Here is a 144179-nt window from a genome sequence, read left to right as displayed (position 1 = left end):
AACATAAAAGTGCTGTTCACTTTAAAAAAATATCCCCGGTTTTGAATATAGTAGCTTTTCCCTCAGCAATGTAATCGTATGTTTTATCTACATCGAACTTATCAGTGGCGCTCGAATTAACTATAAGAAGGCCAAAGCAAATACAAAATTGAAGAGAAGAAAAACCAGAAAGTTCCGAAAAAGTGAAATATCACTGTTCAACTTTTTGCGAAAGTTTTATAATAGTAATGTCGTTTCTGATTGCAATTGATTCTTTACTTCTGCTCTTTTATTTTTAACGTCTTTATGTGGAAGATGTTGAATTGAATAATAATCGCTTTTGAAAATATAAAATGAAACGGTATACAAATATCAGCTAATATATATATGACCTTATTATGCAAATTTTTGCGATTGTGTCGACACAAACACCTTAAATATTTACTTTCATCCCAACCTTTACCTTCACCATGTTTGAAGTTCATTTACGTGTTAACTAGCAGATCTATTGGCGATTTAACAATGGCAAGGTAAGATGGCATCATTGCTGACTACATAGCCATAGTAAATGCATGGAAAAGGGTGACCGCTTTAATTAAAGTGAAGTAGAGTAAAAGAGTTTGTCAGGATGGCTATGGAAAAATTGATATTTATTCAGTTAAATAGTTATTACAAACAAATAATTTACTGTTGACTATCATGCTACAGATTTTATCGTAAATTTGCCTTGATCAGTTATTGCCTGAAATTGAAAGTTGTTTATTTAAAAAAATAAGAAGATAAAATAAAAAAACCAAAAACAACCGATAATCTTTTAAATCGTGATGATTAATTCCAAACACTGAATCAATATTGTAGTTCATAATTTTTTTTAAATTTAATCGATATAACTTAATCCAGGTTAATTATAACCCTTGAATGCAAAGGATGAAGTGTCAAGCCTCTTAGGATACGTCTAATCAGGTGAAATGGAACAAGAAAAATCTAAAATGCCTAAGATGGAATAAAAGTTCAATAAGTCAAAGGGAAACTTAATAGAAAGAGTTTAAGCAACACGAGTATTTATTTCATAAACTGAATACATATATAATCAAAGAACCCTTATATATATCTTTGTATAATCAAAGAACCCTTATATATCTCTTTGTATAATCAAAGAACCCTTATATATCTCTTTGTATAATCAAAGAACCCTTATATATATCTCTTTGAAAGTTTGGCGCCTAATGCATTTCAAACACCATATATCAAGTTATTTCTAATGTTTTCCCATTTCGTTTGTTTATTCTGCTTTAAAACGACTACTTTAGAACTTTTACAATCATGTTGGACTGAAATTGGGACCAAATAAATATACAGTTTATCCAATCTGGATTTCTTTTCTTGGCTTTGATTTCTATGATTAGTTTATATTCTATGGAAAGAGGGACAATTCTTTTATAACCGATATGTATAAATAAAACTATCATCATCACAAAAAGAAAAACTGACATTGTTCTGCTTCTTCACTTGAGAGGTACATTCTGTGATATATAAATCATGGCGTCATACCTTATTCAATTCATTATGTGTAGGCGTCAAATCCTCAAAGTTTTATTGCTGTTGATAAATTAATTAACCAATATGCAATTAAATATAAGATACCAAAAAAACCACATAAACCGAACAGTCACCTAAATCATAGTTGAGTAAGAAAGATTTCGAGAAATTCAAATTTACCATATAAAACTGTTTCTTCAAGTGACTAAGCAGCGAAGCTTCAAGTTGTGTTTACGTAAACCGAGACTGTTAAAGAATTGAGAAAATAAATGAGAAAATTATGTTTCAAACAGTTTCCACCAGTTGCAGCAGTTGCTAGGCGAATAATCCATACCCATTGTTAAAAGCTAAATAAATATTGTTCTACGACTACGCTTTTGTCACTTTGGTTTGAAATAACTTTTTGGTAATTTCAAAATATTATCACAAAGAATTTCCAGGTCGAAGTAAATGCTCGGTTGAAGCTAACAGATTTGTTGACGCCAAGCAAAGTCCGTAAATAAAGACGACAGTGGTTAACCGATGGTCAATTCTTGTAAATCAATTAGAAAGAGATAAATCAAGGCAACAAACAAAAAGTGAGGGAATAGCATACACTCCAAAAGGATCGAGAACGGGTTTGCGTCGACAGCAACAGCGTTTATTTATGTTTACATCAGGTCATATGACCATCGGAATTCATTGGGAGATCATCTCGATGGTAATTAGATGACGTCTATTTTTGAATACACACGAAATACTGATACATGATAACGAGTCTTTGCGTTGTAAATTGTTTATTTTGGACATTTCGTAATTTGGATACATTTTAGTATATTATAAATCAAATATGAAAATTTGAGTCAAATCGATGAACATATGAATTCGTTTCAAATAGGATCGTGTTTGTGCATACATAAGAAACAATGTTCTTCGGCCGTACGAAATTTATAATATGATATTTTCATGTTGGTGGCAATGTGTCAGTGAAAAAAAATCATCTAATTAAGCGAAATCAAGCAAAATCTAACAAAATGGACTATGAGTTTAAATACAATGGTAAACAAATCATACACCTACATTATATTATATTATGTCATCATATCATCTACAGCCAAAAATGTCCACCACCATAGTTAACGTTGACCTATTTATCCAGTTGTTAGTTAAAGGAATATAGGAATTTAAATATAATTTCATTGCGTGGAGTCGATATTACACTGTGTCTAAACTACCCCGGCAAAAAATGTTTGGACTCGATGGTAACTTATATCCGGCACGGTGACGGAACATCAATATACAGAGAAAAGGTAGTTTTCTGTTTATTTATTTGTTATTGTTATGATATCGAAGAATATTTATACATATATAACTATTTTCTATTGTGAGATGTAATATTTTCTACAACCATTCTAGATTAACGGAGAAATAAGTAAAAATGCACGTCAAAATGACGAATTGAGTGAACCTTGCCTCGAATTTGTTTAATTTCTCCTTAAATTGTTCACATGGTACGGAAAGAAATTTACGGAAAGAAAGATATTGACATGGAGATTGCAAATCTAGTCACTTTGAGCACCTCAATATTTGTATTTCTGCGTATGGAACGAAAGAAATAGGTCATGTCAAAATGGAAGCACCCGGTTTTGTCAATGTGTACAACCCGGTTTTGTCCTAGATTTCACAAGGCAGAACCCGGTTTTGTCAAAGATAAAAAAATGCATAATCGCATAATATAATTGAATTTCAGCAATTAAAAGGAGTTTGGTGGCTGGTTGGAAAACGATTTCTTACAGAGGACAACTTATTATTTATTTGAATTTGTAAACACTTGAATTCCTACATTATTGGAACAAAAAATAATTATAATTTTGCTTTGCATTTAAAAAAAAATACTCTAACTGCGAAATAGATAGAAATGAAGGTTTAACCGCAAATTGAGGTTTAAGCTCTCTATACGTTTTTTTTTTTATATGAATTATGTAAATTTTAGTGTTTAAACTTAAAATTAGAGTTTATGGTCTTAAAAATTGAAGGACGCACATTTGATATGTGATTTTCTTGCACAACAGGATGGTTATCTTTATAAGTAATCCAATCTACCTAGGGGTGTAATATTTCCTATGATCGTTTAAAATAAATCTTCTTAAGGCTAAATGTTCATTATAAGGCATGATAATCAGACAAAAGTATATATGCTTGCAGAATCGCCATAGAAAATGAATGTTTATGGTGAGAAAAGGATTACAATAATCATGCATTAAAAATCAAATCTATCTATCCCTAATTGTAACTATAATACTAAGTATAAATTAGTATAATAGTCTCAGGCCATCGAGAAAATGCAATAATGATTATTTTATTAATAGTTGTATAAATAAACGGTTCTGTTATCTCTCCATTGTGTTATGATTATCGTACATTGACCTTGGTCAATATATTATTGACAATATATAGGGACGGATTCAGGTTTTTTTCAAAGTTGGCGTAATTCAAACAGCTTACATACCGCAGAGCGTAGCGAAGCGAACAATGTTTTGCACGAATTATGCTAAAAAAATCGTAAAAAAAAGATTTAATATTTTTTGGGCCATCAAAGGTGGGGGTGGGGAGCGTGTGACCTTTACGCCGCCTGGATTCGCCACTGATGTTTTATAACTAAATCGTATACCAACTTAAAATTTTATAAGAAATAAGAAAGCAGGGACACCCGCGAAATTGGATGTATGTGAGTAGGATTATCATGTTTATTCTAAAAATTCACATTGATATTTTGGAATCGTCGGAATGCGAGACCAAGGGATGCAAATTCGTGGCGGCTTGAACTATTTGTATGAAGCTTCATATGTCAGAAGTTAGAAGGTCTGACTGCAACATACAGAACCTCGCACACAGATCTTTTATGTAACGTTGTTTCTATCTGTCATATGTCCATTGCCCTTGACCTCATTTTCATGGTTCAGCGATTTCCTAACAAAATGAATAGCTGATAATGGTTGATATCTATGATCAAGGTTAACATTTCGTGTTCAAATCCATATCTCTAATACCATAAGTAATAGGTCAGCTATATTTGCTCGTATGGCGCACATGACTATTTAAGTGACCTTGAACTTATTTTGTTGATTAATTGGTGAATGTTAAGGTTTTTTTTTTGGTTGGTTTTAATGATTATTATGTGTTCATGTCCGTCTGGCAGGTTTCATCAGACCTTGACTTTTTTGTTCCATGAACAATGTTAATTTTATGAGATACTTTTATTAAATTATTTATCTTGCAGACCTTCAAAATAAATTCGATAACGATCATTGCTGCAGTCGCTATATGTCAGTGCGTATAGTCACTCTTGTACAAATAATACGTAGTATTTATTTTTGTTAAAAAAAAAAAACAATTGAAGTTGTTTTGCCATGTCTGATTAGTTTATATCGTTCGTGCAAGCCTTAATTATGAATTGTTAGACTTTTTTTTTAATTCAAGAACGGTGCAATCTTGTTTGGAATTCTTGGTTGGTTTTAGCTCACCTGACCTCAAGGGAAAAGTGAGCTTTTTCATCACTTGGCCCCCGTCGTCCGTCGTCTTCCGTTAATTTTTTACATAATTTTCTCCTCTGAAATTACTGGGCTACAATACATTCAACAAACCTTATCCACAATCTTATGTCGGTTTTAAAAGGTCTAACGAAATTATGTTTAACTCTTTTTCATCATCATTGTGGTATCTAGTTTAAAAAGTTTTTGATGACCCCGCTTGTCATCAAAGATGGCCGACATGGCTTAAAATAGAACATGGGGGATGCAAATTTTGTCATTATTTGAAAACAGCTATAGATAGAGAAAATTTAACAGGGGCAGATATGTTCATAATGTTGAGTTCTACCTTTTGTCCATACACATCAACTCTCACACAAATTCTTATAAAAGTTCATGTCCTTGAATGACAAATTTCTCCTTTTTTTTTTCCATTTCTGTCTATTATCTTGAAATATATAAAAGTTATATAGCAAAAATGACCAGCAAGACAATATATACGAATAAGTCGACTTGGTCGATATCTTTGTACGAATTATTGACCTTTAATTACGATTTTTACCATTTCTTTGCGTTTTTGCCAATTATCTTACAAAAATCTTCTCCTCTTTAACAATTTAATTAAACTTGGCCACACGCTTTATTGAGGTATCTGGTTTGAAAACCCACATGTTCAGCCATTTGTTAATTTATTTTTTGTTTCAGGGTACCAGTGTTAACGTTGCTTTTAATAAAATAAACAAAACCGGGTTCTATACATAGACAAAACCGGGTCATTGTGTAGTAAACAACATTGACAAAACCGGGTGCTTCCATTTTGACATGACCTATTTCTTTCGTTCCATACGCAGAAAAACAAGGATTGAGGTGCTCAAAATGACTAGTTTTGCAATCTCCATGTCAATATCTTTCTTTCCGTAAATTTCTTTCCGTACCATGTGAACAATTTAAGGAGAAATTAAACAAATTCGAGGCAAGGTTCACTCAATTCGTCATTTTGACGTGCATTTTTACTTATTTCTCCGTTAATCTAGAACGGTTGTAGAAAATATTACATCTCTCAATAGAAAATAGTTATATATGTATTATATTCTTTGATATCATAAAAATAACAAATAAATAAACAGAAAACTACCTTTTCTCTGTCTATTGATGTTCCGTCACCGTGCCGGATATTAGATACCATCGAGTCCAAACATTTTTTGCCGGGGTAGTTTAGACACAGTGTATTAGGATCCTTATTTTACCAACAAAGTTCAATTAGAACCATTCATTGAAAGCCGATATATTTGTATTATGTTAATATGGTGGTTAATAGTCTGGGCCCGTATGCATAAAGCTACTGAAGTTAAGATTTGTTCCGAACGGACGGATTTTTCTACATATTCTACGATAAATTAATACTACGATTGGATATCGTAACTTAAATGGTTTTATGCATATCAGTCCAGATACATATAGATTATATCACTGTATTGAGTGTGATACGACCGTTTTTATTTTTTTACTTTAAAACGCAAGGCTCGCCTGCCGAAAATAGAGACATATCGAATTACAAGAGATCAGTGGTGGAATCTGCTTTTCTATAATGATTTTAGAAGATATGTAGACAAACTTTATAATGTTCTATTTTAAATGTTCTGCAAAAAGATGTTCTCTTTCTATGTGATGTCAACATGCATATTCGCCTATTGCGTGACGTCACAATAAGAAATGCAGAGGAAAACAAGATCATTTATATTGTTTAACGTCATAATTGAGTTTTGACCAATGAGGAATTGAGATCAAGCAAACCATACGCTGATTATAAAAAAATCATCAACCGGTCGGAAAAAGTTTAAATTGATGAATAGTTAGAGATTCTGAAATACCTACACCATACATATTTCCTCGTTCCTGGTGATTATCTGTATTAGCCGACTTTAATTGATAGGATGATAAATGATTTATTCCAAAGGCATTTCTGACGTCGATTTGAAAAGTATAAGAAATTGACATTTTTTCCAAATCTAGCAATTCTGGAAAACGCCTGTTCCAAGTCAGGAATATGACCTTTATTTTTACATTCGTTTCATTGGTTGATATAGTTGAGCGTTTGATTTCTTCGGTTTTATGGACTTCCCCATTTTTTAATGTACCTTGGAGTTCAGTATCTTTGTTAATACCTTTTTACATTACAGTCCTACAACCAAGCCCAAGAAAACACATCAAAATGGTGTTAGATTGAAAATCAGCTTATCAGATGCACCGTGGGCACTTAGAAAACACAAAATTTTCAAATAAATTTGTCACTTCAATTATAAGTTTGTTTGTTGATGAATACCACATGTTTGGTTTTCTTGATAATAGGTGGTAATTGTTGCATGAAGGAATTAATAGTAAATACACAACACTTATCAATATTTATAAATGCAAATATTTAGTTAATGACAAACATACTATTAAACTTGTAATACAAATCAAAAATTATAGGAAGACAAATTAAAATTTCATTTCTTTAAATGTGTAGGGAAATATAACATCACAAACTTTTCTTCGTCCTTTTTAATATTTAATTTCAATGATTTGTTATAAAAATGTTAGAATAAACAAAATGTCAATGAATATCATTGTTCCTGTCCTAGATTGGTAATACCAGAAAGTCGACACATTGTGTGTTATCATCTCTACTGAAAAGAAACTCAGTTTTTATGTTTTAACATCTGTTTGTTGAGTAATATCATCTGTCCCTTTATCAGCATGAGACGACAGATTTACAGCTCTAGTTAACCATTTTATAATTGAGAGAAGATATGAAATTTTCACTCTGAAGGGCTTAGATGCAAGACTGATTATAAAAGCGCATGTATTCCTACTCTATTGGTGGGGGGTCGCACTCAACTTGTCTTTCCGTTCGTTTAATAAAAACTTTCGCCACACTTTTCTTATGTACTACTGAACAGAATGACTTCATATTTGGTCAGCAGCTGGATAATGATAAGTTGTCAGTTGTTGGATCTGCCAGACACTGTTACTAGTGGGGTATGCCAAGCAAGCCGATGTATGCAACTTTTTCTTTTCTCATGTACTTTTTTTTGTACAGAAAACGTTTATTTAGTTCCTTATAAAATTGAATTAAATTCAAATGACTGTTTTTGTGATATAATAATTTTATTATAATATAAGGTTTGTCAAGAAAATAAACGGATAAGGTTTACCTTTTCCTTTCTGTCTGATTAACTAGACACGCACTGCTGTTGTTGACTTAAGGCACTACACCATGCATCTTTTGCGTTTGCATCTTGGATAGTATAGTAGCCTCAAATAAATATTATGTAACTCTTATGATACATCGTCTTCGATGAAGTTGTGACATCGTGGCAACACCGCCTGCACCGTGTCCATCGCCCTAGACCACTCGACCACCTAGGCGTCATAAAAATGTAGCTTTCTGTGGTCGATATAGCCTCCTATAAAAAATATGTCACTCTTATGATACATCGTCTTCGATGAAGTTGAGTAGAGAATAGCAGTCTTCAACAAAATGTATCATTTCCTGTATACATTTTACGCTTCTTTGACTAAAATTAAGTATTATATTATAAGTGTTTTCCAACAAGACATTTACAACCATCTATTCACTCTGACCTATATTTTCGATTTCTTTATTTTGTATTGAGTTAAACATCTAAGTTCATTTGCATGTGAGATAGAAAGTCGATGCCTTAATTTCCTCGACTTATAATCAACAAACATGTACCGTCCTCAACAGAAGACATATGTCTATATTTAATACAGCCGGCAAAAAAAAAAAAATAAAAAAAAAAAAAAATAGAACAACATAATCAGTGGCAACCAGACTGTTACAGTGCAATATCCATTGATTTCGGGTGTAACTTAATATTATCACGAGAAAAAAATTAAATCCATGCAGGGGAACTAAAAAATATGAATGCTACATTCTGCAACCTGTGTTGCTTGCTTGTTAGCCTGCTTATTTTTCCGTTGCGATTCTTCAGAATATTTTATTAAAACAATATGACGCTTATAAATATTGTGAAAAGTTCAAGTAAATTTACCATGTTTAGCACTGTTTTTCCTGTGTGTTTATATTTCAACATTCTGTCATTGAGGACTCAATGATCGAGGAGAGTTTGATACTATGCCATGGCGGTCGAGTATCATAAAACTTTCAGGTCATGCCGGGTACATTGAAATGACGGACAATTTCACGACAGATTATCCAGTGCGTAGTCTTGTTGTTTAATGAAAATATACTAGTAAATCGACTGATTTATCATAATTCCATTCTAGGCGAATATTTACATTATATACAGTTTACAAAATATATGATTCGAAGATTCACATTGAAAAATGTTAGGCACTCTGGTACTCTCGGTACATCACTTTCACAAGTTACTACAAACGGATTTCATTACATTCTGTATAAAAAAAATAAGCAACAGCGTCCAATATTGTGCACATAAAAATACCAAGCATAGTGTCCAATACTATGCGGACAAAAACCACGCAACAGTTTCCAATACGGTGCGGACAAAAACCACGCATCAGTGTCCAATACTGAGCGGACAAAACCCACGCAACAGTGTCCAATACTGTGCGAACAAAAATATCAAAACAAAATACAAGTGAATAGTAATATAGCACAATTTTCTATAAATCTATAAAGGTCCTCCCAAGATCTGCACAGAATAAGAAAAATCTTAACCTTGTATACCTATCATCTCCAAATATTCTCCAACTGACCTAAACAATCTCCAAATATTCTCCAACTGACCTAAATATTCTCCAAATATTCTCCAACTCTTTGTTTACAAAAAAAACCCCATATAAATCATATAAAAGTATTTACTACGTGACCTAGAGAACATGCTATGCTAATCCCTTAATGCAGGATAGCCATTTGACTTAATGTTTAACAGACGATAACTAAAACTTTAATATGACAAAATTAATTACAGTAGAAGATAAAATAACACTCTAACATTAAGTGCCGAACACAATCTTTTGTAATTTTGCCACAATCATGTATATAAATTGTGTAATTACATTAGATTTGCATCTTTGTTTCTTTTAGATCGTATTGATTTTTCTCTAAATTACAGTTGTATGTTACTCCTCCACTGACATTTCAAACATCTCAAATACATGTATTAATGTTTTTTTAAAGTTATTCAATGCAATTTTTAGATCTAGCTATTATCCAAAGTATTGGTCAGAAAGTTGTATTTGTTCTTTGTATAAATCTGATGAGCCTGGAAAACCAGAGAACTACAGGGACATTGCTATAAACAATATTATTGGTAAGCTTTTTAATACCAGAATGAACAATAGACTGAACAAATTTCTGTTAGAAAAGAAATCAATTCACGTCACTAAAATTGGATTCAGTAAAAAATCAAGAACATCAAATCATGTATTTATGCTAAAATGTATAATAAATAAATATTTGAATTGTGGCAACAAAAAGTTTATTCATGTTTTTTTGATTTTCGAAAAGCTTTCGATAGGGTTTTTTTCATGTTGGTATCATGTTAAAATTGTTACATAAAATATAGATGGCTATTTTTGTAGAATGTTGAACAGTTTGTACAACAATGATAACTTATGTGTTAGATTTAATCAGAAGATAACTAACTTTTTTTTCAATTTAAAGGTTGGTGTGCGCCAAGTCAAAATGTGTTTAAATTATTTATTAATGAGCTACCTTCAGTCATAGAAAGTAATTGTGAGTGTGTTACTCTAGGTGATTTAAAAATCCCATGCCTACTTTATGCGGACGATTTACATTTACTTTCAAACTCCAAACAAGAATTACAAGACCAACTATAACAATGTTATCTAATTAAATACTGTAAATAATGGTGTCTAGAGGTTAATACCAAAAAGACCAATATTATTTTTAAAAGAAATGGTCAATTGCTTACAGAAGATTTTTGTATTAAACAGAATGATATCGAATGTGTTAAATCTCTTATAAATATCTTGGGCTGTTCATGTGTAACACCGTAGGAAAAGGGACTCTAAGCTAGTTTTAAATTTATAAGAGTATAATATCAGCAGTGTCATCTGTCCTAACCATTTTACCTGTTTTTGATCATACCGTAAAGCCAATTTTACTTTATGGCTGTGGAAATTGAGGATTGATAAATTTGACCAAAAAAAAAAGGAAAGATATGTCCTTATATGATATATACTAAGATTGGGAGCAAGAGAAGCTAATTATTAAATTTTGTAAATACATACAAATAATGAACACTGAGCACTTCAAATTTGCAAAACATTCATTTTCAAATCCGCTGTCGCCTTTCATTAAAGATACAGCGTCGTGTAAATATCCAAAATGTGCGGAATAACATGGGATAAATCAAATACCAAGTTTTAAAGCTCTAGACTATAAATTTATCTTGCAATTTGAATTTAAATACACATGGGATTTTATAATCCCATGGGACTGAAAAAAATCCCATGGGATTATTGACATCAGCTTTCAATGATTATCAAACAGGAGAGGTATTTACAACCAATTCCTGGCATGATTCAATTAAATTTTGATCTCTCTATTTGCCAAAATTATACATGTTATAGTAAAACAAATTTAGAGGTTGATAATAAAAATGCCTCAAATTAGATTTTATTAGGCATTGAAAAAGCATAGGAGATTTCATATCTCATAGTGAGCACAGCAAATTGCAAACCTATTTTTATTTTTAACTCAACTTTGAATTTGAACATTTTGTTTACATCAAAAACCAACAAAAACGATTGTGTAGATTTAGACTAATAACCATAGTCTCAGAATTGAGAGAGGTCGTTATGAAAGAATTATTGATAGTCGAGGAAAATTGGCTGTATTACCACGTCACGATAGGATATGCAAGTTTTGCTCAATCAGCACGGTTGAAGATGAAGCTCTTTTTTTATTTACGTGTCCTCTATATAATAATATTAGAGAACCATATCCCAATAACATTTTTCATAAGTTTCATAACATGAGAAAATTGCATAAATAGATATAAGAAGATGTGGTATGGGTGCCAATCAGACAACTCACCATCCAAGTCAAAATTTATAAAAGTAAACCATTATAGATCAAAGTACGTTCTTCAACACGGAGCCTTGGCTCACACCGAACAGTAAGCTATAAAGGGCCCCAAAAATTACTAGTGTAAAACCATTCAAACGGGAAAACCAACGGTCTAATCTATATAAAAAAACGAGAAACGAGAAACACTTATGAACCACATCAACAAACGACAACTACTGAACATCAGATTCCTGACTTAGGACAGGTGCAAACAAATGCAGCGGGTTTAAACGTTTTAATGGTACCAAACCTTCACCCTTTTTCTGAAACAATAGTGTTACATCACAACATAGAAAGACACACTATAAAATATCAACTGAAATAGTTTAACTCAATCAAAGGACATATTAACACCAGTGAACATACACTGAACAAATAAATTTGACCTATGATACAATGTAAATACAAAATAAATAAACTAAGGGAAGAATAATAAAAGTAACATGTTATATCGGTATGAAATGTTAAACAATTTAAGAAAAACAATATGCTCGAACAAAAATATCAGCCATTTGCAATAACTTTAAACACAGGTAAATGAAAATAATTTTGTTGTTAGGTATACGTGTACAGTTCCAATAGAGAAAGGAAATATTTTTACAAAATAATTAATTTTGATGTTCATAGTACGAAGTGAAAATTTATAGTAATACCAAACACTTATCAAAGCTGATATATAGACCAGATATAACCCTGAATAACATTAAATAACAAAAAAGCATTACAATTAGTATCAACAGGTCAAATAAACAAGAAAGTACGATTTGAGAGTACTCGCAGTTACTGCATGACAGCTAGTTAAAAGCCAAAACAATTAATAATAAAAAATCATGCATCAGAGACTAAAATCAACTAAAACACATCCCAGGGATTTATTATTTTAACGTCATGGACAGTCAAAGAAGACATGACTTGTGCAATGCCAAAAATAAATGTATCGACAGACAGTAGGATAGTTAGGAGTTTAACCTCTTTATAGATCAAAATGAACGTGGGTGTGTCTTTATACATCCCGTTTGAAAAGAATACAAATTTAGTTATGTTTTAATTTGCTGATGACAAAATCGATATTAGTGCCAATGTAAACTATATTCAAAGATCTAATTACAACATTGGTAAGATAACCTTTACTAATAAATTTGTTTAAAGGTTCGATGAGTTTACACGGATCACATAGTGATTTCCGCGCTTTAAGTACAATATTACCGTAAAATTTAGGATGTGAAATACCGGTTTTAATCAGTTTTCTTCAGGTACAGCCAAATTTACTAATCAAATCTTTGTATCTATGAAAGAACTTAGCAAACGTTTTACGTAATTTATGGTAACGAAATCCCTGACTTAATAATTTACCAGTGATGCATTGATTACGTTCGTTAAAATCTATGACATCACTACACACACGGGCATAACGAACGAGTTGGGATATATAAACACCGTATGATGGAGCCAAAGGAACATCGCCGTCTAAAAAGGAAAATTAACAATAGGGAATGAAAAATCGTCTCTTTTGTCGTAAATTTTCGTATGGAGTTTTCCTTTAGAGATTGAAATGTCCAAATCCAGAAAAGGACAACTACTGCTGTTTATGTTAGGTTTAGTTAAAGTAAGTTCTATTGGGTAAATTTCAGTAGTATATTTAGAGAACTCTGGATAATTTAACGAAAAAATATCATCTAGATAACGGAAGGTATTGTTGAATGTATCAACCAAATGTAACAATGACGTGTCTTTACTGAGTTTGGTCTTAAACTGAGATGCATAGCAATACAGGAATAAATCTGCTATTAAAGGGGCGCAGTTAGTGCTCATAGGAATACCTACTACTTGTCGATACACTTTATCGCTGAAACGTACATATATGTTGTCCAGAAGAAAATTTAAAGCTTCAATCATATCTTCACATTTCCAGTAAGTGTATCTAGCATACTTTCCTTTTTCGTTACAGAAAAAGGCGTTAAACGAGTTACAGCAAATAAATTTGTAATGAGATTTTTCAAAAGACCATTCAATTAAATATGAAAACTTTTTCTTGATAAGATTGTGTAGAAGTGTAGTTTAGAGAGAAGAAAAATCATAACTGTCAACGGAAAAGGACCATCAAAAGCATGTATTCTATCTAAAACCTCTAAAGAATTTTTAACACTCCAAAAATAATTAATACCATTATTTTCATAAGCTTTATTACAAAAGTTAATAACAAGTTCTTTGATAGTAGTAAGGGAGGTAGTTAGAAGCACTGATAGATTGGTAGTAGAACACTTATACTAGATGCGGATATGAAACGGAATTTAAATGGTTTTTTGTGCAATTTAGGTTACCAGTACACAGTAGGGACTTTCAAATGTTCGGAAGAGGCTTTAAGCTGGGTAGTGGCAGTGATATGCTTGTTTACAATTTGACTCTCTGTGGAGCGTACGGACCTGAATGTAGATGAATTTGTAATTTCGTTTTGGAGAACTTCCGTGTAGTATATGCGTCACACCACCACTACATTATTTGCTGCTTTGTCTGCCGGTACGAGCACAAACCGCTTTGAGAGTACTTGGAGTTTATTTTTTATTCTGGAAATGGGAATATCATGGACCCTATTACTAATTTCAGAATTGTTCCCAAAATGAGATATACGAATATTAACAGTATTCATAATTTTATTCAAATAACTGTCTAGAGATTTTTAATCAGATTTTTCACGTTTACACCAATTTTTACAGTAGACAGATAGAGCGTCTTTAATGACCTGACGACACTGTTTCCAATCTATTTTAGATGGAGGACGATATTTCGGTCCTTTCTTAAGAAAAGTTATAACCTCACGGTCTTCGACGATGTTGCATGAGGTCTCCTGTAAGGACATTACCATAGGGAACATATCTAAAACTAGATGTTTCATAATCTCAAGTGGAAGGAACATTATTTTCTACATTGACGTCTGATGTAACTGACGTATAATTAAAAATCAAACTTCTGCTGTTTTTTTTTATAAGAATACGAAATAATAGGTGGTTCTATATTATCAAAATATGGAGGTATTTGGCTTTGGATGGTAGAGTCATTGAATAAAGATTATTTTTGAATCTCGATAATGTCAAATGAAGACATTTAACTTATATCTGAATTCAGTGATTATCTTAATTCTTTATTTAAATGCAGAAGGGCAAAAGACCCGAGAACAAAAATTAACAATAGGCCTAGGGCGTGTTTTTTTGTTCTTCGGTAGTGAGCTGTATTTAGACCCCTCTACCAAGAAATTTGTTTTGCATGCACACGTATAAAAATTGCGGTTTTTATCCAACGCAATCATAGGTTTGAACGTTGTTTTCAGTTTAGACTTGTTTATATATATCTGTCTTCACGAGGCCTTGGAATTAATGTAAAAATGAGATGCGGTATGATTGCCAATGAGACAACTCTCCACCAGAGACCAAATGACATATAGGTTAACAACTATAGGTCACCGTACGGCCTTCAACAATAAGCAAAGCCCATACCGCATAGTCAGATATAAAAGGCCCCGCAATCGCAAATGTAAAACAATTCAAACGAGAAAACTAATGGTCTGATTAATGTATAAAAAAATGAATGCCCAGTGACAAATATGTCATGCATGTTCAGGACTCGGTTCAGGAAACACGAGTTTAAAAGTCAGGTAAATAAATAAAAACGAAGAAATGTATGATTGCTAACGAGGCAACTATCCACCGGAGTTCAAATATGAAGTGGATGTAAGCAATTATAGGCAACCGTAATTAAGGCCTTCAACAATGACAAAACCCGATACTGTCAAAAGGCCCGACGTGACTGAAAGTGTGAGAAACAATTCAAACGAAAAAACTTACGGCCTAATTATACATAACAAATTATCATATGTGAGTCGATCGAGACATGAACCAACGACAACAACTAAACTACAGGCTCCTGACTTGGGACAGGCACACAAAGAATATGGCAGGGTTGATATAAAAACGAAGATTGCCAATGAGACAACCCTCCACAAGAGACCAAATGACACAGCAATTAACAGCTATAGGTCACCGGCCTTCAACAATAAGCAAAGCCCATACCGCATAGTCAGCTATAAAAGGCCCCGAAATCACAAATGTAAAACAATTCAAACGAGAAAACTAACGGTCTAATTAATGTACAAAAAAAAGAACGAAAAACAAATATGTAACACAGCATACAAACGACAACCATTAAATTACAGGCTCCTGACTTGGGACAGGCACATACATAAAGAATGTGGCGGGGTTAAACATGTTAACGAGATCCGGCCCAACCCGCCCCCTAACCTGGGACAGTGGTGTAACAGTACAAGAACATGTTTGTGAGCGCTCAACCCTTCCCGAAGCTGGGACAGTGGTGTAACAGTACAATATAAGAACAACCTGCACAAATCAATTGCAATTAGATTAACTCAAAAGATTGGTACGAGACACAAAAAAAAAACAGAAAAAAAAACTTACATTAAGACAATAGACACAAAGGCTTAGCACCGAAATAAGAGTATTTGCAATTACTGGAAGTTTGTTCAAAGCTAATAACAACTTATATTGAAATAAATCTTGTCCTCCCAGACTGAAGTATCAATCAGTACACAACCAACGAATTTATTAAAAATAAAAAAAAAAAAAAAAAAAAACAGTCTGAGCAATGTCTCACGGTTATACATTGTATACTTGCATATTGATACATATACAATGAAAATTTTTGAAAAGTGGTGGTCCGAAGGTTTTGACCATCGAAATTTTGCAATAGAAATAATAGTTAGGACCAGAAGATTTTCTTCAAGGACCACCAGAGAAAAATGATTTCGAGAACTTTCCGATATCTTTGCTTTATACAAAAATAATCCAGTTTGGTTACTTTAAAAAAATTGGATAGACAAGATGTCCTTTTTGATCATATTCGAGACAAAATTGACGAATTTTTGTGCAGTTTAAGATTATTCTTAAAAATCAAATAGTGGGGGTTTAAGCCAGATTTGTCTAGCAAAATTGAGTTAGAGGAAAGAACAAAGAAAAATGTCACGAACAGAGCACACTTTTACAGTCATGTCTACCGGACGTATTTTAATTTCTATAAAATCATCGTAAACTTCATTTATGTCATCCAACATAACAAAAATCTGCTATATTCGACGGCAAATTGAATTTTTTTGTTTTATTGATCTTCCGTAGAATATCTCCAGAAGAGGTCCAGATTCATTTTTTCAGTGAACTCTTCACCAGAAGACATTCTGGAGATGTGCAGAAGAGACCAATAAAACACGCCCCTGGTTTGCTGCTCACAAGGAAGCTATTAAACCAAGAGTTCCAAATGGTGAAGTTGAAGTCATCCCTTCGTAAATTTTATGGACGCCATCACGAGTTGGTTGACCGTTATGGAATAACCGTTTCACAGATGATATCGGATATGTTCCTTATGTCGTAACTACAATACCCTTCCCTTTTCACGAATGTGACTTACCGAATTAGACTATTTACCGGATTTGTAATAACATAAGCAACTCGACGGGTGCCACATGTGGAGCAGGATCTGCTTACCCTTCCGGAGCACCCGTGAGATCACCCCCAGTTTTTGGTGGGGTTCGTGTTGCTTAGTCTTTAGTTTTCTATGTTGTGTCATCTGTACTATTATTTGTCTTTTTGTCTTTTTATTTTTGGCCATGACGTTGTCAGTTTGTTTTCGATCTATGAGTTTGACTGTCCCTCTGGTATCTTTCGTCCCTCTTTTCGAAGACAAACTGAAGAAATCATGAAAAAAAAACGAAAAACGACGACAAGACTAACAACAGTCTACAAAATTGGTATCTTTCGTCCCTCTTTTACAGATATTTGATGTGGACCAGGAGTTATCCTCCTTTGTATACTGTATAAACTTACTCTCCCCCTTTTATTTATGAACAATTATTGTTTGTTATATGTATTAAAATTCATAATTATATTGTATTGTATCTGTAACGTGATTGATATGCTTGTATTGAGCCCTATGATTAGGAAATAAAATATTAGTATATTAGTATTAGTAGTTATGTCCCTTGGTAATTTATTTTGAGAGGGCGCTGCAATGAAGATGAAAATGGCCGATGGAAGTACAGCAGTCCTCCGACGAAATCGGCCAGGAACAAAAGCTGAGGCAAATTATTTAGTCAATTGATTAGTTAAACTATCACTTTGAGCGTATATATTGTATGTCATTTGTAACACTTACGATGATGATACGCTAAGATACCATCAAACCTTTTGCCCCGCTCACAGGATCTTAAAGTTTTTTCATGATAACATTCATCCCTCCCAGTGTAAAAAAGGTCGAAAAGATAGGCATCCAGTTATTTCAAAACTGTGTATTGGCGTGCACCATGATTGGTAAGCAGTTCACGCATACGTTGATGATGATTCATTTTATGAAATCAGACCCAAGGCCAGCATCGCCATCGGTCTCACAAATATTGAAATAAGCAACAAGAAGTCAAATTTAGCATGTTTAGTGTCAAGAAACTTGAAAGTTTCAAATTAAAAAATAAAATTTGAAACCTTTAAGTTTCAACATAATGTTCACTATTTACAATGATTGCAATACACCTTATCGTTATTTGTCCGTCATTACTAGACACCACACACATTTCCCAAAATTTTTGACTTCACAAGAGAAATTGTCTGACACTAGTCCAAATAATTATGACGTCTTGAAAGGCTATTATATTTTTTGCTTTGACGCCTTACAGCGACATAACGCCGAACTCATATTTTCAGTTAGACTTTGAGAGAGAATTTACTGCTTTATTAAAACGTTTAGCTGATTTCTCCTTAAGACTCTTCACTTTAGGAGTATAAAATAAATTTTTGCACCAAACTTGGTAAAATTTGACGGACCTGAATTTCAAGATAATATAAAAACAAACGTTCCGGAAATTTGGATCTGTCAAATTTTACCAAGTTTGGTGTAAAAATTTATTTTATACTCTCCTAAAAAGAAATCAGAATAACGTTTTAAAAAAAGCAGTAGATAATAGTCCACCTTGGATGGAATTGTAACTTATTTTATCATATCATTACTTTAGGAAATTATTTGAAATATTTTGCACAAACAAACACATAAAAGGTAAGAATTTGTATATATGCAAAAATTTCTAGCCTTAAATGAAAATTTTATGGCTAAATTGGGTCTCAAAGTTGAGAGCGAAATTCACTTTCAAAAAACAACCAAAAAAGATGGCTTCAGCATAATGACTTGAATGACATTGATGTAAGGCGTCAAAGCAAAAAAATATAATAGCCTTTCAAGATGTCATAATTATTTGGACTACAGTAGTCTGACACCACAAAGAAAAAGTGATTGTTGTACATGACCTGATCAATCAAGTGTTGCTAAATCTCAGGTCAAGTGTAACAGATCCTCAAATACATGTAACAATAAGGTCTATTTGGAGTTTATCATGTTTATTGTTGTTTGTAATATGTGCTGACTCTAAATTAAACTTACTCACTTAGTGTATATTCTGGCAGTGTACTAGTCAAACTGTATCCTGTCTGTTTGCTCCCTTGACATGTTTGCACCCCACACGTTGGACCCTGGGTTCTTAAACACCCCATTTTTATACGACCGCAAAAAAATTTTGTGGTCGTATATTGGTATGACGTTGGCGTCGTCGTCATGGTCGTCGTCGTCGTCGTCGTCTGGCGTCGTCGTCCGAATACATATTGGTTTTCGCACTCTAACTTTAGTTTAAGTGAATGGATCTTTTTGAAATTTGACCATAAGGTTAAATACCACAAAAGGAAGGTTGGGATTGATTTTGGGGGTTATGGTACCAACAGTCAAGGAATTAGGGGCCAAAAAGGGGCCAAAAATGAGCATTTTCTAGTTTCCAGACAATAACTGTGGAACGGTGTATGGATCTCTCTGAAATTATACTACAAGTTTCCATACCACAAAGGGATGGTTAGGATTTGCTTTGGGGGGTTATGGCTCAAACCGTTTAGGAATTAGGGGCAAAAAAGGGGGAAAAACAAAGTTGTCCTGGTTAATGGACAAATACTTTAGTACAAAACATAATTTAAAGCAGTGTAAGGGAGATAAATCAAATACATCATTGAAATTATCTCCCTTACACTGCTTTTAAATTATGTATAAAGTAATGGTTAATGAACAATAAAGATAATCTAAAACAGTGTAAGGGAGGTAATCCAAATACAACGTTTTGGTTACTTCCCTTACACTGCTTTTAAATTATGTTTAAAGAAATGCATATTTATAAAGGAAGACCAGTAAAAATATCTGCAAATGTTTTCATCTTTTTTTTTACAAAAAAATCCATATGAAAGATTTGACACTATATTTTTATTAATTCTATTATAAAATAGATTAAGTTAGCACTATGGTAAATTTAAATGGGTAATTATGGTTGCCAACTCCATTGGAAATTTGAATTGAGATTATGACCATATCTTGAGGGAAAGAATTTTTTTGGGGGAAAAAGGGGGGGGGGGGGATAAAAAGAAATTGTGGGGGGCCAATTTTTTCTCATTTCAGATTTTAGAAATTAAAAAGAATTATTCTTCAAATATTATTTTTTTTTCAAATTTCAAATATTGAAAAATTTCAAGAAGTAATCTTTAATTGCACAGTATGGCGCATTAGATTTGTAAAATCTTTGATCACATTTATTTATTTGTTATGCCGAATCTAACAGTGTATTTAGATTTTTAATTTTGGGTCCAGTTTTCAAATTGGTCTACATTAATGTCCAAAGGGTCCAAAATTAAACTTTGTTTGATTTTAGCAAAAATTGAATATATGAGGTTCTTTGATATGCTGAATCTAAACATGTATTTAGATTTTTGATTTTTGGCCCAGTTTTCAAGTTGGTCCAAATTGGGGTCCAAAATTAAACTTTGTTTGATTTCAACAAAAATTGAATATATGGGGTTCTTTGATATGCTGAATCTAACCATGTATTTAGATTTTTTATTTTTGGACCCCGTTATCTACATTGTAATTGGTTCATAATGAGGATAAAAGGGTCCAAAATTAAACTTTGTTTGATTTCATCTAAAATTGAATTATTGGGGTTCTTTGATATTCCAAATCTAACCGTGTATTTAGGTTTTTAATTTTGGGTCCTGTTTTTTAAATTGGTCTACATTGAGGTCCGAAGGGTCCAAAATTAAACTTAGTTTGATTTTAACAAAAATTGAATTCTTGGGGTTCTTTGATTTGCTGAATCTAAACATGTGTTTAGATTTTTGATTATGGGCCCAGTTTTCAAGTTGGTCCAAGATAGGGTCCAGTATTTAAACTTTGTTTGATTTCAACAAAAATTGAATATATGGGGTTCTTTGATATGCTGAATCTAAACATGTATTTAGATTTTTGATTATGGGCCCAGTTTTCAAGTTGGTCCAAATTGGGGTCCAAAATTAAACTTTGTTTGATTTCAACAAAAATTGAATATATGAGGTTCTTTGATATGCTGAATCTAACCATGTATTTAGATTTTTTATTTGTAGGCCCCGCTATCAAATTGGTTCATATTGAGGTCAAAAGGGTCCAAAATTAAACTTTGTTTGATTTCATCAAAAATTGAATTATTGGGATTCTTTGATATTCCAAATCTAACCGTGTATTTAGATTTTTAATTTTAAGTCCCGTTTTTTAAATTGGTCTACATTAAGGTCCAAAGGGTCCAAAATTAAACTTAGTTTGATTTTAGCATAAATTGAATTCTTGGGGTTCTTTGATATGCTGAATCTAAACATGTGTTTAGATTTTTGATTATGGGCCCAGTTTTCAAGTTTGTCCAAGTTGGGGTCCAAAATTAAACTTTGTTTGATTTTAACAAAAATTGAATATATGGGGTTCTCTGATATGCTGAATCTAACCATGTATTTTGATTTTGGACATTGGACCATAATAGGTAAATTAAAAAAATTCAAGTTCTTAGACCACATTCTTTCTGTGTCAGAAACCTATGCTGTGTCAAATATTTAATAACAATCCAAATTCAGAGCTGTATCAAGCTTGAATGTTGTGTCCATACTTGCCCCAACTGTTCAGGGTTCGACCTCTGCGGTCGTATCAAGCTGCGCCCCAGCGAAGCATTTTATTAATCAAATACAGGTTGAATTTTTAGATATACAAATGTATATATCTAAATAATTATATTTTCATGAATAAAAATTCATTTGGTAAAAAAAAATCACGAAACACCAAAGGATACGTTTAATAAATTAGAATGTCACTTTATTTTAAAACAATAAAAAAACACATTTTTTTACTAACAGCTAAAGGTCGTTACAACATTGGGTATTTGGTCAAATCATGATGCACTGATTTGTGGTTATTGTAACTGGAAAGCATAATTTTTTTAAACCAAATGAAGTAATTAAAAATGGGGAACCAACACATTTTTTGAAGGACCAGCAAAAGTTTGCACCATGTCAGTCCTTGGTCTGACAAAATAATGGAATATCACAAACTCTTATACAAGAACAAGTAGTTCTATATAAATGGTAATAATCTACTGACTTTACATTGGAGGATCAAGTGGCGGTGTTCTGGGGGTGGGAACCCCCCTTTTTATACGACCGCAAAAATTTTTTGGGGATCGTATAATGGTAGGATGTCGTCGTCATCTTCCGAAGACACATTGGTTTCAGGACAATAACTTTATTTAAAGTGAATGGATCTTTATGAAATTTTTTAAGAAGGTTCAATACTACAAAGGCAAGGTTGGGATTGAGTTTGGGGTTAATTGCCCCAAACATGTAGGAATTAGGGGCAAAAAAAAAAAACAAGCATTTTTCTTGTTTCCAGACAATAACTTGTGTGTAAGTGTATGGATCTCTCTGAAATTGTACTACAAGGTTCCATGCTACAAAGGAAAGGCTGGGATTGAGTTTTGGGGTAATTGCTCCAAGGGGGGTTTCAAAAAGTTGGGAGGGGGGGGGGGGAATTTTTTTCAAAATTTTTAAAATTTCGAATTTTTGAAAAGTTGCAAGAAGAAATTTTCCATTGCACAGTATTGCGCAATGGATTTATAAGATCTTTGACCCCATTTATTTTGTGTCAGAAACCTATATTATGTCAATAATTTTATTACAATCCAAATTCAGACAGTATATATATCAAGCTTGAATATTGTGTCCAAATTAGGCCCAACTGTTCAGGGTTCGACCTCTGTGGTCGTATCAGGCTGCTCTCAGCGAAGCATTTTATTTATTTTATTTTTATTATCTGAAAGTTTTAGGGGTTGAAACCCCTCCTTTTCAAAATGGCTGGATCCATGATGTTTAAAAAAGTGTCTTTTTTAGGAAATTTCAAGTGTAAGAAAATGTCAGGGCTCACGCTACCAGGCGACTAGGGCGAAGAAGTCGCTTTCCCGTCTGTCACTTTGCTTTGCCCGACCCTCAAAAGCGAAAACAAGTCGCCCTGTTGTTTACGATACTCGCTTTCAGTCGCTTTCGTCATCGGACATTTTTAATTTTTACCAAGTTGATAAAACATCAATTTTTTATTGATTATTAAAGAAATTCAGACATAAACGAATCATTTTCTTAAGAAAAGAGGTTTAAGCATTGACTTTACAGTGTGTAGCAGGTTATTCAATAAAAAGACAACTTTTTATCACTGCATGCACTTCCCGTACTTGTTACTCAGAGAGCGTATATCAATCTAACTTTCGGCGGCAAAATAAGTTTGTTACTTCATTTGAAAGTGATCAAAGTTGCCTCCAGTAAATGTTTAATCCATTTATTGCATTAAAAACATCATATTCCTTTCCAAATAGCTTGTCAAACATTGTTTATTTTTGTAAATTTTCTTCGTCTGCCATTAATTGTTTACTAACTACAGATCGGAACCGGACCAGCTATGACCGAAATCGGTATTTTTACAATAATAACGACAGACGCATGAATGGAAAAGCTGACAGAAGAATATTGATCCCAAAAGGAAAAATTTCGCATTCCACACGCATTAACAGACTTTTGGTTAGATCTAATTGATTAATGTATATACATGTAATTCCATATAATTTACATGATTTATATGGATTGTTTCAAAATATTGATTAAAGTTGCTTAACTACTAATATCAATATATTCTGGCCCAGCTTAACTTTGTATATCTTTTGATGAGAAACACTGAATTTCATAACATGATAAACAAGATAGTTTTTATACGACCGCAAAAATTTTTGCGGTCGTATATTGGTATGACGTTGGCGACGTTGTCGTCATTGTCGTTGTCGTCCGAAGACACATTGGTTTTCGCACTCTAACTTTAGTTTAAGTGAATGGATCTCTATGAAATTTTACCATAAGGTTCAATACCACAAAAGGAAGGTTGGGATTGATTTTGGGGGTTATGGTACCAACAGTTAAGGAATTAGGGGCCAAAAAGGGGCCGAAAATAAGCATTTTTGTAACTTCCAGACATAACTTGTGTGTTAGTGTATGGATCTCTCTGACATTGTACCAAAAGGTTCCATATCACAAAGGGAATGCTGGGATTGATTTTGGGGGTAATTGCCTCAAAATATTAGGAATTAGGGGCCAAAAAAGGGGCAAAAAACAAGCATTTTTCTAGTTTCATGACAATAACTTGTGTGTAAGTGTATGGATCTTTCTGAAATTGTACTACAAGGTTCCATATCACAAAGGGAAAGCTGGAATTGAGTTTGGGGGTAATTGCCCAAAATGTTGAGGAATAAGGGGCCAAAATAGGGCAAAAAATAAGCATTTTTTCTAGTTTCCAGACAATAACTTGTGATCAAGTGTATGGATCTCTCTGAAATTGTACCACAAGGTTCCATATCACACAGGGAATGCTGGGATTGATTTTGGGGGTAATTGCCTGGAAATTTTAGAAATTAGGGGCCAAAAAAGGGGCAAAAAACAAGCATTTTTCTAGTTTCATGACAATAACTTGTGTGTTAGTGTTTGGATATTTCTGAAATTGTACTACAAGGTTCCATATCACAAAGGGAAAACTGGAATTGAGTTTGGGGGTATTGATCTAAACGTTTAGGAATTGGGGGCCAAAAAACACATTTTTCTAGTTTCCAGACAATAACTTGTGTTCAAGTGTATGGATCTCTCTGAAATTGTACTGCAAGGTACCATACCACAAAGGGAAGGCTGGGATTGAGTTTGGGGGTGATGAATCATAAGGGGGGGGGGATTTTTTTTTTTTTTCCTTTTTTTTCTTTTTTTCCTTTTTTTTTTTTTTTTAATTTTCCATTTTAAGTTGGTTATTTCTGATTTATATTTAAAAGTAAATAATAATGATATGGTAGGAGATACACACCAAACAGGATGTGTAAATTATTATATAATAAGTACATTGTATTGTGCAATAGCAAGAAATTTTCAATTGCACAGTATTGCACAATAGCAAGAAATCTTCAATTGCACAGTATTGCGCAATAGCAAGAAATCTTCAATTGCACAGTATTGCGCAATAGCAAGAAATCTTCAATTGCACAGTATTTCGCAATAGCAAGAATCCAATAGCACGATATTGCGCAATAGCAAGAAATTGTCAATTGTGCAGTATTGCACAATAGCAAGAAATATTCAATTGCACAGTATTGTGCAAAAGAAGATACTTCGTATAAATTGCTTATTTCTTGACCAATTTCAATGGAGTTTTATTCTTGAATTCTTGGGGTTCTTTAATATGCTGAATCTAACCGTGTATTAAGTTTTTGGATTTTGGACCCCGTTTTTAAATTGGTCCACATTGAGGTCCAAAGGGTCCAAAATTAAAATTTGTTTGATTTCATCAAAAATTGAATTATTGGGGTTCTTTGATATGCCGAATCTAACCATGTATTTAGATTCTTAATTTTTGGTTCTGTTTTCAAATTGGTCTACATTAAGGTCCAAAGGGTCCAAAATTAAACTTAGTTTGATTTTAACAAAAATTGAATTCTTAGGGTTCTTTGATATGCTGAATCTAAACATGTATTTAGATTTTTGATTATATGGGCCCAGTTTTCAAGTTGGTCCAAATCGGGGTCCAAAATTAAACTTTGTTTGATTTCAACAAAAATTGAATATATGGGGTTCTTTGATATGCTGAATTAACCATGTCTTTAGATTTTTGATTTTTGGGCCCGTTATCAACTTTGTCCACATTGAGGTCAAAAGGGTCCAAAATTAAACTTTGTTTGATGTCATCAAAAATTGAATTCTTGGGGTTCTTTGATATGCTGAATCTAACCATGTATTTAGATTTTGGATATTGGACCATAATAGGTGAATGTCCAATTTAAAATTTTTAAGTTCTTAGACCACATTCATTCTGTGTCAGAAACATATGCTGTGTCAAATATTTAATCACAATCCAAATTCAGAGCTGTATCAAGCTTGAATGTTGTGTCCATACTTGCCCCAACTGTTCAGGGTTCGACCTCTGCGGTAGTATCAAGCTGCACCCTGCGGAGCATTTTATTAATTGAATTGTAATTCATATATTATAATTTCTTTACCTTTTTGACATAAAAAAAAAAATCTTTTTAGTGCTAGTTATTTAGTTGGAAGTTTCTCACAAGAACATAAACTTAAACAACTTTGAATTTGAACTGTTAATTTAATTGTATACTCAGATATGAATTGAACAATATAAAAAGAACATTATTTACATATGACCCTTTATACTATAGTAAAATCAAAACATTGTAGCGCAGTGCGCGAAGGAGCACTTCTCTTTCAAATCTCACCACTTCTCCCTATCAGAATCAAAAAGAGAAGTCACTTCTCCCTATGATTCTGAAGTAGTGTGAGCCCTGAAATAGCAGGACATTGGAAGAAGAAGTTTTATATTTTGAAATTACAACTGTATATGTTTTGTTTACAGATGTGGTCAAAATGGAGTGACATAGCTTATGAAGAAATGGATAATACATTAGCTGTACAACAGGTGATTTATCATGTTTATACAATATTTAGTTAACATGTTTAAGACAGAAATAATGAAAAACTATTGAGTTGAGTGATCCTCTTAACTTGGAAAGAGTATTTAATCATTTTGATAAACAAAAAATTATGCCACAATCTTGACAATTAAATCTAGATATTTTTATATGTATATCTATCTCACACACTTATTATGGTGCTATCCAAAATCCTTGGGAGAACACTGTTTTACATCGTGTACATACATGTACATGTATATACAATTTTGTAAATACAGTTAATACCTTCCAAATTTTCCTACAGGAACTAACACTATGTAGTATGATCTAGTGGAGTACATTCAATTGCTCCTGAGTCCTGTAAGTACTCAAAATTTCCATAAAAGAAATTCATATAATCATGATAATGTTAATTAATTTTTGTTTCTTATTCCAAATGAATTTGATTATTTTTCCTGGGAATATGCAATACAGATTCCTCTGCCTCTACACCAGGGTTGTCTTTCACTTGTACACTTGGTCCAGGAGTACCAGGACACATTATTTTCTGTCTGGGTGCCCCATTTCCTGAACTGGTGGGACTGCTTTATGAGTTCTGAATATATTAGCTGAGTCCTGTCTTTATATCTTTTAAGGTTAGCCATCAAAAAGTATCTGGAAACATGTTCATGATGTTTCATCTGATTTTTTTATATCGAAATTTGATTGATGTTTTGATCTAGTATTTTTGTAAATTCTGAGATAAATGAAAAAAGTCTAGAATGTGCATTTTATTGTATAATTATGCTAATGGGATAAAAGCAGAGGAATCCTAAATTTGTGTAGTACATGTACTTTAATATACATGTAGCATGTATTTACATGCAATAAAGTCGTCTTTCTTTCTACAGTATATACAGCAAGCTATAAACAAAGATGTTAATGATGTTGAAGGTATTTTAAATCAGCCAGATGGTGTTGATGAAGGAGTTTGGAAATATGAACATTTACGGTAAGATGTCTTAAGGGTAAATGATAAAAATACAAATACACAAGAAAATGGTTTACAGAATTGAGCATGAACTATACAGTAGCAAAATAAAATGTTATAACAGCTAACTTACGAGTATCTTACTTGATTATTTAATATTGAGAATGGAAACGAGGAATGCGTCAAAGAGACAACAACCAGACCAAAGAGCAGAAAACAGCCTAAGGCCACCAATGGGTCTTCAACACAGCGAGAAAATCCTGCACCCGGAGGCGGGCATCAGCTGGCCCTTAAAAAATAATGAATACTGTTTCAGTGAAAATAGACGTCATACTAAACTCCGAAACATATAAATGAACCAAAATTAAAAAAACAAACAAGACTAACAAAGGCCAGAGGTTCCTGACTTGGGACAGGTGCAAAAATGTGGCGAGGTTAAACATGTTTTGTGAGATCTCAACCCTTCGCCTATACCTCATAGCCAATGTGGAATAAAAAAACACACAGCAATACGCACAGTAAAATTCAGTTTAAAAGAAGTCCAAGTCTGATGTTAGAATAGATAACAGAAGAAACTAAGCAAAATGACAATAATTAACATAAATTAACAAAGGACTACTAACAATTACTGACATGCCAGCTCCAGACCTCAATTAAGGTAATTGAAAAATGATGTTTTCATCATATGAAAATCAAGCACATCCCTCCCATTAGGGGTTTAGTATCATACAATCATAAAATATACGAGAAGAACGTAACCCGTATCATGCCAATAACACTGGTTTTAGAATAAATGTGTTTATTTCCTATGCAAATACCCTATGAGTGAATCAATATTAATTAAAAAAGTGCCATCTTTAAAGACTTGACATCAGTATCGTAACTATATCCCTTCTGAATAAGTTTGGTTAGCTTTTTAGTTTGTCGAAACCTGCGGTCTATGTTTCATAAGCCTAAATTTGGTTGAAATCCAGACGATTTATCAACTTTCAACAAAATCTCAATTTTGCCTATTTTGGATGTGAATATTAACAGTGTTCAGGGCTCACGTTAACAGGCGACTGGGACGACAAAGCCGCTTTCCCATATGTTACTTCGCTTTGCCCAACCGTCAAAAGCGATATCTTGTCACCCTGTTGTTCACAATACTGGCTTTTAGTCGCTTTATTCATGGGCAATTTTCAATTTAGACCAAGTCGATGAAACAGCAATTTTTCATTTATTGTAAAGAAATTCGAAGACATAAACAATTTATTTCTTTAGAAAGGAGGTGAAAGCATAGACTTTACAGTCGGTTGTATTTTATTTCATAAAGACAAATTATTTTGTATCACTTCCGGTACTTGTTACTCAAGAGCGTACATCAATTCATCTAATTTTCGGCAAAATAAGTATGTTACTTCATTAGAATGTGATGAAAATTGTTTTCTTTAGTTAATGTTTAATCCACTTGTTGCATTAAAAACGTCATATTCCTTTCCAAATAGCTTGTCAAACATTGTTTATTTTTGTAAATTTTCTTTGTCCGCCATTGAAATATTTGTATGAACTACGGATCGGAGGCAGGATTCATTGGAAGCGGACCATCTATGAACGAAATCCGTATTCTTTCAATATTAATTATGGACACACGATTGCACAGCTGACTGAAGAGTTAAAGACTTGATCCCAAAAGGAAAAATTACGCATTCCACACAATAAGAAGACTTTTGGTTAGATCTACTTGCTTAATGTATATATTTCCATGTATATGCATTGTTTTAATTTATTGATTAAAGTTGCTAAACCTTGTTAAATTTAAATATTTTTTTAATGAGAAACACTGAATTTCATAAACATGATAAACAGAGAAATTTTTTGAATGAATTTTAATTGACATATTTTACTTTCTTTTCCGTTTTAATATAAAAATAAAGTTTTTTATGCACCCATGGGGGCATTAAGTTTTACCCTTGTCCGTCTGTACGTACGTACGTCCAAAAATTGGTTTCCGTTCTCTAACTTGAGTTTGCCTCAACCAAATAATATGAAACTTATACACAATGCTAATTACCACAAAACACAGATCAAGTTTGAATTTTGGTGTCATCACTTTAACCGTTCTAGAGTTATGCCCCTTTATAAATGGAAAAATTGCAAACTTTTTAGTTTCCGTTCTCTTACTTAAGTTTGCCTCAACCAAATGTTATGAAACTTATACACAATGCTTATTACCACAAAACACAGATCAAGTTTTGAATTTTGTTGGTGTCACTTAAACCATTCTGGAGTTATGCCCCTTTATAAATGGAAAAACTGGAAAATTTTTAGTTTCTGTTCTCTTACTTAAGTTTGCCTCAATCAAATGTTATGAAACTTATACACAATGCTTATTACCACACAGATCTAGTTTGAATTTTGGTGGCGTCACTTTAACCGTTCTAGAGTTATGCCCCTTTATAAATGGAAAAATTGCAAAATTTTTAGTTTCCGTTCTCTAACTTAAGTTTGCCTCAACCAAATGTTATGAAACTTATACACAATGCTTATTACCACAAACCACAGATCAAGTTTGAATTTTGGTTGCGTCACTTTAACCGTTCTAGAGTTATGCCCCTTTATAAATGGAAAAATTGCAAAATTTTTAATTATTTCTAAATATCAAGTAATTTTTATACGACCGCAAAAAAATTTTTGTGGTCGTATGACGTTGGCGTCGTCGTCGTCGTCAGGCATCGTCCCAAGACACATTGGTTTTCGCACTCTAACTTTAGTTTAAGTGAATGGATCTCTATGAAATTTTACCACAAGGTTCAATACCACAAAAGGAAGGTTGGGATTGATTTTGGGGGTTATGGTACCAACAGTAAAGGAATAAGGGGCCAAAAATAAGCATTTTTGTAACTTCCAGACATAACTTGTGTGTTAGTGTATGGATCTCTCTGACATTGTATCACAAGGTTCCATATCACAAAAGGAATGCTGGGATTGATTTTGGGGGTAATTGCCTCAAAATTTAAGGAATTAGGGGCCAAAAAAGGGGCAAAAAACAAGCATTTTTCTAGTTTCATGACAATAACTTGTGATCAAGTGTATGGATCTCTCTGAAATTGTACCACAAGGTTCCATATCACACAGGGAATGCTGGGATTGATTTTGGGGGTAATTGCCTGGAAATTTTAGGAATTAGGGGCCAAAAAAGGGGCAAAAAACAAGCATTTTTCTAGTTTCATGACAATAACTTGTGTGTTAGTGTTTGGATCTTTCTGAAATTGTACTACAAGGTTCCATATCACAAAGGGAAAGCTGGGATTGAGTTTGGGGGTAATTGCCGAAACGTTTAGGAATTGGGGGCCAAAAAGGGGCCAAAAATAAGCATTTTTCTAGTTTCCAGACAATAACTTGTGTTCAAGTGTATGGATCTCTCTGAAATTGTACTGCAAGGTACCACACCTCAAAGGGAAGGCTGGGATTGATGATGGGGGTAATTGCCTCAATATTTTAGGAATTAGGGGCCAAAAAGGGGCAAAAAACAAGCATTTTTCTAGTTTCAGGACAATAACTTGTGTGTAAGTGTATTGATCTTTCTGAAATTGTACTACATGGTTCCATATCACAAAGGGAAAGCTGGTTTTGAGTTTGGGGGTACTTGCCCTAAACGTTTAGGAATTTGGGGCCAAAAAGGGGCCAAAAAACAAATTTTTCTAGTTTCCAGACAATAACTTGTGTTCAAGTGTATGGATCTCTCTGAAATTGTACTGCAAGGTACCATACCACAAAGGGAAGGCTGGGATTGAGTTTGGGGGTGATGAATCATAAGGGTGTTCAAAAAATTTGGGGGGGATTTTTTTTTTTTCCTTTTTTTTTCTTTTTTCCTTTTTTTTTTCTTTTAAAATTTTCCATTTTAAGTTGGTTATTTCTGATTTATATTTAAAAGCAAATTATAATGATATGGTAGGAGATACACACCAAACAGGATGTGTAAATTATTATATAATAAGTATTGTGCAATAGTAAGAAATTTTCAATTGCACAGTATTGCACAATAGCAAGAAATCTTCCATTGCACAGTATTGCGCAATAGCAAGAAATCTTCAATTGCACAGTATTGCGCAATAGCAAGAAATATCCAATAGCACAATATTGCGCAATAGCAAGAAATTGTCAATTGTACAGTATTGCGCAATAGCAAGAAATATTTAATTGCACAGTATTGTGCAAAAGAAGATACTTCCTATAAATTGCTTATTTCTTGACCAATTTTAATGGGGTTTTATTCTTGAATTCTGGGGGTTCTTTAATATGCTGAATCTAACCCTGTATTTAGTTTTTGGATTTTGGGCCCTGTTTTTAAATTGGTCCACATTGAGGTCCAAAGGGTCCAAAATTAAACTTTGTATGATTTCATCAAAAATTGAATTATTGGGGTTCTTTGATATGCCGAATCTAACCGTGTATTTAGATTCTTAATTTTTGGTTCTGTTTTCAAATTGGTCTACATTAAGGTCCAAAGGGTCCAAAATTATACTTAGTTTGATTTTAACAAAAATTTAATTCTTAGGGTTCTTTGATATGCTGAATCTAAACATGTATTTAGATTTTTGATTATGGGCCCAGTTTTCAAGTTGGTCCATATCGGTGTCCAAAATTAAACTTTGTTTGATTACAACAAAAATTGAATATATGGGGTTCTTTGATATGCTGAATCTAACCATGTATTTAGATTTTTGATTTTTGGGCCCCGTTATCAACTTTGTCCACATTGAGGTTGAGGTCAAAAGGGTCCAAAATTAAACTTTGTTTGATGTCATCAAAAATTGAATTATTGGGGTTCTTTGATATGCTGAATCTAACCATGTATTTAGATTTTGGATATTGGACCATAATAGGTGAATGTCAAATTTAAAATTTTTAAGTTCTTAGACCACATTCATTCTGTGTCAGAAACCTATGCTGTGTCAAATATTTAATCACAATCCAAATGCAAAGCTGTATCAAGCTTGAATGTTGTGTCCATACTTGCCCCAACTGTTCAGGGTTCGACCTCTGCGGTCGTATCAAGCTGCGCCCTGCGGAGCATTTTATTAAAATTGGAGTTATCTTCCTTTGTCCATGATTATAGTTGAATCAACTACAATCAATGCTTTATACAATGCAATGTTTAATTTTGACTTCCACTGATAAAACACAGATCAAGTTGAATTTGGGTAGTATCACTTTAACCATTATTGAGTTATGTCCCTTTATAAATTGAAAGATTGCAAAACTTTTAGTTTCCATTCTGTAACTTAAGTTTGCCCCAACCAAACATTATGAAACCTATACACAATATTCATTACCACAAAACTAAGATCAAGTACAAATTTTTTGTTTCCGTTTTCTAACTTTAATTTGCCTCAACCAAATGTTATGAAACTTATACACAATGCTTATTACTACATAATACAGATTTAGTACGAAATTTGGTGGCGACACTTTTACCATTCTTGAGTTTTGTCCATTTATAAACATAAAAAGTGCTGAATTTTTAGTTTCCGTTCTCTAACTTTAGTTTGTCTCAAACAAATGTTATAAAACTTATACACTACCTTTCTAGAGTTGTGCGTTTTTACAAATAGAAAAATTGCTGAGTTTTTAGTTTCTGTTTACTACTTAAAATAGCCTCAACCAAATGTTATGAGACTTACACATAATGCTTATTACCACAAAACTCAGATCAAGTTCAAATTTGGGTAGCATCACTTTTACCGTTCTTCAGTTATGTCCCTTTATAACTATATGATATGCAAGCGGGGGCATCATCTGTGTCCACATGTGGACACTATCCACATTAATTAGTGTTATATTATTAGTTTGTAGTTTCTGACAAGAAGACAAATATATTTGTGCAACTAGAAATGATAAACTTAAACAACTTTGAATTTGAATTTGAACTTTTTAAATTTACTTTAATTGTATACTCAGGTAAGAATTGAACAATATAAAAAGTATAAGATACATAAGGCCCTTTATATTATAGTAAAAAACCAAACATTGTAGCGCCGCTAGCAAACAAGCACTTCTCTTTTAAATCTCACCGCTTCTCCCTATCAGTTTCAAAAAGAGAAGTCACTTCTTCCTATGATTCTGAAGTAGTGTGAGCCCTGAATGTTAAAGGAAAATTTGACAAGATTCTATTTTACTTTCTTATATGTCTTTTTATGCCCCGCCGTAGCGGAGGGGGCATTAAGTTTTACCCTTGTCCGTCTGTACGTACGTACGTCCCAAAATTGGTTTTTATACGACCGCAAAAAAATTTTTGTGGTCGTATATTGGTATGACGTTGGCGTTGTCGTCGTCGTCATCCGGCGTCGTCGTCCGAATACACATTAGTTTTCGCACTCTAACTTTAGTTTAAGTGAATGGATCTCAATGAAATTTTACCATAAGGTTCAATACCACAAAAGGAAGGTGGGGATTGATTTTGGGGGTTATGGTACTAACAGTTAAGGAATTAGGGGCCAAAAGGGGGCCAAAAATAAGCATTTTTGTAACTTCCAGACATAACTTGTGTGTAAGTATATGGATCTCTCTGACATTGTACCACAAGGTTCCATATCACAAAGGGAATGCTGGGATTGATTTTTGGGGGTAATTGCCTCCAAATTTTAGGAATTAGGGGCCAAAAAGGGGCAAAAAACAAGCATTTTTCTAGTTTCATGACAATAACTTGTGTGTAAGTGTATGGATCTCTCTGACATTGTATCACAAGGTTCCATATCTCAAAGGGAATACTGGGATTGATTTTTGGGGGTAATTTCCTCCAAATTTTGGGAATTAGGGGCCAAAAAGGGGCAAAAAACGCATTTTTCTAGTTTCAGGACAATAACTTGTTTGTAAGTGTATGGATCTTTATGAAATTGTACTGCAAGGTTCCATATCACAAAGGGAAAGCTGGGTTGGAGTTTGGGGGTAATTGCCCTAAACGTTTAGGATTTAGGGGCCAAAAAGGGACAAAAAAACAAGCATTTTTCTAGTTTCCAGACAATAACTTGTGTTCAAGTGAATGGATCTCTCTAAAATTGTACTGCAAGGTACCATACCACAAAGGGAAAGCTGGGATTGAGTGTGGGGGCGATGAATCATAAGGGGGTTCAAAAAATTTGGGGGGGGGGGGATTTTTTTTTCCTTTTTTTTCTTTAAAATTTTCCATTTTAAATTGATTATTTCTGATTTATATATAAAAGCAAATAATAATGATATGGTTTGAATAGCATACATGTGAACCTCCCGACAGGAGTACAATAATCCTGTTTTCAGGAGTCTCCTCCCGACCTCCGGTTGAAGAGGAAAATTATAATCCCGTGTGGGATATGAAATTTTTCATGAATGAAAAATTTCTGCCCAACATATCATCTCAGGCATCTGGTGTAACTCACATTACCTGAAGTTATATTTTACCTGTAAATCAATTAACATGCATAATTATATGGCTTCACTTGTCAGCTTGGGTGTCAAACATACTGGTAATCAATGATTTTTTACCTCAGGCTAACTGCCGTTGTGTAACAAAAACTGTGTATTTATTGGGTTACTTCCCTTGATTTATCCTGTTTTAAGTTACTTTCCTTTTAATAATGAAAACTTTTAAAAGAATATAAATAAAATATAAATTGAACAAATAATCATAAAAGGATGGTAAATAAATGATTTTAAATGTCTTAGGACAAATAAAAAAATAATAATTTGAAAATTATTTGAGGATTCTATACTTCCTTTCAAGGCTTAAATTGAAATTTATATAATAACTATGACCCTTGTTTTACAGTTAGAATGATTTTCTGAGTATGCAAACAAAAGCTATTTGCAGATAGTTAAACAAATGTTCTGGTTGCAATAAATGTCTTATAGAATATGACGTAAAAAATTTAAAGAACATACTGAAAAAAAAAAATGTTAGATTGAACATGTAAAATATAAAGATGGAGAAACTTTATAAGTACAAGGGTACTATAAACATAATAAATTGGATGGAAAGTTGAAGAAAACACACTTTAAAAGACCATTTTTACAGCAAACGGTTACATTTACGACAAAATTTATGTCGATTAAAAACTTCCTGATCTGAGTCCTAATCTCCTGACCAAAATTTCCCAATCTCCTGATCTGAGTTTCACAGTCCATCACATGTATGAATAGGTAAATTAAAAAATTATAAGTTCTTAGACCACTTTCATTCTGTGTCAGAAACCTATGCTGTGTCAAATATTTAATTACAATCCAAATTCAGTGCTGTATCAAGCTTGAATGTTGTGTCCATACTTGCCCCAACTGTTCAGGGTTTGACCTCTGCGGTCGTATCAAGCTGCGCCCCAGCGGAGCATTTTATTGTTCTCTAACTTGAGTTTGCCTCAACCAAATGTTATGAAACTTATACACAATGCTAATTACCACAAAACACAGATCAAGTTTGAATTTTGGTGGCGTCACCTTTACTGTACTAGAGTTATGCCCCTTTATAAATGGAAAAGATGCAAAATTTTTAGTTTCCATTCTCTAACTTAAGTTTGCCTCAACCAAATGTTATGAAACTTATACACAGTGCTTATAACCACAAAACACAGATCAAGTTTGAATTTTGGTGGCGTCACCTTTACTGTACTAGAGTTATGCCCCTTTATAAATAGAAAAATTGCAAAATTTTTATTTTCTTCTTAATATCATGTAACTTTTTTTTTTTAATTGTAGTTATCTTCCTTTGTCCATGATTATAGTTGAATCAACTACAATCAATGCTTTATACAATGCAATGTTTAATTTTTACTTCCACTGACAGTCTTCACGCTGAACCACAGGCCCAGCAGCCCAGGCTTGTAAAATTGCTCTCGGGCCTGTAAAAATCATCTCTACAGGCCAACAGAATCTAACTAAAATTCTCCAAAAATTGAGTTCCGGGCCTGTAGATTTAAAAGTTCATTGTGAAGACTGCACTGATAAAACACATGTTATACCCCTTTATAAATGGAAAAATTGCAAAATTTTTAGTTTCTGTTCTCTAACTTAAGTTTGCCTCAACCAAATGTTATGAAACTTATACACAATGCTTATTACCACAAAACACAGATCAAGTTGAATTTGGGTAGTGTCACTTTAACCATTATTGAGTTATGCCCCTTTATAAATCGAAAGATTGCAAAATTTTTAGTTTCCATTCTGTAACTTAAGTTTGCCCCAACCAAACATTATGAAATCTATATACAATATTCATTACCACAAAACTAAATACAAATTTTTTGTTTCCGTTTTCTAACTTTAGTTTGCCTCAACCAAATGTTATGAAACTTATACACAGTGCTTATTACTACATAATACAGATTAAGTACGAAATTTGGTGAGAACACTTTTACCATTCTTGAGTTATGTCCCTTTATAAACATAAAAATTGCAGAATTTTTGTTTCCGTTCCCTAACTTTAGTTTGTCTCAACCAAATGTTATAAAACTTATACACAACTGTTCTAGAGTTATGCATGTTTACAAATAGAAAAATTGCTGAATTTTTAGTTTCTGTTCTCTACTTAAGTTAGCCTCAACCAAATGTTATGAGACTTACACACAATGCTTATTACCACAAAACTCAGATCAAGTTCAAATTTGGGTAGCATCACTTTTACCGTTCTTCAGTTATGTCCCTTTATAACTATATGCTATGCAAGCGGGGGCATCATCTGTGTCCACATGTGGACACTATCCACATTTATTTATTATATCAACAAGAAACAATCCTTACCTAGAAACAATAGACTTAATATTCAGGGCCAAAAACAGTTAAAGAACTTACTCCTTTAATGCATAACTGAGGGTGTATGTGTTGAAACATCTAGAAATATACAGCTTGTAACAATCTGATATATATGTTGTTTATAATTCCCCTCTGAGGTTCTTTGAGACATAATCTATATAATTCTGTTTTGGGGATTTCATACTTTTAGTTTACATCAAATAAAAGAAAACGAAGTAAATATTCCAAACAAAAAAATATTACCTATTGGTTAGAGAAAGGTCCTCAATAATATTGCACAGCAAGTTCAGATGGCTCTTTCATTAGAAATTTACTTTGAAGCATACCCAGTGAGTGTTTTGATGTCTCACTGTAATAAAATTAGAAATGAAAGAAAATATTATAAAACAGCAGAATAAAGGTGTGCTGTTGATTTTATTAATATAAATGAAATGCTCTCCACTTTAAACGGATGGGAAAAGACAATATCCCCCTGAACTTACGAAAAAAGACAATGAACTTAAAAACATGACTCTAAAATTATAAATGGATATTTTATGGACAAGTTTAATTTATGACTTGTGTCTGTGTAAGTGCTACTTATTTATGATGCAGTGTGCAGAATTTTTATGAATTTTTTTTTATCTTTTTCAGGCAGTTTTGTATGGAATTGAATGGATTATCAGTCAAGTTGCAGGTAAAAAAGCTTCATTAGAAAAAGCAATATTGAAGTATGCAGTAGAAAATTAATGGTCATTCATGTTTTGGTTTTTGTCTGGCTTGACAAATTAAAAAAGGGAGATTAGTGTTGCTGATTCTAAGTGGGTGTTGGTGGCTTCAACTATGTTCGCTTTGATATAGTCTTGTGCTGATGCGGCGTAAAGCAATCACCAATCAATCATCAACTATGTACTGTATATCACAATTTTTTCGCATGTTTTATTTTCACTTTGTTTGCGGCAGCTAAAGAAATGTGAAAAACATTTTACTGTTAATTATCCAGTTCCCACAAAATTGATATGTAAACTCTTTTCACCCTAAAGGATTTTTATGTTGATCGACAGATTACAGTAATGTGCATATTTCTCTGTTTTCATGATAATTAAATTTGCTAATCAAACATGGCATACATTTTAATGACAAAACAATCAGTGACATTTTCAAAAATATTAACTAGCAAAATCTGTAAATATCCGGAAAGTTTTGCACATAATGTTAAAATAAAATAAAAATACAATTGTAAATCACATTTACCATGCTTAAACAGATATGCTTTAAAATTGCTCTTATACCATCACAAAAATTACTAAAACCTCCTCTTATTTCTAGCATGATGCAATGTACACAAATTACTTTCCTTCTTGAAAATTCTCCACATCTATGTGTATTTTAGCTTGTAGTACTTGTATTTAATTGTAATTGATTATCTGTCAGTCAGTCAAGTTTTTTTTGTTTACATCTTTTACAATGCAGTACAGTCATTTGTATGTGTGTATTTTCCAATTCAGCTAAATTAATACACAGTGAAAATGTAACCTGCCCTGTTGGTCATCAAATTGTGAAAAAAGCCAACGCGAAAAACTTAATAAATGGTATTAGTTTATGATTAGGTCAGTTCATAGGTCAATGATATTTGGGATACATGTGTATTAGCAATGGCAAATCTTAATTTCATGGAGATTATTTGGGCCCACCCCCTCAGTCATAGTCTATTGACTTTGAAACCTTTGCTTAGTTGACTTGTATTAGTTTGTGATTAGATCAGTTTAAGGGGAACCACTAGTATTGGCATGCAGTTGTATTAGAATTTGCAAGTCTCCTTTACATGGAGAATATATTACTCTGCCCTCTCATCATGGTACATTGACTTTGAATGTTTCACATAATTTACAAGCTAAAGTTTGTGTTCAGGTTAGTTTAAAGGAAACCACTTACATGTATATAAAGTCAATGGTATTTGGTATACAGTTTTATAAGCATAGGGATTTCTTATTTGCATGTTCATGTAGGTTTATATTTAGCCCTGCATCTTCAGTTATAATTGATTGACTCATTGGCAATCATACCACATCTTCTTTTTTATATGTGAATGTTTTGCATAGTTCACAAGTTTGAATATTGCAATTTTAATTTCAACATTTGCATTATACTATCAAAATTACAAAACGCGAGACATATCCCTGTGTCAAAAGTATATTATTAGTTATCTGAAATAGATGGGACATTTTGTTGTACAATGATATTGTTATTTGTCAACTTTGTGAAATATTTTTGGAGTTAGATGATCTGATCTTTTTATTATATATATGAAGACTTAAAATAACAAAGGTTACTCGAATTAAATTAAATGTTTTACTGACACACACCTAAAAAACATCTACATATAGATGTAACGGCAAATTTTGTATTTTCAAGTTTGGAGAATAGTAAAGAAGCTACATGTATCAACCCTTTAAAGAATGAATGATGAAACCTCTCAAAATAAAAAACTATAATGTCAACAAAAAACTAACAAAATAAAATTGTATTATGTGTTCATTTCAGAAGTCATCTTTTCACATGACAGTGTATGGGAACATACAAAAAAAGAAAGATTCACTTATGCCAGTATACATGTACTCAAAAGACATTTGAACTGTGTTGACACTGAAAGAAATGACCATTATATGTGTGATTGTTATGTCTTTGTGACATTAATGTATAATGAACATGATAATATTTACAGGCTGACTGTAATCCAGAAACATGTACACAGATGACAGCGACAGAGCAATGGATCTTTCTATGTGCAGCACATAAAACCCCTAAAGAGGTACAATTATATACATGTACAACAACCACTTTCACATCTCCTTTTTTGGTGGAAGAATACATTCAAGTCTTCTGAAATCCTTTACTTGCGGCTGTTTCAAGTCTTAAATCATTGAACCGTTACCAGGAATGTTACTGTATTGCTTTTTGTGCTTTTCAAATTTATAACTTCCATGCCTCATCTCAACACTGATTTGTACACTTGATATCTTAGAAGTTTGTAAAATAGCGTCTATATCATTTTATCAAGGATGTATAGATAAGTAATTAGATTTATTTTTTCTGTCTGTGTTCTGATCTTTACTGCTATCATGTCAACATTCAATTATAGAAAACAATGATTTATAAGTGGTACTTGATTGACAGCAACACATTACTGGTTCCTGACTTGGGTCAAGCATAATTTTTTGTGAAGAAATAATAGAAGCTTGGCATTGACTTTTATTACGAATTACTCCAATATTATTTATGGCCCTCCTAAGGGCATTATGTTTTTCGGTCTGTGCGTCTGTTCATTCGTCCGTCTGTCCCGCTTCAGGTTAAAGTTTTTGGTGAAGGTAGTTTTTATACGCCTGTTTACGTGACGTATTATTGTATAACGTTGTCTTCCCGTCGTCAACATGTCGGACATTAACTCAAAAACGCTTTAACCAATTTGCATAAAACTTTGGTGAATTGTTTATATCTATTGACATGAGCTCCCTTTCGTTTTTTATAAATTTCAGATTTTTCGTTTCCAAGTTACAGGGTTTTATTCATGAAAAAAAGGGGGATTTTTCCATTTTTGGGACAATAACTCAAAAATGCTGTCAACAATTCTCATGAAACTTTGGTGAATTGTTTATATCTATTGATGTAAGCTCCCTTTTGATTTTCATAAATTTCTAATATGACATTGAGAATTAATTGAACTTTATTTGTTTATAGTCTGACAACAGATTTACTAAGAATTGCACAACAGCAAGAAATCTTTAATTAATTCAATTCATATAACCAATTTCAAGTTCTTTGACTACATTTATTGAGAAACCTATAATAAATTCAAATATTTAATTACAATCCAAATTCAGACCTGTATCAAGCTTGAATATTGTGTCCATTTTTGCCCCAACTGTTCAGGGTTGGACCTCTGCGGGAATATCCAGCTGCGCTCAGCGAAGCAGTTTATTGATGAAGTTGAAGTCCTATTAACTTGAAACTTAATACACATGTTCCCTATGATATGATCTTTCTAATTTTAATGCCAAATTAGAGATTTGACCTCAATTTCACGGTCCACTGAACATAGAAAATGATAGTGTGAGTGGGGCATACCTGTACTGGACACATCCTTGTTATCATTAAAAATAATTTTCTTTGCTTCTAAGTTCATAAGTAAATGCACTAATTAACATGACATCTTAATATACATGCATATATATATATATATATATATATATAAGTAAGTCTAAATGTATATATTGGTAGAGGGGTCTAAATACAGCACAAACAACATTTTCCAAAAGACCAAAAATGTGAAAAGGTATATTTAAACTAAACGCATTTGACTAACAGGTCGAAAAATGGATGTTCTTAAACCCTGCTGACTGCCATTGGCGATTGCCAAATAAATGGATCACAAGATGTAACAAAATGGATCTTTATTATTAATTTAATACCAAACAGAAAACAATAAACTTGCGGAAAAGATGGTATATCGCAAACATGAGGTGCAAAAATTTGTACATCATATCCGGATTTCGACAATTAATGTCTCTTCAGTGATGTTAGGAATCGAAACGGTATTTGGAAGGCCATATAATTTACCTCAATTTAGGATAGACTCTTGAATTTTGAAGAGTCGAAATAGGATGAACGGATCATAAAAATCTGAAGGCAAATATAAAACAAGCCCAAACAAAAAAATATAAATAAGTCTAAATTGAAAACAACGTTCAAACCTATGATTGCGTTGGATAAAAACTGCAATTTTTATACATGTGCATGCAAACAAATTTCTTGGTAGAGGGGTCTAAATACAGCACAAACAACATTTTTCAAAAGACCAAAAAAGTGAAAAGGTATATTTAAACAAAACGCATTTCACTAACAGGTCGAACAATGGATGTTCTTAAACCCTGCTGACTGCCATTGGCGATTGCCAAATAAATTGATCACAAGATGTAACAAAATGGATCTTTATTATTAATTGAATACCAAACAGAAAACAATAAACTTGCAGAAAAGATGGTATACGGCAAACATGAGGTGCAAAAATTTGTACACCATATCCGGATTTCGACAATTAATGTCTCTTCAGTGATATAAGGAATCGAAACGGTATTTGGAAGGCCATATAATTTACCTCAATTAAGGATAGACTCTTGAATTTTGAAGAGTCAAAATAGGATGAACGGATCATATAAACTCGAAGTCAAATATAATACTAGCCCAAACGAAAAAATATAAATAAGTCTAAATTGAAAACAACGTTCAAACCTATGATTGCGTTGGATAAAAACTGCAAATTTCTTGGTAGAGGGGTCTAAATACAGCACAAACAACATTTTTCAAAAGACCAAAAATGTGAAAAGGTATATTTAAACAAAACCCATTTGCAGTGGCAGATCCAGAACTTTTCATAAGGTTGGGCCGCTGACTGACCTAGGGGGGGGGGGGGGGGGGGGAGCCTGCTCCATTCATGCTTCAGTGATTCCCTATATAATCAACCAAATTTTTCCCACAAAAGGGGGAGCCAGGGCCCCCCTGGATCACCTATGATTTGACTAACAGGTCGAACAACAGATGTTCTTAAACCCTGCTGACTGCCAAAGGCGATTGCCAAATAAACGGATCACAAGATGTATCAAAATGGATCTTTATTATTAATTTAATACCAAACAGAAAACAATAAACTTGCGGCAGGGTTTCCCCTGGGTCAATTATTTTTTTTGCCACCTTTTTCGCCAAAACAATATATTTTTCGCCACTTTATTATTTTGTTCGCCAAGTAACATGAATATATTGTTTGTTTGAAATTTTCCTTCTTTTAACCCCCCCCCCAAAAAAAAAAAAAGATGAGTTTTCCCCATTGCTGTCTATAATTATTCTCTTAAGTTTATCTTTTAGTCTATACATTGTAATGAATAAACACTAAGCATTTAATTTAAAAGTTTGCTTTTTTTTAACTTAAAGGGGGGGAAAACTCATTATATTTGGAACAACTTTCCCAAAAGGGGAGTCCACTTACTTTTAACTAAATAACACAACATTCTTGGACATGTTATGACCATATAATACCAGATAGATGTATAGTTCTTTGGGAAAGTTCCTTCAAATAATATAAATATGTGCCCTTTTCTATTACGAAGTGGTTTTTACAACAAAACAAATTTTGTATGACTTGAATTGATCCCTCATTAAAGGCTGGAACTATTATAGTATAATAGTCCCAGTTAAAGGGTAGTCATTTATTTTGAAGGGTTTCCCCTCATGTGAGTGGTTGTTCCCAACCTGTTGAATATATTCCTTCATAAGGACAGTTTTCTTTTCCGAACCATCATAAATGAAAAAGTTGAGACGTAAACTATGCTTGAAACACGTGTGTCGCCAAAACGACCCTCTCAAATCAATTTTCTATATCAAAGTCAAAGGATAAAGTTTTAAGTCGGAAATTTTTCTTGATATGAACATTTTTCATCTTAACAACAGTTTTCCTTTTCGGACCATCATTATTTTAAGATGGAAAGGAGATGTCAAAAGTTTGCTTCAAACACATGCGTTGCAAAGTGGTTAGTAAATCCTTTATGTGACATGTGACGGACGCCATTTAACCATATCATTTTGTCAAACAATACAATTAACACCTTTATTAACTTGTCTTTTGTTGCCTTCAGTTATAAAATGCAATCAGCTGATTATTGATTTTCTGTCAAAATCTTAACGAGTTCAAGGTCAATTCCGAGTATTGTCTGATCAGGTAAAGTCAGAGAAACCCAAATCGTTATATATATTTCTTTCGCCAAATTCTTTCGCAAATGAGAATTTTAATCGCCACAATTATTAATTTATCGCAAAATGCTAAAAATGACGACCACCAGCAGAAACCCTGACTTGCGGGAAAGATGGTATACCGCAAACATGAGGTGCAAAAATTTGTACACCATATCCGGATTTCGACAATTAATGTCTCTTCAGTGATGTTAGGAATCGAAACGGTATTTGGAAGGCCATATAATTTACCTCAATTCAGGATAGACTCTTGAATTTTGAAGAGTTGAAATAAGATGAACGGATCATATAAACCTGAAGGCAAATATAATACAAACCCAAACAAAAAAATATGAATAAGTCTAAATTGAAAACAACGTTCAAACCTATACAGCTGTATTTAGACCTCTCTAACAAGAAATTTGTTTTGCATGCACACGTATAAAAACTGCGGTTTTTATCCAACGCAATCATAGGTTTGAACGTTGTTTTCAATTTAGACTTGTATATATATATATTTACACCGAGATGTCTGAATGAAATTTATCATGCTTTTCAATAACAAATGGTCAAATCGCTGAAAGAACCCGCTCCTAAATTACTTAAAACTATCATTCTGCATTGACAATGATATCTTGGTGTAAATTAGATTCACCAAATTGGGCTAACACCCTCATTCGTGTATCAAATACATATTGATGACAGGGATAATGATACTCTTAAGAATTACTGTATACCTATAATTGTTTAATTTCAGTGTCCAGCAATAGATTACACAAGACACACACTAGATGGAGCTGCATGTTTATTAAATAGTAATAAATATTTCCCAAGCAGGTTAGTAAACAAGGTGTCTATTTCAAGCTTGTCATGTTCTTATAGCACAATCAGAAACTCACCTGTAACCAAATAGTGGTGGTGTGAGGATATTTATACTTTTGATTGAGAGCTTTTTCTGACCAATGAATATTTTTGATTAACATTATTGTTGATTTTGTTATTAGAATGACACTGATTTAGTATTGCAGGTGATTTACATCACCAAGAAAAACAAACTAACAAAATTTGACGTATTTTCAGGGTGAGTATAAAGGAATCATCAGTAGCTAAACTAGGATCAGTATGTAGAAGAGTTTATAGGATATTTTCACATGCTTACTTCCATCATAGAACATTATTTGATGAATATGAAGTAAGTAAAGTTTTTGATATTTTTACTGTTGAAAGCATTTGAATGACTATGGTATAGTGCATAAACAAACATTATAAAATAAATGTTTATATTACAGCCAGTACCAGCATGACCAGTTACGACTCTTACTTATGTTGCCATATCAGACCTGATTTTAGCTCACTTGGTCCTGTGACCTATTGCAATCACTTAGTGTCTGTTTTTGTTAATTTTTAAAAACATCTTCTCAAACCAATGGACCAATTTTAACCTAACTTGGACTAAATGATCCTAAGGGTATCCACTAAAAAAATGTTTTTGTTCTTGCAAATCAACTGACGTGGCTGCCATGGCTTAAGTGAACATAAGGGTGAAATACAAGTAATTATCTACTGTGGATTCATTTATTTTCGTGGATTAAGGAAAACTCCCATGTTCGTGGATATTTAATTTAGTGGTTTTGCCGAAGTCTGCATACAAGCCTATAGAAAATTTGTTATTCATTGAACATTTATTTTTGTGGTTCACCTGTACCAACGAAATCCATGAAAATTGGTATCCAAGGTATAATAATGAAACCACAGTAATACGCTAAAAACCATAAAAGATGAAAGAAAATCTAAAAATGGCAAAAATTCTCAGAATGTCAAAATCTTACCTAGATTTTGGTTCTTTCTATATCCACCAAAATTACCAGACTGCTCCTTATGTGAGTATTTGCCCTAAAATGATGATTTTCACACATTTTCACCAGGAAACAAAAGATTAAGCAACACACACCACAGGAAAAAACGGTTAACATTATTGCTGCATTAAAAAATCAGGCTGTTAATCGAGTCGTTATATTACATGTACCAACACTTCTACAGTTACTTTTTGTACAACAGATGTTCTTCCTTTTAAAAGCAGTTTTAACTGAACTATGCTGTTTTTTTGTATTTTAGAATGAGACCAACCTGTGTAAAAGATTTACAATATTTGTGACAAAGTACAATCTTATGTCCAAAGAGAACTTAATTGTACCTATATTAGATGACCAAGAATTAATTGAAGGAGAAAGTGAAGCATAATCAGTAATTCACCACATTTATAGCCTAAGTATTCATGTAAAGATGGATTGTAACTTGGAACAGCAGTTGATGATGTTGGCAGTGCTAGGACTCAGTAATAACTAAATGTTTACTCTATTGTCAATGTCTACTTTGAAGGTGTTTATGTTAATGAAAAAGAATTTTGTATTACTTAATTGCAACACAAGATGTTCATCAAAAAAGTCATAAGAAGTTTTTGAAATTTAAATATTTTCTTCTCATTTAAGTGGTGCGATTGCCTGATAAGAAAATGTGTATTGTGTTAGCTTTTTTTTTTGTTACAAACATTTACTTAAAAATGTGGTTGAAAACTACATACTTTATCAATTATTACAAAGTTTCAGTTCTTTTTTAAAAAAAAATAACATAGATGTTTAATGATATTATTACAAGCATCTGAAATTGCTCTATTTTAAGCTTTTATCAAAGAATAATTGCACACTTTACATGATCAAAGAATAATTGCACACTTTACATGATGTGAAAATAAAGAGATGTGGTATGATTTCAAATGAGATAACTATCCATAGACCAATACAGAAAGATGCGAACAATTTACATATAAAACTGTTTTTGATATATACTATTTGTTAACTAGAATTTAAATTATTATATATTGAAGAAATACTTGAGTGCAGATTATATGGTATCTACTTTATGATCAAAATCTATCAATCTTCACTCAAAAGGTATTTTCTTTTGAATTGTTCCTTGCATTATTAAAGGAAACAATATCTATTGTCTTTATGTAAATTTCATATGCTTGATTTCAAAGAAGATGGAAATGTAAGGGTAACATATGCTTATTCCAAGTATACAATTGTTTTTGTAAAATCACATTCTGGAATTTGCATAGATTATTTTACAATTATACTTATTTAAAAAATTGTTATGTTAGTATTAATTAAATAACAGTTAGTATATCAAAATTGTATACACTCATCAAGGATACCAAGCTTATAATTTGGTATGCTAGACTTGTATATTAGTATCATGTAATAAAAGTATTGTATATAAATGAAAAATCAGTCTAGAGTACAGCAGATGTTTAGATCAGGAGATGAAAATCTTTGTGCTTCGTTTTCAGTAACTGTGAGCATTCTTTGATACATTATTATTTAGTAGTATTTTTACTTTTTACCAGTGTGTATTTTCTGGTATTAAAGAAATAAGTGTTTTTTCTGAACTGATTTATATTGTACGTTCTTCCTTGTATCTTTCTATTCTTCTGATCATGATCAAAAAGAGGAAGTTTATAAAATACTAGTTGGACCCTACTCATATTCATATGGCCATCACAAGTTATGAACCTTGTCGTTGGTAATATGTGAATGTTATTTAGGGAATTTGATGTAGCTGGCAGGTAGTCTCTATAAAAAATAATTCACAACTTTGTATACTTCAGGTGATTTAGAGCTTTACATATTGAAACAACACTTTTGTATTGTTGAACTGTAGATGTCTTTTGATATTTTTAGTCTTTTTTGTAGTTCTCTATCACATTTTAAACTTCATGTTATAGTTTTCATTATGATTTTGTTATTTCTCAATATTTTCCCTTCTTTTGATCATCTGTATTTTAAATCTGTATCACCAAACTTTTCTGGTCTGGATTTGGCCAGTATTTTAAGTCAAGTTATTCACATTATTCTGTCAGTTTAACAAAATGTCACCAGATTAGTTCAGTCATCAGCCTTGAAAAGTATATTGGTTACAGTGGTGTTCTACAATATTTTTAGTACATTTCAAAGTTTACTGCAGAAACCGTCTTTATCATTTTACATCCAACAATACTTTACTTTTCTAAAGTTTTACAACGTAATTAAGGATCTGAGTAACCATTACCAAATCAAAAGGGATCAGGAAATCAACATTATCTAGAAATAAGATTAATTATCTTTTTATTCACAAAATATTTGTACCTATAGTTTCACTATATTTAGATATCTGTATACACTTTTCATTTAAAATTCCCATGTAAGTATCAACAGAAATTCATTAGATCTGATTTGATATTTAAATCCATAGCATGTATCGATCATGTATTTATTTCTATGTCAATAGTTCATTCATATTTCAAATGTATGGAACATTGTGTATGTTTTTATATTAAATAAAAAATGCATAAATTGTTTTTTCAATTTTATTTTTTAGCTCATTTGGTCTTTCATTGTGAGAAATTTAAAGTCGGTATATTATTCATATAGTCTTTAGAGGTATTGATACACATCTCTCAGTAGTTTCAGAAATTTGAAAATATCGCTCTAAAGACCAATCTCTTGCCAGAGAGATAAAATTCTCCACTTTGGAGAATGAATCTTCCTTTTACTCCCTCTTTCACCATACTTCTACTATTTAAACAATATACATGTGTCTTAGCAAAATACTTCATATGTACTTTTTTTCACGTGTACTTATTTTTCGCGAAATTGGTATTTCTGATGAAATCGCATGTATTAAATTTCACAGTATTACCGAAAATATCAAAACATTAATACATAGTTGTATTTAAAAAAGTTTTGTATTTGTATATATTTTCATAAAATATTAAAATTTTCATTAATTAAGTCTTTATTTGATTATCAAAATATAAACTAATAAAGAACAGGTCAGTTATATTGTTTACAAAACAGTTTAATCTTCAAAACAGTTGTCCGTTAGAAAGTGATTTATCTCAGATTAATTTGCTGTTACACTCTAAAACTGTCAGATTTGGCTTGGGTCATTATTTGATACATTTGTCCTTAATAGATTTTCTGTATGGATCACATGTGTTCCTTTAACAGTTCCACAGATTTGGCTTGGGTCATTTGATACATTTGTCCTTAATAGATTTTCTGTATGGATCACATGTGTTGCTTTAACAGTTCCACAGATTTGGCTTGGGTCATTATTTGATACCTTTTGTCCTTAATAGATTTTCTGTATGGATCACATGTGTTGCTTTAACAGTTCCACAGATTTGGCTTGGGTCATTATTTGATACATTTGTCCTTAATAGATTTTCTGTATGGATCACATGTGTTGCTTTAACAGTTCCACAGATTTGGCTTGGGTCATTATTTGATACCTTTTGTCCTTAATAGATTTTCTGTATGGATCACACGTGTTGCTTTAACAGTTCCACAGATTTGGCTTGGGTCATTATTTGATACATTTGTCCTTAATAGATTTTCTGTATGGATCACATGTGTTGCTTTAACAGTTCCACAGATTTGGCTTGGGTCATTATTTGATACATTTGTCCTTAATAGATTTTCTGTATGGATCACATGTGTTGCTTTAACAGTTCCACAGATTTGGCTTGGATCATTATTTGACACATTTGTCCTTAATAGATTTTCTGTTTGGATCACATGTGTTGCTTTAACAGTTCCACAATTCAAATGAGGTTATGTAAAGGGAAACCAGGTGAACATACATGTACAGTTGTAAATTGTGGCGAAAATTATTCAAAGGTGTTTACATCCATTTTAAGGTGCATTTGCATTTCCAGTAGTTTTTAATAGATTTTTAAATTTTGATTGTAATAAAACTTGAACCATCAGTAGTTTTAACGGTTAAATGTAAGATCAATTTTATGAAATAGGTACTTCAACAAAGAAGGAGGTATCGAAATGCCACCTTTTTATCCCTTGCAGAGGTCTGACCAATTTCCCCTATATATGTTAATGCACATGGTAAATATTGAAGTTTCAAATCCCACAGGAATTTGAATATTAAAGAGTCCATATCATTTTCTTGAAACCTTTTATAACAGTCTAGCATATTTTCATAAAATCAAAATGTTGTTCACCTCTTCATTTTGCTGTTATTGGTATTTTGATACAAATTTGCAAATTTTTCTTGTTTTATACGGCCGCAAAAAAATTTTGAGGTTGTATATTGGTATGATGTTGGCGTCGTCGTCCGAAGACACATTGGTTTTAGCACTCTAACTTTAGTTTAAGTGAATGGATTTCTATGAAATTTTACCAAAAGGTTCAATACCACAAAAGGAAGGTTGGGATTGATTTTGGGGGTTATGGTACCAACAGTTAAGGAATTAGGGGCCAAAAATAAGCATTTTTGTAACTTACAGACATAAATTGTGTGTTAGTGTATGGATCTCTCTGACATTGTACCACAAGGTTCCATATCACAGGGAATGCTGGGATTGATTTTGGGGGTAATTGCCTCACAATTTTAGGAATTAGGAGCCAAAAAAGGGGCAAAAAACAAGCATTTTTATATGGACAAATACTTTAGTACAAAACATAATTTAAAGCAGTGTAAGGGAGATAAATCAAATACATCATTTGAATTACCTCCCTTACACTGCTTTTAAAAGTAATGGTTAATGAACAATTAAGACAATTTAAAACAGTGTAAGGGAGGTAATCCACATTCAACGTTTTGATTACTTCCCTTACACTGCTTTTAAATTATGTTTAAAGAAATGCATATTTATAAAGGAAGACCAGTAAAAATATCTGCAAATGTTGCATCTTTTTTTTTAACAAAAAATTCCATATGAAAGATTTGACACCATATTTTAAATTCTATTATAAAATAGGTTAAGTTAGAACTATGGTAAATTTAAATGGGTAATTATGGTTGCAAATTCCATTGGAAAGGAGTAGGTCCGGTAAGAGCCGATTTTGGCCTCAAATTTCAGGTTCATCTGATGAAAGATTTTGGACACTTTTTAAACACTTAGGTTTCTACTTCAGTCGATTCAATTAGTTTATGTGAAAGATTTGAACTGATTTTATCATTAAAGGCACTCAAATTCAATCTTAAATATGAAAAATCTATCAAATATGCCATAATATGTCACTTTTCAGATAGTTTTTGTCAAAAATGAAAGTGGCCGCATCCGTGTTCACTCTCAACCTTTATATATATTATTTATTATCATCAAATACAACTTACATTTAAATATTTAGAATGAACACAAATGCGGCCACTTCCATTTAAGACGAAAACCGTCTAAAATTTAACTAAAATGCTAAAATTGTGAAGATTTCAGTAATTTAGCATGACTTAATGATGCTAGTACCCGATATATGTGCACTGTATTGTCAAAAACAACCCATATTTATATAGCAGAAGTATTCTACTTTCCAATTAATAGCTAGAAGTTTAAATTCTAACAATTTTGTAAAACTGCTATATTTTGGGGCCAAAAAGGTGTCTTACTGAACTTACTCCTTTGAATTGAGATTATGACCATATCTTGAGGGAAAGAATTTTTTGGGGGGAAAAGGGGAGGGGGGTTAAAAAGAAATTGTGGGGGGTCAATTTTTTCTCACTTCAGATTTCAGAAATTAAAAAGAATTATTCTTCAAATATTATTTTTTTTTCAAATTTCAAATATTGAAAAATTTCAAGAAGTAATCTTTAATTGCACAGTATGGCGCATTAGATTTGTAAAATCTTTGACCACATTTATTTATTTGTTATGCCAAATCTGACCGTGTATTTAGATTTTTAATTTTGGGTCCAGTTTTCAAATTGGTCTACATTAAGGTCCAAAGGGTCCAAAATTAAACTTAGTTTGATTTTAACAAAATTTGAATATATGGGGTTCTTTGATATGCTGAATCTAAACATGTATTTAGATTTTTTATTTCAGGCCCAGTTTTCAAGTTGGTCCTAATTGGGGTCCAAAATTAAACTTTGTTTGATTTTAACAAAAATTGAATATATGGGGTTCTTTGATATGCTGAATCTAACCATGTATTTAGATTTTTTATTTGTGGGCCCCGCTATCAAATTGGTTCATATTGAGGTCAAAAGGGTCCAAAATAAAACTTTGTTTTATTTCATCAAAAATTGAATTATTGGGGTTCTTTGATATGCCAAATCTAACCGTGTATTTAGATTTTTAATTTTGGGTCCCGTTTTTTTAAATTGGTCTACATTAAGGTCCAAAGGGTCCAAAATTAAACTTAGTTTGATTTTAACAAAAAATTAATATGGGGTTCTTTGATATGCTGAATCTAACCATGTATTTTGATTTTTGGGCCCCGTTATCAAATTGGTCCACATTGAGGTCAAAAGGGTTCAAAATTAAACTTTGTTTGATTTCATCAAAAATTGAATTCTTTGGATTCTTTTATATACTGAATCTAACCATGACATTGTATTTAGATTTTGGATATTGGACCATAATAGGTAAATTAAAAAAAATTAAGTCTTAGACCACATTCATTCTGTGTCAGAAACCTATGCTGTGTCAAATATTTAATCACAATCCAAATTCAGAGCTGTATCAAGCTTGAATTTTGTGTCCATACTTGCCCAACTGTTCAGGGTTCGACCTCTGCGGTCGTATCAAGCTGCGCCCAGTGGAGCATTTTATTGTCAAATGACATCTAACTGAAAGGAATTAATTTGTATCTGAAAGATTATAACTACCATCACTTCTAACCGATTTTTGGTTTTGGTTCTTATACATATTTAGGATAATAAACTCTAAATTGGCTCAAATCGTAATTAAAATTTAAGTTCAGGGCTTGTTTTGGTGATTGCACTTTTGGTTCTAGCAGTCATTGCTTTTGCCAGCTTTCTTTGTGCTAAGCTGGAAATTTTAGAGATTTTAGAATCTCCGCCTCACTTTCTGTTGTTTATTAGACCTTTGATGACTTTGTTTCTGGTTGATTTAGCCTGTTAAGAGGTTGTTTTTGGTCTTTTCATGATATTTCCTGCCTTCTTAGACGAATCTCTGTTAAGGAGTTGCATATGTCTATGTCCTTTAGACATCCAGCATTATAGAAAATGAAAATAACATTTTATAAACATTTCTTGCGTCTGAAGCACTTCTTTTGGATTTACCTTCATCAGGAGTGTCCAATCCAAAACATTTGAAAGCCATGGATGTATAAATGCGTAAATATGTTTGGAGCTATATGGCAAAAATTAAAGGGATCAAAAAGAGTAGCAAAATTCGGTTGAGGTCAAGTTTGCCTGATGGAGTTGGAACTTTAGTTTCTTTGCAATTTCTTAATTTATCAACAGGGAATTTTTAGAAAATATGTTAACCATGTCAGTACTGAAGTACTGATTACTGAGCCAATGATACTATCGGGGACTAACAGACCACAACTAGTGGTATCGACCCAGTGATAGTAAATTAAAATAACACTTCATAACTTTGTACGCTTGAAACATTTTACAGGATTTACCTTCACCAGGAATGCTCAAACCTAACCAATTGATAGCTAGGGATGTATAAACACTTAGAATCGTTTTGAGCTATATGATAAATAGAGACCTCAGAAAAGAAGCTAATTCCTGGAGGAGTTAGAACCATAGTTTCATAGTAATTATTTTATTTATCAACGAGACATTTTGGAAAAAAAATATGTTATGAATCATGTCAGTACCGAAGCACGAACTAACACTCCACCAGAACGGTTCCCATACGAAGATCAACATACTCGTATGAACCACTGTTTCGTCTGCTATAAGCAGTTTCTGGAGATATTGAGGAGGTGTTGCCACTTCGAACAACTTTAATTCTATTTCTTTCCACGGGGTTTTTACCTTCTGACAGAGCTTGTCACATTTCTCCGTGAAGGTATTCGCTTTCTTTTAGTGTGATTTCCAGACATTGGGAAACAAACTTGCGTATTGTCAAGGTAACAGCTATGAATGATGCTTCGTTGTAACTGGTCTAACCTCAATAAAGGATTTGGGAAAAAGAGGTATTTTAGTAACTACATTTTATTGTCGAGCCTGCTACTTTCGTCGCAGAAAGCTCGACAAAGGGATAGTGATCCGGCGGCGGCGGCGGCGGCGGCGGCGTTCGCTAACTTCATAAAAGCTTTATATTTTAGAAGGTGGAAGATCTGGATGCTTCATACTTGGTATATGGATGCCTCATGTTACGAAGTTTCCGTCAGTCACTTGTCCAATGTCCTTGACCTCATTTTCATGGTTCAGTGACTACTTGAAAAAAAAGTTAAGATTTTTTGTAATGTTAAATTCTCTCTTATTATAAGTAATAGGATAACTATATTTGGTATGTGCGTACCTTGCAAGGTCCTCATGCCCGTCAGACAGTTTTCACTTGACCTCGACCTCATTTCATGGATCGGTGAACAAGGTTAAGTTTGGTGGTCAAGTCCATATCTCGGATACTATAAGCAATAGGTCTAGTATATTCGGTGTATGGGAGGACCGTAAGGTGTCAATGTCCAACTGGCAGGTGTCATCTGACCTTGACCTCATTTTCATGGTTCAGTGGTTATAGTTAAATTTTTGTGTTTTGGTCTGTTTTTCTTATACTGTATGCAATAGGTCTACTATATTTGGTGTATGGAATGATTGTAAGGTGTACATGTCTAACTGACAGGTGTCATCTGACCTCGACCTCATTTTCATGGTTCAGTGGTCAAAGTTAAGTTTTTGAGTTTTGGTCTTTTTTTCTAATACTATATGCAATAGTTCAACTATATTTGGTGTATGGAAATATTTTATGATCTATATGTCAGTCACGAAGGTTTTATTTGACCTTGACCTCATTTTCAAGGTTCATTGCTCAGTGTTAAGTTTTTGTGTTTTGGTCCGTTTTTCTTAAACTATAAGCAATAGGTCAACTATATTTGTTGTATGGAAGAATTGTAAGCTGTACATGCCTGCCTAGCATGGTTCATTTGACCTTGACCTCATTTTCATGGTTCATTGGTCAATGTTTAGTTTACTTGGTTAATGTTAAGTTTATGTGACAGTTGTAATAAAGCTTTATATTTTGGACTATCAACATAATATCAATGATTAGTAAAGAAGGCGAGACATTTCAGCGTGTGCACTCTTGTTTACTTTGTAGTAGTTGTAATTTTGAAAACTTCAAATGTTTATTAAAGAAGTTACAAATGTAACTTGAAAAAAAATCAATTAATGTGTTCCATGAAGTCCTGCTCTGTCTTGATCTCATTCTAAAATAGTAACAAACCCCATAAATGTCCCTTTCTTACTTTCTCTTTTTTTAGTCTCCTGACAGTCATTGCAGTTCCTATTTATCTGATTTACTGTTTAATTTGTTCTCGTCCTGATCATAATTGAAATATTTGCCACTGGAACTTGGATAGACGCGTACGTAAATAGCAATCAATAAAAAAGAAAATACACGGTGCAAAATAAGACACACAAGATATATATACATTATGTAGAGGTCTATCCAGTAATGATTATGTATATATAGTCGATTTACATAAACATAATACAATGGGAACTTCAGTTTTGGAGGGGGATATTGCTAGTTACAATGAACAGTTGATTCACATTATTGTAAAAAAAAATACACTGTGATAAAAATCATGACTATTTAGGAATTTTAGTTCACACGGTATTATTTGTTCATATTGCATAAGCGTTCCTGATAAAGGTAATTCCATGAAAACGCTGCGGACGCACGAAATTTATAAATGGTTGTTTAATTTACTAGGTGGATTGGTAGTCACCGGGGGTATTATATCTATTAGGAAGCCGAAGGAAACAGCTAGTAAATATTAATGGAACCGAATCCGAACTCCTTAATATCACATATCGTTGACAATAACAGGCAAAACAATATGTATCATCTTTGGACCGAAACGAAAACTAAGAAAAGCAACAGAAATTAAGGGAAAATGTAACAATCATGTAATAAAGTCACAACATAAAGTTAAATATTTAGGCTTAGAAATTGTTCAAAATATATACGGGGACAGCATAGTTAGCTGTAACAAAAAAATAAGTAAGTTCTGGACTGAAATTTATATACTGTAAGACAAATTGCCTGTCTACAGAAACCCGAAAATGCTAAGAATGGCTGTTATTCAATGTCACTTTTAATATTCTTGTTCCTCTTGGTATGCCGGTGTTTCACATACATTAAAAAATAAACTTCAAATTTCCCCCCAAAAACTTAGATTCATTAATAAATTAGGTTAAGAAACAAGCGTTGGCAAACTAGAACTACCAAGCCTCGGTTTTCCGAACATTGAAAACAGGGTTGAGCAAAATTGCGATTGAAATGAACCGTAGTTAATTAAAAATGAAATAGCTGAAAAAGAACAGGGGTGAATTTGTTTTAGTTTATTTTTGCCCTTCCAATTAAAAAAAAAAAAAAAAAAAAAACTGCTCGATCAGGTAAGAAAAAAGTAAAATAGCGTAAATACCGAACTCCAAGGAAAATTCAAAACGGAAAGTCCTTTATCAAATGACAAAATCAAAAGTTCAAACACATTAAACGAATTATCAAATATCAGGTTCCGTCGACTAGTTATAGGATATCACGTCGCCTACATAGCAGGATATTCTACGAATCATGTCGTATCCATCACTTTGTGTTGCTTAAGCTTAAGATTTTAATGGTGTCTGTTGTTTACATGTTCGAATTACAGTGATTATCATTGTCAATCAATAAACAACTAAAAGTAGTCTTTTTGTTCTGTATGCAGCTCACTTTTCATTGTCGAAAGGCTATATACTGGACGTTTTCATGGCTCTGTTTTTGTTTTATTTGACATAGTATATATCTACAACAACTACTTACATATAAATATAACATAACATCATATTTATTATGAGCATCAATGAATGGATTTTTAAGAGGCCGTCATTATTTCACAACTAAGTTTTTGTAATTTTGATGTTATCGAAATTATTGAACCAATGCATGCATATATACTAAACTAAGTCCTGTTTGCACGTTTTTTATATTTATTACGAAGCTATAACGTATCAACAATCAATATTTCATTCAGTGATTATTAATCGCAAGCTAATTAACTTTGGAGTTCGTTGTTAAAGTTTACCGAACATTAATAAACAATCAACACAGAAGCACGTGGAGCACGTGACAAATAAGTGAATTGATAGCGCCATAATAATATTTTAATATGCGTTCCCATTTGTAAATTAAACTTTTGATTAACAGTTGTTAAATGATTTGTTGTGGCATCAGGAAAGCTCAAACCTAACACACTCATCTTGACGAATTTACTTCCAGTGCACGTTTGTTAATATTCTTTCATTACGGATTTCCCCTCGCACTTGCGCTGTGCGGTGGCCAAGGTTCTAACGAGAAGTCTCGTAGTTAAGGTCACTGCATACGGAAAAAGTATCGGCGAATTAGTGTACTGGAAGACAATAATTCAATAGAAGTATAATGATGAAAATTTTGATAATATAAAGAATTTTCTTTTACAAGAAAGTTCATGACACTAGTTTTATAATAAAACTTAGCCCAGTGGCGGATCCAGAGGGGGGCGTAGAGGGCGTACGCCCCCCCTTTGCTTGAACTTTTTTTTTTTTTTTTTTTTTGTAAAATGATTAATCAGACTAGACTTCGTGAACTTTGCCATTACCCGGCCGTGTATTTAATTTTTATGCGACTATTCTTTACTTATAAAGATATTTTTCGCTCGTATTTACTGTAATATATTATTGATTATGTCAAAGTCATGTGATTCGCTACGGTGGAGTTGATCAGTACGTCGAAAAAAACGTCACTCAGTCATTTTGAAATTCAAATTACAGTAACACATTGCTTACGGCGGAGGATGACAAGCATGACTCTTTCAAAGCGACACAGGATTGAACAAGAACCACGTATTGACTTCTATTTCAAAATTCCACTCAACAGAAAGTAATACTCTATTACACTCTCATGAAAAAAAAAATTCCACAGCAATATTATTTACCTTCGAAAATATGTTTAACCCCAGACGCCCCAGCCAATTAATAACATTGCTGAATAGTGATCCCCAGTCAGTAAGCTCTAGATAGATTAAAGTCTAAGGTACGGACCATTTGATTTTATAGGGCAGTCTGAGATATTTTAGTGAAACATTTTTGACCCTGATTTTTGCCTTAAACAAAAATTCTGGCCGTATCTGTATTGAAAACAATTCTCGTGTCCCCTTTTTTGCTATCAGAAAAAAAAATCCAACAGAATTATTCAGCATTAAATGAACATGGTGATTAAAAAAACGGGCGTAAATTTTTTTGGGGGTTTGCATGTAAATCCCATATCTGACCGAAATGTCTGTTTCGCCGAACTGATATACTGAATACTTTTTTCAAGGCCCAACTGCAACCTGCCTGCTGGGTTTGGCCTTTATGTCTCCATTTGTCGACCGTCATTCACAACTTCGTTGTCATTTGATTTTCAGACTCATTCGTAGCCTTTGGTTGATTTGGGACCCCTCACTTCCCTTGTTGGGTGAAACATTTCAACCAAACATTTGGATAAAAAATGCTTGTTTGTCTTTGTTCGAGTCGGTCGTATTATAAACTTCATTGAATAGCCGTATATCATCATACATGTTTACAAAAATAAATCTATGAGGTTATGCTAACTAACCATACAACAAACGAGAATTTTCCATGTCCATTTTTTACTGACAAATCCCACATCAAATATATTAGTACATAGCTTTGGATCCATTCAATCATTTTATAATAGACAATTAGGGGCTAGCTGAAGGACGCCTCCGGGTGCGGGAGTTTCTCGCTGCATTGAAGACCTATTGGTGGCCTTCGGCTGTTGTCTGCTCTATGGTCGGGTTGTTGTCTCTTTGACACACTCCCCATTTCCATTCTCAATTTTAATTAATGGGGAGAATGCGGCATCAAAAGTGTCCAACCCTAGCTTACACTTTAACTATAAAATATACATGCCCCACGTCAGGAACCGTTAAAAATGTGCATTTTACAGTTATTTTATGTTTTTTAGCCCCAAAAAGGTCTAAAAAAAATTTCGCCTCGCTCCGCTCGGCAAACTTTAAATACTACGCCCCCCTTTCCAAAATCCTGGATCCGCCCCTGTAGCCATTCAAGTATATGAACATATTCAACTTCTTTTTTTAGCTCACGAGGCCCGACTGGGCCCCATGTGAGCTTATGCTATCACTTGGCGTCCGTCGTCGTCGTCTGTCGTAAACTATTTCAAAAATCTTCTCCTCTGAAACTACTGGGCCAAATACCTTCAAACTTTAACTAAATGTTCCTTAGGGTATCTTGTTTATAAATTGTATCCGAAGTTTTGATCCATCGACAAACATGGCCGCCATGGCTAAAAATAGAATATAAGGGTCAAATGCAGTTTTTGGCTTATATCTCAAAAACTAAATCTTTTAGAGCAAATGTGACAATGGGTAAAATTGTTTAATTGGTCAAGATCTATCAGCCCTGAAATTATCAGACGAATCAAACAACCCATTGTTGGGTTGCTGTCACCGAATTGGTAGTTTTAACAAAATTTTGCAGTTTTTTGTTATTATTTTGAATATTATTATAGATATATATATATACTGTAAGCAGCAATAATGTTCAGCAAAGTAAGATCTACAAAAAAGTTAATATGACCAAAATTGTGAATTGACCCCTTAAGGAGTAATTGCCCTTTAAAGACAATTTTACACAATTTGTTCATCAAGTTTGCTAACATTTAAAAATCTTCTCTTCTGAAATACAGGTGAGCGATTCAGGCTCTTGAGACTTTTGTTTTAAATTGAAATTTCATATGATTTTAAATATAAAGCTACAACATAATGATTTATAACAATGACGTTTTATTTACAGGTAACCTACCTAAACATTATGTAACAACAATTCATAACAATATAAACTAAAATACTATAAATTTTACAATCAATAAATATATATTGCATCGTATTGTTTTGAATCGACCATTGTATAAATACATGTATATAAAATGTTTCTATTTTCATACTATGATTCGTCAAACAATAGTTAATACACCTTTACGTTTCGTAAATAAAACAAGTGGAATTTTCTTCATTTAGTGGCATTTGTGTAAGAACCTCGGATAGCACAGTCAATTCTACCACAACAATTGTACTCCCAAATGTCATCAGTTAACATATCAGTCATTTGGTCTGTGATTTCCTACACAGTTTTCTGACTGATAATCTATCATTGGTGTAGATTCATCCTGCCACTGAACGTGTCCATTTGTTTTGTGGTTTTCATTTGCATCATTTTGAATACGTGTCAGAGGTTTAAGTTCATGATTTGATGTTTTTCGTTCGGTCTCTGAATTTGAATTTGAAACTATAGACCCACGTCCACGTGATACGTATGAGGTCACTGTATCTCGATGGCTTCGCAGTGACCCACCTCCATGTGATAATCTGAACCGCTTCCAGGTTTTTGCAATTTCTGTTTGAACCTGAAAAACAACAAAAGTAACATTCACATCAAAGCATTAATTCGTTCTGTGTAATAATACTGGGTAAATTCTTAAATATATTAAGGTTTTTTAACTATTGGTTCTTTGCGGTAAAGATTATGTCATCTCTTGGACAATTTCAATTGAATATCTGTGTCATAGATGGATGACCATATATCAGTTCCATTTTTCGTGGCAGTTCTTGCTTCCTTGATATGACATCACCGAATGCGAAAGTCATGTTTTGTTCGGATAATGGTTTTTGATGATTGTCCCTTGGTATATTCTTACTTGATATATCCGGTACACAAAATATAAATCTGTACGTTTAAAAAGGTGTATTACAACACCAGAAATAAGTTAAAAAAAAGATTTTTTAAATAATGAATACAAAAATGTTTAAATATGTCGATGACAAGTATCATGTATCTTTATCAGTTGACTAATATAATTTTGCGTCCGAAACATTATTCATCGTTAAAAATCATAAACGTCAATCATTGTAAAAATACAAACGTTTTCGTTCTGTAAACTTGAGGGTTATATAAAAGACAGGAGGAACATCTAAACTCTTCTAGGGAAAAAGGAATGTCAAGAATATGGAACGAAAATATCAAACCGCAAGGTATACTTAAAAAGGTGTAAAAATCCATATACACTATTCAGCCTCAAGTAAGCAATATGCAATACACTATCATAGTTCTGTATTTTAACATTCACCTTCAAATCTTTTGCACTTATATGCATTTTCAATTTTTTGGGATTCCTGGAATAAACGTCTAAAATCCGCTTGGTCGTTTATCTTTTCACACCTCGTGTATTTATACACCCCTCATATATGTATACATTTAACCTCTACAGTTTGTAGTATACACCACTTTTCTCGTTGTTCTCATCTGCTGTCAATGTTATAAAGGGAGAGAATATGCAAAGGGGACAATCTTACTACGTGTTTATCAAGTATTAAACTTTAAACAATATAAATGTTTATTGCAATATCATCAAGAAAAGCCAAACTTACATCTCCATTGAGGAAACAAAATAATAACGCTACAACAAACCCCTGAAAATAAATAAATTCATTCATTAATTATTGATATGCATATTATCAATAATTAACAAAAATTATAAACTTTATGTATTTATTGCTTTCCTCGTCAGAATTATGAGTTTTCTGGTCTTTTTTCACATTAATAATTATATCATAGTGTAAGACGTAAAACATTGATAACAGCTCGTGACAGATGTTGTCTAAATAAAGTTTTCTTTTTAAAACTGGGACATATTCTTTTAATATTTAAACGGTTATTTACTTTAAATTTATTGCAATTGGTATCTTATAAAACGTGATTGGTTCTAGGATTCTTCGTTTTTTTGTTTTCAGAAAGAAAGCATTTACTTATCAAATTGTCATATATAATAAAGAGTGAAATGGAAAATATGCAAGATCATGACAGATATATTGAAGGTTAAACACCTGACAGTCACGGAAATTGGTGTTAGGGAAAGCAAAATTGTCCAGCATACAAATAACCAACATATAATATCAACTTACTTGAATAGAATTAAAGAACATTTCAAAATATAACTTAACAAGTTCTGCTTCTTTGCTGACGTTATCTGGGAGTCCTATGAACACAATGTAATGTACTCCAAATAACGGTATTAATACCATTGTTGATTTGGCTAGTCTCCTGAAAGATAAGACCTGAAGTTTGAACCAGTATATGATAGCAAAGACATTACAAGCTTTGAAAACATCGTGCATCTGAAGGAAATCGGACCTTTTAACGTACACCACCGCTTTACCTGGTTAACTGAACTGGATTCCTGTCAGAAAATTATATTCTTGATATAAGCAGATCCAGCGTTAATAAAAAGAAGGTGCTATCTTGTCAAATATTCATAATGTTCGGTTTTTTTTTGTAATGTAATGACAATATTGGCAATATTTGATAATAAAATATTCTACATAAGAAACTAACACTGACGATAATAAATCCACAAGATGGAAGCATTTTTATAACTACTGATATAAGTTATCACTAAATAAAATTGAAATACGCTTGCTTGAACTAACTTCAAAAGATGTTTGGATGCATTGCCACACAATAACAGGCAAAACCTGTCAAATAAGGGACTACACAAACAAAACCTACAGAGAAAATAAGAAATAAATTTATGCTTTGCAGTATTCACGAAGATACCAATTAGTTTGAAGTAAAAGGCTACATTGAAATAAAACGATGTCCATCACTTGTGTGTCATTAACTGCAAATAAACAAAAATCAGGAAAGATATGGGTACCTGAATGGTCAACTGTTTGATATATATCAAAAATGACAGAAAAGACACAACAGAAATATATTTTCGAATTACTGGTATTTGAAAAATACTAAAATTATTTTGATAAACAAATGCACTAAAATAACAGAACCAAATTAGAATTAAAAACAAATTAATCTCATCACACTAAATGGTATTGTTTTTGTTGTAAACGATTAACCAATTTCCAAAAGTTAAAGAAAAGCAAAGAACCATTCACTAGAATGTTTTAAACATTGAATGTTTCAATGGTTTTTTTTTTCATTTCTTAACCGAACTTTAATGACTGAACAAAGCCTTTGGCATTGAAATGTTTTCATGGACCGCAGAGAATCTGTTTGTTCATTTTGAGAGAAGAGAAAGCAGTTACCATCAGAGCGGAGAAATAAGATGATTTATCAAGTACTTTTTTGAGTTTTGCCAAATTTGCACCGCATTAAATATAGTTATGAAACAACAGATATAAAAACAGATAATTAATTTTAATTGTTCGTTTAATCACAAATTTACATGAAAATGATGTATATCTAAATAATTATCTGTAATGATCTTTTTCACTAAAATTTAAAAAAAAACATGTTTAGAACAAAGAAAGGTAAAAATAAAATATTATTATTTTATAAAATTTTACTGATCGTTAATAAAATGTTAATTTTTAAACTAAATGTACCTAAAGTATAAGCAAATCAGTAGAAATCTACTAAAATGTGTATTTACATCAAATAAAAATATCAAAGTATTAAGCAGTGGATTAATATCTATTTATTTTTCATGTGATCTGCAAAAATGCGCTATTTCAGTGTGTCAGGACAAGGCTTTGTTGTCACTTGCGCTTCGGACGCATGAAAATTATAATGTGTTGTTTTCTTTTTTGTTTATGATACAGAAAAATCAGAAACACAGATGCAACAAGAGAGTTGATGTCAACATCTACTACTGCTTTATAAATGTCGATATGATAAACCACTAATATTACGGATTTCATGATATGATATAAGACTATCACAATTTCATTCTGGCGGAGATGTATTAATGTTTCTTCTTCATCAATTGATGACATTTAAAACTCGGTTAACTATTGTTGCCTTAATTGATTAATTGCGGTATAATTTATCTAAAAGCTTCGTTTAACAACTCAAAATAGACTAAATCCAAAAAAAACCACCGTTAATGAAAAGAAAATACCATCAGATATCCAGTGTTCCCATGAAAAGACAATGTCCTGATAACAAATAAAAACAAAGTCCTGTTTAAAATCAAATATCACAAATTTCAAATGGTATTAGTTCGATAATCTATCAAAACAATGTACAAACATGTGCTGTATTGTGAAAAAAAAACCCAAAGAGAATAACTATTCGACACAAGTTACACCCTTGTACACACAATGGTACAGAGTCTACTTTCTGTATCCTTATTGATATTTTTATTGATCTTGATTTGAGTTTTGTTGACTTCTGCTGTGAGATAACTACTAAGAAAATAAAAAAAATAATTATAATGCAGTAAATAAATAGTAGCAAAATCACACAAAAGCAGGAATTTGACATACAGTGCTTTGCAGTCTGCAGGATGTGTTAAGTAAGCACAGGACATGTTAGTCATTTGGTAAAATAAAACGACATCATTGTGACAAAAATGTATACCATATTCCATGGCCGATATAAAAGTAATACAATGATTTAAAAGTTGTAGTCCATCGATAGAATATTTAGAGTATTTAATCTTATTTGTTTAGTGTTCAGATGTCGTTTTATGTTATTTACAAACCATTTGTTAATTTGTTTTGAATAATACCTGAAAGACAATGTAACAAGTTTAAACTTAAATGCGTGTCTTGGCGTGTGCATAGTACCAAGCTTAACCGCTCTTTTCAGCAACATAAGATGAATATCAAATAAAAACAAACAACAGGGGTTTATAGAAATAATCTTCATGCGTTAAGTAGTTGTTTTTTAGTGTTAAATGAAATAATTGATAATCTTGTATGTGATGGCGGTATGTTTTGTGCAAGGACATTTTGTGATTTTTTTTAGATTTGATATATAATGCAAGTAATATATATTTTAAAAGAAATCGCAGGAAAATGGCTAATTACTGTTACTATTGAAAATATTAAACTATTTTTTTGTTTGTAAATGATTTATGAAAATTAATAAAGTTCAAACTATAACTGATGCACATACATATAGTTAATGAGGAACATCTGATTATCAAATAGCATGTGTATAATACTGTCTTAAAGAGTAATGTTATGCTTACCTATACCTGAATTTCTTTGTTTCAAATGAATTGAATGCTGTCAGCTTTGTATATAACACCCGTATAGTGTTCAAAAAGATTAAAAAGTTAACCTGCAAGAAAAAGGTTTAAAGTAGCCCTGATAGGCACTGAAGCAGTTACAGTAGTTTGTTTTTTCCGTTTGTTATTCAGTGTATCTTCTTAATTGAAAAAAGTGAAGATGTCAAAGTAAAAAAATAAATTTGCAGTTTTTTAATTATTTTACGGATTTACCTTCATAATAGTCCATAGAAAAAAATATAAAGTGCTAATTAGAACACAAAGTAAAAGCTGCAACATGAGAGCATGATAACCCGTCAACATTACTTTCAAGAAACAAAAGAAGAAATCATCCAAATTAAAATGAAGTTATCCTTATTAATTGAGTTATTGAGATACCGGTGAAAGCTTTCATAACTTTGGATGAAATTGTCAGAGTTATCAAATAATATTGGAAAATTGCCACCATTTTTAGATACAAGTCACGTAACTTAAAAACAAAAACAATTCAGAAGATCACCAATTATTTCGTAAGCTTCTACAATTTCATGAAAAGTGGCCAAAAAATGTTGACCCAATCCCTTCCCCTTTTTCTTTGAGTAAAATTTTCCTAACCAACAATGACAAATTAGTCAACCGCCAAAATCAAAATATTTTCTCCATCAACAACATAACATACTATGTCCCTTCTACGATAGACGTGTTAAAGTGCCAAACTGTCCAACATCAACAGTATCTGAAGAAGTATAATCTTTCTTACTAAACATTGTCTTTTATGACTAACAGTCCAGAATTACCGGTATTTGTCAAACTGTTTTACGCGTACGTTGAATATAATGATATCAAAATTGCTCCGTTTTAAACGCATATCTCTGGGATGTCTTAGTCTGATGAGAAGTTAACAAATTTTACTCCGAAAAAAAAATTGGGTCCTAAATGCTCTTCAGCTTCGTTTATTATTTAGCCTTTTTAAATTTTTTGATTCGAGTGTCACTGATGAGTCTTTTGTAGACAAAACGCGCGTCTGGCGTACAAAAATTTAAATTTAAACCTGTAACTATGAAGAGCTTATTTAACTTTTACAAATAATCCTTAGTTCGCAAAAGAAATGTAAATATTTTCATAAAAGTAATACTTACAGCAACCGATAACACAATTGGTCCTCTCATTATCCAGAAATACCCAGAAATATTATGAGTATTCCAACATCTATAACATAAAATGTATTTTTATATTTACATGTACTCCCTAATCGACAAGAATATCACACTATATTATAAAATGCAAGGAAAGGATTATCCATTGCAACATCTACTATCATAAAAAGGCTAAGAGCAACAAAATTAAAGGAAATAATTGTATGGTTGTCGCAAGACTATTTTAAGACATGTATTTATGTATTTCGTTGTCCTAACTTTATGATACATTTATTTTCGACTAATGAGTTTGAATGTCCCGTTGGCATCTTTCACCTCTCTTTTATAGTATATCCTAACACGAGACACCTTCAAAATATCTGTTGTGACTATGATATGGGCTAAAACCATCTTATAAAATGTCTTAATCTCAAGATACCTTGGAAACCTGCGATCCTAGCAAATTTCAAACGTTGGTTTCGACACTCAAAATAATTCATTCGGGTATTATTGTTTTATTAACATCCATACATCTTAATAGGTTGTAATAACAACATAAAGTTTGAAGATTCTAATGAGTTTTAACAAAACATTATCAATGTAAAAATAAGCAACGAACACATCATTCACTTATGACAATTGTATTGATAAATTAAAGTTTGTTTTGCGTTGGAATCATTTCAAGGACTTGTTGACTAATTTATAGATGTAGCAGCATCACATCTTACATTTGTGCCTATTGTATAAGGAACTCAGTAGTTAACAGGCTTACACCTACTTCAGTTTAACTTTGGTGGATAGTTGTCTCATCGGCAATCATTCCACATCTCCTCCTTTTTATATTGTATTATAATAGCCACTGATAAAACATCTTTAAAATTGTCGATCTATAGAAATATATCACAGTTCTTTACCTTTCCAAGTCCGAAAATAATGAAAAAATGTTCAGAATTTTGTTACTTTTAAAAAGCGTTGCTGTTTGTCTTATCTTGCTAATGTGTTTAACTTATTAGTAATAGGCCTCGATATATGTTATACAATTAATGAAGTAAAAGTTTGTGATACAGTAAACGATATGACTAAAAACATGTTAGTGGTATAGTTCACGCAACTGAGGTCATGAACGTTAATCATAATTCAGAAATATGCATTCGACGAAGAATAAACACTACCTTTCATTTGGTAACATCCATTATCAACACAATCGATATATTTACTTACAAAGTATTTTCATAAATCGCACGAACTATAACCCATGGTCCCACAAAGAGTAGAGGTGAAGCTGCGAAAAAATAAAAAAACGATGACTTCATTTTAATTTGCATTTCTATTACATTCATCTTTGACCTTCATACAAAAATCATGTAAAATCAGATGATATCAAAACACGGTCCATATAAAGCACGTTAAACTAACAAGAATATGCATGTGTTAAACTATTTGAACGTTAGTTGTTGTGATAGCAACTTTACTTCACTTACTCTATATTTTTGTTAATGAAATATAGTAATATCAAATAAAATTTATCTCTCCTTCTTTGTTGTTAGCACTGCTCTTATTTTTAATTGTTTTTTCTTGTTTGTTATGTAAAGCAAAACAGCCCTATGACACTTTTTCGTATGTAATGCATATAAAACAGATCCGTTGCTGATTGTAATCATAACTCTGCTTCATCGATTCGTTTCGCTTAAAAAAATTGATATTCAGTATTATGTAATATTTCAATTCAAAACAAGAATGCACAGTCGCTAGTGAAATCAAATTTACAAATGCATGTATAAAAGTCTCTTTGGACAGAAATCGCCTAATTCATGATATTTTTTCTATAAGCAAGTGTTATTTAAAAGCTGTAATGAGGAAAAAAGTTAAACTAATTCATAAATGCTCAATAAAATATAAAAGAATCTTTTTTTGATTTTATATGTCATTACCCAACTATTAAAGGATCTTCTGAAAGAAGAAACAACCTTGGCCTTAAAATATAAAGTCGCAGGAAAACCGATAAGATGCTGGAAAACAGACACATAATAATCAATAAAACACGTTAAGGAAAACAAAATATAGAAAGACACGAACCGCTTTAAAACACACGAGAAACATTGAAGTAATTTATATATAAGAAGATACCAAGAGTGCAATACAAATCATAAATCAAAGAAAACACAACAAAATCTTATGATAAGTCGTAATCGGTGATAATCATAAACAGAAAAAAAGAAATGGGATTTTAACTACGAAGTTCAACATATCCGTAGTTATCTGGGATATAGATTTTCCTGTACAGTTTACCAAGTAATCATGACTCCAACTTTACAATTAAGAACCATTGGTTCAGTAGCTTCCTTGCAATCAGCAGAGAATCTTGATAAACCATATCACCTGTGAGATATATACTCCATTAGCATTCTCTACATGGAGTAATTTGAAGTGAAATGATAATGCAAGCTTCTTTTCATTCTTCTTAAATACATCTTTATGAAGCCTGCCTCATACAAATAAAGGAACTATTCGGTTAAATAACATGCACAATTGATTCCCATAAGAAAATCGATTGCCTTAAAAAAAAGTTCACAAGACAATACGTTTTAAATTAAACAAATCAAATCGCTTTTAATTGATTAATGAGGATAAATGCAAGTTGTCGAACTAACAAAAGTAATGATATTTGAATTGATACAGAGACGCAAGAAAAATAATGCTATCAAATTTCAATATACAGTATCACAATTACCCCATCCGAAGATAATGAACCATTTAATTCCACTTTTCTCTGAGAACACAGCTACGGTTATTAACATGTTCAAATATAATCCCTCTACTAGAATCCACATGTAATTCGTTGCCAGTATATAGTGAAACACAGTAAAGAATAGTTTGCACTGCCAATGCTGAAATAAAATAATTTTAATTTTTAAATACGTTCTGAAAAAAAGTATACATGCTATAATAATTTGTTTTAAATGTTTGGGTTTGAGCTTTCGTGAAGAGAAGTTCCTCGGACGTACCAAATTTATAGGCAAGTTTTTTTTAATAACTAGTTTTATTCAGACGACGGAAACCATTAATTTGTTTCTAAATTGACATTTTCCTCACCCTTAAAGGAACCCTGCATAACGATCTTTCGTCTGTGTGACTATTGCTCATTTTTAAACAATGTATCTTACTATTACACATTCTTTCTGATCTACAATTCGATAATTTTGTAAAGATTTTTCTTTGGGATTTTATTTGATGCACACATTCTCCGTTTATGAATTTGTACACCCAACAGGTAAAAACTATTATTTTATGTTTTGTTGTAGATGCAATAAATTTCTTATTGGAGTTATTGAAACTGTGGAATAGACATAAGTCTAAGAACTTTTCCCATAATCTACGAAACCCCCGAATAACTGTTGCTGGATTCATTTACGTCAATTGAGCATATCAATTTTCCAAAAAGTTCAACTGTATGCCATAGTATTTCCTGACGTTTTTCTCTATTAAGCACAGTCAAAAAGACGCTTCCTTAGGACGGAGTCCTGTACAGAAGGATAATTACAGGTATCCAAATGACCAGTATCCAAACAAGAATAGTCGTCATATTTGTAATTTTACCGATAATGTCTTATTCCTTGATTGCCATATTTTGAATGAGTGCATTTGCATTGCGATCGAAGCATGCATAACAGGAGACGCTTACTATGTGAACGCACCCGCCCTCGCTACATTTGGTGCCGCACCCGCCCTCGCTACATTTGGTGTTCTATTTTCTCAGTTTTTGTTAAATATCTTGATTTTTCTCTTCCTAATCTAAACATCAGTAAACTACTGTCGCCTTAATTCAGCTATTACATATTTCACATAGAACGTCACCAAAACTTACCCTGCAATAACATATACTGTTGACCTCAAACCCAGTCAATAACTGTATAATATTTAGGCAATTCCCTTATAAAATAAATAGGAGTTTTCAATATACTCACCGTTCCCTCCATTATAAATTGTAATTTACCATTAACTTCTTTCACGTCACTGGCGAAAGCAGCACTATTTACCAAAAGGTTTTCTTTCATGAAGGATATTGATGCTCGCAAGATAAATGATATGAAAAGATTGATGTGAACTGTATTTCTTGGACATCTCAAACGCCTGAAATACAAATGAAGGATTTAACAGAAGCATATCTTCAACTTTATTCTTTAATATTAAAAAGAACAGTTGGTTCAAGAGAAGTCAGTTATTGCATTGGCTGGAATTACTACTGATGGTGTTTTCATCTTCGTTTTGGAACCAGTATTAGCCGGAAACATGTATGTTAATGAATCTGTGAAAAAAAATCTTATTTCGAACTGATGATAATACTAATTAATGATTATTTTGGAAGCTATATATACCCTTATAATGTCAAAATTTATGAACATTAAATTTGCAACTTGTCCCTATATATTTCTCATCGACGTATATGTACAGCATACCTCCTTTCGTTCATATTTAATTACCGATATAAATGATGTAAACTTTGGCTTTATTATTAATGTAATCTTTTATTGTCGACAAATGGAACTGTTATCTCGTTCTCTAAAGATTAGTTTATTATCAATATATAATATTTTAATATTATTTTAATTGATTTAATTTGACTTGCGTAAATGTATCATTCATTATATAATAGAAGGGATAATGGACTCATTATTCCTTAATTGATTTAAATGGATTCCATTTGTCAAACGTAAAATTGTGCTATTATTGCAGATGTTTGACGTGTTTAAGTTGCTAATACTGTTTTCAGTCTTTTGCAGTCTATGACCTTTAAGTTGTGTTGTTTCAATTGTTATACAGAAAAAGTCAAGCAACTACTCCATGTACTATACGTATTTGTTACAGGCATTTTGTAAAAAAACTCTCTCGGGTAGTAAATTTAGGATCTTTTTGTCATGATAGCAGAAAGACAAATTGTTCTTATTATCGTGATAATAGAAAAAAATTTACAAACACATTTTTAGAAAATCTAGATTTAAAACAGACCAATATGATGCAGAGAAAAAGAAGGATGTTTTTGTTTAACTAATTGTTGTTTGTTAGCGTTCAGTAGCAAATATTTCATACATATTTAGGACGAGAACAAATTGATAATTATCAAATAGGTAAGTTATGCAATGGATTGTCACGGATAAATGACAGGAATTTTGAATGCCGTTTGAAATGAAGGTATGATTAATAGTGATAGAAATGTTGACCTCCAACATACCACCTACAGAATGGTCAAAGAGTTCTTATTGTGCAGAGAGCGAAGCGCTCTCCGTACACGAAACATTATATCAAATGTTCCCATTCAGAAAGAATGCGAATTTATGCATCATCCCCAGCCAAACGGATCCCCCCACAGCGTGGATTTCATCATACAAGGCCATGTTTGGTTGTGATGCAAAGATATGAGCATCTTCATTTTCACTGCCTCATGGGAATTCTTGGGTCTTTCCAATCTGCATGATGAATTTATGCAACAGCAGTTAAAATGTCGAAAATCGACCAAGAAGAGACAAACCAAGGTACATCGACAAGGTAAGCGTCTCCTGCTATGCATACACCACCCGCCATGCAAGATCTGATGTAGCCCATTGATTGCTCTGATAAGCCGTAATATGTAAGTCAACCTAATGATTCTAATGTTACTTTTAATCTTTTGAGAATACATGAAAAAATAGATATTCATGTGTCGGCTGTTGGCGAAACTTAAGTTTTGCGGACGTTAAGTGTTTTATCTGAAAAAGTAGTGACAGAGCTGAATGTGTCATGGTCTGGATTTCACCAAATATGGTTGTAGTGCTAAGAAGGTTTACAAATTTATCATGTCAAAATTATTCAATCCTAGTCTGTGAATGCTAACGGTAAAAAAAAGACAATCTATCAGCAAAATACTGAAAATGAACAAAATTATATTTTCAAAGTTTTGTTTCAGCTATTATTTCTTAATCATAAAAAAAACTTCTGCCAAAGTTTCATAAAATTCTATGAAGGTTTGACAAAGTAATTGTTGTGTAACAAACTTTAACCCCAGACAGTATCTACTTGTATTTCAAAAAACAAATAAGTCCATTTATCAGTGAATTAAGGAAATTGAAAATAAATACTTTAAAAATTTTGCTCTGAATACTGCCTTTTGGTCATAAAAAAGCTTCTATCCAGATTTCATAAAATTCCATGAGAGTTTGACAACGTTATTGATGACTATAAAAATTTAACCTTAGACTGAATCTGAATGTGAACTGTAAAAAAAAATGTCAATTAATCAGTAAAATGCGGGGAAATGACAATAAATATTTTACAAATTTTGCACTGGACACTGTCTTTTTGCCATAAACAAACTTATTAAATGTAAAAAAAATAAAAAATAACCACGGACTGAACCTAAATGTTGAAGTGGTTTTACTACCGAATGAGGGAACTATAGGTGAGTATATTTCCATATGTGGGTACATGCGATCGATGCATAAACTTTTCGGCGAATTATTAAAAATTGATATTAGTCCTTAAATGAAAGTATCAGAAACCCAGCAATCATCAATAAAACTGTTAAATCCCATTTAAGTACAAACATAAATGTCAGCGTCAACTAGTATTTAAACTTGTAATTTGACCTCGATTTCTTGTCAACACTAGGTCCGTGCATGATGACGCAATTCTTTCCAATAGCTTAGCAGCAAATTATTCCATCATATGTCTCGTAGAAACATTCTTTTAAAAATATAAAGTTGTACAAAAAATATTTTATATAATAGAAAAATAAAAACAAAGGATGCAATAGTGGTACCTATTGCTAACCCTGTAAAAGCGTGAAATTCATGATCAGTAGTTTACCTGAATGCAATCATCAGTGCTGTGGCTAAAACAAGTGACACTAATGAAATTCCATACCCAATGTTAAACACCAATCTGATGTATGGCATATGTTTCTGTAAAATAAATTGACATCGTTCAAGGATAATAATGTAATCTACAATATGATAGTAAAAGAATAACTAAATCGAAATAAGTGGTGAACATGAATGAATGAGCACGTGAACTAAATTTCAATAAAACTGAAAACAAACAAAAAGTTTATACAATTTAAATATTTTACATCTTCGCTAGCCAAGGGTTACGATCCACTTCCCTCCTCTCCACCCTTGGCAGATTAAGCCAACATTTGTGATAACAATGTTGCGCCATCTATCGGTAGATTAAAGTCACGCCCATTCCTAATACATTATTCTTGACCAATGGTAGCACTTGAACTCTTCAATTTGGAGGTAAAAACACGGTAGCGTCTAGATTCTACACACTTGGTAAAGCAGGAAACGAAAATATACGTTGACATTAATGCATTTGTGCAAGAAACATACACAGAAACTTCAATTAGTTGATTAAAAACATTCAAATTGTCACTAAATATAGTCGTATGTTTAGGGATGTAAAGACTTGTTGCACAATAAGCACGTGGCAATTGTTTACATACACTTTCTACATTTACACGTGATCATGTTATAAGCGCTTTTTGATTTGATGCAGTGAGTTTCGACTGCAACCAATGAAAATCATTACCTTGTGTCTCCGAAATTCTATCTCAATCCGCCAAGGGTGGAGAGGAGGGAAGTGGATCGTAACCCTTGGCTAGCGAAGATGAATATTTTACGGCCACTAAACGACCATCGACAATTTGATTAGCCCTTCCAATCGCTTCTAATCACATTAATCTGTACCAATTTTACTGCGCCAGATTTCTACAATTAATGGGGTTTCAATGGTTCTCGAGGCCAAAATATTTGAAAACCTAAACATAAACAAAACGTTGAAAAGCTAAAAAAATTGTCCCAAGTCTTGCTACACGGTGATACAGCAATGTAATAAAAGATTCTGGCTATCATAAAGTACACTTTCTGTGTTCACAATAATGTACTTTTATGTACACGAATTGTTAAATTGTGTAAGTACGGTGGTGAAACATACATGAAGGTCAAATATTTTAAACAGTTACACGATGACTACTCAAGTAGTCCACCGTTCGTGGTAAATATTCAATAATAAGTTCATGACAAAGAACTGTATGTATAGATGTTCATTTCAAATGCTGCACTTTTAACAGGTACAGAAAAAACAATATTAGGTAATTCACTAACACTATTCAACACTATAGATAAGCACAATTTCAATAATATCAGATTCCTAAAAATACAATTAAATCACGATATCCTATCAATAAAGGAATTTTGATTCAAAAATTTTTGTTTCGTATAAAAAGAATTAAACAAGAACAATGGATGTCATTTCGCAAAGTCATGTCTGTTTGAAACTGATCAAGAATACAAAAGTAAAGTGTTAAAGCAATTTAAAGGCATTCGGTTATCGTCACTATATATATATCATTTAAATCTCAGTTTTTACAATTCTATCAAAACCAATATGTCACTGTATTTTTTAACACATGAGAAAATATTATACTCTGGTATATTGAAATCTTTTCAATTTGGGAAAAAAACCATATCTTATTTTCAATTTTATGCTTTTAAAATATAGATATAATTCGACATTTTGAAGTTTATAAGATAACTATTTTCGAGAACTCGCGATTTTTGCATATTACCTTATGTGTCGTAAAATGGTTTTCATCTAAATTGCATTAACTTTGGTAAACCATTAAACGAAATTTTATTCATATGCATACAGTCCGGTTAAATCGACATAAATTGCAAAAGAAGAGAAGAAGGTATCGGCCTATAAAGATAAACAAAATGATCTGCGAGCTTTTGCTCATTTATGATAATCCCGTTATAAGTATTCTTTAAACAGGAATTTGATGATCGATGGATGTGAAAACGCATCACACGGTATTGCATGTTATACTTATTACCGGATTTGTACAACTGTAATATGAGCAATACGACGGATGCCACATGTGGAGCAGGATCTGCTCACCCTTCTGGAGCACCTGAGATCACTCCAAGTTTTTGGTCTGGTTCGTGTCACTCAGTCTTTAGTTTTCTGTGTTGTGTTTTGTGTACTATTGTTTGTCTGTTGGTCTTTTTCGTTTTTAGCCATGGCGTTGTCAGTGTATTTTCGACTTATGAGTTTGAATGTCCCTCTGGTACCTTTCGCCTCTCTTTTTCGATACCAAATTTTAGAAAGCTCTAATTCGTAATTCCAGAGCTAAGTGCGACGAAATTTCACACATGGCCATTAATAATAAGAATATATTATTATTTGGATAACAAGAAGTAGAAGAAGAATGTTTGTTTTATGTTAAAGCATGTTCACATGAAGCTTGATAAAATGTTTCAAGAAAGTTTGGTATGTAGTTCATGAGAAAAAAGCGACGAATATTTCATGAAACGGACTGATGGATGGATACACGAACGGACAGAGGTAAACCAGTATACACCCTCCTTCGGACTTATTGTATAATAATACCAAGAAAGAAAGACAACACAATTACCAAAAGAAAAGGTCGAACAGATAAACCGCAGTGCACAAACACTTAACCTCGACATACGTCAATAAACTCAATATACAAAACAATAAAGGTCATATTATGTAATTTTACAAATATTTAAAAAGAAATGTGAATACTGGTTATCCATATCTAACAATTGTTTTCGAATATTAAGTCATCCATACCTTAATTAATTCCGGTATGTCTTCCATTATTGAAGTATATGGACAGCCTGTGTAATCTGTCCACGTCAGATTTAAAACTGGATGGTAATACCATGTTCCATTACCGGTACAATACTTGTGCGCAAAAGCTAAAATATCAAATATGCTGTAATGTAATCATTTACGTTATGATATTATGTTAGCTGTTCAAGGTATTTTCATTGTCAATTTGACCTTGAATTAACATTAAAATTCAATTGATTGGGGAAAAAATTCTGTAGATTTCTAGTTCTTAAATGTCCTCAAACTAAGGTACAACTTAGAACTCACTCAATCAGAGTGTGAGTTCAGGATGAACCAGGACGTTGAATATCATATCATCTTCGTGAATTTATTTTTGAATATGGATTCTATTATTACAAATGTATTATTTGTGAGTGCATATTTTTTTTTATCTTTATCATTTTGAATTAGCTTGCGTAATATTTTGAAGTCCTGAATATGCCCGCATGAATCAACTTATTTACCTGCAGTATTAAAACCATTGAGGTAATTTGGACATGGTATGGTTGCCAAACTTCCAGGTGGTGTTTGAGGCCAACATGCTATCGTATCCCAAACCCTTTCACAGAAACTATCTGAAAATATGTTGAAACAGATTTATGTTAGTGTTATGAGAATAATGCATTGCAGGGTAACGTCAATTTCTGACACACGGTGGGAATTATTTGCGTGTCACATAAAATTTTGCATTATTCCACCTGGCTCTACTGTCGAGCAGTGCGTCAAGATCTCATGCTAAACTTTTCTACAAAATTTATCATCCCTTCGTAAATTTTACGGACGCCATCACGAGTTGGTTGACCGTTATGGAATAACCGTTTCACAGATGATATCGGATATGTTCCTTATGTCGTAACTACAATACCCTTTCCTTTTCACGAATGTGACCTACCGAATTAGACTATTTACCGGATTTGTAATAACATAAGCAACACGACGGGTGCCACATGTGGAGCAGGATCTGCTTACCCTTCCGGAGCACCTGAGATCACCCCAGTTTTTGGTGGGGTTCGTGTTGCTTAGTCTTTAGTTTTCTATGTTGTGTCATCTGTACTATTATTTGTCTGTTTGTCTTTTTGTTTTTGGCCATGGCGTTGTCAGTTTGTTTTCGATCTATGAGTTTGACTGTCCCTCTGGTATCTTTCGTCCCTCTTTTATCATATCCGAAGGTAAATTAAAATAATATAAATATTTTTACTCCACGAAAAATTGCTAGAGCCTTCATTTCTTCTCAGACCCTACTTAAATTTGAATTAAGTTTTCCACTCATAAAAACTGCGGATGAGTATGATAATCAGAAAAAAAAAATTGAAATGGGGGACCATTTCTAAGGAGGGGGCTTATAAAAATATCCCATGAAAATTGTTTGCCGCCGTGTTAGTACCTTCATTATATACCAGACCTTCTTTACATTTGCATGAAAGCTTCCACTATTCAAAACATTTAATCAATTCGATAATAAAATTACAAAATGGGGGACCAGTTTTGGGGAAGAGGACATGTAAAAATATTCCATATGAATTGAGTAGGGAGGTTGGGTATGTCAGCTTGCTCACTAAAGGATCTAAAATTTGACATACTTACCGTTTTTTGTATTTTGTTCCTTTTCAATAAGTTGCGTGCATGTTTGATTAGCATCACCAATGCCTCGATTTTGTTCAGATAATGTAATGTCTACAACACCCTTAAAAAGAAGTGCTATGTTTACATTATACATGGATAAAATCAAAGCAATCGTATTCAAATGTAAATTAATTATTTACGATGTTGATTGTTTTGTTCCGTAGAACTTGAATTTTATTGATTTATATGAGGTAAACAGAAAACTAAAATTAAGTAGTGAAGGGAGTCACCATAAACATCTTAATTTGTTGTATTCAAATAAAGCTCATCAATTAAATGATTAATCTATTTAGAAACAGAGCTATAATGCGTATACAATAACATTTGATTTTCATTAGAAATCAATGAAACACTTGAGCTTCTATATAGACAATTAAATTTTTATGTGCATAGTAAAAAATGTACAAGTGACCACAGATATAATATAATAGTGCACAAGTCCGTTCTCTCTACTGTAGATGTACTCATTAACAAGTATTGAGATTCAATGTATATTTCATTGTTTCAAACTATTGGAAAATCGGTAATGTCTTGCCTAAAATGGTTGCAATAAGAATACCTCACAATTTGTTTTTCGGATTAGCGTTTCTTAAAACCATAAGATATGTGTGATAGCTTTGCCGAGGATGCAATTCCTGATATGCCAAGTGATACAAAGGTAGAAGACTTCGCTGAGTATGTGTTATCAACATACATAGAGAATAAAGCGTTGTTTCCACCTTCAGTATTGACTGCAATTTCTTCAAATTCTAGAGTAACAAATAACGGACACGAAGCATTCCAGTCTCATTACAACGAACAAGTGTATTAATTGTATTGAACGTCTTAGTTCAGCATATATTTTGTATTAAAATAACTTTAACTCCGGCAGTCGGTAAACTGCAGGCACAAACTTGGATAAAAGAGAAGGGAAGTCAATCATTTAGTAGATATATATACAAGTAAAAATAAATAAATTGATACAAATAGCGCAGTTGTATGATTGTTTTATTGCCGCAAATGAAACCTATAGTTTTCGAAATGAAGTGTTTTGTGTACATGTTTGTCTTTACGTCGTTTTTTTTTCATGCCACGTCGTTGTCACTTATGAGTTTTGAATGACCCGTTGGTATATTTCGCCTTTTTTTTTTAGGATAATCAGCATGCAGAAATATCAATTGTTGAATGTATTATAGAATATAATATAATATAATCATATTTTGAGATCTTATTATACATTATTTTGTCTTTGTCCATTATAAAAAAAAAATCGTATAAATGTACTCAAACTTATTGATAAGCAACATTTTCGAGTGTGGTTTAAAAAAAAATAACGAGGAGCACTCACGCCTGTATAAGCATAATATATGCTCAAGCAGGTAGATATTATGTCATCGATAAGAACAAATTACTTACCCCATATACTTCAAAGAAAAAGAATGTCAGCAATAATACAGGGTTCATCTTTAATTTTCCCTGAAAATTAAAAAAAATTTAAAACATTACATAAGTTATAGATAATGCATATTTTAAAGTTTTTCTTGTCGTATAACACACCGAGGAGTGTCAGGATTGATCAAATGCAAGACTGACCGTAGGGAGGTCTTTCTTTTGGGCAATCCTGACACCCTGAGGTGTGTTATACGACAAGAAAAACCTAAAATATGCATTAGCTGACTTATATATCGTCAAAAAATATTATTTTCTAGAAAAATTTGCATCCTATTTTACCAATCACTAAAGTGGAATATTCTTTTCTGATACGTTCAGGTTTTAATACGCCCTACGGCTAATATATAATGTGAAATATAACTCAAAAATTAATCTAGATATAATCTTTAGAAATCATTATCCAGTTACAATAAAAGTATTACTGTAACTGCATGAAGCAAGACACAAAAGAACTTGTTATGGTGTATGAAAAATACAAGTCACTTTGTAAGTAATTTATTGTATCAACTTAGTTTATGAAAGGGGGATGCTATCTTTTTCTTGTTTTTTTTTCATGACATTTTTGTCGCGGAAAAGCAGATAATTTGTTCAACAATTTTTAACGAACTATTAAGAATAGTTGTTTTCTCTTTTTTGTTTGGCAATTTTTTTTTTTTAAACTCATAATCAGGATTAAATATAATACTCCCCCCCCCCCCCCCCGATTACAAAGTACGTGGCTGTTATTCTATAGAAAATAAGAGTACTTGGTCATTTGATAATTTGATAGAGTAAAGGTATATATAAATGTAAAAAGTTAAATAAAGGCACGAAGAGAACACGAAGTCGTGATACATGTACATGTAATACGAAAAACGAATATCCAAAGGTCAAAGTATGATTTCCAATATAATGTGAATCAATAAGATTTTCAAAATCCTACAAACGAATATGATAATTCTGGCTTGTTTAAAAACTGTTATGAAAAGTTTTGCATTATTAAATTCATCTCACATTATGTCCCTTTATTGAAGCGCTAAATTAACAAAACTTCACATCATTTGTTTCGAATGTTAAAATGTGCGTCAACGACGATTTTTGGTTTTTCAGTCTAATAAACGGAGGAAGGATTGTTTCTGCCTTCAACTTATCAAAGATGGAAAATTGAAAAAAAAAAAAAACCCAGGAAAAATAATAACCTTTCACAGGTCATTAGTTTATGCCTTGAAGCAAACTTCATTGAAACATGATATAATCCGGGTTGATTCTTCAAAAGAAAGCCCTATCGTTCTGAAAGAGAATAACTCCATATAGGTATATGAATAAAAAACTAGCTCTCTAATGTGATTACATTGATATTTAAGGAGTTAAAATCAGAAAGTGTCGCCGATTTTATTTCAAAAATAAAATGAGTATTTAAAGAAAATAATGAAACCACAAGTTTTAACATAAGCACTAAGCGGAATCTTCCTAAGTGTTTTTTTTTTATCTGTTGCCGACAAACACATATTGCTCGCCTAAATAATTGCTAGTCTGTAAATATATGATTTCTTCGCAATTTTGGATTATTTGTCTTGCACTACACATTCGCATTTGTACATATTTTCGTTCCGTTTTTGTTGCTTATAATTTGCTGTCTATATATGCACATGTGCTATGGTTTTGGCGTGGCATTTTGAGACTTGAAACTTTCATGTATGCGTTGTTTATATAATTTAGCAATGCCCAGTGAACGTTTGACCTCTACGGGTTATCTTGTACTTGAAATTAGTGTTCTGTATTTGTAGAATTCTTTATACTTTCTCTCTGTGATAAGACGGGTGAGTTCCTTATCGCAATTTTCAAAATATCAGTGTATTCCGGGTTATAAGTAATTGCGTCAACTCTGACGATTATACTGTTGTGACATTTGTTCGCGAGATATTTTAATTGATTTAAGTATACTTTGGTTTCTTCAAAAAAAAAAAAAAAATAACACAATATATATAAGGAGATGTGGTATGCTTGCCAATGAGACAACTATCCAACAGAGTCTAAATGAAGCGGATTTATGCAACTATAGGCCACCTTACGGCTTTCACCAATTAGCTAAACTCATACCGTATAGTTTGTTATTAAAAGCGAAAATGACGAAATGTGAAACAATTCAACCGAAAAAACCGTGCAACACAAATGTGACAGACAGCAACCAACGAAAACCACTGAATAACAGGCTCCTGACTTTGGACAGATACAAATAGAATGCGGCGGGGTTGAACATGCTTCTGAGCACTCAACCCTCCCTGATACTGATTTTTGTCTTTTTTGTACTGTCCTGGATGGCAAAAATTGAAAATGATTGATTCATACCGTCGTATTTATAATTAGAGGTGTCTTCAACAATAATGGTCAACCTTTTCATGTGCTCGTCCTTAGTCAGGAATCTCGTCAGTGGATTTCGTTTGTGTCTCCATTTAGAAAATTTTGGGTATATGGCATATTTTTATAGTCTTTGTTTAATTTAATAGACAATTTTTTAGACAATCATCGATAAAGATCTTGACATATTGTGCCGAACCCTGTCTATTGTGACGTGTTGACATATTGTACCGAACCCTGTCTATTGTGACGTCTTGACATATTGTACCGAACCCTGTCTATTGTGACGTCTTGACATATTGTACCGAACCCTGTCTATTGTGACGTGTTGACATATTGTACCGAACCCTGTCTATTGTTGACGTCTCTATATTTATAATTGATTGCGTCTTTTGGTTGCTGTCTCATTGAAGTGCAACTCACATTTCTTGGGATAAGACAACTCCAAAGACCTGGATGAAAAAGACCTGGATGAACCTTAGTTTAAAACTAACATGCATTTGAATTATCTAACGCTTTGTATTTTTTAGCTTGTAAGTCATACAAATTTTGAAATTAAGAAAATAAAAGAAAAGAAAATTCAGATTGAGATGAAGTGCGGAAAACTGAACACATTGAAGACCCATTGGTGGCCTTCGGCTGTTGTTTGCTCTATGGTCGGGTCGTTGTCTCTTTGACACATTCCCCATTTGCATTCTCAATTTTACATTGTAAAAACAATGATATTTTTTTTTCATTTTAAAGACTGTATTGTAACGATCTATAGTTGTTTCTTCTGTCGTGTACTTCACAATCTTCATTCTGTATATGTCCCTCTCAGTATGATCACCTAAATGAAGATGTCTACTAAGAGGAATAATTGGTATACTTTTCGTTCGTATGACCCAAACATCCCCCCTTCATCCCGGGCGACCCATTCGAAGAACTTGCCTTTTAGATTTAACGTTATTTGTTCTCGTCCGAATATATATTGGTTAAGTAAATAATCAATGCTTATCTCCCTTGTGGGGTTTCTTTTTAAGGTCAATACATCATTTGAAAGACAATGCCATAATGAGCTAGAAATCAGAAGACTATAACCACATACGGTTACGCCATCTAGATTTTTAACATATTGAAAGAAATAAAGAAAAGAAAATACAACGCAGCAATTATTGAAAGATGGTATTGATGTTTTATGATAGTATTCAAAATACCAATATCCAACAAGAAGTATAAAGGAAGACTAATTAGTGAATAATCTTATCAAATACCATCTTCATATGTATATAAAACATTTTTCTGTAAGTAGTAATAGTTTGACATTTTGTCTAACACTTTTGTATTGGGACTCCAAAACTTCTTGCATATAGAGCAACAATGAAAACAAAAAGAAATTATCATTAAGATCTCCGCATTAATATTTTGATATAAGCCAATGATTTACTCAAAAACATGTTTTGCAGCAAATGGTATTTTTACAAAAATTTTAAGAGTGCAAATATCTTTTTGGGTTCAGCCTATGTCCATATCTATTTTCTAAAAAAAAAAATATATAAAAAGGTTATATTTGGTCAAAATGTCAAATTTGACATGTTGCCAAATGACCGTCCTGCACTGAAGTGTTCCCAATATATCAACCTGTTAATCTATAAATAAAATCGACATAATTTAGAAAGGCTTGAATAATTTAACTTTTAGTGTTCTTGCATTTTTTAACAAAACGCAGTTTATGATATGACTAATTTTCATAGTTACCTGAGAAGTTGAGAGTACGAATCGGTTCCATATTAATTTCCAATTTCAGGAATCTTGTGTGCATAATAGAGTAGATGACATTACCGGTACTAATTTTACTACATCGGCTTTGCATTTTAATAGTTAATTTATCCCTTCAGTGATGTCGAAGACCATTTATCCCTTCAGTGATGTCCAAGACCAACACTGAAGGGATAAATAAACTGTCCAAACTATTTCAACATCCAAAACTTAATACAAACGCTAAGGAGCCAACAGAACCGAAATGGACAAAAAACAAAGTATAGCCAAATCTGGACAAGCTTTGTATGAGCGATATATATTTTTTTTAAATCTAAACTTAGTTAGCATTGACAATTTGGATAATTGGATAAAATTTTGTATCGATTTAATCAATGAATAACTACATTACATGTATGTTTCATTATAATACGTTATTTTGATTGTCTAACAGCAATCTCGCGTCATTCTGATATTAACCTTCATTTCAAAATGAAATGTAACATTCATGATGACACCAGCTTCCACAATAAAGTGCACAGGTAAATAAAATAAAAAACACTTGATAGAAATCGTGTTTTCGTGATCTTAGCCAAAAAAATGTAATAATGAGTATTGAATGCTTCTTTTAGTAATTTTATAGGGTTGTAAAAGCGTTGATCGTGCGCACATTTTTAGAACGAATCGCTTCCGCGCTTTATACAAAATGAACTTCGGCCAACGCTTTTACACCCCAATAAATTTACAGAAAGAAGCATTCAATTCTTAATTAAAATAGCTCAGTAGTGGAAATTCAAATAGAAGAATAAATGCACTGATCATGCAGGCTAAGAAAACTCTATAGGTTATGTGATAACTATTGGTTTTATGGTGTTTTTATTTGAATAAGACGTATGGCGCTCTGGATTAAGCTTTAATCATTAGGTACATTAGATACCAAACATTTTACAATAAGTCTTTAGAAAACGTTTTGGGGAATCAAAACCAAAAGAGAACAGCTAAAATCGTCTTGATTCAACTTCATGTGAGATAGTTTTGATGCAATTACATAATTTATAAGCAGATACATTTGCGATGAAAATTTATCATTTAAATCAAATGATATATTACATTGTAATCAGTAGTAGTATCACGTGTCATTAACATAAGGTGCTTATTATCTGAGGCTAATCTATTCATTGATTTCAGTGCCATCACATTATTTTACAAAGATTTTATGTGGTTGCTTCGCTTATGTTTGCATTTAAATTAGGTTTAGAAAATTGGAAGTTGAATAATTGTTCAAAAGCATGATTTCCGTCGCATACAACACATATTAAGCATCTAAATAGGAATAAGAAATTAGATAGTTGTTTTGAAAGTGCAAAAACATGATTTTCAAAGCAATACATTTCATATCTTATGATTAAAATTTTTCGGAAAAAAAGTCGGTTGACAGGAATGAAGGGCGTTATATATGGCTTCCACAGGAAATAAATGGCATGCTGGATAGGACATATATTTCGCCTTGCAACATGCCACCTACTGAACCATCACTGATTTTTTGCAAGATGTCATCAACGTGGCATTTTCAAAACACGCCATACACTAGGCATCGCATTTAATGTTCCCTTTTCGGCTTAACATGGGTGCGTATTCCATTCTATTATTTAGTTAAATGAATTCAGTATTTCGAACAATCTCTTAATCTAAATAGCATCATTAATAAAAAAATTAGAAAAACAAAAACACCCAACCTTCCTCTCAGTCGACATTTGAGATTCCTGGCCACACTAAGGCAGATCTCAATCGACTGACCATTACAATCATAGACCACTGTTTGGTCAAGGGAGGATAGACTCACTCGGGAAAGATTTTGGATAAGAAAATTAAAAACTTTGGCACCAAATGGGATCATGAAAAGGTTTAGTTCTAATTCGCGCAGTGCTTTTCATTTGGGTTATATTACATATTACTACGCAGTCTATGTTGCTATTCCTTTACCTTTGTCAACTTTAAAATTCCAGAATTATACCAGTTTAAATCGCAGGGTACTATTCATTTATAAGTACGCAGCCACGTTCAATTACTTAATCTTTGTCAAAATTATTACTATTATTCTTTTAATCATTATCAAACTGCTATTTATTTGGGATGTTGAAATACACAGCCTCTGTTGTAATTACTTTACCGTTGTCAAATTTGAAATATTTTACCAGCTCAAATCGGTCAGTGCTGTTCATTGGGAATGTATTTGTACACAGTCTCTGTTGTAATATCTTAACTGTCGTCACCTTTGAAATTTTAGAAATGTACCAGTTCATATCGCACATTACTATTTCTATTAGAATCATATCTATGCAGTCTCTGTTGTAAATACCTATATAACCTACGTCATTTTTGAAATTTTAGAATTGTACAAGCGTTGTTGTGTTCGGTTTTAATTGTATAAATTTCAAGATTGTTATAGTTAAATCAGAATAGATTGACATGATTTATTTTACATCATAATCATACTGATGCAGGATATCTGTTATACGAAATATTTATAGATACTTGCATTTATTGTTTCCTTTTTTAAATATTGGTGTTGTTTTGTACACTTTTTAGGCGTTTATATAATGTATTTATTGTGTACATGTATCGCTACTCGTATCGATCAAGCGCCCTCGCAAGAAAGATCGTTGACTAATATCTAGACGTTTTATATATTATATATATATATATGCACTTGATATTTTGTTATACAAGACAAAATCAAGGTATAGATGGAGATTATTTACAGTGAAAAAATAATAAAAAACTTCACTGTCAATTAAGATTCTCATTTTCCGTGATGATATCAAGCACGCAACGATAATGAACTTAGAAACAGGTGTTGTCACGTTGAACTGTCATCAACATTATAGAGTACTGCATGTGCAGGAAAAAGGATACATTGCTTCTTTTTCACAATAATCAATTACACTTCAGATTTTTATTTTATTATTTTGTCACTAGCAGGTGATTTACTTCTTCAATCGTTCTAAAAAGAAATTAAATCAAGGAAATATTTCCATCAAAAAGTAGTTTATTAATGAAGCTTTTGCTTCGTGACCAAATCTTATTCGATATAACCAATTTCCCTTGTTTTTGCTTCATTCACTTAAGAAAACCTATCTTGCATTTTAATACCCAAGAGTTTATATATTCTTAAAATGTTTTTGACACAGATGTACTGTATCTGAACCCAATGATCGGCTAGGGGTTACCGTCAGCAGCTTTTGTGTTGGCATTATTTAACCGAGGCCTGTGCCTAAAACGAAGGTTGACACTGCCTCATGAGTTGTTGGTAAAATTCAAATTTCAAGATTTTGATTGTACACTCTCACTCTGACAGCATACACTGTAACAAAAGGCATACACAACATATATACAATACCAAACAGAACAAGATTGGATGACAATCATGTACATGTATCAATTGAAATAGGTTTTATTGTTTAAATAATTTTTCGTGCTAATTAAAATATACAAATATATGACGAGCTAATCAAAAGCATTATATTGCAACAACAGTATTTCTAGTCTTGGCCCAAGACGGTTTTGACTGTTCTGTTTATTTGTTTTGTGGTTTGATGCTCTCAAAAGTTCAATATTGTTTGGCTTTCTAAACGTTTAGTCTTGAGCAGACCTTGTGAAGATTATTCGAGATACACGTGTTTTTTGAATGTAATTTAAATACACTGACATAGCTTTACCCAAAATTAACTTAAGTGGCGCGGAGTGGGCAAAGCAAACATTATTTTGTTTCATCCCCGTTTAGAAAAACAATATTTAGCCTTACGGATAAGAGAATAATAAAGATTCAATGCGAAAAAGAACCTTTTGAAATTGGAAAATAAAACGAAAATATAGAAATGACTCGAACTCTATCATTGTCTATGTGTGTTGATCATAATGTGAATTACAAAGAAGTCAATTAATTGATAGCACCGTGACCTATATATGCCTTTTATTTTGGATAATGTATTTTGTATTTTTTAAGTCAGAAATAAACAAATCACCAGCATGAACGCGAAGATATAACCATAAAAAGGAGAAATTGACATATGTGCAATATCACAACAATCAAAACGATCCTGAGCAATAAAAAGAAACAAAAAGTATGTTGATAGTTGCAACAGAAAGAAACTGGTAGTATGTCATTCTTTCCCTGTCAAACCGTAGCACTTGCGCACGATGTTAATGGGCATGACTTTTTGCTGATATTATTGTGCCCATCAAACATGCCCATCACTGTTATGTGCAAAAATATACACGAAGACTAAACTTTCAAATATAAACAACGTATTGCAGGTGACGCATGTACTACTTATTTCCTTCTTAGAAAAGAAACATGACATTTTTTAATATCCACATCATCATGCTAAACTGACAAATTTAAATTAAAGTGTGATTCTAAGTTTGTTGTTTACTTTAATGGTTCAAGGGATCAGTACGAACTGGACAATTATATCCGAAGAATATTAATATTTTTAGGGAAAACATGATTAATATCATTTACTTATGACATGAAAAATAAAAAAAAAAAATACAACAAGTTAAAGTTAAAAAAATGCTCTCATAAAATATAAGAAAATTCCTTACCTCAAATAAATCGTACAGATATGGCATAGTCTTGTGATTATTTGTTTTGGGATGTAATAAAATTTTCACTGTGACCTATACCGTTTAAATAGATATAAATAACAGGTGAAAGAAAAGTTGTCCATTTAATCACTTTACAATTTTATGAATCGTCTTTAATATATGTTTGAATATATGATATGTTCTTTTCTGCCTCGATGTACAAACGTGATGTTTAAGTATTTAAAACCTCGGATAACAACCCAATTCATTATCTTATTCGAAAAAATACACCCATCTTTTAAATAAATGTATTTTTTATGAAACTTAAGTTTGTACAAGGAAAATTTAGCTGTTAGATAACAAAACCAGTATTATCAACCCTATTTTTACAAGTGTTTATTTTTTATGGCTACGATTGATAAAAAAATATCAGAGTCCTGTCTTACATTGATAAGAAAAAATGTTTACTTTTCATTTGAACCTTCTATACAATGCAATGTCATGTTCACAAATTATTACACATAATGCATGAATAACATACTTATTCAATAAACATTTATTTAGTAATCCTATTGTTTGCCTTGGTCTTTTGGAGATGGAATTCGTCAATAAAATACTATTAAAATATATAAAACTTGAACTCTATACGTGATGATTAATTTGCTGATATTTTCCATAATTTATAATAATAATATTTCATGTCTTCAGTTTGGTAAATACAATTTAAAAGATTAACATTACATACACATAGGCTTTCAAGAAACTAAAATCCAATAAGGAAATAAGTTTTTTTTTTTATTGAAAACAGTAGCTAATCATTCTAAACATTCCTTCCAAACAATGTTAAAGACAATCACATTAAACTAATTACTTGATTAGGACAGATATAAAATCATCACGGGTTGAAGTTTATAATTATTAATAAATGAAGATTTCGTACAAGACGATTTAAAACAGTGAATATCATAAAAAATATACTATTTTCCCGTTTGAACTGTGGCCTATCTTCGTCATTTGAACTTTGGGGGATAGTTGTCTCATTAGCAATCATACCAAACTAACATATACGTCCTTGTATAGTTATAACGGGAAAAACATCCACCTTAATACGCTCTTGAGGCAAACCAATTATTCGAAAACAGTTCTTTTTCAAACACATATATTTATAAATATTATATATATATATACTTCTACTGTATTGGTGTTCCACCACACAAATGTTTTGTTTTGTTTGTTTTGTTTGTTTATTTTTGGATATTTTGTTTTTTTTTAATATTTTGTTGGTTTATTTTCAGTTCTTAACTGCTATTTTTAGATGCAACATAATTTTATGTGTCTTTAAAACTCATCTAAGTAAGACATACACATACTTCAGATAACAAAAATTAAATAATCTATTTCTCACAGTCATCTTGAAGTACTAGTAAGACATGTTAAATCGATAGTACAATGTTTAGTCGATGCATGTGTTATCAGCTCGAGCCATGTCATAAACTACTAAAACAAGTATTCAAATATTTACACTACTGTTTCCCTGTGTACACAGTTCTATTATAAGATCAAATGATAGTTTTATCCAAAGTTATTATATTGAGATGCGATATATCAAACTTTTTATTCGTTATGATCCGTTATGTTGATAAGTTATGAGAAAAGGGAACAACCAGGATGGAATAGTTGGGGAATGAACTATTTAATACATTTGAAAATTAAAATAAAATAAAACGAGAACAAATGTAATACCAAGAAAGGTAGTTTCATAAATTGAAAGTCTAATATCACCACGAAGACTATTGATATTACCGCTTAACCTATCCCGATGAATTAGTATAAAGGTGGGTCATACAAGGTATATACGGCGATATAGCCTGGAATTTGTAGAATTTTTAAATAAATTATTTGTTGAAAAGAGACAAACTAAACATAAAGCACGAATCAACACATTGTTTTCAAACCCGTAGAATGATCATCGTCAAATCCACGATACAACGATTACGGTCAAGTTACAGTAAATGGGCTATATCACAGATTTTGGTAAAATTTTGTATACAACTTTAGTTCGTTGAACTACTAGTATATCAGAAAATCGCAAAAATTACACATTTATTTCTTTTACGGATTAAGTTTTTTCAAAATAGGTGCACATTTGTATAGAAAGCATATACAATTGGCAAAACACATTCTTAAATTTGTCTTAAAATCATCAAATCTTCAATTTCAAATATATAGATTTTTCTTAAAAAAAACTATATGTTGTTGGTACATAAATTTCCGTTTTAATGATGTAAAATAATAATAGGGCCACCGACTTCGTTTTTTACGGTATACACATTCAAAGTGGTGTTCTATGTGAAAAAAATACCACAAAACGTCGAAATAAGCGTAACGTCATCGTATTGTAGGCCATAAAACGTCGATTTTTTACGTTTTTCACCAAACTCCCCGGCAGTTTCAGCTCTACACTTATAGAGGAAAGGTAAACAGTTTCGGAACGGAAACGATCACTGTACGGAGTTTGGTTTTTCATTACAAATTACGTAACAGATTGGTTAATACACCAAAAAACGGAGTTGGTGACCATATGATTATTTTACATCATCAAAACGGAATTTTATGTATCAACAACATATTGTTTATAAGAAAAATCTATGGATTTGAAGTTGATGATTTGCTGATTGTAAGACAAATTTAAGAAATTTTTCGCCGATTTTATGTTTTTTCTATACAAATGTTCACCTATTTTAAAGAATTCGATCAGTAATATTTCGGATATTAAGAGATAATTGCATTATTTTTCGATTTTTAGTTAAAGATCAACAAGCCAACGTTGTATATAAAATCTAACCAACATCGATGAAATAGCCCATTTACTGTTCCTTGACCTTACAATAAATCATCATATAATTGTAAAAATAAACAAAGTCTGGATTTTAAAAAGTATCTGTGTTAGAAGAAAAGCAGAATCGATTAAAAAAAATCAAAAAAAAAATCCGCAAATTATGACAAACTATCCCCCCCCCCAAAAAAAAAAAGGACATGAGTCGTCGATTCATCCTTCATTTTCTACATAAGGAAATGCCTGTACCAAGTCAGGAATATGACAGTTGTTTTCCATTTGTTTGGTGTGTTTGAGCTTTTGATTTTGTAATTTTGTAAAGGACTTTCCGTTTTGAATTTCCCTTGGAGTTCGGTGTTTTTGTTATTTTACTTTTTTCTGCAAACTACGAAGATCATTTACTCCTAAAATTGTTATTAGAGTCACATGTTAATTAAAACTTCATCAACATATCTTCTTTAGATTAACTTTGAATAAGTTATAATAACTAGATTCGCACATGAGCATGACTGTTTTGACAGGAAAAATCTCCCAACATACCTTCATATTGTAGTTTACAGCTTGGGAATCAGTAAATATCGTTTCTTAGAATTGTCAAAAATAAAGGTAAGTATCTATCCTTAATATAGAAGTTCCCAGTTAATGTTAATACCGGTTCGAAATTCATCAATCGATTGAGGAAAAACAACCCGGGTTACAAACTAAAACTGAGGGAAACACATCAAATATAAGAGAACAAAGACACAACAGACATACTAAAATGCAACACACAAACACACACAGAAACGAACTATAAGATAACAATAGCCATTTTCCTGACTTGGTACAGGACATTTAAAAAAAAATGGTGGGTTGAACCTGGTTTGTGGCTAGCCAAACCTCCCGCTTTAATGGCAATGTTAAATATAACACTAAAATGACAACATTACATGACAGGACTACAATATAAATAAATGGAAGAACATACAGGACATAGAAACACACAAATAAACAATACAATAGAACATTACGACAAGCTAATAGTTATCAAAGGTGCCAGGCCTAAAGATGAAGAGCATTGATGACCTAAAATTCCAAAAAATTGTGCCAAATACGGCTAGATTATCTGCTTGGGATAAGAAAATATTTAGTATTTAGAATAATTCATATTTTTGCAAACAGTAAAATATAAAAATGACCATATAATTGATATACATGTTAACACCGAAGTGGTGACTAACTACAGAATAAAAACGAATACGTAAAACAACCTAGATCAGCACTTAAAAACAGCACAGCCGAACAACGCATTGTATGTCAACCGAATAGATCGACGCACAAAAGTGACGTCACAGTTAAATTTCTAAAAATTTCCAAAAAATAGATTAGGTTTGTAATACTGATATTACATGTATTTAATAACAATGAAAATTAAAATACTTATTAATATAAAATTGTGTTAGTAATTAGATAATTAATTGTATTACCTAGCTATGTCGGTATGTCTTCTAAATCAAACAAAAATATGTTTTATCGCATCCACAGCATAAGTAAGAATTGAACCGAGTCAAACTTTATCCATCACTACTTTACCAAAGTCGAATTTTCTCATGATTGTTTCGTCGAAAGATTTCTATTGCTACAATTTGTTTCCCTGAGTGTACAACAGTAAAACAATGTCTTGTAAATATCATTTGAATTGATTTACAGAACTTAGAAAGCACAAAAATGGACGACCTATGCATTTTAACGCCAGATGATATAAATACATTAAAATAATGACATTATTTATTCATTGATTTTAAATTAATATTTTTGTAAACGACTTACAATATGCAGTCTAACTACCTGAAGATTCCATTAACTTCTGATACTAATGAAACGGGGACCCTCACTGAGATAGCTGTTTCAGTGGAGTAATTGTTAACAGAGTGTGCAATAATGTTGTTGAAATAAAAAAAATAAAAAAAAAAAAAAAAAAACGAAAGAAAAAAAAATACGACTGAGAGTGTAAATACAACAAAAAGTTAAATGCAATTAATTGTTTATATAAAATATCTGTCGTAGTACAAAACAAATAACTAAATCCACACAGAAATCCAACCAACAAGATGACTGCTCATTTAAACATCATTATTTCGTCCGGAAAAATTCCGTAAGAGTAAATATTCTAATTTGATTGCTTCAAAGAGGACCCTTAGATTTGGCTGAGCTTTTGTTAATATTTTTACGTCATCAATCATCATGCCTTATGCTTGCCATATGAGCAACCCTTATGGTTTCAGATCCCAATTTAGAAAAAAGGACCTTAATACAATTTGAAAATGTTTCATGACAGCTACAGCGATATGCGATATTTCATTTCACTTCCATGATTAGACTGAATACTATCAGGGAGATTTACAGATTAATTGACCAAATAGTTAATACATATGTGTAAATACGTTTGGAATAGACCTATTTGATTTTGCATCGAACGATTTATATGTTACCGAATATAACAAATCTATAGTGGTGGTTTTGGGATTGAAAATTTGAATGGATAATTGTCAATGTTTACATATTACAACAGTCATTTCTTTATGAAGAGACAAATTAATATGCCCAATCTGGGGTTATAAGTAATAACGAACAACATACCTGATAAAATGATCACAAATCCCTTGTAAAACAGTGGACACGATTGATACTCATGGTTTAAAATGTACATGCCAATATATCGATTGCATAAAATCTAAAGATAATATTATATTGCATAGAAAAAAAACCCATTATGTACTTCTTTTGATACTCATTATTCAAAGAAGCAGGGAAGATATATGGTCCCTTTCCACTGTTTTAATTTCACTCACTTATTGGTAAATGTATTATTCAATAGTCAAGATAATGTTTTTCTGATTTTTTTGCAACATTCATAATGCTATTCTACCATAAAAATCTTTAAAAAACCTAATTCTAAACCAAATACCGCCACACTAACCCCACCCTACACCATGCTTAAAAAAAAAAAAAAACATGCGTTCTTATATAAACATTAAAGCGGTTTTATATATAATTTTTCATGAGCAACGGATACCATTATTGGAGCAGTGATGACGTGTTTTTCATGAGCACGGGATTTCATCTCAGTTTTTCTTAAAAGGGTTTTGTCTTGATTTTGCATTAGTTTTATGTGTTGTTTTTGTGCTACTTTATTTTTCAAAGTCTTTATTTTTCTATAGGTAACAATCTTTTAATACACCCCGATTGTTTTGTGGCTATCATCTTGCTCAATCTTTTGTATTCTGTTTAGTGATTTGTAGGCTCTTTTTTTTCTCTTGGCTATTGCGTTGTCCGTCATGAACTTATGGTTTTTAATTGCTCCTTGGTGTCTACTTTTTCTTTCTGTCGCTCCCGTTTTCTGGCTTACTTTTCTTGTTCATATCGAACGTATGCAGTATTTGACTATAAAAAGCATAACAAAAAAGGTATATTCTAAAGGGGAAGTCCATAAAAACTGACAAAATCAAACGTTATCAACCAACGGAACTGTACTTGGAACAACGGTTGTGATCTGTATGTTTCTTTTATAGAAGCCATTTGAGCAAAATTGTTTAGGGTTGCCCAATTTAGGTAAACAACGCTTATTTTAATAATATTTTATATAACAAGTAACAAAACAACTCTACAAGAAGCTCAGCTAATAGATGTCATTTTAGCAAGAACAAGAATTTATTTGAAAATCCCAAAATTGCAAATGTTTTCAATAAGTTTAAGAAACACAAATCATTATCATTCTATCTCAAATCTATTGACACATATGAATTTATATTTTGTTTATATAAAGTGTCGTCATGTAAACTGATAAGACATACAATTGATAATTCATATCGTTAAAGGAATCAAAGTGCTCTCATCTAGTAAGTTGTATACCATGTTAAATTATATATGATTGATGTGAATCATTCAATGCCACCTCTGAAATATCTTGAACTAATACTAAAGATTAACTTGAGGCTTTCCTCTACGAATATTTTAAATGGATATTCAAAGAAACCAAAAAATAATCCTTATAACAGTTACTATAACGTCTATTTTAATGGAAAGGAATGAAAGAGGTGTACTAATTAATGCCATTAAATCCCACATGCACTTGACTAGTCTCAAAAGCAAATGCAACAGCGTGATAACCAATTGCTAGTAGCCGTTACAAAATTCGTACGCAGTTTATAATTTCAGCTTCATTTGTAGAAACCGTATCTAAATACATCTTCAATTTCTTATGGCTATATATTTATAAAGACCGTGGATTTAGGTTCAATCCTCAGGAACTTGCAATTTTATTCAATCAAGTCGTGTCTAATAATCGTTGAAGAGTCTTTTGTTATATTTAGAATTTATGATCTAACAACAAACACGAGTAAACAATTGCAATATACACCCTTCTCAAATATTTATTCTTGTTAATGACATAACTGTCCAATTTTTTTCTTTTCAATATACAAATGCGAAATATACGTCAATGAAATAGCAACCCTACAATACAAAAACGCAAATACACTATGAGATCAATATACAATGTTCAACAGAGGTCAAGAGTCGTTACATTATGTCATGCTCTACAGCGGGTTAATCAAATCGGTTTTGTTACATAATTTCCGCTTTTCATATTGAAAGGAAGTCGTTAATATAGACAGGTATAAATTTGTAATAATTTAATAATCTGTCATATGAGCATGATTTTTTTAGAACTTGAAATACAATTAGAATCAATTCTCATAAACCCATTCGATTGTATAAATCTACTGAAAAGAAGGTAAATAAAATAACTATCATATTAAGTTGTACATGTAAGAAAAACGAAAATCTAAATGTTCAATACTGGTCTAGGGCAAGCTAACAGTTATTGTCACCTGGAATTTAATGATTACGAGCATGTCACGTAAATACAAACTTCTACATGTATTATCTCCAGACAAATGCATTAATTATTTCAAATTCAAAAACTCTTTTTTCTCTTTGAAATGATTAAGTCAAGAAAATGCCGAGTTTTATAGATGTTTTTTTTTAGATTTGTTATTTTCATACATATACATATTATTATTATTTCTAGATATGAAATATACACTTACTGGCATGAAAGTTTCTTTACAATGAGTAGAACACGAACATTGATTTGTGACGGGATTGCTTCCCTTGAGTAGCAGGAATAGACTATATGATATTTGTTTTTAACTTAATTTTATTGATAACATTACCTTAACAGAACAGTATAAATTCCATGCATGAAGCTGATTTTATTTTCATCCAACCAAAGATCGTTTTATGCATTATGAATAAATACGTAGATAGACTCATCAGAGATACCAAACTTAAAATTATGGTCATTTTTGTCAAAACACTTGTTCTGCATAGTTTCTTCGGTACATTATTTTTCTACGAATGCAATTTATACTGAAGAAGGCGTCATCCAATTTTGTTTTGCTGTATAAATCATTGAAGTGAACGTGTTATATCTTAATAAATCGCAACATCGGATATCAATGCAAAATGCAGTCACGCTTACTATTGCCCTTTCGGCGTTTTTTTCCTATTGGTTTTCATGCTGTTCAACCATTATATAAAAAGAAACTCGATTCGGTAACGAAATCGTAACATAAATTTTAGTAAAAAGTTTTTTCAGTCTAACGTTATATAATAAACCAAAAGCTCTAAAAATATTAAACTATTGGCCAGATAATGCAACTGATTTCAAGAAATATCAACATCATAAATATAAAGCTTTGAACTCAATTAAAGCAGACTTATATTTTGTCGGGTTAGACAGTTCTTAAATAATGTAACGGTATATATAGGCTGGAATGAAACACTGCAGACAGGTTTGTTTAACAGAGGTAAGAGTTCAGTGATTAACTGAAATTGCTTTGATGTGTTAATTAAGATCCTATTTTAGGCTTTTTGTTAGTTGATGTCTTCACTAAAATATAAATGTTGAAACTAATTTTAAAAAGGCTTAGAAGGCAAATACAAGTTGTTATACTAATGCATGCAGAGAGTTGCGATTTATCACTTCTTAGAGATTTGACATTAATGAATTTCTTTTTAAAAGACCAGATTTGAAAGTTGGTTATTTAAAAACTGAAATGTATTTATGTCATATCATGATTTATAAAATAAAATAAAAAAAAACAAGAATCAAAGGGCCATTAGCTACGAGATATAAAAAAAAAGATATGATTTTGTTTTGTTCCATCATTAATGAAAGTGAAATAGTAAAATAATAATTCGCTGTAAGCAGGCAGTTTGGTTCAGTTTTGTCAAACGAAGCTAAGAAACATCGCTGATGAATTATTCACTTGCAAGTGAATAATTCGACCTCATTAAATCCGTATTCATGTGACCTTCAATTTAACCCCTTAGCAACAGGTGGGTTACGCATAAATTAGGCGGGTTCAGCTATTAAAAGAAAAGAATGTCAACATTGAAAGTGAAACAAGGGTAAACCATTTGGTTCAGTGATTCGATCCCCCAAAAAATTATTCTCATACAGGTAAAAACGACGATTAATATATCGGGTTATATGACCGTCGGCAGTTCACGGAGGTCACATCGATGGTTAATTTGATGGCGTCTAAACTTAAATACACACGAAATGCTGATTCATATTATCGAGTCCATGCCTGGTCAATTGTTTATTTAGACTTTTTATAATTTGAATAAACGTTTTAGTATGTTATGAATCAAATATGAGAATTTGAGTCAAATCGGTGAACATGAATTTGACAGCTAATGCCCCTTTAACATACTTCTTTTTCCGAATGACCAAATCATGATTGATGGTAGCAACAATGCTATACTTAAAATGTATATTCTAAATCAATATATTATAAGTTCTGCTTGTATAAAAATGGAAATGTAGTATATATGATTGCCAATGAGACTATTATTCATAAGAGACCAATGACAAGGATTTAAATATCTATAATGCACTACACAAGCTTCAACAATGAACAAAAGATGTACGGTAAGTTATAAAAAGTCTCTACATCTACATAACAATATATGAATTAATTAAAAAAAAGAAACAAACGGCCTTTAATATTCTAAAACATCAAACGAAAAACAAATAAAAAAACAAGCAGCAAGTAACGGAAACCCCACAATAGCTTTATTCATTAAAGATCACACAACCATCGTTCCTTCCGCACTTTATAAATAATGATCACATGTTCATGTTTCGAATGATAATGGGATGTTTCTTCTTCATGAAAGAACGATATCTTCATTATTTGAACATCTGTATGATACAATTGCAATGATGATGTTTTTTTAATATCTTTTATAAAGTGTTTAATTGAATTTTCTTTGATATATTCCTCTAATAATAAAAAAAAAAAATACAGTGTTGAAGTTTGGACAAAAAATATCTAATCATATTAGTCCAATTTCAAATTCTCCTTTTATTCCAGACCTATGATAATGAAAATGTGTCATATAAACAAATAATTCAATATAACGTGCAAAAATCCAACTTACCAATTATTTGATATATTCCTACACACTATAAGTTTAGCTATTCTCTGATCTATCTTCAAATGTAGACTAAATAATTAGGCAAAATATATTTATACAAAGTTTCATGTATTCAGAATATCGAATAAATCATCGATGAGAGATTCCATAGGTTTGTCAACAGCAGGAATTGACTTACAACACATTTTATCATATTTGCTATCCTGTTGTATGATTGTAATACTCTCTTAAAGAAAAGAATAGTTGCGGTCTTACACAAGAAATATTACAAAAATTATTTCAACAGTATCCACAGATACATGATTTTGTATACCATTGGTTAAATCAAAACGTTTGTATAATTTGTGAATTTCCTTCAAAAATGATTTGTTAATGATATAGAAAATGCTAAATATTCTAAAAATCAGGCATTTTCTTTAAGCCACAAAAATAATAAAAAGTAGATAGACACACCAAAAAAACTAAAAAACTATTTATGTAATTTCTGATTTCGAACCATTCCTTTGTCATAATACATACAAATTACAAATGAACAACCCATTTAGGTGTTTGTATACTGTGTGGTAGGAGCAGGAGTTTAGTAGTTTATAAAACAAATGATAAAACGCATACATAAAACAAAAGCTGCAAAGCATTAATATATATGATAAAGATACTTTATGCAAATGTTAACCACCTACTTTTTATTTGGGTATGTTTCTACTCCACTTATTGCATCCGTTGTGTCACTCATGCGTGAACATCTTGTGATGAATCCTGAACGAGGAACGGTAGACGGAACGGGGGCAACAGTGACTTAATTTGAATTGGGAACCAAGGTATGATGGTGTCCTTAAAATTTTAGAAGAGACTGAATATAGTACCAGGATTATAATTTAATACGCCAGACGCGCGTTTCGTCTACATAAGACTCATCCGTGACGCTCAGATCAAAATAGTTATTAAGCCAAATAATTACAAAGTTGAAGAGCATTGAGGACCCAAAATTTCAAAAAGTTGTGCCAAATTACGGCTAAGGTAATCTATGCCTGGGATTAGAAAATCCTTAGTATTTTGAAAAATTCATACTTTTGTAAACAGGAAATTTATAAAATGACCACATAATTGATATTCATGTCAACACCGAAGTGCTGACTACTGGGCTGGTGATACCCTCGGGGACGAAACGTCCACCAGCAGTGGCATCGACCCAGTGGTGTAAATAGTTATCAAAGGTACCAGGATTATAATTCAATACGCCAGACGCGCGTTTCGTCTACATAAGACTCATCAGTGACGCTCAGATCAAAATAGTTATTAAGCCAAACAAGTACAAAGTTGAAGAGCATTGAGGACCCTAAATTTCAAAAAGCTGTGCCAAATTACGGCTAAGGTAATCTATGCCTGGGATAAGAAAATCCTTAGTATTTTGAAAAACTCATACTTTTGTAAACAGGAAATTTATAAAATGACCACATAATTGATATTCATGTCAACACCGAAGTGCTGACTACTGGGCTGGTGATACCCTCGGGGACGAAACGTCCACCAGCAGTGGCATCGACCCAGTGGTGTAAATAGTTATCAAAGGTACCAGGATTATAATTCAATACGCCAGACGCGCGTTTCGTCTACATAAGACTCATCCGTGACGCTCAGATCAAAAAAGATATTAAGCCAAACAAGTACAAAGTTGAAGAGCATTGAGGACCCAAAATTTCAAAAAGATGTGCCAAATTACGGCTAAGGTAATCTATGCCTGGGATAAGAAAATCCTTAGTATTTTGAAAAATTCATACTTTTGTAAACAGGAAATTTATAAAATGACCACATAATTGATATTCATGTCAACACCGAAGTGCTGACTACTGGGCTGGTGATACCCTCTGGGACGAAACGTCCACCAGCAGTGGCATCGACCCAGTGGTGTAAATAGTTATCAAAGGTACCAGGATTATAATTTAATACGCCAGACGCGCGTTTCGTCTACATAAGACTCATCAGTGACGCTCAGACCAAAATAGTTATTAAGCCAAACAAGTACAAAGTTGAAGAGCATTGAGGACCCAAAATTTCAAAAAGTTGTGCCAAATTACGGCTAAGGTAATCTATGCCTGGGATAAGAAAATCCTTAGTATTTTGAAAAATTCATACTTTTGTAAACAGGAAATTTATAAAATGACCACATTTCAACTGAATGTTACTATTAATAACATTTGATTTAGCAACTTCCTTTCTAATATTAGATGACAAATTCCGCTTTATTAATTCAATACGCCAATGGCACTTTTCTATGTTTACCTTCAGGAATGCTCAAGAACAAACTTTAAAAGCCAATGATGTTTGAATACTTGAGGAGCTATATTGGTAAAGACAAAAAAAGTATTAACAAAAATACCGAAATCTTAACTGTCGTGTTCCTGACCAAATCAACCTAAGTTCAACTTTTCCTTAACGTTGGAACATCAGTTTCTTGATAATTTCTAAATTTATCAACAGAGAATTTAAGAATGGTATTTTATGATAAATCTCGATTTTAGAAAAAAATAAATGCGCTGAAAAAATTGTGTCAAGTGATAGATTCAAACTCCATAATTATGCTTGTGTTGCTGGAATGTGGTGACATAATAATAATGAAAAGTGAACATATATTTTATGATGGTATGATCCTAAACCCCTTACGGGAGGGATTGTACTTGATTTTCATATGAGGAAGACATAATCTTTCAATCAGTTTAAAAGAGGAACGAAAGATACCAGAGGGACAGTCAAACTCATAGATCGAAAACAAACCGACAACGCCATGGCCAAAAATAAAAAGACAAACAGACAAACAATAGCACAGATGACACAACAAAGAAAACCAAAGACTAAGCAACACGAACCCCACCAAAAACTGGGGGTGATCTCAGGTGCTCTGGAAGGGTAAGCAGATCCTGCTCCACATGTGGCACCCGTCGTGTTGCTTATGTTATTACAAATCCGGTAAATAGTCTAATTCGGTAAGTCACATTCATGAAAAGGGAGGGTATTGTAGTTACGACATAAGGAACATATCCGATATCATCTGTGAAACGGTTATTCCATAACGGTCAACCAACTCGTGATGGCGTCCGTAAAATTTACGAAGGGATGACTTCAACTTCACCATTTGGAACTCTTGGTTTAATAGCTGCCTTGTGAGCAGCAATCCTCTATCAAGGAAATCATGATAGGAAACACAAGCCAGGGAATATCGTATCAATTGGGAGTTATATACTCCGTATGCAGTCGCTGCTGGAATGTTGCTACATAGAAATGGAAAGTTCACAATTGGGAAGCTGAAATCATCTCTTTTGTCGTTTTGTTTTCAACCGACCCTCATTGTCAATTTCTAGATGTAAGTCAAGATATGAGGCAGACTTAACTGTATCTGTAGTATCCTTTATCTCTAGTTCGATGGGATAGATTCGTTCAACATAGTCACCAAATTTTGTATTATTTAGTGAGAGAACATCATCTATATAGCGGAACGTAGAGTTAAAGGATATTGCTAACTTCTTATCTTTCTTCCTAAGAAGTTTCTGTATGAAGTCAGCCTCATAATAATAAAGAAACAAGTCGGCAAGAAGAGGGGCACAATTAGTTCCCATTGGAATTCCGACAGTCTGTTGAAAAACACGTCCTCCAAACGTAATAAATATGTTGTCAATCAAGAAATCAAGCATCTTGATAATGTCAGTTTCAGAGAATTTTTTGTTTGAATCAGAGTGATTCTTTACAAAGTAGGATTTATCCCTCCCCAAGACAAGATACTTGTATCTACGTTCGCCATTCTTTTAAATGAAACAAAGTAATACCAACTTTTTCAATTTGTCTTTTAGTATGGAATGGGGAATACTTGTGTAAAGTGAAGAAAAGTCAAATGTTTTAATACAATTGCAAGATGAGAGAGTCTTAGATTGTATGTACTCTAAAAGATCTTTGGAATTTTTTAGTATCCACATCTGATTCACGCCACCTCTAGAATAGGCAGTTTCACAATAACTTTGGAGCCCGGCTTTGATTGCTGATAAAATAGATGTTAATAATTTAGAAAGAGGTTTCGTGGAGCACTTGGAAGACCCAACAATATACCGTTGTTTGTAAGGACACTTATGTAGTTTAGGTTTCCAATACAGTGATGGAAGATCCAGTTCTTCATCTTTGGTTGAAATTCCAAAGGAACATAGAACAGACCTATGATTATCCAGGATTTCCTCTTTGGTAAGTGTCGTGAGGGTATATGAGGAGTTTCCAAGTGAATTGTCAATACCTAATTCATTTATCAAGCAGTCTATGTAATAATATTTACACACAAAAACGATGTTGTTTGGGGCTTTAACAACATATTTGTCATGGAGGTAGGACAAGTGTTTTGCAACATTTGGGTCTTTAAAAATTGACGTAGCGTGGGTATTGATATGCCCATTTAGTTTCTTAATTTGGATTTGTATCAACGACCTCACAGCCTTAATCCATTCGGAAAGAGTATCTACGTCTTCTTTCTCGCGTTTAGCCCATTGCCTGGCATAATCCTCGACTGAATCCATCAGTATTTTGAAGTTGTATTTCCAATTGATGGATTAAGGCTCACGATATTTCGGACCTTTGGATAACAAATTTCGCAGGGAAGTGTTATTAACAATGTTGAGGTCTCCGGTAATAACGTGGACAGCCAGATTATATGTGAATTGGGAACTAGCACAGGTGCAATCAGGAGGTTTAGACTTGAAGTCGTCAATGTTGAGATCCTGCAAAACGTGTTTGTAATTGAAAATTTTAGTTGCAATTGGTTTGGTATAGGTATAAGAAATTATTGGTACAGGCTGATCTTTAAAATAAGGCGGTATTTTCGACTGAACTAATTTATGATGAAGGATATTGCCTTAGTTGACGCCATCGAGACCTTTGTTGGCAAAGGAAAGTTTAAGAAAAGATCTTTTCTCTTTTTCATCTTTTCCAATGCGAACTGGTTTGAAAAATCTGTGACTTGCAATATCCGAAATGATAGCTGTAAGTATGTATTGGTTTGAATGAGGGTTTGTAACAGTGGTTTCCAAACACAAATTAAACAGAGAATGAAGTTTTGAAAGGGGTAATGAATACAGTTTCGTGCGAATGTGATGAATGCCTAACGGCTTTTGCATAAATGGCAGCAAGTCATTAATAGAGACATCATGCAAAGTAGGTGATGTATATTGACGATGACCATGACTGCGTCTACGTCGAGGAGTAGAGTTGAAAATATTCATTACATTCACCGAGCTACAGAAAGGACTAGATAGAATACCTATACCATCAATTTTGTCATTGCAACCATATGGTGTCGCAGTTCCCAATTGTCGAATCCAGTAGTCCTCTTTTTGTCTACGGAGAGGCGTTGCAAGTTGAGGATTGTTAGTCTTGTGGTATATTTTTTCGATTATACGAACTGTCATAGAAACGATGGAATGATCAGGCTGATTAAAATGCTGGTACAGAATGGCGTTTGCATTGAGGTTGATATTTGATCTATGGCCGCACATACGTTTGTTTAGCCTTCCTTTCGTTTCACCGACGTAAACCAATCCACAAAGGTTACACTCTAATCCGTAGACGACATTTATAGATTTACAATTCAGATCATCGTAACTTCTAGTAAAGAAAGACTTTTTAGTTAAATTGCTAGTGAATTGAGCGTCTGTTATTAAAATTTCACAAGTTTTGCAGCCATTAGTTCCACATTTCGAAATGAGACAGTGTTGTTCAGAGTCATCAAAATCCAAAATGTCTTTAAGGAGAACTGAACATGGCTGTGTATGTGTACTATTGCTATTGTCACTAGTATGATGATCTGAATGAGTCATGTTTGTGATATTTGTCATGTCTGGTGATGAGGGGACACCTGCCTTATCAGACGACACCGTGTCAATGGTGACGTCTGTTTCGGACGTTTGTTAATTGAGGTCTGGAGCTGGCATGTCAGTAACTGCTAGTTGTCCTTTGTTCATTTATTTATCATTGTCATTTTGCTTAATTTCTTTTGTTACCTATTCTGACATCGGACTCGGACTTATTTTGAACTGAGTTTACTTCGCGTATTGCTATGTGTTTCTTTATTCTACATTGGCTGTCCCAAGTCAGGAGCCTCTGGCCTTTGTTAGTCTTGTATGTTTGTTTTTTAGTTTTAGTTCATTTATATGTTTTGGAGTTTAGTGTGACGTCCATTTTCACTGAACTAGTACACAATTTTATTTAGGGGCCAGCTGAGAACCACCTCCAGGTGCGGGATTTTCTCGCTGCGTTGAAGACCCATTGGTGGCCTTCGGCTGTTGTCTGCTCTTTGGTAGGGTTGTTGTCTCTTTGACAAATTCCCCATTTCCATTCTCAATTTTATTCATTGTACACAACTGTTAGACAACGCATCGATAGTAGATATTTCATTATGCAGCTATGAGAGGACAAAACAGTCTTTATCTTATTTTAAGACATAATGAAAAAGATATGTTTGATTGCAAATGATATATTACCATTTAAAAATAACGAATAAACCAAACAAACGTGATCGTTGTTTTTTTTCTAATTTTGATTTTCTACTTGAATGTCCGTGTACGAATGTTTTTGTATACATACTCAGGAAATGTTATTAGAATGAGATGTGTATAAGTATGAGTAACTTATCACTGCTTGATTTTATGATACATGTAATCGTACACTTATTATATTAACATTAATTTTCAGGTTAGATCTTCCCACCCATAACTGTAAAACGTTCGAAGTTAATACTTAAACTTCATCATCAATATTTCATGGTAAGCAGTTTCATTTCAAGTATTAACTCATATAAGAAACATAAGCTCTGCAAACAACTATCTGATAAATCGATTGGTCAACAGGGATATAAACGTATATTATGAAATTGCGCTACTATAAGACGCATTCGACGATATGTGTAGTAAGTTCTAATGTATAACACATGTTTTACTGTTTCATGACTAGTGAAGACCACATAGAATTATCTAGACAAGGACTTTGTCGAATAATGCACTATAATACATACTTCCGAAATAGCCCGTCACAAGCCGTTGGTAGGCTTGGACGCAGGAAAACTGCTCAAGCATTAGATCAAGAATTTGGCAGTCACGTGACAGATTTTGGGAAAATAGGAACTTCTATTTCATCGACCGTTATATACCATGCCTCACTAAAGAGGAAGCAGTCAAACTCATGTATGACACTCATCAAGCATTAGCCATATATGTAAACCCAAATCGCCTGTAATTGTTTGGAAGTATGTCAGCATTTCTCGCCATTCATTTGGTTTCAAATCTTAAAGACATACACTTCGAGACAGACAGTTAACCACAACAACTTAATCTTGAATAAATGTTGGATGCCAACCAACGCCTATTCATATTCCTAATTTCCTATTTCAATTGTCGTTAGTAGAAAATCCGATCACTCGATGAGAAATTTTGTCAACAGTTAACCGGTGCCACATGTGGAGCAGGATCTGCTTACCCTTCCGGAGCACCTGAGAGCACCCCCAGTTTTTGGTGGGGTTCGTGTTGCCTAGTCTTTGGTTTTTTATGTTGTATCATCTGTACTATATTATTTGTCTGTTTGTCTTTTTATTTTTGACCATGGCGTTGTCAGTTTGTTTTCGATCTATAGGTTTGACTGTCCCTCTGGTATCTTTCGTCCCTCTTTTTTAACAACATTCATGATCCACTTAGATTTATTACTCCGGTGATTTTACACGGAAGGCTCCCCCTCAGAAAATTATAATACAATGATGATTTTTTTAAAATTCTTATTATAAAGTGTTTTATTAAATTTCCTCCGATATATTCCTCCAATAATAAAAAAACACATAAAGTATTGTAGTCTGGACGAAAAATATCTGAACATGCATGTCCAATTTTAGATTTCTCCATTGATTCGTGTGATTTTGAAAATGTATGTCATATGAACGAATATTTCAATATTATGTGCAAAAATCCAACTTACCGATTATTTAATATATTCCTACACACTATAAGTTTTGCTATTCTCTGATCTGTCTTCAATTGTAGACTAAATAATTAAGCGAAAGATGTTTATACAAAGTAACATGTATTCAGAATATCGGATAAATCATCGATAAGAGATTAAACAGGGATTGTCAACAACAGGAATTGACTTACACCACATTTTAGCATATTTGCTATCCTGGATTATGATTGTAAGACTCTCTTAACGAAAAGAATAGTTGTGATCTTACACAAGAAATATTACAAAAGTTATTTCAACAGTATCCACAGATAAATGATTTTGTACACCATTGGTTATATCAAAACGTTTGTATAATTTCTGATCTTCCTTTAAAAATAATTTGTTAATGATATAGAAAATGCTAAATATTCTGAAAATCAGGCATTTTCTTTATGCCACAAAAATAATAAAAAGTAGATAGACACACAAAATAAACTAAAAATCTTTTTTCGTAGTTTCTTAATTCGAACAATTCCTGTGTCATAATACATACAAATTACAAATGAACAACCCAAATAGGTGTTTGTATACTGTGTGGTAGGAGCAGGAGTTTAGTATTTTATGCAATAAATGATAAAACCCACAAATAAATCTATAGGTAGAAAGCATTTATATATCATGAAGAAACTTACATGCCAATTAGTTAACCACCTACTTTTTAGTGGGGTTTATTTCTACTCCACTTATTGCACCCGTTGTGTCTCTCATAAGTAAACATTTTGTGATGAATCATGAAAGATAGACGAGATTGTGACAACAGTGACTAAATTTGAATTTTGAACCATATTAAAATAGCGTCCATAAAACTTGAAAAAGACTATATAAATGTTTTCATTAGAAACCCTTTGTTAAGCAAGTTAATTTCAACATCAGATAAAAAATTACACTTGATAAATCTAATACGTCCAAAGCGAGATTCAAGAACAAAACTTTGACAGCCAATGATGTTTGAATACCCGAGGAGCTTTATAGATAAAGTAAATTGAAAAAATGGCCAAATAAGTATTAACAAAAATACCGAACTCCAGGGTAAATTAAAAAGAAAACGGAAGTCCATAAAACCTGACAAAATCAAATACTGGACTCTAGCAACCAACGTCACGAATAGAAAACAACTGGCATATTCCTGACTAAATCCAACTTAGGTCAACTTTTCCTTAGGGTTGAAACCTAAGGCTTTTTTTGACAATTTCCAAATCTATAATTTCCAAATCTATCATCGTATGGTTTGAAGAAAGGTATGTTATGAATTTCGATTTTTTTATGAAAAAATTGTGTCAAGTGAGAGATTCAAAATCCCATATGATTGTGTTACTAGAATTGGCTACATAATAAGAATGGAAAGTAAACATTCTTTGTTCATCTTCGAAAGTAGAGATTTTCACTATGAAGCTTTAATAAGACAAAATAGTCTTTATAAAATTTTAAAACAAAATGAAAAAGATATGTTTGGTAGCGGATGATATGTTATAATTTAAAAATAAGGAATAAACAAATCAAACGTGATCGTTGCTTTTTCTAATCTTGATAAGTCTGATATTTCCGATACAATTCTTCCAGTTTTTTCTCTACTTGAATGTACGTGAACGAATGTTTTTATATAAAGAATCAGAAAATGTTATTAGAATGACATGTTTACGGGTATACGTAACCTATCACAGCTGGATTTTATGATACATGTAATCGCTCACTTAAATAACATTTTTTTCTGCTTAGATATTCCCACTCATAAACGTAAAACTTTCGAAGAACTTAAACCTCACCATTCATAATTCTTGGAAAGCAACTTCATTTCAATTAGTAACTCATATATGAAAACATAAGCTCCACAAGGAACGCATTCAATGATACATGTTGTAAGTTCTGATGTATAACATATCATCATGCTTACTGTTTCGTGATTAAAGAAGACAAGAGAAATTGCTCGTCACCAGCCGTTGGCAGGCATGGACGGAGGAAAACTGCTGATCAAGTATTTGATGAAGCATTTAGCAGTCATGCGACATTTGGTGAAAAAGGAACTTCTTTTTCATTAAACCAGGTTCAACCACCCATTTTTTTTTAAATGTCTTGTACCAATTCACGAATATGGCAGTTGTTATGTATGTTGGCGTTTGTTTTTGTTGCACTTCAGTGTCCCTGTTGTTCATTTGTTTTCATCTTATAGTTGATGTGTTTCCCTCGGTTTTAGTTTGTAATCCGGATTTGTTTTCTTTCAATCGATTTATGACTTTTGAACACCGGTATACTACTGTTGCCTTTATTTATCAAGCACCGTTGTACATCATGACAAATACAGGGGGGCCAGTCAAACTCACGGAGGACACTTAAAAAGCATTAGCTATTTATGCAAATCTACGGTTCCTCAAAATTGCCTCTAAATGTTTGGAAGCATGTCAGCATTTCTCGCCATTTGGCTTCAAACATTAAGGACATATACTTTAAAGCAGGCAGTAAAACACAACAACATAGTCTTGAATAGGTCTTGGGTGTCAACGCCGACAATTTCCTTTTTCATTTGTCGTCAGAAGAAAAACCGATCACTCGAAGAGGAGTTTTTTCAACGGTTAAACATTTACGATCCACTTAGATTTATTGCTCTGATGGTTATACACGTAAAGCTCCAAATCAGAAAATTAGTGTCAGACACTGTCAATTTGGATCAACCTTTATCTGATGAGACAGCAACTTAATGAAAATCTTAAAGAGATACTTTAATAGCTATTGAAACTATTCTCATTCCATTTGCGTTATCTCAGCGAGACTATCACCAAAGAGTAACATGTCTTCTCTGGTGCGTCCAAAAAAGTCATAACAGCTGTGGTATATTTCTGCACTGTTAGCATAAGTCTTGATTTCGTTTTTGGAAAAGCGTTAGTCACACCATTTCCACGATAAGTTATGTGTTGCCGTATTTACCGTTGAGCTCGCACATTGCATCGTGGATATTCATCAGTTACTATCAATCAATAAAGTGGTCTTAGGTTAAATAACGTCATAGTAGCGAGCGGTTACTAGGACCGAAACAACTTTTTATCTTTAAATCAGACAGAAAACTACGAGAACGTACATCAACATGTTGATCCAGATGATGACAGAGAACTTCCAACGTTTAGTTGTGACACAGTTTGCCTTATTGCGCGTACTGATAGATTCCAGCGATTCTCCAAACAAACAGTACTCATGCAAGCGATTTGCTTTTTATTACGTTTCTCTCGCTTTTAAGTGGACTTCTGTAGAAAGTTTTTCGTTTTTTCCGACCTCCGAAAGATTCATTCCAATGTTCGTACAATCAGAAGTTTACGGAGTAGATGTCGACGGTATAGGACGACAGGATCAATTACGAAGTAAAACAAAATTGATAAGCTCATCCAATTTAGAACGCACGAGGGCTACTACGAATAGGTTGCCGTATCGTTAAATCATTGATCGTACCAGGGCGTCATCTTATAACAACATTACCATAACAAGATAGAGCGATTAAATTCCGAATGAATCTTGATTGTTAGGGGGAACATCTTTTATTCGTTGATGTTTGACATGTCGCAAACTCAGAAGAAAACCCGGTTACCAAATCATGTCTCGTTTACCAAAGCACAGTCCTGAACTGATCACATACACACATCAATCACAAACGTAAACTTTCGAAGAGATTACTTAAACCTTACCGTGAATAATCAAGAAACTCATATCTGTCTAGATAAATAGCAACGTCACAAGAAATACTGTGAAACACTGTTGAAGAAACTGCTTCTTTGACACAGTTTATGGCTAACCACAGCGTGAGTTGTTTTAATAACACTGTATTCAATACTTTCAAAAGGTGTTTCTCCGGACTGTGTTATTATCTTGCAATTTGTTATAACTTATACAGTTTTGTAATTTGAGTTACGAAATTAAAGTCATGGGTCTACCGTAACTCTCAAATGAAAAGAAATGCTGGTATGTCACTACGACAGATCGTCAGGCGGATTGGGCATCATCAAACAACCACTAGTCGTCTTGTACGAAAACATCAATTCACGAATGACAAACAAATGGCTGGGAGAACCGAAAAACAAATCTGCCTAAGAAGATACTACTTTAGGAAGACTGGTAAGACAAAATCCTTTCTTAAACAGTACTTTGTTGAAAAGTCAGTGGTTACCCCGCCGTGCACTGTCGAGAAGAACCCTACGAAATCGTCTGAAAGAAAGTGGATATCATTCATGTCGTTCCAGAAGACCAATGAAGAGACCAACTAACAGACACATGGTCACCCGTTTAGAATGGTGCCATGCCCGTCGTCGCTGGAACTTGGTGTCATGAAGAAAAGTACACTGGTCTGACTAGAACCGCTTTCTGTTGCATGTAACAGATGGACGAGTTCGAGTATGGCGACAACCTGATACTACATATGCAGAAAAGAACATACAGAAGACAGTTCTTTCTGATGGAGGATCGGTAATGGTATGAGGTTGCGTGTCATATTACTTCACAAAGCCATAATGCCTCATTTCGAAAACCATCCTCTTCAGACCAGATCAATATTAATGGATGACAACGCCAGACCTCATCGTGCCCGTGCAGTGATCGACTACTTACATTTGGAAACCATTTAGACTATTCCATGGCCTGTCATGGGGCCAGATATGAACCCCATTGAATATATCTGGGACATTATTGGTCGTCTTGTACGTAAGAGTCTCGCTGAATTAACAAAACTTGCTTTAGGAATGGTACAGATTTCAACAACGCCAAATTTAACGTTTGATCCAAGGAATGAGAAGACGGATAGCATCGGTGAATCGTGCGAACGGTGGTTACTTTCGGTTTTGTATAATATTATGTTTATTGTAACCGCTGACACATATTGTCACTTTCCAAACAAAATTAATTGTGTTTTTGAACTTTTCTTCCTAGATGTGTCCAAATAAAGGCAACAGTAGTATACCGCTGTTCGAAACTCATAAATCGATAGAGATAAAAACAAATCCGGGTTACAAACTAAAACTGAGGGAAACGCATCAAATATAAGAGGAGAACAACGACACAACAAAAACACAACATTAAAATGTAACACACACAGAAACGAACTATAATATAACAATGGCCATTTTCCTGACTTGGTACAGGACATTTTAAGAAAAAAATGGTGGGTTGAACCTGGTTGTGTGGTATGCCAAACCTCCCGCTTTTATGGCAACGTCAAACACAACACCAAAACGACAACATCACATGACAGGACCACAATACAAATAAATGGGAGAACATATAGGACAAAGAAACACACGAATAATAGCTAATAAAAGGTACTAGGCTTAAAATTCAATATTCCAGACGTGCGTCTCGTTCACACAAGACCAACCAGTGACGCTCAGATGAAAAAAGTTTGAAAGCCAAAACAAGTACAAAGCTGAAGAGCACCGAGGACCAAAACTTCCAAAAAGTTGCGTCTAACACGGCCAGGGTTTTCTGCCTGGGACAAGAACATCCTTATTATTTAGAATAATTTATAATTTTGCAAACAGTAAATTTTATAAAATGACTATATAATAGATATACATGATAAAACCGAAGTGGGGACTAACTACAGAATAAAAACGGATACATTACATAAAACAACTTAATCCAACACATAAAAATACACAGCCGAGTTAGCCAAAGCTTGTTTGTTCACACAAATTTTTAGACGAAATTACTATCAGCTTCCTTCTATTAAAAATTTAAAATAAGACTAATCTCGGAATTAAGTATAGCAATGAAGCTATTCCTTCTCATTTGTAGGCATTTCGATTGTACAATCAAAATCAAATAATAAGCTTTCAAGGTGACCGACAGCAATGGTTTACAACGCTTTAATGTTGTCATTCAAATAACCAGTGTTGCTGAAATTCAATTTTAGAAGCTTTTTATTTTTTCTCCTTGGCACATGTTAAAATGTTCGTGTCACATTATCTTTATATCACTGGACAACGATTCCACTTCATCGCCTTAACTCGATTATTAAGTTCCTATTGGTGTCCATGTCAATATGGTGTACCTTTATTCACAAAATTTGTTTTGAAATTGTCAACATGTGTGATATCTAATATAAAAAAGTATAATGATCAATTGCTTTGAACAAGATTATCGATTGGTTCAATTGTTAATACATTAGAACAAGTCAGACACTAAAAACAATTTCTTTGAAAGGTATATTACTGTTTTCTATAGGGAAGCAAGTATATGATTTGATTGAAAATTCAGCTATAAAAACACATATGTTTGGAAATTTCTTATTTAGACTTTGTTTGGAAATCTCTTTCTAAGACTTTTTTTAGTTTTGCAATCTTCGTTGACCCCCCTTCGTTTAGTAGTTTAGAAAATCCTTTGCACAAGTATTCCTCATCCTAAATTGACTTATGAGTTTGAATGTCCCTCTGGTATCTTTCGCCTCTCTTTGATAGATATACTATTATTTAAAGAAAAAAAAAACTTTGTTTCATAACAACGTGGATACAAATATCATATTGTATAAGAGGAACTAATAATAATTCGTAAAATACCACGCTGATTCTAACAAAGAGTATTTTGCAACTGTTTTTAATGACAATATATTTGTTATGTATTTCCCATAGATGTGTTTTACAGCTAGTCGAGATTGTGCTTCGCATTTTGCCGACTTGTATAACTCTCTGTTGATATGCTATTCTAAGGCTTTTTATCTGTTTGTAACTTCAAGTTCCAAGATAAAGACGATATAAATAAGAAGATGTGGTATGAATGCCAATGAGCAAACTATCCATCCAAGTCACAATGTGTAAAAAGTAAACAATTATAGGTCAAAGTACGGCCTTCAATACGGCGCCTTGGCTCACACCGAACAGAAAGCTATAAAGGGCCCCAAAAAGACCAGTGTGAAATAATTCAAACAGGAAAACCAACGGTCTAATCTTTATAAAAAACGAGAAAAGAGAAACATTTATGAACCACACCATCAAACAACAACCACTGAACAACAGGCTCCTGACTTAGGACAGATGCATAAAAATGCATCGGGTTTAAACGTTTTAACAGGCGCCAACCTTCACCTTAACCTGAAACAGTGGTATAACATTACAACATAAAAAGACACAGATGTCTTCTTAATATAAATTAAGTTTGGTGACTTAATTGATGGCATATCTCCCATTGAATTTGAATTAAAGTCAATCTGATTAAAAGATATAACTTTAAACGCACTATTTCAACTTTTCTATTTTAGGAATCAAGACCAGCTCTATGCGGATATAAATAAAAGGTGGAAAGGGAACTACGTGAATAAGACAGCAACCAATCTTTATTTGTAAGGAAACATAAATTATTCAATGATTAACAAGTGTCTGTGCATATGTTAAACTCTAATTCATTCACTGTATGAAATAAATCTTATAGGAAAACAAAACAGAAGCTATTTAAAAGACCTACCATCGACGTCAAATAAAAGTAAGATATGACATAAATCACCACTGACATGAATATGTTGTGTGTTTAAACTAGATTTTTGAATTTCAACTACCTCATTTATAACCTTGATCAGTAGACAAAAGTTACAAACTAAGAACATACATAGATTTGGGCCAATCTGATGTGTTTTGCCATTTCTAACTAAATTAATGTTTACAGTTTGTTCTTAAGTTTTGCTGTTACACCACTGTTGGGAAGGGTTGGGCGCTCTCAAACATGTTTAACACTGCCTTATTCTATATGTGCCTTCCAAAAGTCAGGAGCCTGCAATTCAGTGGTTGTCTATCAGTTGCTGTCTGACATACTTGTGTTTTGGTTTTTGTTTTGTCATAAATCAGGCCGAATGTGTCATATTTTGTCATGTCTGGGGCTTTTATAGTTGACTATACGGTATGCGTTTTGCTGATTGTTGAAGGCCATACGGCGACCTATAATTGCTGAAATCCACGTCATCTTGACTCTGGTGAATAGTTGTATCATTGGCAATTATATCACATTTCCTTATTTTATAATAAAAAAACAGAACATGAAAGCACTAAATTCTAGAAAACACGATACACATTATAATATAAACACGAGTACAAAAACAACAAAATTAATAATAAAAATATTATACCGTATCAAAGAATGGTCAATAACTTTCAGTAAGCAACAACCATCTACCAATAACTTCATGGTAGGAAACGCTAGCCTTAAATGTCGTATCAAAATAAAATGTCCAGAAAGTCCATTATATTTTGTTTCTTTTTTGTTTTTCTGTATTGAAATTCTGCTCAGTTTGTTCTGGGTATTGCATACAATTGGGTCTTTCTAAATCTGTTTAAAATGTTAATCCTATGTCCAGTATAAAATATTGTAAGGCAGTAGAGCAAACAATATTAGAGTTTATAATGACATTATTTCATATCTGCAGGTCAACGGCTTTTCTCTTTCTTTCAGTAACTACTAGCATTCTTTGATACACATTTAATTTGTCATATTCACAATCCGTCCACATTTCTCGTTTATGACATCACCGAATGTATTCTTATCACCACATTTTTACTTTCGCAACTAGACAAGTGCTGCTATAAAAATAAGAAGATGTGGTATAATTGCCAATGAGAATACACTCCAACGGAGACCAAATGACATAGAAGTGAACAACAATAGGTCATTGTACGGCCTTCAACAATGAGAAAAACCCAAACCGCATAGTCAGCTATAAAAGGCCCCTAAATGACCTATGTAAAACACCTCAAGTTCAGAAAGTGTTTTTACCCTTTTCGAGTTTTTTTCGGGCGGGGTTGAGGGAGCTTCATGTAAATCAATCTTTCGATTTCTACAAAGGGTTTTGTGGGCTTTTGGATTGTCTTTTCGTCTTTCAATATTTGAACAAAGTGTGTAAGCATTTTGCGTATTGAATTAAAACCCCATATCCCGTCATTCAAAACATACTAAAAAGGTAAACTGAAACTTAGTATTGCTGCTATATAAAACAGATTGTTATCCATATCTACCCTCCATTATGAAAAACACGGAAAATATCAAATAGAAAATATTTTTATAAAATGATATGAGCAAAACAGCCCTAATACGGATAAATCAGCATGTCCAATACTGGTGACGTTGCCCTGTCGATATAAATCAAGAGTTTATATTGCTTTCGGACAGGGCCAATACGGAAAAAAGCCGTATTGGCCCATGGGCTAATACGGGAAGTTCACTTCCGCTTTCAATTTTCTTACGCCTTTGGACGTATCGTTATGCATAAAATACATTTGTATCATATTTTTTAACTTAATATCATAAAAAAGTTTAAATGATGTTCTGTGTTTTGTAACGTCTTGAAACGGAAATATTTCCCAGTCTCTTCGAGTACGACTTTCGATTATTATCACTGTTTCATTTCCGTTGATCAAGAATAGTTAAACTGTCTGATTTATTCTTCCCAGCTACTTTATATTTGCTAGATTAAATGAATTGTCTAGCATAAGATTAAGTACTTGGACGAGAAATTAGAAATTACATCTGACAATGTTGACAAAAAATCCATCGTGAATGCGAAAAGACAAGTTCAGATATGAATTTCTGTATCTTCTTCACGGTAAGTTTCTTAATTTAATCGAAGAATTAAAATCATTTAATAAAAATGTTATGAACTGGCTGTTTCTGTATTTGCCCTGTTATAGATTCTCAATCAGCTGTATTGGCCCTCGACTCTTCGAGTCTCTGGTACAATACAGCTAACCTCGAATATATAACAGGGCCAATACAGAAAAAGCCAGTTAATAACACTATAGTATTGAAGACTTCCGATGTAGAACGTCTAAATAAAGAAGAACGAATTCTGTAACATCCGCTATAGTAAGGAAAGTGATTCTGGAATCTTCATTCTATAAGACATACCATAAATTATAACTTGTGAAATTAACTGTATCACCAGAACAGTATTCGTCTTCAACCAACGATTAACAATAACAATATCAGGACATTTTGTTTTCTTTATAAAGAAAGGAATATAAAGGAACTTTATTTGCACCAATTACTTGCCTGCTAAAACATGACTTGAACCGTACTGAATATTAAAAACGTCTGTGCCGTGTCACTTTCGGACGTTTACTTTTGTCCATAATATTCTCTCTATGAGTATTGATATAACAAGTCATTACACGCTTATATTCAGACTTATTTCCAAAAGAAGTTGCAAACGATATTTTGAGAAGATGTTTGTTTAAAATACTATGGAAAAAAAATTTAGTTGAAGAGATTTGAACACCAATGCAGGTTCCAGTTGCGTTTTGCATCCAAATGAAGAATATAATAGTTCAAATTACATTAAACGACAGTTCAGACTGGTCTTAACAAATTTCAATTTCAATCTTTAAGTTAATGAAATGCTTACAAACACATAACGGAATTGCACAGAAAGTGCGATACAAAATTTATATTTCCTTGATTGCAAATTTAAAGATAGAAAGTATAATAATGGACAAAGTCATATAGATAAGTAAGGTGATGTATGTTTGATCATTAAGAAAATGTTTACTTTTGCTTTTGACAAAAAATCATATTTTAAAGTCAAAGATCACACATGATGATCTAATCACAGCTCAGGGCGTCAAATACATATGTACTTTAACTAGGTAAACATTGACCATTCACAGCTACTGATTTTTACATACCTGTATTGTATTGTGCTGTTTGATGTTATGATTATAGTCAAGTAGATATTAGTACATGTCAATAAAAATTTTAAAATTTTTATGTCAACTTACAATCTTTGGTATTCACACGTATAGAAAAAAATTCAATTGAAAAGCCATAAACAAAAAGTCTATGACACATCTAAAACTGACAAACCTTTTTTATATGACAAAGACTTTAAAAGCATAACAATTTAATTCTCTACAGAAAAGCAAATCACTTCTGATGACGTGAAGGTTTCCCCTTCTTCAAATTGAAAGAAATTAATGTCTTTCTGACAAAAATATTTTGAATTCCTTTCTTTCTTTACCTAAAGTTGTTTCGTAGGATTTTGTTTTTGTTAGGGTTCTTTTGATAATTTAGTCTTGGAGAACATATCATCTTTATTACTTGAAATATGGCTTCACACAATCGTTCAGTAACACGGCTGCTAGCGGATTATCAGTCCCGAATATACAACTCCGAGTCCAGTAAATCAGTATAACTATATTACACATGATGCTTGTCAATTTATAAAATGAAGATCTTATATTAAAACTACTTACTTGTGAAAAGCTGGGCAACGCGTTGTTGTTGGTTTACGTATCGTAGAGTAACGCAAAGCACTCAATTCACAAACCCTACACAACAGGTAACACTTTGTTCGCGTACACACGCGCAGCACTTCATTCACATACTCTTTATAACATGTAACACTTCGTTCACGTACACACTCAGTGGGGTAACGGATAGCACTTCATTCACAAATCCTATACATCACGTAATACTTTGTTCGCGTAATCACTCAGTAGGGCACCGCATTACCAGATTTGAACTTTCGAGGAAGTTGATCGCGGTGTTCATTCAGAATAAACGCCGCACTTTGAAATAGTGACATTGTTGGAAAATTAAAAGCTACCATATCTAGCTTTAATCTAAAACAAGTTGTTTAGAAAAGATGTCATATAACCCTTCAGTTCGAAAATGAGAATCATTATAGTTTTTGATTTCAGTTATTTATAGTAATAGTATTTTTGTTCACATATGTGAATTTGTTAGAAATGAATATGTTTATGTGATACAAACATCCTTTTGGCAAAATGAAACTGCACATAAATACTATTATGTACTTGAACTATCATGTTTAATGCGATCGTCCTTCCTATTATTTTACTCTTATCTTAACTGTACTAACAAAAAGCAATTTTAGATATTTGATTTTTAAATTGATTTACAATATTCACATGGTATTGCTGTCTTCATTACTGTAAATATCATGGTTGTTTTGTTTTGTATGTTTGTTGTATCATTGATAGATACACGTGTAACCGATTACTGTTATTACTAATCACGTGTGAAAAAGGGTTTTCTTCACATATACGAAAATGTTGTTTCGGTTTCTGTGAAAGGTAGTGGCAAAAACATGTATTAAAAAATGTATCTAGGGTACAACTAGATTTCGTTCATAGAATTGAAGTTAAAATACATAATAATAGCAAAGATAAAAATAAAAAAACCAGACTAACTTCTAACCTATTAACAATACAAAAAAACGAAATTTTCTTGCAGAGTGTAAATTTAAAAAAGGAGATTTTTAGCAGCGGGATTGTCAAACATAATTTTTGCAAAACTTTTATGCGAAAGTAGTCTAGACAATCCTGTGGCAAATTTTCGTTTTTTAAATGATTTGAATTTTTATAAAACAAACATAGTGAGAGAGCTCCGTAATTGAAAAAAAAATAAATGCGCATTATAACAAAAAAGCTCATACCTTACTGTCATTTCTTGATAGTATCCTGTTAGAATATTCACTGACTTTGTCAATATTTTATTTGTTAATAATAAGTTCTACTTCAAGTGGATTTTATTGTGCGCATACAAAATATGTATTTGATTGAACTATGACACCAAACCATTATTGACTTATACAGAAAGTTTTGAACAAAACATTTGTGTAAGTATTAAAACTTTTATATAAACAGTTACCTTACAAGAACGAGATGATAAGTTTGGTCTTTGTTTGTTATGTTTGCCTTTTTAATTGTCCTTTTTTAATTGGAACAGTTCATTGATCTTATTGAAACAACGTATTGAAGAATTTTACACTTACAAGAATTGAGATGAAAAAAGATATTGAAAATTCAATCACCACAGACTTTTGATAAATATATATCTACGTTTAAATAAAAGTATGGACTATTGTATTGGCAGTGTTTTAAAACATCAATAGATCGCGTGACGTAACAACCTGAGTTGCACATTGATGTGTTCCAAGTACTTTGACGATCAACAATAATCCAAGTCAGAACCTCAAAGTATTTTGTTTTGTAATATAAGTATAAAAGTTATTTTTCGAAATAATAAAATTGAACAATTTAAAGCAAATGTTACTTTTAGAATAAAAAGTAAAACAATGAGGACAGTGTGCAATGATCAATAATCATACATATAACAGCTGTACCTAGTAAATTGTCTTCTATTTTTAGTACTACTCACACAATAAAACGTAGACCAGCAAGTCCATTTTTTTGTCATATTGCGACTTTTTTCTATTTTCATGCTCTGTTGCTTAGCGGAAAAAGGGGAAAGGGGGGGGGGGACAAAAATGACACGTGGATTGGCCGCCTCTTTTCGTCCGTCCGTTCCTCATCTTTGGTATATCGAATACAATATATAAAACCATTGATATTAACAATAGGTCGATCAATTTTTAAAAACACTGCTGTCCAAATTTCACAAAAGAGTTTTACACCAAGGGGCGGATTGGGCATTTTTGAAAGTGGGAGGCGTAATTCCCTAAAATAGATGAACAAATTTTAGGAGAATTTTATGCTAAACAATAATATGTTTTCCAATCAAAGAGGGTGTTCTCTATCCCCCTCCTAAATCCGGCATTGACCCCTTGGAAATTAGAATTTGAAATTACTTCAGCTCTATCGTCCTTCCAGTCTTTGCATCTTTTGATAAATAATATAGGATTGGTTTATATTAACTAATATCTCGATTAAGTTTGATAACGAGGTACCGATCAAAAACATTTATGGGGTGATTTCAGGTGCTGCGGAAGGGTAAGTAGATCCTGCTTCACATGTGGCACCCGTCTTGTTGCTCATGCAAGTTGGTGATAACTCTTATTGTTTGATGTTACATTCGAAGATATTATAATGTACATATGACGTTTTAAAATATGCCTTCTGTTTATCGTAGGTTTAGTGCTAGTTGATGTAAATTGTTTAAAAAAACTTAATTTATAAAATAAGCTTGGTTTGTTCGATAAACCGCTTCATACTATCCGAGGAGAGGGGGATTGAAGACCAGTATGAGTAGTTCATGGTCCAACGGTGACATGTGTCGTGTAAATCTTGTGTTTAACATTGGTGAATGACCCGTCTGAAAGTATGAATGAATAGTTTGTGTGGACAAAGGAAAGGTAATGTTACCGATATATTCAGCTAGATATTGAAAAATGAAATACCACAAAGTATTAAACTGAAAAATTAAGCAGCAGCAGCAGCACTATTCCCTTTGTAAAAAAATCTCAAATCTTCGCTCAAGAAGGGTAAGCAGTTTATACTCTACCAATGGCATCCGTATGGTTGCTCATAACAAGAAAACATATCAATTTTTAGTAATGTCATCAACTGGTAGAAGAGAACGGGAATGTGACTACATAAAATTAAGCATGCGTGTAGTCATCTGTAGAAACAGATATACCGTAACAGTCACACAAACATTGAAGTATATATAGAATGTTGACTTCACATTAATATGATGTCAGAGTATTCATTGTACCGACATACACTAATTGTGGTCTGTTTCTGAAGCGTGTGGCATTGCGTACACTTATATGAGCGCTATTACTATAAACCACTTGTAGCTGTCAGCTGTCTAATGCAGGCGTACATCATACTGGATTTTAACGTAATATGATAATAATTTTAGTCTTACCATACGAAGATAGTTTAGAATAACTGATACATAGTAACAACGTAAGGACATTTGTTCGTAAAAAAAACTTAAAAGCTAACAAGAAATTGATCTGCGTCACAAAATTGTTTATAAACGTTCAGACATTTCAACACCCAAGAAACACATTTTCCGTTTGTGTTAAAATATTTAGAAACTATCACTTGTTTAAATTGTATAAATCATTAAACCTGACGGTGACAAGACGTCGTTTGTTTATATGTTAAAAATACAAAAAGTACATCTTTTCAAGAAAAAAAATACGTTGTAGCGCTATGCTGCCGCAATACTATTTAAGGGATTTTGAATTTTTAAAAGAATAAATTTAGAATCTGTTGACTTCTAATTGACCTTTGAAATTATTCAGTAACATTTTGGGAGAGAGGAAAATAAGTTTCTTACCCCTTACTATGAGATTGGAAAGCTCGAATCCTTGCTGATTTCTATGTCGAAGCCAAAAATATGTTGAAAATGACTGTACCTTTTTAAAAGCATCCGTAAGATATTATTTTTAATTAAGGTAAAAAACAACCATGACTATTTATTTTAAACGACACCAGCAAGTTTTAAACAACCTGCAGTAGTTTTGTTTTAAAACTCATGTATCTGTTCAACGAAAGAATAATTATAATATATTCATGCTAATTTTCTATATATATGTAAATCCTTCTGTTATAAAATATTGCCACTGAGGAATTATAGATAAAATGAGTTCATCTAATTTGTTTCAGTGTAATTTCAGTGTTACATCCCAGTCCTGCATCTAAATGCTTTCTTTGATATAATTAATTTTATGTTTTGTGAATCATTTAATCTGGGTTAAGTTTAATGTTAAAATAATAATATAATACATAAGCCTTGTGTCTTTAACTACAAAAGCGACACACGTGGTGCTTTATCGTTCCGTCGTTTTGTTGTTGTCTGGATTGGGAAGCAATGACTGAAGCCAATACAAACCAGTTTGTCTTTGAATTACATGCATTTAACGTGTCAACAATTGCGTATTTGTTACTGTCTCGATGGGAAGTTTGTCGAATGGAACCTGCTGATTTTCATGTATTCAAGTCGTCCAACTTCGTTTAATTCAGATTGCAGCAAACGCTTGTTCAAAATTTAATTGATAACAACGTTTCATTTTTAATAGCCCCAAATTTAAAGGACCATAGAACATATTTTTCTTTTAAATTAGAATATTCTGATCTCTCTTGAAACTTTGAAGCCCAATGAATAGTCTTGACGAGTTCTTTCACATCAAGGACACTATAAAAGAAACATGCAATATTCCCACAAAACTTTTACATCTGAGTTTGTGATTTATAATACGTTTTATAACATTTTTGCATTAACGAACAATACTTGTGTTTTGATTTTATTGATTCTGGTTCCTACAAGTATTACCCTGAAAGCTTCTATTGTGAATAAAAGAATAGTAATTCCAACACCAATACAATCAAACAAATAACTTTGTTTAAACATCAGATATTAGCAAACCTCTTTGTGTTCTAAAGTGGCTAAAATTGATATTTATAGACAAAATTATTTTATATCGGATATAACTTATTTGTGACAGACTACAAAATAGCCATAAAAATATCTTCATAGATGTTTTACGTCTACACAGAAACACTAAGACTATATCAATAAAACTTATTGTTCGTGTTGGTAGATTTTTAATAGAATTACGTATATATACGAATGCCAAAAAAAGATTGGAAAATGTAAACAAGTAAAGCTTAGGAAGAGGCAAATGACCGCCTTGGTCTTGCTGTCAGATATGACTTCCAGTGAAACAAACATATGATACCGATTTTAAGACACATTACATCCGATGCCAAATACAGAAAGCGTCAATCCCAAAAAGTGCTCCCAAAATTGCTAAAACGTCAAAGGTCTAAATTTACAAACTTACTTTTAGTACACTTGCATTATTTACAATTTGAAAATGAACTCTCAAAATGTATCATTTCAGTCACCGAATGAGACTTATTACCAAATTTGTGCATACCATGAGAAACTTGACGGGTATCACTAGTGGATCAAAATCTGCTTACCTTCCTGGGGCACTTATTTTAAAATCACCCCTAGTTTTCGTTGGGGTTTGTGTTGCTTCGACTCTAGTTTTCGTTGGGTTTGTGTTGCTTAGACTCTAGCTTTCGTTGGGGTTTGTGTTGCTTAGACTCTAGTTTTCGTTGGGGTTTGTGTTGCTTAGACTCTAGCTTTCGTTGGGGTTTGTGTTGCTTAGACTCTAGTTTTCGTTGGGGTTTGTGTTGCTTAGACTCTAGTTTTCGTTGGGGTTTGTGTTGCTTAGACTCTAGTTTTCGTTGGGGTGTGTGTTGCTTAGACTCTAGTTTTCGTTGGGGTTTGTGTTGCTTAGACTCTAGTTTTCGTTGGGGTTTGTGTTGCTTAGACTCTAGTTTTCGTTGGGGTTTTTGTTGCTTAGACTCTAGTTTTCTATACAGTATTTTTGGACTTGTTTGTCTTTTCGTCGTCTTTTTTTTAAATGTCAGCTTTTCTTAGACCTATGAGTTTTGAATGTCCTCTTTGTATCTACGTCTCTTTTCTTCGACCTATGAGTTTTGATAGACCTATGAGTTTTGAATGTCCTCTTTGTATCTACGTCTCTTTTCTTCGACCTATGAGTTTTGATAGACCTATGAGTTTTGAATGTCCTCTTTGTATCTACGTCTCTTTTCTTAGACCTATGAGTTTTGAATGTCCTCTTTGTATCTACGTCTCTTTTCTAAATCTACAGTGTAACTGTCCATTCCGAATCCTTATTGTCATACTTTAATAGTGCCCTGTTTTACAGTTCGTTTTTGTTAAACTGGTAATTGTCTTTTAACGAAGGAAGAAAAAGTACATGAGACTTTAACCAGTTATCCGAGAATAGCTAAAGCTATAACTGGTAGACTATATGTAGTGAGTATCTTACATGTATGTATTCTGTACATTGTAATTACATTGTGAAAGACATATCAGTATTGTTTTTATAGTTAGAGTCGGCAAATTTTCAGAGACAAACAAAATTTAATGATATGAACTAAGCATTAAGCATGCTTTTACAATCGTCTATAACATGAATGTTTATTTGTTATATACAGAAGTACAACATGTTAATAACATCAAGATATAAAAATAAAAGCTTTTTAACTAAATTATAACAGATATATAAAACGGAAGACGCGTCACAAAATTTACACTCTTTTGTTAATTTCAAAAGTGGCATGAATGCGGCATTGATTTCAGTTTGGCATAATGAAAGGATGATAAATGGATAATTTTCCGAATCTGTTTAAATGTTTTACTATCCGCTCATCGACAATCAATTGCTGTGCAGCGTTTTTACAAATATTTGTTATTTGATTACATTTTTTTAAAATCAATTCGAAGTAAAAGTTGATACCATAAAGTGTAACTTCATCTTCAAATGAAATAGAATTACCAACTAAAGTAAATACACCTTTTTCATTAAAAGTTTTTTATAACCGAAATGACCTGACTTTCGAGTTCTCTTGAGATTTTCCTGCATGTTGTTTATATATACATATATATGTAACGTAAGTTAGCGAATGTCCAGTTAGTTCCTAAATTGAAAACACCATGTTAAGCAAATATTTATCAATATAAATATGAAAGTTGTGTAAACATTGTAAAGTCATTTATAATTAATTCGACTACTTTATGTCCGTTGTGGTCAAATATTGTTTGATTTTCTCAAGAGGTATACCATATGTCATACATTGTACCAAGCAAAAATAAATCAATTCACATTACTGTCCACCCTCAATGAATATGTAACATAGAAATAGGCCGTTTCAATATTGAATAGCAAATACGACATAGGTTTAATCATAAGAATTAAGAATACCTCATGGTAAAGAATTACAATTGCGATTAAAACAGAAGAAAATCTTCTTGATTCACCATTATTAACGTGCATAAATGATCAAGAGTTATATTCATAGTTAAAGACTACTGACATTACTGTCGCAAACGTATATTTAAAAGTCTGAATTCGGAAATATTACTGAAGTCCGATATTGCCATAATATTATTCTTATATCGTGCTCAGTTATCCTGTTTATAGCATGTTCCAATTTATGTATTGAGAGTACTTAATCATGAATAATTTGAACCGCCACATATAATGTACCAACGCCTTATTGAATTAGTTTAATTACATTTTGGGCAAAGAGTAGTTGTTTGAAAATTCTTCATTCAATTATAATACGAAAATGATCAAAAAAGAGGCAACTAGATGGATTTTTTTTTTAAATCATCAAGATTTTTTTTTAGAGCGAACGAATCCAAAGAATATATTATTAAACTGCAGTGTTGTATGATAACGTAGTCCATCTGAATTTGTTTATGAAGTAATGTAGCTTGCGACACTGATTTAGTTTTATTTCACGAATGCAAAATAAATCTTGTTGGCTCCAATTTTTAGCAATTCACTGTTCTTAAAACATCGCGTAATCAAAACCTGTCAGAAAAGACAAAATAGGTTCTGTTAATTGGTTGATGTCTGCTTAACGTCCAGTGACAAAATCATACGCATGTTCAGGACGATAACTTATATATGTGATATAAAGATACCATTATTCGCAAACAATCAGAGTAGGAGTTCTCAACGTGCTACCCAAAAAATACAACAGTCTGCTGGAAAACATGCAAACACTGGGAAATGCAATATTCTAATATCCCAATTTTAGGCATTCACCAAAATTCCATGGTTTCATTGTTTCAGTCGCCCTCATGGAATACCGTGTATGATTATAGCATGAGTTACAGTGGTGAAATCTGTCACTCTAATTAGTTTTAGACGATATGTAGACAAACTATAGTTTTCGTTTTCCATGTTCTTCAAACGGATGTGACTTAAATAAGCATGGTAGCCTTTTTGTGAACGTGCAACAATTCAAAACAGAAAACCAAAGGACTGAATCATGTTAAAGACCATTAACGAAAAAAAAAATATGGCAGAAAGCTACCAACGACAATTACTGAACTACAAGCTCCTGACTTGGGACAGGTACATAAAGAATGTGGTGAGGTAAACATGTTTGTGATCTCCCCATTTTTTACAGGTTTTATTTTCACTAAGCGTTTATCTGTTTGTTCTCCAACAGTCCGTGATAGATGCAGTAATCACCAACTGGGTTAACACTTTTAAATATGTATATGTCTGTCCCATATCATGGCAGAAATGCTTTTTTTCTTGAAGCTGCCTGCTGTTGATATAAAAATAAGAAGATGTGGTATGATTGCCAATGATACAACTCTCCACCAGAGGCCAAATTACGTAGAAAGTTAGGTCAACGTACGGCCTTCAACAATGAGCAAAATCCATACCGCATAGCAAGCTATAACAGACCCCAAAATGACAAATGTAAAACCATTCAAAGGAGAATGCTTTATTAGTTGATCAAGAATAGGCTACCTGAAAGTTGTGAACACCTGGAGTTCCAAAATATTTTAGATGGTTTTCTTATCCACGAAAGGGACATTAACCTTTGCTTTTAAGTTAAGATTGTGTCTTCTTTTCAAGAAGAACGTTTGTATCACCATGTTGATACTAGAAAAGATACAAGAGCAACTTTGAGAGTACATTGAACATCAAATATGGTATTGATACTTTGAATAGTCTAAGAGATAATTATTTCATCATGGGAAACTATTACAAGTAAGATTAACCGTTAGTTTTTTAATTGATTCATAATTTGGTATCATTGTGCTGTTCATAATTTACTATATACGGCATGGATTTTGAATTGTCGATGGTCGTACAGTGACCTGTGATTGTTCACATCCTTGCCCTTACGTCTTTGGTTAGTATTTGTCTCATTAGCATCAAAACACATCTCCTTTTCTTTTCAAAATTAATGAAAGAAACTGGGTGGTGTCTTCATTTTAGCAAAACGTTTTAACAAACCGTGATAATGAACAGGCGTGGGGGGGGGGGGGGGGTCCCGTTGTGTACATCTTTATGACAGTGTATGACTCAAATGGACAATCATATACAAAGTGTTATTTATAAAGACAAAAATATTTCTCTTTTGTTGCAATAGAATGATTAAGGCATAATAGTTTATTTTATGAAATAACTTTAGATCGGTTCTTAAAGATGATAATTTTATTGTCAGATACATCTATCCCGGATGTACCTTTTAGTTATCAGTAAAGTCGATAAAATATATTTAATCTTTCATGCCAGTCAGACAGTATCTCGTAGTTATTTATCAAACTTTCGTTCAGATGTCTTCTAAATAAGAGTAAGCTTCATTTTATGCAGAATAGATTGGACAAATAAGAATGAATTTTACCACATCTGATGAAATTACAGAGTATAATTCCTTTACGACATTGGTTATGAAATATTCTTTTGCTGATAAGTTTTGTAATTTAGATATTAATTCTCAGACTGATATCTCATTTGTTCGGAAATAGGAGATGCGGAATCAAGCTTATCGATGAGAAACTGTGGTCAGCTGGTATAACCAATTTGATTATTACCAGTGGCTGTTATTGCCATCTTATTTGTTTTGTGTATCTTCTAGATACATTTTGTACTTCTCAGCTAGATTTTACACTTAATGCTTATTAACACAGAGTTCATGTTATTGCATAAATTACTTCGTACCATTCAATAGGATAAACCTTTCTGACAGTTTAATTATAAGACAGGGGTCAAATATACTATATACAAGAATATTGCGAATTTCAATATACATCTACATTCTTATCCTGCGAATTTTAGTATATATCTAGATTCTAATTTAAACGAAACCTAGTAATTAGTTTTTATCAAAGCTTGACTATGCATGCCTTTAGATGTTTTTTCTGTTCATTATAAAAAATATGGAGAAGTGGTATGACTGCCAATGAAACAACTATCCGCCAAAGTTCAAATGAAGTGGGAGTAAGCAATTATAGATCACCGTACGGCTTTCAACATTGAGTAAACCCATACCGTATAGTCAGCTATAAAAATAAAAAAAGAAGATGTGGTATGATTGCCAATGAGACAACTCTCCACAAGAGACCAAATGACACAGAAATTAACAACTATAGGTCATAGTACGGCCTTCAACAATGAGCAAAAAGCCCATACCGCACAGTCAGCTATAAAAGGCCCCGAAATGACAATGTAAAACAATTCAAACGGGAAAACTAACGGCCTAATTTATGTACAAAATGAATGAAAAACAAATATGTAACAAAAATATGTAACACACAAACAAACGACAACCAGTGAATTACAGGCTCCTGACTTGGGACAGGCATATACATACAGAATGTGGCGAGGTTAAACATGTTAGCGGGATCCCAACCCTCCCCCTAACCTGGGACAGTGGTGTAACAGTACAACAGAAGAACGAACTATAAAAATCAGTTGAAAGAGGCTTAACTCATCAGATGGATAAAAATACAAATACTACAAACACAAGTGGACGTGGCCGGGTACTTGTACATCCAAACAACAAAAAGACACTAAGTACAGATCTGAGAGTACTCGCAGTTACTGACAGCTAGTTCAAAGCCACTAACAACTAATAAAAAAAAATCATGCATCTAAGAGTAAATTATCAATCAGTACACATCCAACATCCAATGGATTTAGTGTAAAGACGTCATAAACAGTCAGAGAAAAACATGACCTTGTGCAATGCCAAGATACAGGTATCGACAGATTGTAGATCCATGAATGTGTATATGTATATAACAATAATATTTAGTTTGCTTTTAATTAACTGATAACAAAATCAATATTAGTACCAATAAAAACAATATTTAATGATCTAATTACAGTGTTGAATTGGTAACCTTTTAGAATAAGTTTATTTAAAGGATCGATAAGTTTACCAGGATCGTTTCTAAATTTTCGGGCACGGTAAACAATATTGCCGTAAAAATGAGGATGTGCAATCCCGTTTGAAATAAGTTTTCTACAGGTACAACCAAACTTCAAAACCAAATCTTTATATCTGTGTAAGAATTTAGTAAAGGTTTTAAGTAATTTGTGGTGACGAAATCCCTGGCTTAATAATTTACCAGTAATACACAGATTACGTTCGTTAAAATCAAAAACGTCACAACAGACACGGGCATAGCGAACGAGTTGTGAAATATAAACACCGTAAGAAAAGTGAAACAATTCAAACGAGAAAAGTAACAGCCCACTTTATAACAAAACCATTTACGAAAAAAAAAAAAATATGACAGACATGAACCAACGACAACCACTGAACTACAGGCTCCTGACTAGGGACAGGCACATAAAGAATGTGGCGAGTTCAAATATGTTTGTGAGCGCCCAACTATCCCCTAACCTGGGACAGTGGTGTAACAGCACAACATCAAAACAAACTGTAAAATCAGTTGCAATTGGCTTCATTCAAAAGATCGGTAGAAAGGCACAAAACAGCTAACATAAAAACAATAGACACAAAGCACCAAAATAAGAGTACTCGCAGCTACTGAAAGCTAGTTTTGTCGTTTTGCTATCTCACATATCTATTTATGTACATTGATTATCGTTTATCGAAAAGAATGTCAGATTGCTGTTCATAAGGAAGCTATTAAACTGTCTGTATAGAACGGAAGTATATATTGGTTATTACATTGTCCTTAAAAGTTCATGTATTTGCATTCAATCCATCAATTCTGTAAATATATAACAACAAATGCAATAGGTAGGTTCTGAAAAGTATGTCGACAAGGAAGGAAAGCAATACATTTGGACTAATACTGTTGAAAAAGGATAAAGTTTGATAGGGGCAAGTTATGTTTGGTCAATGTATTTACCAATGAGAATCGCCTAAATTACATCAGAATATGCAAAGTCTAAAGATAATATAATAAGTTATTGATATTCTCCCAAAATGTAATACCAAAATTGCGCATCCTGTCAGTATTCGATTCCAATACAACAAAAATATAGTCATCTCGCATCACATACTGGCTGTTTACAATTTGAGAAATTAACCAACTTATAATGCAAACAAAATATTAATAAACTGCTTGACCCTCTTGTACTGCAGCAAACATTGTTATAGTGTCTATTCTTTGAAAGAAGTGTTTAGATTAACAACACCAGATGTCATTTCCATAATTATTCAGTACTTGACAAAATTTACAAATACTTTACAAATGATGGTCATTGTTCGTCAAATAACTTAATCACGGTTTGAAGAATTAACACAGACAGTTAAAAAACGTCTGTAGTGTACCAGATACTTCAACATGTATATTACATTGTGTACTTACCTTGTAAATCAATAATGAAAGGGCAAACATGAAAACCATTTCATTCTACTGCATAAATCGGATAAATGATCACGAGTATGCAATTGTGAGGAACCAAATTGATACTATATACATGTATTCATTTGTACCTTATATTTGTATTATTTCAATTTTACAAATTTATACAGCAATCTTTTAATTTTGACTGACGCTTTTAAAAGAGAATATATTTGATAGGGGCAAGATACTTCTTTTAACAAATGCTTAAAAAAACTAGAGGCTCTCAAGAGTCTGTATCGCTCACCTGTATCTACTGTGGTTTTGGAAATCATGTAAAATAAGGTTAAAATCATATAGATACCCTAATAATGATTGAGGCCAATAGATATAAGAAGATGTGGTATGAGTGCAAATGAGACAACTCTCCATCCAAGTCAAAATTTATAAAAGTAAACCATGTTTGGTTTAATTTGGCCCAGTAGTTAAATTAAAAGCAGAGGATTTTTGAAAAGATTTACAAAAATTACCAATAAACTGCAGAAAATAACTTTAAAGGACAAAAACTCCAATAAGATGTCAATTGCCAATTGATCATGTCAACTTATTTGTAGATCTATCTTTGCTTGATATTTTTGCTGTTTACAGTATATCTCATTCTATAATGATATTCAAGATAATTAACAAAGAATAAAAAATTTCCTTTCCTCCGCTCCAAAATTTATTTCACCCAGGGCCTGTTTAATGCTGAAAATGCCTTTAAATGTTTTTATGGAACACCCTTCAAAAAAAATTTGGGCAGACCCCGACTAACCCGCCGGTTCTGGGAGGCATTCACCCAATATAAGTATGCTGAAAGAAAAGAAATAATAATGGTTTATAGAAAAAGTAACACTGAATAAGTCTGAAAATGGAACATATTAAGTAGAAATTATTAGCACCCCCCTCCACCTGAAAAAATTGCACCCCCTGGAAAAAAAATCAAGTCATCCCATTGTAGTCGTACAATAGTTACTGAAGACCCCTTATCATTATTTAGATTAGTTTTCAAGTTGTGTCCATTTGAAACTGTTGTTTTACATTTTTCCCATAGACTTCTATAGAAAACCCATATGTTCTATTTTTACCAATGGGGACCATCTTGGTTGTAGGGCAAGGTTATCGGATACATTTTTCAATCAAGATACTCTACTAATAAGTGCGGCTAAGTTTAATTCCATTTGGCCAAGTAGATTATGAGGAGAAGATTTTTGTAAAAGATTTAAAAAATTTACGAAAGATTGACTCTAAAGGGCAATAACTCCTTCAGGGGTCAATTGACAATTTTGGTCAAGTTGACCTGATGAACAATTTAACCCCGTTAGATTTGCTCTAAATGCTTTAGTTTCAGAGATATAAGACAAAAACTGCGTTTTGGTAGGTGGGCGCGGTCATCGGATATATTTTTAAAACTAAATACCCTAAGGATGATTTAGGTCAAGTATGGTTTAACTTGGCCCAGTAATTTCAGGAGAAGATTTTTTTGTAAAAGATTACAAAAATTTACACAAAATTGTGAAAAATTGACTTTAAAGGGCAATAACTCCTTAAGGGGTCAATAGGCAATTTTGGTCAAGTTGACCTGATGAACAATTTAACCCCGTAAGATTTGCTCTAAATGCTTTAGTTTCAGAGATATAAGCCAAAAACTGCGTTTTGGTAGGTGGGCGCGGTCATCGGATATATTTTTAAAACTAAATACCCTAAGGATGATATAGGCCAAGTATGGTTTAACTTGGCCCAGTAATTTAAGGAGAAGATTTTTGTAAAAGATTACAAAAATTTACACAAAATTGTGAAAAATTGACTTTAAAGGGCAATTACTCCTTAAGGGGTCAATTGATAATTTTGGTCAAGTTGACCTGGTGAACAATTTAACCCCGTTAGATTTGCTCTAAATGCTTTAGTTTCAGAGATATAAGCCAAAAAACTGCGTTTTGGTAGGTGGGCGCGGTCATCGGATATATTTTTCAAACTAAATACCCTAATGATGATTTAGGCCGTGTGGTTTAACTTGGCCCAGTAATTTCAGGAGAAGATTTTTGTAAAAGATTACAAAAATTTACACAAAATTGTGAAAAATTTACTTTAAAGGGCAATAACTCCTTAAGGGGTCAATTGGCAATTTTGGTCATGTTTGACTTATTTGTAAATCTTACTTTGCTGAACATTTTTGCTGTTTACAGTTTATCTCTATCTATTATAATATTCAAGATAATAACCAAAAACTGCAAAATTTACTTAAAATTACCAATTCAGGGGCAGCAACCCACCAACGGGTTATCTGATTTGTCTGAAAATTTCAGGGCAGATAGATCTTGACCTAATGCTGACATTTTTTCCACGTGTCAGATTTGCTCTAAATACTTTAGTTTCAGAGATATTAGACAAAAACTGCATTTTACCCCTATGTTCTATTTTAAATCATGGCGGCCATCTTGGTTAGTGGGCAGGGTCATCGGATACATTTTTTTAAACAAGATACCCTAAGGATGATTTAGGCCAAGTTTGGTTTAACTTGGCCCAGTAATTTCAGAGGAGTATATTTTTGTAAAAAATTACAAAAATTTACTAAAAATTGTAAAAATTTGACTTTAAAGGGCAATAAATCCTTAAGGGGTCAATTGACAATTTTGATTATTTGACCCATTTGTAGATCTTTCTTTGCTGAACATTTTTGCTGTTTACAGTTTATCTCCATCTATTAAAATATTCAAGATAATAACCAAAAACTGCAAAATTTCTTTAAAATTACCAATTAAGGGACAGCAACCCAACAATAGGTTGTCTGATTTGTCTGAAAATTTCAGGGCAGATAGATCTTCACCTGATGAACATTTTTTCCACGTGTCAGATTTGATTTGATTTGGCCCAGTGGTTTCAGAGGAGAAGATTTTTGTAAAAGTTAACGACGACGACGAACGACGGACGCCAAGGGATGAGAAAAGCTCACTTGACCATTTGGGTCAGGTGACCTAAAAAAGAAAAATAAAGAAACGATAACAGTAAACTGATACCAAATTATGTTAGATTGCAGTATAAAGACAACTTATGTGGTTTATATTTGTTTTGTAATAAGAAAATCATCTTAATATGCAACTATAGAAATGAAAGGAAACAAAAATGCATTTAAAGGTCAACAAACAGCCTTCAACAAGACTTAAGTGATTCATACATTATTTCAAGCTTTTAATCTTCCCCTGTTTAGAGAAGTAAGAACGAATTCAACAGACACTGTCAAAGAACTTCTACTAACACAAAATCCTCCGTAAAAATCTGTGACAAAAAAAGAAAAAAAAAGAAAGAAATATTAAGAAATAAAAAGACCTAACCAGTGTCGCGATTCCCGATTTGCCACAATCTCATCATGCACATGTAGCAGGTTACAATGAACACATTTAAAAAAAAAAATCTGAAATACTAGTATATTAATAAATGTTTAACAAGAATGTGTCCATAGTACACGGATGCCCCACTCGCACTATCATTTTCTATGTTCAGTGGACCGTGAAATTGGGGTAAAAACTCTAATTTGGCATTAAAATTAGGAAGAACATATCATAGGGAACATGTGTATTAAGTTTCAAGTTGATAGGACTTCAACTTCATCAAAAACTACCTTGACCAAAAACTTTAACATGAAGCGGGACAGACGGACGGACGGACGAACGAACGGACGCAGACCAGAAAACATAACGCTCTTGATACTATCGTAGGTGGGGCATAAACATATATTTAAGAGACATAACAAATTTGCATTGAAAATGCTTTTCTAGATAAATCTTTATTAGGAGAACCTAATGCCAACAGTCTAGAAACCAAAGATGAATGATCCATTTTCGCTGAACTAGTACACATTTTTGTTCGGGACCAGCTGAAACCCGCCTCTGGGTGCGGGATTATCTCGCTGTGTTGAAGACCTATTGGTGGCCTTGGGCTGTTTTCTGCTTTTTGGTCGGGTTGTTGTCTCTTTGACACATTCCCTATTTCCATTCTCAATATTATATTATTAGCGAGCTAACTGGCAGAAATATGAAAATCCCTTTTCAACTAACTTTTATAATTTGTTCTTATGTTTGTACTGTCACACCACTGTTAAAGGTTAAGGGGAGGGTTTGGCGAACTAGTTTAACCCCGCCACATTCTATATGTACCTGTTCCAAGTCAGAAGCATGTAGTCAAGTGGTTGCCGTTCGTTCATGTCTGTCACATTTGTTTTTCGTAAATTGTTTTGTTAGAAATTATGCCGTTATTTTTCTCAATTGAATTGTTTCATATTTTTCATGTCGGGGCATTTTATTGCCTACTACACGGTATGGTTTTTTTCTCATTGTTGAAAGCGGTACGGTTGCCTATAATTGCTTACTCCCACTTCATTTGAACTTTGGTGGATAGTTGTCTCATTGGCAATTTTACCCTTGTTTTTATGTTACATAATATTTGAAGCCTTATCGTATCTTTTGTCTCCATGATTAAAGTCGCACGTCATGCTTTAAACGGATCAATTCAAGAAAAATAATGTTTTGATCATATGTGATCGTTTCTATCACATTACTGTGAAAAATAACTACATGCCAGTGATTATGATGTGCACATACTCTCTTTAATATACATTTATGCAACATGTGGTTGTAAACTGCTGTGCTGCGATGTTTTAATTTCTCATGCTAGTACATATGCATCATTATAGTTGAAAAAAATAAAATCCGTAATGAAACTTTTAATTATGAATGTATCCAACATCACACATTTACAGATTCAGATTGCTAATCTAAACAGCAAGTCGTATTTGATATTTTTTTCCTTCACTTTATGCGTAAATTAAATGTTTATATTATTTCAGATCTGTCTTCTGTGGAATTTCAATCAAAAATTAAGTAAAAACGTCGTCCTATTCCTCACGTACAATATATTACTTTCCGCAAAAGTTTGAAAGAAGAATTAAAACTTGACGCTTTTTTTGGTGTGATACAAGATCGAGTTGTCAACGTTATTGCTTCGGATTGATTGATTATATATTGATGAAACTGATATATGATACAATCAAATCTGATTTAAATTAGAAAGAATTTGTGACATGAAAAACTGTTAAAGTAAATTGATTCATTGTGTTTGGTCATTGAAGCTGGATATTTGATGCCAATCGAGTGTACCAAAGTCTGATGACACAGAAATGCACGATTTTCTGCTCTATAATAAAACTCTAAAATGACTTCAATTTATATCGAGAGATCATGTCAATAACATCTAAATCACTTCCCTGGAGTAAAGTGTAACTTGTGTTCACTTATCTTTCAATAAAACAAATAATAAGAGCTTTAAAATGAATAAATGCAGGCGGGTAAACATTATACAGTTAAACCAGAAAAGTCATCTATAATAGAATAACATACGTACATGTGCTTCAATAATAAAATTATGTATTTAGTATGTCAAGTTCTTAAACGTTCGTGTAAATTCAGGTTGAGACCAGTTGCTAATTCCCGCATATGTATTTTTTTTGGGGAATAAAACAATAATGAGTTACTGAAATAAGTACTGTTACATCTAAAGCAAAAAGGATTTAAAAATGTAGTGACTTCTTTTTGCTTAAAAAAAAGAGAATAATATACCTTTTGGGCAATAAAAAAAAACTAAAAAAAATACGTTTCACCATGGTCATAAGAAAAAATGACGAAAAGTCCATATAACACCTCAAACAAATCTAAAATATAAAGATTTATATTATTGAATGTGCTATGTGACAATATCTTTAATTGTCATTAATAAGTGGCGCAACTGAACTGGTGAAAACCGTAAGTGGGAAATCTAGTGTCAAAATATTATCTCCCATGCAAACTGCGAAAACTTGATCTGTTCAATGTTTGTCCCATTGTAGCTATTTTAGGATAGCAGACGACAAGTACAACAGGCTATAGCCATAGGAGCTGTGTGTAAAATTGGTTTAAAATATGGCTATGAGTATTAATTCTTGGAGTACCAACATCAATTTATTTTTCTACTGGCGGCATACCTCTTTAACATGTCTATTATCCGTATATGTATGCAGCTAGATCAGGGAAGTTTAGGAAAAAATATCAAAAAAGAATCGATTGATATGCAGCAAAGATTTACAATTTTGAAATTAAGTTACTAAGCAAATTCAAACGGACCTTATTCCGATGTTAGCATTGAAAACAAATCCATCGAGAAGACCGCACATTCATGTACAAAAATCGAGATTTTAAATCGTTATATACACGAAAAGACAATATCGCTATACTAAAAGTTCACATGACATGAGCAGACCGGCGTACATAAATGTGGAAAATGAGTAAATTTTGGAAATTGTAACATGCAAAGGACTATATGGAACATGAAAATTGAAATTGCTGACTTAAAAGATCTTTAGACTTTGTATGTACATGCTTTTTTCCATTTTTTTTTAATTAATATGCTGCATATTTTCAGGGACAGTCTATACTATAGTTAGTATAGAAAGTCCCTGATATTTTCTATTGTTTTCACGTCATTGGTTTTTCCACTGGTAATGACAAGTAAAGATATTGTCACATGTTGCATTCAGTGATGTCATTATTTAGAAAAATCATTGGATTGCATTTGTTAAAGATAATCTTATGAAGTTTTTTTTTACCGATCTTTCGTCCTCTGGTTATTTAAACGTGAATTGTATCTAAACTTTCAATGTATCATAACTATAAGCCATTGCGTTACTTGTTTATATGTTCTATATGTGAAATTCACTTGACACTGCACATTTACTGTTCCTTGACCTTAACATCATATACCCGAGTTTTTACATTACTTAATCGTTGTTGTAACACAGACTATTTACTTTACGTAAATGGCCCAGATTTGTTAATGCATAGACAGTTGAATCAATTGATCTTTTATAGTTTACTGCTATTTTTATTTTCTGCTTGCTTTTATTATACATTTAAATAAATAACCACCTCGGAGTAAAACAAAGTACGATGATATTTATAGTAACAAATATTAAAAATCTATAGAACTATTTGGTAAATCTTGGTAACTTTTGATAGACATGAACCTTATACAAACAAAATGAATATATTTAATGTTTTTGAACAGGTAATATTTTCAGATATTTGCACAGTATTTATCATGTTTAATAAATTGTTAAGAACTGTTTAATACTTTCTTTTAATAAAATGAAATAGAAACTTTTCAAGGCACAATCGACATTCCATTAGCACGAATTTAGCAGTGTTATTGTTGGACGGAAACTTGCACTTAATTGTTAAAGTACATTCTAAGATCAACACTATACAATTATAGCCTTGGTATGAGGTCGATACAAGGATATATTGACCTGAAAGAAGTATATTGACTGAGGACGAAGTCCGAGGTCGATATACTTCTTTGGGTCGATATATCCTGTATTGACCTCATACATAGGCTATAATTGTTATATTATTAATTTCCGACCATATTTGTATGAAAATCGTCGTTTGATTTTGTTGGAAATTTATAGATATCATATTGTCTCCTAGACAATAACAACATATTAGTTGTTATTTCATTTATTTTTTATGTTTGTTTTTTAACATCTTATTTATTTGAAGATTTTTTTTTCTTCAAACAATCGATCAAAGATATTTTTTAATAAAACTTTTAACAATATCATGAAATTCATTACATGACGTCACAAAGTATATCGGTTTTTAGATATTCTAAAAATAACCGTGCAATATGCTTTTTGCTATGCAATATGCTTTTTGCTATCAGCCGTTTTCTGTCTACCTTCGAAAATATAGTTTAACATGTGACTATTCCTGAACAAATCAAATTAGTTAAAATATACGAATTAATAATATTTTCAAATAAAGAACATATAACATTCAGATATTGTTTTTTTTAGTTTGTCATCAAAAATTTTTGAACCACAGTGTTGTAGAACTTTTTTATTCAAATGAAAATATAGAAATACAAGTAAACTATGGTAATTAAACAGGATCCTGTACTGTTCTAAATAAGCTACTTAGCACGAAATATATGAAATGGATCCAACAGTTCAATAGTTCATATCCCTTTAGTCCGATTGTCCATTAGTGCGACAACACAGGAGTTTGACTGTACTTTTGTCGTACAAATTGCACGATTGTCTGAATTAATATGAAATGAGAAAACGCTTACAAAATACTTTTTTTCTGTGATCTTCTGTGAATATTGTAATCTTTACGTCTATAGCCGGATTTGTACGAAAGTAAAGATCAGTTGAACCAGTATTGTCTTTTGTAATTGCTCATCTTTAAACTTATTTGTTTAGTGTCGATGGATTGTTGTGTCATTGACGTATACCTGACATATCCTTTAATTCATCAGATAAAAATCTTTTCTTCTATACTACTGACTAGTCTAAAGCAAAGTTGTCTTAACGGTATTCCAGATTTATCCGATTGTGTACTATTCCTGATTGTGACATTTGACTGGGTGTGAATTCTTATGATTGGGGATGAATACATAGCAGGACGCACCCGGTCTCGCTCTTTTTGGAGGTCATGCTTTTCCCACAGTTTTTGTTTGTTGCCTTGATTTGTCTCTTCCTAAACGATTTACGAGATTTGAACATTGGTAAACTACTGTTGCCTTAATTTATCATACCGGGTCGGAATCGCTTCTAAGGGATAGTTATGTCTCCGAGGATTCTACCAGCCCAGTTGCTTAACTGCATGTGAAGTGTTACAAAAAGAACCAATATACTGGATGGCAAGTAGCAAAGTATAGAAAGGTGTCAATCGGATGTTGTCTAGGACACAACAGCTTCGAATATAATAGGTGTCTCTAGGATCATCTTAAAATATGACGAGAACACGACCTTTGTGCAGTCTTCAGATTCCTTTTTGTACTACAAATATTCACACAAGTTTATCAATATTCACCCCTTTTTCTATTCATCTTTCAAATATATCAGATTTCAACGACATCTTGCAACATTGTTTCATTTCTAATTGTAATCGTAAAAACTGTTAAACTTGTGGTATACTCATTACGGATACTTATTTTCAAAGTAACTTAAACACCAAATGTTACAATACAAGTGGTCATAATGATCTGAATTGTACTCCTTCTAAAATTGTATTTGGTATTGAAAAAAACCTTATCAAAGATACCAGGCTTATAATTGTGTACCCCAGACGCGCGTTTCGTCTACAAAAGACTCATCAGTGACCAGTCAATACTCATCATATTGAGTGTACTTTTTGTGGACTGATATATGTCGGTGAAACATGGCAAAGACTTAACGTAAGAATGAATGATCACCGGTCTAATTTTAATGATCCTGAGAACAATAAATTTCTCTATAAACACTTTCATTAGACTTACCATTCCGTTGTTTTTAAGAAAGTCAGGATTATAGAAGGACAATTACTTCCAAAGATAACGAAAAATGTCGTTTTCTTCCTGTAGAATTTGCAAATAAGGGTTCGTATACCACAAATAATAGCAATATTTTCCATCAAATATCTGTGCAATACCTGATTATTTTAAATATAAAACTAAACTTGTTGTTCCATATACCTACACCAAACATTTTGTTTCCAAGAAGTTTTATCCACAAGAGGGATTTTTTACCTTTTAAAATTTTTGATTAGAGCGTCACTGATGAGTCTTATGTAGACGAAACACGTGTCTGGCGTAATGAAATTTTAATCCTGGTATCTATGATGAATAAAGGCAACAGTAGTATACCGCTGTTCAATAGTCATGATTCAATTAAGCAAAAACAAATCCGGGTAACAAACTAAAACCGAGGGAAACACATCAACTATAAGAGGAAAACAACGGAACAACAGAAACACTGAACCACAACAAAAGCAAACGCCAGCATACATAGAAACTGACTGTCTGATAACAACTGTCATATTCCTGACTTGGTACAGGACATTTTAAAGAAAAATCGTGGATTGAAACTGGTTTTATGGCTAGCCAAGCCTCCCGCGCATATGGCAATGTTAAAAATACCTCTAAAACGACAACACTACGTGACAGGAATACAGTGCAAACAAACCCAAGAACACTCAGCACAGAGAAATACATAAATAAATAATATAATAGTACATTACAACATGTAAACCGCAGAATAACAACGGATACCTACCATGAATTTACGACAGCACACCAGGACACTACAAACGAAATATAAACTGCGCGTCACATGAATGGATCAACGTCACAAAAAGTTTAGCGTTTGAACTAGAAACTCTAATAATTATTGTGGCTTGTCTTGGTTTCAATTAGCCCAGTAGTTTCAGAGAAGATTTTAGTAGAAGTTAACGGAAGATGGACACAAAATGATGGCAATAGCTCGATAGCAACGAACACGCAGAAAGTATTTATTCTACAACTATGAACATGATTGTGGTATCGCACAGTGACACAGTGCAACACAGAGAAATATCACTGTATAATCATTCCCATCGGCGTATAAAATATTGCTTGTATTAAACTATAAATATTTCATTTCATAATTTCATTGCATCATTCACAAAAGTATTGCACACAATAAGAACACTTAGAGCTTGCTTTATGAAATGTCGAGCATTCTGTGACATGTACTTACTTACTTACTGCCCGGTATGCCATTGGCATGTAGGGCAGCAACAAAGGTTCTCCATTTTTGTCTGTCTTTAGCCATCTTTTCTACTGTTCCCAATGTGTTATTCATGGTCTTCAGTTCTCCTTCTACAGTACGTCTCCATGTGTTTTTTTGTCTTCCTCGCTTGCGCCTTCCTTCTGGAGTCCAATGTAATGCCGTTCTAGTTATTGAATTTTTATCTCTTCCTATCACATGTCCAATCCATTTCCAACGTCTTCTCATTAATATTGTACCCATGCTATCTTGATGACACTGTCTTAGAAGATCTTCATTGAATATTTTGTTTGGCCAGAAAATGCGCAGGATTCTTCTTAAGCTTTTGGTATGAAAAACTGACAGTTTGTTTAGATCGACTTCTGTCATCCTCCAGCATTCTGATCCGTATAACAGAGTAGATAATACACAACTCTGGTACAGTTTTAGTTTGGTCCGCTTACTGTACTGTGATGATTTCCATACATTGTTTAGTGATCTGAATATATTTCTGGCTTTATTTAATCTGTTCATGATGTCATTTCCAGCACCTCAATCGTTTCTTATTGTACTTCCTAGGTATGTAAATGTTTCTGTGATGGGAAAATCTTTTCCATCTACTTGGATAGGAGTTGGGTTATTGATGTTAAGGGTCATGACTTCTGTTTTCGTTTGGCTGATTTTAAGTCCAACTTGACTGGCAAAAGTATTAAGGCGGTTGGTCTTCTCTTGTAAATGGTGGTGGGTATGTGATAAAAAAGCCAGATCATCAGCAAAATCAAGATCTTCTATTGTTGAGGAAATGTTCCATCTTTTTTTATTCCTCTTGGAGCATCTTCTGTTGTTTTTCTCATTACCCAGTCTATGACCAAATTGAAAAGAAGAGCAGACATCACACATCCTTGTCTAACTCCTGATTTTACCTCAAACCAGATGTTGCTATGCCCTACACTGCAAGTGAAATTGTTGCAGAAACTTTTGATAAGCTCTATTATTTCTTTTGGAAATCATATGCTCTAAGTATTCGCCACACGCTCTTTCTGTTGATACTGTCAAAAGCCTTCTGGAAATCCACAAAGTTGATGTAAATCTGCCTTTGCCATTCTGTACATTGTTCGATGATGTTACGTAAAGCAAATATTTGATCAATGCATCCTCTACCTTTACGAAATCCTGCTTACTCCTCTCTTAGCTGTTTATCAACTGCATCTATTATTCTTTGGATAATAATTTTGGCCATGATTTTACTTGGAATTGACAAGAGGGTTATACCTCGCCAGTTGTTGCAGTCACTTAGAGCTCCCTTCTTGGCTAACTTTATTATTATGCCTTTTGTCCAATCGTCAGGTATTATTTTTCCTTTCGATATTAATGTAAATAGTGATTGAAGAATTTCAGCTGTAAGTTCTGTGTCGGCTTTGAAAAGTTCTGCATTCAGATTGTCCTGCCCTGGTGATTTTTCATTTTTTAACGATTTTATTGCTGTTATTATTTCCTGTATGTCTGGTAAGTTGATATTTATTTCCAAATCTTGAACTGCCTCAATTATTATTGCTTCGTCATCTGGAGGTGGTTTGTTAAGTTCTTCTTTAAAGTGTTCTGCCCATCTGGCTTTTTGCTCGCCTTCTTTTGTCAACAGCCTTCCATTTTTGTCTTTTATATGGACATCATTATTGCTACGAAATTTTGCCACAGATTTCTCTTGTTATCTTGTAAATTTTTCCCTGTTCACCCTTTTCTGCTGCTTCTTCAGCTTGTTTAGCAAGGTCTTCCATGTAAGCTCTTTTGTCTGCTCTAGCCAATCGCTTAACATTTTTGTCTAGTACTCTGTAGCTTGCTTTGTGTCTTTCTTGTAGCCTTTTAGATTTTGTGTCTAGTATCTTCTTGTTCATATGACGTCTTTCTTCTATAACCTTCCAAGTACCTGGTGTTATCCATTTCTTCATCTTTTTACCATGTTCAAAACCCAGACAGTCCTCGCTAGTTGTTTCGTATATTGTTCTTATTTGATCCCATTTTGAGTTGACTTCTGTTGTTTCTGCTGGGATCATGTCAGGATTATCTGCCAAAGCTTGAAACTTATTCTTCAATTGAAGGATGAATGCATTCTTTACTTTATGATCTTGTAATTTTTCAATATCATAACGTGTAGGGACAAGTGTTTTACGTCCTGTACTCCTCAATTTCATCTTAATTTTTGCAGTAACAAGGTGATGGTCACTACCAACATCTGCTCCCCTCTTAACTTTAACATATAGTAATGAACGTCTCCAAGTACCATTTATCATAAGGTGGTCAATCTGATTCTTATCCCTTCCATTCGGAGAATTCCATGTTAATTTATGTATATCTTGATGTGGAAAGAGTGTTCCTCCTACTACCAGGTTGTAAGCTGCACATAATTCTACTGGTCTTTCTCCATTATCATTTATAGTACCACATCCATGTTTACCTAATATTCTGTCCATATCAGTGTTGTTGTTTCCCACTTTGGCATTCAAATCACCCATCACCACCAGAAGATCATGGTGTGGTACATATCTCACTTCTGCTTGAAGTTGTTCGTAAAAATTGTCTTTCACAGTTTCATCACTGTCATTTGTTGGTGCATAGCACTGTACAATAGTCATGTTGGTGTGTATTCCTTTCAATTTTGCTGTTATCAATCTACTATTATCAGGTTTCAATTCAATAAGTCCCTTCTCAGTGCCTTTCTTGGGGATGATGGCTACTCCTTCAAAATGATGGTTGTCATCTCTGCCTAAGTAAAGATCTGTTTCTCCTGTGTCTGTCCTTTTTTTACCAGAACCTGTCCATCTACTTTCACCAACTCCCAAAATGTGCAAGTTATATCGCCTCATTTCTGATGTGACCTGTGCAAGTTTCCCAGTTTCATACATAGTACGTAAATTCCAGAATCCTATTCTGGTTTTTGCTTTAGCGCTCAGCATTTCATTCCTGCCAGCAGCTTCCTTGCGGCTTTCACCACTGGCAGTCATACTATTTTCTTGAAGGCCTATTCGCACAGCGGTTTTGTTTGATTCCTTTGTTGCTGTTTCCGTAACTTAAATCTTTTTACATGATAGAGTTGTTGGCCCTATGCCGAACCCCCTACTTGGAGGGCCAGGGATTTTTTGTCGAGGTTTCCTTCCTTTAGATAAGTTGCCGACCAAGGCTGACGAACCATTATGTGCCCGTTTTTATTTTGGAGTTTTCTTTCTTTTAGATAAATTACCTTCCAAGGTTAACAATCATCATCTAACCGGCTATTTACCCA

At 32.7% G+C, this 144179-nt stretch overlaps 3 protein-coding genes across 5 annotated transcripts; 1 reads left to right on the top strand and 2 right to left on the bottom strand.

Moving 5' to 3' along the window:
• Positions 1-18179: 18179 nt before the first annotated feature.
• On the top strand, positions 18180-47152 carry LOC127730491 (MOB-like protein phocein). Its single transcript, XM_052238920.1, has 8 exons — positions 18180-18252; positions 26980-27042; positions 27928-28028; positions 38400-38442; positions 40471-40557; positions 45283-45362; positions 45606-45717; positions 46641-47152. Exons 1-8 carry the CDS (start codon positions 18184-18186, stop codon positions 46764-46766), a joined length of 681 nt encoding a protein of 226 aa, XP_052094880.1. The 5' UTR covers positions 18180-18183; the 3' UTR covers positions 46767-47152.
• A 12981-nt stretch (positions 47153-60133) lies between these two features.
• Positions 60134-118867, bottom strand: LOC127730478 (parathyroid hormone/parathyroid hormone-related peptide receptor-like). Of its 3 annotated transcripts, none has more exons than XM_052238907.1 (14): positions 118832-118867; positions 79389-79448; positions 77955-78054; positions 76835-76945; positions 76329-76456; positions 73536-73630; positions 70661-70826; positions 69427-69583; positions 67917-67977; positions 66699-66768; positions 65542-65633; positions 62510-62648; positions 61976-62017; positions 60134-60954 (listed from the first exon to the last, which is right to left on the bottom strand). In XM_052238907.1, the coding sequence occupies exons 2-14, from the start codon at positions 79434-79436 to the stop codon at positions 60649-60651; spliced, it is 1515 nt and encodes a 504-aa protein (XP_052094867.1). In that variant the 5' UTR covers positions 79437-79448; positions 118832-118867; the 3' UTR covers positions 60134-60648. The 3 variants fall into 3 exon arrangements, with proteins under 3 accessions (XP_052094867.1, XP_052094865.1, XP_052094866.1); XM_052238905.1 differs by lacking the exon at positions 118832-118867 and adding an exon at positions 96015-96044; XM_052238906.1 differs by lacking the exon at positions 118832-118867 and adding an exon at positions 96015-96044 and having other exon boundaries at positions 65548-65633.
• Positions 118868-142578: 23711 nt separating this feature from the next.
• Positions 142579-143802, bottom strand: LOC127727730 (craniofacial development protein 2-like). The gene has a single exon (XM_052234843.1). It carries the CDS (start codon positions 143800-143802, stop codon positions 142579-142581), a length of 1224 nt encoding a protein of 407 aa, XP_052090803.1.
• Positions 143803-144179: the final 377 nt, after the last annotated feature.

Source organism: Mytilus californianus, unplaced genomic scaffold (genome assembly GCF_021869535.1).
Source record: "Mytilus californianus isolate M0D057914Y unplaced genomic scaffold, xbMytCali1.0.p SCAF_2, whole genome shotgun sequence".
In the NCBI taxonomy this organism is placed as follows: domain Eukaryota; kingdom Metazoa; phylum Mollusca; class Bivalvia; order Mytilida; family Mytilidae; genus Mytilus; species Mytilus californianus.
This window is presented reverse-complemented; position numbering and strand designations above follow the sequence as displayed.

Bases quoted from the DNA above. Each gene is read 5' to 3' on its own strand.
- LOC127730491 (XM_052238920.1), top strand. From the start codon at position 18,184: ATGAAGATGAAAATGGCCGATGGAAGTACAGCAGTCCTCCGACGAAAT. The intron at 40,558-45,282 runs GTACAATTATAT...GTTTAATTTCAG, and splicing joins CACATAAAACCCCTAAAGAG to TGTCCAGCAATAGATTACAC. The intron at 45,363-45,605 runs GTTAGTAAACAA...ACGTATTTTCAG, and splicing joins AATAAATATTTCCCAAGCAG to GGTGAGTATAAAGGAATCAT.
- LOC127730478 (XM_052238905.1), bottom strand. The intron at 73,631-76,328 runs GTATGGATGACT...TTTATTTTACAG, and splicing joins ACATACCGGAATTAATTAAG to AAACATATGCCATACATCAG. The intron at 62,018-62,509 runs GTAAGTTGATAT...ATTTATTTTCAG, and splicing joins TGTTCTTTAATTCTATTCAA to GGGTTTGTTGTAGCGTTATT.
- LOC127727730 (XM_052234843.1), bottom strand. From the start codon at position 143,802: ATGTATGAAACTGGGAAACTTGCACAGGTCACATCAGAAATGAGGCGA.